At 43.4% G+C, this 144,179-nt stretch overlaps 6 protein-coding genes across 9 annotated transcripts; 2 read left to right on the forward strand and 4 right to left on the reverse strand.

Moving 5' to 3' along the window:
• Positions 1–16,622: 16,622 nt before the first annotated feature.
• Positions 16,623–24,694, reverse strand: LOC106587454 (protein phosphatase 1 regulatory subunit 3E-like). Its single transcript, XM_014175853.3, has one exon. It carries the CDS (start codon positions 24,574–24,576, stop codon positions 23,653–23,655), a length of 924 nt encoding a protein of 307 aa, XP_014031328.1. The 5' UTR covers positions 24,577–24,694; the 3' UTR covers positions 16,623–23,652.
• Position 24,695: 1 nt separating this feature from the next.
• On the forward strand, positions 24,696–29,306 carry c26h16orf46 (chromosome 26 C16orf46 homolog). Its single transcript, XM_014175852.3, has 3 exons — positions 24,696–26,483; positions 26,865–27,095; positions 27,371–29,306. Exons 2-3 carry the CDS (start codon positions 26,892–26,894, stop codon positions 28,256–28,258), a joined length of 1,092 nt encoding a protein of 363 aa, XP_014031327.1. The 5' UTR covers positions 24,696–26,483; positions 26,865–26,891; the 3' UTR covers positions 28,259–29,306.
• A 143-nt stretch (positions 29,307–29,449) lies between these two features.
• atmin (ATM interactor) lies at positions 29,450–43,973 on the reverse strand. The gene is made up of 5 exons (XM_014175854.3): positions 43,380–43,973; positions 41,955–42,921; positions 38,072–38,197; positions 35,911–36,110; positions 29,450–34,511 (listed from the first exon to the last, which is right to left on the reverse strand). Exons 2-5 carry the CDS (start codon positions 42,183–42,185, stop codon positions 32,732–32,734), a joined length of 2,337 nt encoding a protein of 778 aa, XP_014031329.1. The 5' UTR covers positions 42,186–42,921; positions 43,380–43,973; the 3' UTR covers positions 29,450–32,731.
• cenpn (centromere protein N) lies at positions 42,622–46,112 on the reverse strand. Its single transcript, NM_001141019.1, is given in 10 exon segments — positions 42,622–42,921; positions 43,980–44,103; positions 44,200–44,309; positions 44,449–44,503; positions 44,650–44,751; positions 44,868–45,041; positions 45,188–45,261; positions 45,429–45,488; positions 45,592–45,637; positions 45,829–46,112. Coding segments are annotated over 10 exon segments (1,005 nt in total). The 5' UTR covers positions 46,000–46,112; the 3' UTR covers positions 42,622–42,832.
• A 449-nt stretch (positions 46,113–46,561) lies between these two features.
• Positions 46,562–51,512, forward strand: cmc2 (C-x(9)-C motif containing 2). Of its 4 annotated transcripts, XM_014175855.3 has the most exons (5): positions 46,652–46,970; positions 47,472–47,538; positions 47,684–47,754; positions 50,834–50,905; positions 51,041–51,512. In XM_014175855.3, exons 2-5 carry the CDS (start codon positions 47,502–47,504, stop codon positions 51,122–51,124), a joined length of 264 nt encoding a protein of 87 aa, XP_014031330.1. In that variant the 5' UTR covers positions 46,652–46,970; positions 47,472–47,501; the 3' UTR covers positions 51,125–51,512. The 4 variants fall into 4 exon arrangements, with proteins under 4 accessions (XP_014031333.1, XP_014031332.1, XP_014031330.1 ...); XM_014175858.3 differs by lacking the exons at positions 46,652–46,970; positions 47,472–47,538 and adding an exon at positions 46,562–46,645 and having other exon boundaries at positions 47,643–47,754; XM_014175857.3 differs by lacking the exon at positions 47,472–47,538 and having other exon boundaries at positions 46,635–46,970; positions 47,643–47,754.
• A 2,380-nt stretch (positions 51,513–53,892) lies between these two features.
• LOC106587457 (chromodomain Y like 2) lies at positions 53,893–89,454 on the reverse strand. Its single transcript, XM_014175860.3, has 7 exons — positions 89,168–89,454; positions 78,679–79,306; positions 73,923–74,140; positions 62,362–62,534; positions 57,955–58,165; positions 57,655–57,798; positions 53,893–57,267 (listed from the first exon to the last, which is right to left on the reverse strand). The coding sequence occupies exons 1-7, from the start codon at positions 89,189–89,191 to the stop codon at positions 57,109–57,111; spliced, it is 1,557 nt and encodes a 518-aa protein (XP_014031335.1). The 5' UTR covers positions 89,192–89,454; the 3' UTR covers positions 53,893–57,108.
• Positions 89,455–144,179: the final 54,725 nt, after the last annotated feature.

Here is a 144,179-nt window from a genome sequence, read left to right on the forward strand (position 1 = left end):
GGCAAACTTAAATCTGTTTTACCTCACTTCTACCAGGATGTCAAATGTGCAACCAGTGGGAAAAAAACCCTAGACCACCTTTACTCCACACACAGAGACTCATACAAAGCTCTCCCCCGCCCTCCATTTGGCAAATCTGACCATAATTATATCCTCCTGATTCCTGCTTACAAGCAAAACCTAAAGCAGGAAGTACCAGTGACTCGCTCAATACGGAAGTGGTCAGTACGTGTATAAGTGCACTCAACTACGTACCTATGTGCAGGCGTACGTGTGTCTGGCAGGACCAGGAGGATGTGAGAATAGTCTGGATCAATTCATTATTTATGAGTGTGGCTCCAGCACTGTTCCTCCAGTGCAGTGTGCAAGGCCCAGTTATTTACGTCTGCTGATGTCTGGATACACAGCCGCACTGGAGAGTTCTACCAACACTTGAGGGATAGAAAGAGAGAGAGAGTGAGTGAGTGAGTGAGTGAGTGAGTGAGAGAGAGAGAGAGAGAGAGAGAGAGAGAGAGAGAGAGAGAGAGAGAGAGAGAGAGAAATGGAAAGACAAAGACAAAGACAAAAACAAAGAGAGAGCAAGAGCGAGAGAGAGAGAGAGAGAGAGAGAGAGAGAGAGAGAGAGAGAGAGAGAGAGAAAGAGAAATGGAAAGACAAAGACAAAGACAAAGAGAGAGCAAGAGCGAGAGCGAGAGAGAGAGAGAGAGAGAGAGATCTATAACAAAGAACAAACAGCAAAAATATATACATGATCCATTACAAATCTTAGAATCAGCTATTAAAGACTACCAGAACCCACTGGATTCTCCAATTACATTGAATGAACTAGAGGACAAAATACAAACCTTCCAACCCAAAAAGGCCTGTGGTGTTGATGGTATCCTACATGAAATTATATAATATACAGACCACAAATTCCAATTGGCTATACTTAAACTCTTTAACATCATCCTCAGCCCTGGCATCTTCCTCAATATTTGGACCCAAGGACTAATAACCCCAATCTACAAATGTGGACACAAATTTGACCCCAATAACTACCGTGGAATATGTGTCAACAGCAACCTTGGGAAAATACTCTGCATTATCATTAACAGCAGACTTGTACATTTCCTCAGTGAAAACAATGTACTGAGTAAATGCCAAATTGTCTTTTTACCAAATTACCATAGGACAGTCCACATATTCACCCTGCACACCCTAATTGACAAACAAACCAAAACAAAGGCAAAGTCTTCACATGCTTTGTTGACTTCAAAAAAGCTTTTGAATCAATTTGGCATGAGGGTCTGCTATACAAATTGATGGAAAGTGGTGTTGGGGGAAAAACATACGACATTATAAAATCCATGTACACAAACAACAAGTGTGTGGTTAAAATTGGCAAAAGACACAGATTTCTTTCCGCAGGGCCGTGGGGTGAGACAGGGTTGCAGCTTAAGCCCCACCCTCTTCAACCTATATTTCAACAAATTGGCGAGGGCAATAGAGCAGTCTGCAGCACCCGGCCTCACCCTACTAGAATCTAAAGTCAAATGTCTACTATTTGCTGATGATCTGGTGCTTCTGTCCCCGACCAAGGAGGGCCTACAGCAGCACCTAGATCTTCTGCACAGATTCTGTCAGACCTGGGCCCTGACAGTAAATCTCAGTAAGACAGATGCACAGGACCTCAAATTCCATCTAGACACCGTTGCCCTAGAGCACACAAAAAACTATACATAATGTACCTCGGCCTAAACATCAGCGCCACAGGTAACTTCCACAAAGATGGGAACAATCTGAGCGACAAGGCAAGAAGGGACTTCTATGCCATCAAAAGAAACACAAAATTTGACATACCAATTAGGATCTGGCTAAAAATACTTAAATCAGTTATAGAACCCATTGTCCTTTATGGTTGTGAGGTCTGGGTTCCGCTCAGCAACCAAAAATTCACAAAATGGGACAAACACCAAATTGAGACTCTGCATGCAGAATTCTGCAATGACATCCTCCGTGTACAACGTAAAACAACAAATAATGCATGCAGAGCAGAATACGGCCGATTCCCAATAATGATCAAAATCCAGAAAAGAGACATTAAATTATACAATCACCTAAAAGGAAGCGATTCCCAAACCTTCCATAACAAAGCCATAACCTACAGAGAGATGAACCTGGAGAAGACTCCCCTAAGCAAGCTGGTCCTGGGGCTTTGTTCACAAACAAAACCAGACCCCACAGAGACCCAGGAGAGCAACAGAATTTGACCCAACCAAATCATGTGAAAACAAAAAGATAATTACTTGACACATTGGAAAGAATCAATAAAAAAACAGAGCAAACTAGAATGCTATTTGGCCCTAAACAGAGAGTACACAGTGGCAGAATACCTGACCACTGTGACTGACCCAAAATTAAAGAAAGCTTTGACTATGTACAGACTCATTGAGCATAGCCTTGCTATTGAGAAAGGTCGCCGTAGTCAGACATGGCTTTCAAGAGAAGACAGGCTATGTGCACACTGCACACAAAATTAGGTGGAAACTGAGCTGCACTTCTTAACCTCCTTCCAAATGTATGACCATATTAGAGACACATATTTCCCTCAGATTACACAGAGCCACAAAGAATTTGAAAACAAACCCAATTTTGATAAACTCCCAGATCTATTGGGTGAAATACCACAGTGTGCAATCACAGCAGCAATATTTGTGACCTGTTGCCACAAGAAAAGGGCAACCAGTGAAGAACAAATACCATTGTAAATAAAAACCCTATTTATGTTGATTTATTTTCCCTTTAGTACTTTAACTATTTGCACATCGTTACAACACTGTACATAGACATTATCAGGACTCAGGATAGACCCAGATGCAGACATTTAGAATCACAGATGTTTATTTACAAAACAGGGGGCAGGCAAACGACAGGTCAAGGGCAGGCAGAGGTCGGTAATCCAGGGCAGAGTCAGTAAAGTACAGAACGGCAGGCAGGCTCAGGGTCAGGACCGGCAGAATGGTCAAAACCGGAAGAACTAGAATACAGGGACTAGCGCGAACAGGAGTTTGGGGAAAAACATGCTGGTAGGCTTGACGAGACAAGATGAACTGGCAACAGACAAACAGAGAACACAGGTATACATGCACAGGGGATAATGAGGAAAATGGGCGACACCTGGAGCGGGGTGGAGACAACACAAGACAGGTGAAACAGATCAGGGTGTGACAGACATAATATGACATTTGAAATGTCTTCATTATTTTGGAACTTGTGTGTGTAATATTTACTATTCACTTATAATTGTTTATTTCACTTTTGTTTATCCATTTCACTTGCTTTGGCAATGTAAACATATTTTTCCCATGCCAATAAAGCCTCTTGAATTAAAATGAATTGAGAGAGAGAGAGAGAGAGAGAGAGAGAGAGAGAGAGAGAGAGAGAGAAAGAGAAAAAAAAACGGGATAGAGAAAAACAAATAAAAGTTATAAGATGCTCAAGGGGAAGAACTTACTGTCCAGACTGAAAATAGCTGACCACTCCCTTCCAGACTGTGTAATGACTCGTGCCATTATTTACTGACGAGGGAGAGGGAGTGTGAGGGGGAGATAGTCAGCGCAATATATCCTGGTGCAATGTTTACAGCCAGGCTGCTGGGGTCAGAGGTGAAGACAGCATAATACTGTTTATTACTGGAGGCTAAACAGGTTCCAGACTGTCGCAGTGAGCTGTGTGTGTGTGTGTGTGTGTGTGTGTGTGTGTGTGTGTGTGTGTGTATGCCTCCATGTGTGCGTCCATAAATGCATGCGTGTTGGTCGAGACAGGAGGAATACCAAGTAGTGGTAAAGTCATGGTACCACAATGTATACTGCTCTAATCCAGTTCTCCACGACAACAGTCTACATAGTTAACTGTCTACACACAGTGCCAAGCGAACTTTGACCCCAGTAGAAGACAGAATGATTCATAGCCATACCACAGGCCTAATATGATTGGACCTGTTACGTGTCCTGACTTTGCAAGTGTTTGCATTATACACTGCTCAAAAAAATAAAGGGAACACTTAAACAACACATCCTAGATCTGAATGAAAGAAATAATCTTATTAAATACTTTTTTCTTTACATGGTTGAATGTGCTGACAACAAAATCACACAAAAATAATCAATGGAAATCCAATTTATCAACCCATGGAGGTCTGGATTTGGAGTCACACTCAAAATTAAAGTGGAAAACCACACTACAGGCTGATCCAACTTTGATGTAATGTCCTTAAAACAAGTCAAAATGAGGCTCAGTAGTGTGTGTGGCCTCCACGTGCCTGTATGACCTCCCTACAATGCCTGGGCATGCTCCTGATGAGGTGGCGGATGGTCTCCTGAGGGATCTCCTCCCAGACCTGGACTAAAGCATCCGCCAACTCCTGGACAGTCTGTGGTGCAATGGAGCGAGACATGATGTCCCAGATGTGCTGAATTGGATTCAGGTCTGGGGAACGGGCGGGCCAGTCCATAGCATCAAAGCCTTCCTCTTGCAGGAACTGCTGACACACTCCAGCCACATGAGGTCTAGCATTGTCTTGCATTAGGAGGTCTCACAAGGGGTCTGAGGATCTCATCTCGGTACCTACTGGCAGTCAGGCTACCTCTGGCGAGCACATGGAGGGCTGTGCGGCCCCCGAAAGAAATGCCACCCCACACCATGACTGACCCACCGCCAAACCGGTCATGCTGGAGGATGTTGCAGGCAGCAGAACATTCTCCACGGCGTCTCCAGACTCTGTCACGTCTGTCACGTGCTCAGTGTGAACCTGCTTTCATCTGTGAAGAGCACAGGACGCCAGTGGCAAATTTGCCAATCTTGGTATTCTCTGGCAAATGCCAAATGTCCTGCACGGTGTTGGGCTGTAAGCACAACCCCCACCTGTGGACGTCGGGCCCTCATACCACCCTCATGGAGTCTGTTTCTGACCGTTTGAGCAGACACAGTGGCCTGCTGGAGGTCATTTTGCAGGGCTCTGGCAGTGCTCCTCCTTGCACAAAGGCGGAGGTAGCGGTCCTGCTGCTGGGTTGTTGCCCTCCTACGGCCTCCTCCATGTCTCCTGATGTACTGGCCTGTCTCCTGGTAGCGCCTCCATGCTCTGAACACTACGCTGACAGACACAGCAAACCTTCTTGCCACAGCTCGCATTGATGTGCCATCCTGGATGAGCTGCACTACCTGAGCCACTTGTGTGGGTTGTAGACTCCGTCTCATGCTACCACTAGAGTGAAAGCACCGCCAGCATTCAAAAGTGACCAAAACATCAGACAGGAAGCATAGGAACTGAGAAGTGGTCTGTGGTCCCCACCTGCAGAACCACTCCTTTATTGGGGGTGTCTTGCTTATTGCCTATAATTTTCACCTGTTATCTATCTCATTTGCACAACAGCATGTGAAATGTATTGTCAATCAGTGTTGCTTCCTAAGTGGACAGTTTGATTTCACAGAAGTGTGATTGACTTGGAGTTACATTGTGTTGTTTAAGTGTTCCCTTTATTTTTTGGAGCAGTACATTAGTAGAATTGCATCTCGTTGTTATTGCTTGAATGAGAGAGTATTACTAACACACACACAAATCACACAAGGCATTTCCTCTGGTATGAAACCATTTCCTTTCCTCTGGTATGAAACCATTTCATTTCCATCTCATAACACTGACCCTGAATTTCACACTAATGGACATCCTGTCCTTTTTACCTCTGAATGTGGTGTTGACAACACCAGAGTTGTGAGTTTGATTCCCACATGGGCCACTGTTACTTCAGATTAAAAATATCTAAATGGCCACAAGTTGAGAAACCTTTGATGATTGCAATGACAAGCCTGCTTCCTCATGTCTTGTTGTTCTCATTACAGGGGAGTTTTCGCTGGCTTCAGAACTGGGCCTTTCCATAAATAGAGTACTGGAATTGAATCCTGATGAGGGGAGGATGCCTGGAATCACTAAAGGCTTAGAGTACAATGGGAACAGGAGGCATGTGTTCTCCCCTCCTCACTGAATAAGTGTGTGTGTGTGTGTGTGTGTGTGTGTGTGTGTGTGTGTGTGTGTGTGTGTGTGTGTGTGTGTGTGTGTGTGTGTGTGTGTGTGTGTGCGCGTGTGTGTGTGTGTGACAATAATGGAGCGCCACACAGAGGGCAGGCAGACACTCCCACTCCCCAAATAAATCAAATCAAACTTTATTTGTCACATGCGCGGAATACAAGTGTAGACTTTACTGTGAAATGCTTACTTACAAGCCCTTAACCAACAGTGCAGTTCAAGAAGAGTTAAGAAAATATTTACCAAGTAGACTAAAATAAAAAGTAATAATAAAAAGTAACACAATAAAACTAACAATAATCAGGCTATATACAGGGGGCACCGGTACTGAGTCAGTGTGCGGGGGTACAGGTTAGTTGAGGTCATTTGTACATGTAGGTGGGGGTGATGTGACTATGCATACACAATACAGCTCTGACTCACTTCTCGTGATACACTTGCCACTTGCCTTTACAGGAGAATTATATGAATATACAATTACTTTCAGCACCATTCTACATATTGCTTAGCTGACATTCATAAATAAACAGTGTGCTTGTTCACATCCGGCAGCTATGAAACTAAAGAGAGTTAGTCACCTCTTGCACCTTGAATAACTGTGGTAAACTGCTGTCGGCAGAGGTTTACTGTAAACACTTTGGGGTATTCTAAAAAAGTTACCAAGGAAGGAGGATAATTAAATGCGAAGTCAGAGGCTGAGCAGTAGCACAACTGATCACAATTACCAAGAGAGGTGCGATGCAGAGAAGGAGGGATGACAAGACCAGACGGAGAGAGGGTGTGAGAATGATTCAGTTTGACTGCCGTCACTCCTTATATCCATCTGTGTGTGCTTGTGTGTGTGTGCGTGTGTGTGTGTGTGTGGCTTGTGGCGAGATGACGAGACAGAGAGGGGGCATCATGGAATGGTAAGAGAACAGCTGAGGTATATTGCGGGTGGAGTGAAATGCTTGTGCTTCTAGTTCCGACAGTGCAGCAATACCTAACAAGTAATATCTAACAATTTCACAACATATACCCAATACACACAAATCTAAAGTAAAGGAATGGAATTAAGATTATATAAATATTGGACGAGCAATGTCAGAGTGGCATAGACTAAGATACCGTAGAATAGGATACAGTATATAAATATGAGATGAGTAATGCAAAATATGTAAACATTATTCAAGTTACATTATTAAAGTGACTAGTGATCCATTTATTAAAGTGGCCAATGATTTCAAGTCGGAGTATATAGGCAGCAGCCTGTCTGTAACGATATGCTCTGAGAGTCGGGAAGCAAGTTCAGGGAGTGAGTGTTTCAAGAAAATAAACATAATCCAAAACAAGAAACACTAACAGCACACAGACATGAAACAGAAACAGAAACAATGACGCCTGGGGAAGGAAGCAAAGGGAGTGACATATATAGGGAAGATAATCAGGGAAGTGATGGAGTCCAGGTGAGTGCAGGTGCGCGTAACGATGGTGACAAGTGTGCGCCATAATGAGCAGCCTGGTGACCTAGAGGCCGGAGAGGGAGCACACGTAACACTCTCTGTGCTAGTGATGGCTGTTTAACAGCCTGATGGCCTTGAGATAGAAGCTGTTTTTCAGTCTCTCGGTCCCCGCTTTGATGCACCTGTACTGACCCTGCCTTCTGGAGGATAGCGGGGTGAACAGGCAGTGGCTCGGGTGGTTGTTGTCCTTGATGATCTTTTTGGCCTTCCTGTGACATCGGCTGTCCTGGAGGGCAGGTAGTTTGCCCCGGGTGATGCATTGTGCAGACCGCACCACTCTTTGAAGAGCCCTGCGGTTATGGACAGTTTCCATACCAGGCATGATACAGCACGACAGGATGCTCTCAATTGTGCAAGTTTGTGAGGGTTTTAGGTGACAAGCCAAATGTCTTGAACAGCAGACTGCCAACATACACTGTATATACAAAAATATGTGGACACCCCTTCAAATGAGTGGACCCGGCTATTTCAGCCACACCCGTTGCTGACAGGTGTATAAAATCGAGCACACAGCCATGCAATCTCCATAGACAAGCATTGGCTGTAGAATGGCCTTACTGAAGAGCTCAGTGACTTTCAACGTGGCACCGTCATAGGATGCCACCTTTCCAAAAGCTTCTGCCCAGCTAAAGCTGCCCGGGTCAACTGTAAGTGCTTTTATTGTGAAGTGGAAATGTCTAGGAGCAACAACGGTTCAGCCACCAAGTGGTAGGCCACATAAGCTCAAAGTATGGGACTGTTGAGTGCTGAAGCGCGTAGCGCCTAAACATCGTCTGTCCTCGGTTGCAACACTCACTAACAAGTGATATTACAGTGTATTGACACCCTGGTTAAAGATGAGCAAAAATGACCATATAAAATACATAATATAAATACTGAGCTATATTGTATGAAGAAAAAAAATGGGGAAATTATATTATTTTACACTAATACAATTTCCCAGCACTGGTGTGCATGGCCAAAGAGCTCTATTTTCAAGTCTGACCTAAGAACCGCATCCAATCCAAGTGCCAATGCCGTTTAGCAAACTCCAGGCGTTTACATTTGTTGGATGACATGAAAATAGAGCTCTTTGGCCACGCACACCAGTGGTGGGTTTGGTGTCGAAATGAGAATGCATGAGCAGAACATAACCCAATACCTACTATAAAATATGGCTTTGATGAAATGGGGCTATTTTGCTTCAACTGGTACTGGGGCCCTTGTTAAGGTCAACGGCATCATGAACTTTACCCAGTACCAGGACATTTTAGCCAAAAACCTGTTTGCCTCTGCCAGGACGCTGAAACTTATCCGCAAGTGGATCTTCCAGCAAGACAACAACCCCAAGCACACATCAAAATCCACAAAGAAATTGTTAATTGCACACAATGCAAATAGTCCGGGTAGCCATTTGATTACCTGTTCAGGAGTCTTATGGCTTGGGGGTAAAAACTGTTGAGAAACCTTTATGTCCTAGATTTGGCACTCTGGTACCGCCTGCCATGCGGTAGTAGAGAGAACAGTCTATGACTGGGGTGGCTGGGGTCTTTGACAATTTTTAGGGCCTTCCTCTGACACCGCCTGGTGTAGAGGTCCTGGATGGCAGGCAGAGGACAGTCCATACGTGCAGACGAAGGATATCAAGGATCGGGAAGGATTCTGTATGGGGGAATGGTCTAAGATCACTCCTAATGTGTTCTCCAACTAATAAAACATTTTAGAAAAAGGCTCAGTGCCGTTAACCTTGCAAGGTGAGGTATTGAAAGATATTGAAAACAGGGGTGTCAATAATTTTGATCCCTACCTTTCTTGAGAAAAACATTTGTATTAGTAATTGTATTAGTATAAATTCATATTTTTTTTCATATTATTATTATTTTTTTGCATACAATAGACATCAGCTCAGTATTTCAATAATTTATACAGTTTTTTTTATATCTTTATCAAGTGTGTCAATAATTTCAGACTCCACTGTATATGCATCTGTGTTTTGCATGTTTTAGCAGTAAAGGCCTGCGAGTAACATTTGCATAACCATCTTTCAAGATAAACACTGAGTATACCAAACATTAGGAACACCTTCCTAATTATGAGTTGCATGAAGTGCAAGCTGTCTAGCATCTAAATATAGCACTGAGGCTGTGGCGTTGTGATAACGTCACAGTGCAGGGAGGCACAATCACCAGATGAGCACTTTAACACAGTGGTTATGACACACAGCACATTACTTTACGTCTGATTACCACCCCATGATGAGAGACTGATAAATGAGCGCACACGCATGCAAGCATGAACGTACACACACAGGTACACACACGGTCACACACACAAGCATCACACAACCACACACACATATGTGTCACACATCCATACACACACATGCACTCACGCACACACACACACAGACCGATATAGTACTACATTTGAGCATTCCTCATATTAAAAACGTAGAGCATTCTATCCTGGTTTAGGGTGATGTGTAATGTTTTATAAATAAAGCTATATCATTTCCAGAGCTTTTCAAAATGTATGACAAATAAATGTCACATAAATTCATGTCACACACCAGAACCAGGATTGGAAACACCTAGAATAAGGTATACAAGGTGACCTGCTGGGCCTGTTGTGCAGCTATAAACTATCAGATTTCCATCAACAGGACCATGCCTAAGCACCACTCCACACTCCCCTTCCCATCTAACTGTGAGCCAGCACAGGTCACTCACCACTCTGGGGAGAAGCACAGCCTAACTAAGCATGGGGGGGAAGCACAAGGGAACGTGACACGGATGTGACACATACATGATACACCAACATACAGTAACGTTACAGACCAGGCCTAGATAATGTGTCATACTGTAGGATTACTCAGGATTACCTTGTTCTTCTGACACCCTGAAGGTTCAATAACAACAGTCACTATACAGTATATACCAACACAATCCAATAGTACACATTCACACATTCAATTAGTTATGTTTAATTAAGAATGATAGATGTTGACATATTGAGGTATTGGATTGAACCAATATTGTCAATCAATGGTTCAATTTGTTTTAATTAAATCTTTGGGCTCCCGAGTGGTGCAACAGTCTAAGGCACTGCATGTTAGTTCTAGAGGTGTCACTACAGACCCCAGGCTGCATCACAACCGATTCCAGGCTGTATCACAACCGATTCCAGGCTGTATCACAACCGATTCCAGGCTGTATCACAACCGATTCCAGGCTGTATCACAACCGATACCAGGCTGTATCACAACCGATACCAGGCTGTATCACAACCGATTCCAGGCTGTATCACAACCGATACCAGGCTGTATCACAACCGATACCAGGCTGTATCACAACCGATTCCAGGCTGTATCACAACCGATACCAGGCTGTATCACAACCGATACCAGGCTGTATCACAACCGATACCAGGCTGTATCACAACCGATACCAGGCTGTATCACAACCGATTCCAGGCTGTATCACAACCGATACCAGGCTGTATCACAACCGATACCAGGCTGTATCACAACCGATTCCAGGCTGTATCACAACCGATTCCAGGCTGTATCACAACCGATTCCAGGCTGTATCACAACCGGCCGTGATTGGGAGTCCCATAGTGCGGCACACAATTGGCCCAGCGTCGTCCAGGTTTGGCCGGGGTAGACCGTCATTGTAAATAAGAATTTGTTCTTAACTGACTTGTCTAGTTAAAGAAAGTTTAAATAAAAAATACAAATGATTGATCCCATTTCCTTCTGATGTGATTAACCACATAGAACTATGACTGTAACACTGCCAGGGTTAGAGGTAGGGTTAGGATCAACCCATTTTGTGATATCCCATATAATGGAAAGACACCTTACTGTACTTCATGCTCTGGTTCTACATCAGCTCTCTAAAAAGCTTGTTGCCAAGATGTTCAAAAGAAGAACTTGTAATGACATAGTGCCCATGAAGTCAATGGGGGATTTTGGACGGCAGGCTCTCTGTTGATATATTCCCTGCTACTGACTCAATGTGATTTTTTTGTGATTTCTATTCGGGTCCCCATTAGATGTTGAAGTAGCAGCAGCGATTCTTCCTGGGGTCCACACAAAACATAGACCATGACAAAATACAGAGCACTAATGGACAAGAACAGCAACACACATTTAAACTAAGAACACTACGACTAACGAGTGTAACTCTTTTTTAAGAAGAAGGATAAAATAAATACATTAATAATACTCATCTTAAACATTCAAGTGCTTTGTCATGTCTACACTTTCAGGCTGTCGCAGCTAAAGAACACAACCAAAGAATAATGTGTGTGTGTGTGCGTGTGTGTGTGCGTGTCTCTTCACAGTCCTCGTTGTTCCTTGACGTGTTGTTTTATTGTATTATTTTATAGATTGTACTTCTTGCCTGAGTTACCTGAGGTGGAAGAGAATAACATATAGTCATTGCTCTATACAGTATTGTGTGTCTCCCAGCCTCTGTTCTGGACTTGGGGACTGTGAAGAGACGCCTGATTGCTAGTCTTGTGGGGTATATATGGGTTTTTGAGCTGTGTGTTAACTGGCTGAACAGACAATTTCATTACTTTCAGCATATCAATACTTGTTACAAAGAGCAGCACTGATGCAGTCAATCTGTCCTCCACTCTGAACCAGCTATTAAGATCCAGTCCTATAGAGTCTTTCATTATTAAGATCCAGTCCTATAGAGTCTTTCATTATTAAGATTCAGTCCTATAGAGTCTTTAATTATTAAGATTCAGTCCTATAGAGTCTTTCATTATTAAGATTCAGTCCTATAGAGTCTTTCATTATTAAGATTCAGTCCTATAGAGTCTTTTACTATAAAGATTCAGTCCTATTGAGTCTTTCACTATTAAGATTCATCCTATAGTCTTTTACTATTAAGATTCCATCCTATAGGAGTGTGCTCCAGAGCAATCAATATTTTGAGAGGAAACTAGTCAATGGAGAGCTAAATGCAATCTATTGAATTGTCACGTCCTGACCAGCAGATGGAGCTGTTGTTGTAGTTTTGGGGTCAGGACGTGGCAGTCTTGTGTGTGTGATTGTTCTGTGTTGGTCTTGTGACTCCTGATCAGGAACAGCTGGGGATCGTTGTTCCTGATTGGGAGTCATATATGTAGGAGTATGTTTGTCACTTGGTTTTGTGGGTAGTTGTTTTTACACTGCGTGTATAGCCTGTAAAACTGCTACTGTTGTCACCGTCATTGTTTTTTCAAGTGGATGCTTTACTCTTTTTTTGGTAATAAAATAACCATGAGTATTCACATACCTGCTGCGCCTTGGTCCATTCATGAAGACAACCGTTACAGAACTACCCACCACCAAAGGACCAAGCAGCAGAAGAGGAGGAAGCCACAGGAGAGAAAAAGGGAACAATGGACATGGGAGGACGTCCTGGACGGCAAGGGAGCCTACACCTGGGAAGAGATCCTGGCCGGAAGGGATCGCCTCCCATGGGAACAGGTGGAGGCACTCAGGAGAGTGGAGGCAGCTGGACAGAGGAACCATCGGGAAAGTTACGCTGGAACACGGTTGGCTAGGAAACCCGAGAGGCACCCCCAAGATTTTTTTGGGGGGGGGCACACGGGTAGCTTGGCCAGGCCAGGGAAGAGCCGTAAGCCAGCTACCCGTGACTACAGGGAGGTGCGTACGAGGTGGAGGGCGCCATGTTACGCTGAGGTGCGCACCATCTCGCCTATACGGACGCACAGCCCAGTGCGCCCAGTACCAGCGCCCCGCAGGTGCCAGGGCAAGGGGAGCATCGAGCCGGAAGGGGTGATGCCAACCCTGCACTCAAGACCGCCAGTGCGCCCTTTCGGTCCGGTGTTTCCCGCCAGACGCACTAGCATGGAGGTGCGTGTCTCCGGGCTGGCACGTCCTATACCAGCCCCGCGCATCAGGAGTCTAGTGTGTCAACCCAGCCTCGCCAGTCAACCATCACCAGAGCTGCCCGCCAGTCAACAGTCGTCAGAGCTGCCCGCCAGTCAACAGTCGTCAGAGCTGCCCGCCAGTCAACAGTCGTCAGAGCTGCCCGCCAGTCAACAGTCGTCAGAGCTGCCCGCCAGTCAACAGTCGTCAGAGCTGCCCGCCAGTCAACAGTCGTCAGAGCTGCCCGCCAGTCAACAGTCGTCAGAGCTGCCCGCCAGTCAACAGTCGTCAGAGCTGCCCGCCAGTCAACAGTCGTCAGAGCTGCCCGCCAGTCAACAGTCGCCAGAGAGGTCAGACTGCCCTGAACTGCCGGAGTGGCCGGACTGCCCTGAACTGCCGGAGTGGCCGGACTGCCCTGAACTGCCGGAGTGGCCGGACTGCCCTGAACTGCCGGAGTGGCCGGACTGCCCTGAACTGCCGGAGTGGCCGGACTGCCCTGAACTGCCGGAGTGGCCGGACTGCCCTGAACTGCCGGAGTGGCCGGACTGCCCTGAACTGCCGGAGTGGCCGGACTGCCCTGAACTGCCGGAGTGGCCGGACTGCCCTGTTCTGCCGGAGTGGCCGGACTGCCCTGTTCTGCCGGAGTGGCCGGACTGCCCTGTTCTGCCGGAGTGGCCGGACTGCCCTGTTCTGCCGGAGTGGCCGGACTGCCCTGTTCTGCCAGAGTGGCCGGACTGCCCTGTTCTGCCAGAGTGGCCGGACTGCCCTGTTCTGCCAGAGTGGCCGGACTGCCCTGTTCTGCCAGAGTGGCCGGACTGCCCTGTTCTGCCAGAGTGGCCGGACTGCCCTGTTCTGCCAGAGTGGCCGGACTGCCCTGTTCTGCCAGAGTGGCCGGACTGCCCTGTTCTGCCAGAGTGGCCGGACTGCCCTGTTCTGCCAGAGTGGCCGGACTGCCCGGTTCTGCCAGAGGTGCCCGCCTGCCCTGATCTGCCAGGGTGCCCGGCCTGTCAGGATCAGCCCGAGTGGTCCTCCTGCCCTCCGGTCCAGCCCGAGTGGCCCGCATGCCTTCCGGCCCAGCCCGAGTGGCCCGCATGCCTTCCGGCCCAGCCCGAGTGGCCCGCATGCCTTCCGGCCCAGCCCGAGTGGCCCGCATGCCTTCCGGCCCAGCCCGAGTGGCCCGCATGCCTTCCGGCCCAGCCCGAGTGGCCCGCATGCCTTCCGGCCCAGCCCGAGGGGCCCTCCTGCTCCCCGGCCCAGCCCGAGGGGCCCTCCTGCTCTCCGGCCCAGCCCGAGGGGCCCTCCTGCTCCCCGGCCCAGCCCGAGGGGCCCTCCTGCTCCCCGGCCCAGCCCGAGGGGCCCTCCTGCTCCCCGGCCCAGCCCGAGGGGCCCTCCTGCTCCCCGGCCCAGCCCGAGGGGCCCTCCTGCTCCCCGGCCCAGCCCGAGGGGCCCTCCTGCTCCCCGGCCCAGCCCGAGGGGCCCTCCTGCCCCCCGGCCCAGGGGCCCTCCTGCCCCCCGGCCCAGCCCGAGGGGCCCTCCTGTCCCCCGGCCCAGCCCGAGGGGCCCTCCTGTCCTCCGGCCCGGCTCGAGGGGTCCGTCTGCCTGGCGCAGCTATCGGCTCCACCGAAGTGGGCGACGCCGAGGGTGGAGCAGGGTCCACGTCCTGCACCGGAGCCACCTCCAGGATAGGTGGGTTGGGGAGGGAGGGTGTAGCACAGTGCCGTCGTTGACGGCAGCCACCCTCCCTTCCCTCCCTTATTGTTTAGGGGTTATTGTTTATGGGTTTTGTTGGGGATTTTGTTTGTTGGTGTTTTTTCGTTGTTAGGTGCATTCCGGGGTCTGCACCTTGAGGGGGGGGGGTACTGTCACGTCCTGACCAGCAGATGGAGCTGTTGTTGTAGTTTTGGGGTCAGGACGTGGCAGTCTTGTGTGTGTGATTGTTCTGTGTTGGTCTTGTGACTCCTGATCAGGAACAGCTGGGGATCGTTGTTCCTGATTGGGAGTCATATATGTAGGAGTATGTTTGTCACTTGGTTTTGTGGGTAGTTGTTTTTACACTGCGTGTATAGCCTGTAAAACTGCTACTGTTGTCACCGTCATTGTTTTTTCAAGTGGATGCTTTACTCTTTTTTTGGTAATAAAATAACCATGAGTATTCACATACCTGCTGCGCCTTGGTCCATTCATGAAGACAACCGTTACAGAATAGATCAATAGCTAATGAAATGTCATGGTAATACCATACGGCTGTAACTGGAACTCTGTGTGCCCTTGCATATAAAATAGATAACCTATACCATGAAGACATAAGAATATGCCCATCCATCAGAATGGAAAAAGTCAAGGACACCAAGAGTACCTCTTCTTGGTTATATAGCCTACATGTCAGAGACAAAATTGTGTCTGAAGTCAACTCTCCTGATCACAAGATATCCCTCAGCCTGTCCTCCTGCCCTCCAAAACCACCCATGCAACCCCACCCATGCAACGCTGAGGGGGCGTGCCGACAAAGCTGGTCAATTCAAGGACATGTGTCTCGTCATGACTGCAGCGAGGCGCTGGGCAGCTGGCATCTGCAGCGCAGCAAGAAATGTTATGTCCTACAGGACTAGGGCCCTGTGTGGATTAGACGGTCATCTGATAAATGAGCCAGTCAGCTCAGAGCAGACAGACAGCAGTGGAGCATTCAGAGGAGAAAATGAGATCTCTCATAATACAATCAAAATCACACCCTGCAGGGAAATTCATCTGTAGAGCTTTGTAATAAACCTGTGTCCTCTCAGAGGATACTGTGACATTGATTCTAATTGAGTTAAAGCTATTGTAATGAAAGGTTAAGGTAAAGGTTATTATAAACTGGGTGGCTCGAGCACTGAATGCTGATTGGCTGACAGCCGTGGTATATCAGACCATATACCACAGGTATGACAAAACATGTATTTTTACTGATCTAATTACATTGGTAACCAGTTTATAATAGCAATAAGGCACTTTGGGGGTTTGTGGTATATGACCAATATACGACGGCTAAGGGCTGTGTCCAGGCACTCCGCGATGCGTAGTGCATAAGAACAGCCCTTATTCGTGGTATATTGGCCATGTACCACACCCCCTCGTGCCTTATTGCTTAATTATACCATGCTGCTGATTGTAGCGTGATAAAGGAAATGGACAAAACTAAAACACGTTTCAATTTCCCATCACAAAGGCCTTTATTGCCGTTGTTTCAATAAAATATAGGCTACATTACAAACTCACCATAAAAATAACAGGGGTACTTCCGCCGTGCATGCAAACGGCCAGAATACAGTGATAAACATTAGCTCCAAACAATACGTCAGACACCAAGACACATCAACACAGACAGATGATGGATTGCAGTAGTAAGGTTTGCATAGGTTCAAAAGAAGAATACTGATAACCTTATAGTTCAAACCAAGGGAAATTCACTTCCTCCACTCCACATATGAGTAAAATGAACTTGATCTAAACTATTTCAGATGTATAACGTTTCACAGTGAGAGAGAAAGCTGTGTATCAAACATGACTGGGGATGGAGAACATCTTGGTTAGTAGCAATTCACAGGAATACGTGTAAAGTCATAAGAGACATACCAAACCAAACCATGCCTCTTTTCCTAGCTCAATATTACAATCATTAGTCACTCCTTTCAGATGTTTCAGATACTTCAAAGTGTATTTTGTCTTTAGTGGCATGCATGCAACTCTTTAGTCTAAAGATCCCCTCAGCTTAGCCCCAGAACATACTATCCAGTATGATTTGACTGCTCGAGACTATTAGCACATGTTGATCAACCTACCATAACATCCCTTCACAGCTTAGACCTCTTATGTGTTCATTTCAGTATGAACTCTAAACATAAGGCAATGGAACCATCTTTAGTTACACCTTATACAATAACCCTATCATTCCTGGGACCCCGCCCACATTTTGGCCTAAGGTTCAGTGGCGTTCCGCAGTTTTAAAGGAAATTTCCTGAAATTCTATTTTGTTCAGATTGTTTTTAGATTACTTTCTAGTTCTGAGTTGGGTATCCATCCACCGCTTGCAATCCTGTTTTTGAAATGCTATTACATGACATAATATGGTAGCAGAAAGACATTCAATATGCGACACATAAAACAGATAAACATCAGCGAGTGCTCATAAAATGTGGTTATATTTCCCTATATTGGATCACTCCGATATATTGGTATCACTCCGCGGCGGAGGGATACATCCGAGGTGAGGATTTACAGATTTACTCCCGTGTACACCTGTGTCACGGCTGGGGTCCGCCCCTGTATATAGACCCCATGGCCACGACACATTCTCTTTCATTTTCTCGGCAGACGTCCGTATGGTTTGAGGTACAAACTTTCTGAAGTTCGCTTGGTAAATCACTGGTAAGTGTAATATCTTGCGTGAAAGTATACTCACTGGCTGTTTTGCAGCCTGGAGCAGTTGGCCACATGGCCAGCCCCTCCTCTTGAGTGCTCCACTTGCTGCGCATGGTTGATCTGTATCTTCCGCCCGTGGTTTGTCATGCTTGTGTTTTGTTAGCGTTACACTACGACTCCGTGGCCCTGCGGTCTTTCCTTCCACATCTGAAAGGAAGACATGTCCTGGTGAGAAAGGACAACACCACAGTGGTGGCTTACATCAACCATCAGGGTGGACTGAGGTCCCACCGCCTCAATCTTATAGCATGGGAGCTCTGGGCTGTCTAGCATCTCTATGCGCAGCGCACGTACCTGACATCCTGAGTGTGGCAGCGGATATGCTCTCTAGGGAGGGCCAACCATCTTGGGACTGGAGCCTACATCCCCAGGTGGTGCAGCACCTGTGGGACAAGTTCGGGAGGGTGCAGGTGGATCTGTTTGCCTCTCTGGACAATGCACACTGCCCCTGTGGTACTCCATGTCAGAGACACCAGGGCCTCTTGGCTTGGATGCTCTGGCTCACGATTGGCCAGGGCTGGAGCTTTACACATTCCCCCCTTTTCCCCTGATCCAGGCTGTGCTGGACAGGACCAGGATGGCAGAGCATTGTCTGCTTCTGGTGGCCCCATACTGGCCCAGACAACCCTTGTTCAGCCTTTTCCTGTCCCTGTTGTCTGGGACATCTTGACAACTTCCCCTGAGACCGGACTTGCTGTCTCAGGCCAGGGGAACTCTGTGACCATCCGAGGCCGCACCGCCTCAGTCTGTGGGCTTGGCCACTAAACGGCACCAAGGATCCATGTTAGGACTACAGGAGGGAGTAATGAACACCATGCAGAACGCAAGGGCGCCGGCTACAACCGCGGCATACCAGTTGTGCTGGCGGTTGTTCTGCTCTTGGTGCACTGGTATTGAGGTTGTGCCCGAGTCGTGCGGGGTGCAGTATGTCCTCCAATACCTGCAGTCTCTCTTGGATGAGGGCTTGGCAGCCTCTACACTGAGCAGGTATTTAGCCACTATATCTGCCTGCCATGTGGGGTGGATGGACAGGCCAGTGGGGCGCCATCCCTTGGTCTCCAGGTTTATGAAGGGTGTTTGTCACCTGCGTCCAACTAGGACCCACTCAATGGCAAGCTGGGATCTGGATGTGGTCTTGGCAGCTTTGGCAAAGCTGGCTTTCGAACCGTTGGAGTCTGCCTCCCTGAAACACCTCTCTATGAAGGTGGCTTTCTTGAAGAGGTGGGTGAGCTCTATGCTCTTCCTGTAAGTTCTGAGTGCTACCGGGTGGACCCCGAGGGGAGGAGTATATCTCTCCACCCCAACCCTTCATTCCTCCCGAAGGATATGTCAGACAGGCATGTGAACATCCCTTTTATCCTGTCTGCTTACGATCCCCCTGCAGTGGTGGGGGAGTCTGGGCCTCCCTCTGGCATGCTGTGCCCTGTGAGGGCACTGGTTGCCTATGTGGAGGACACAGTGAGTGAGAACAACAGACCAGCTCTTTGTCTGCTATGGTGAGAGAGTCCTGTGGGCTGGGCTGTCAAAGCAGAGGCTCTCTCACTGGATCGTGGACACGATTACGACAGCATACCACCTGGATGGCATGCCAGTGCTGGGATCTGTGATGGCACATTCAACATGAGGTGTGGCTGCGTCCTTGGCTCTATTGAGAGGAGTTCCCCTCGCTGAGATCTGTGTTGCGGCCAGCTGGGCTTCTTCTTGCACATTTTGCTAGGTACTATCGGGTACATGTGGCATCTCCCTCTGCGGTTGGTTTAGCGGTCCTGGGCGTCGCCTCCCCTTCCGGGGACAGGGCCGGGACCCCGTTCCACATTGACAGTCCCTGCGTCTCGGTCTCGCACTTCGCCGCTGGCTGGCCGGGTCCCTCTAGCACCGACTAATCTGGTACGTGTATACCAATATATTGGAGTGATCCAATATAATGAAACATAATGACGGTTATGCATGTAACCACGGTTATGTGAGCTATATGGATCACTCCAATCCTCTACGGTGCTAGAGGCGCCTCAAAAAATGTATAGAGAACGTGTCGCGGCCATGGGGTCTATATACAGGGGCGGACCCCAGCCGTGACACAGGTGTACACGGGAGTAAATCTGTAAATCCTTCAGCTTGCATGTATCCCTCCGGCGCGGAGTGATACCAATATATTGGAGTGATCCATATAGCTCACATTGTGTTGACAAACCCTATACTGTCTGTTTCTGGATGCCTTTCATCCTTCCCCTATAAAACATCTTTACCTCCATGACATATTCACAAATTGAACTGTTATGATTGAAACAATTCATGAGTGAAATCATACTGTACTACATGTACACTTATTGAGAGAATATTTACAGTTAACAGAAATCATAAGCAAAAGCTACATGAGGAAAAATAACCATTATATTTCATCAGACTTAAGAACATAAAACAATCTCTGACAAGGCTTGACATCTTGTTAACCACAGTAGTCTTTGTGGAGATACAGCTGCCGTGTGTGGAACTCACTGACTGCACAGACTAGCATTCTTCTGAACACAGTGAGGCCAACCAGTTGTCAACCAATGGTTATGTCTCAACTCAAGAGTGGGCTGCACAATTAATCGAATATACATCAAAATTATATATTGACATGTGCAATATCCATATCGCAAGAGATCCATATCAAATGCAATATTTTCAAACACATCTCAGCCGTGAGTAACTTCAGGTTTTAACGTTTTTTTCTCATCTTGCGGTTGCTTCCCACACACACTAAGCCTCGCCCCTGTCACTCAAGCAGCGCAGTTCCTCCCCCTGGCTGTTAGATGATTGACTATAAATTTACATGTTGTTCCGTCAGGTCAATGCAGTCAACAAATTGTTCCAAACAAGAACGATGCTGCTTTCCACTTAGCTTCTTAATATAATTCAATCTATTTCTATAATTCCAACAGTTAACACAAATATTTTGATATTTATCGCACGTCAAATCGCAATAACCATATTTGTTAAAAATAAAAATCGCTATTACATTTGTTTGCCCATATCGTGCAGCCCTAGAGGTCGGTTAATGTCATGGTGGACGTGAGACCATGAGTGAGGTTATTTTGTTCCAACCAGGCTCTACAGATTTCCCATGGAGATATTAGAAAGAGACAACTGCTGGACTCTGGAAACTAAACAACTCTGCTATAAGCCAAACAACTCTGCTAAATTGTTTGAGTCATTAGGACATGCTCAGTGGTCACATGAGTAGTCTATTTTCCATTTTCAATCTCAAGGGTTGAATAGTCTGGCCAAGCTCCTGTCCAAGTCCTGGCTCATGTAAACACAGGCTTTTCTTACTGACCACCATAGCCAGACAACAGTAACTAACTATATTATATAACTACATCTGTTAGTCTCAGAGATGCATTCCATTTTCTAAACAGATACATCTCCAAGTTGCTGATCTCTCAGAGGCATCCTACTCAAAACAAAATATTGATACATTCCAAGCATTCATGTCATAGAAAACTCCCACAAATTATAACAACCCAAATAAATACAAACTCTAATTTAAACATGGTGTACATCCAGTACACATGTAGACAAACCGTTTGTGATGTGGGCTGTTGCATTACATAACCTAAGGTTAGTTTGCCATCCATCCATAATGAGCTCCCTCACCTCATGTCAGGGGTGTCAAAGACAACCAGGTGAGAGGAGTTCCTTACTAATTGGTGACCTTAATTCATCAATCAAGTACAGGGGTGGAGCAAAAACCAGCAGACACTCGGCCCTCAGTGGAAGGAGTTTTACACATGCATTATGTGATGCCAATGTGCCAACAAATGAGTTCAGCTTGAAGCACCAGTGCAATAGCTTCAACTGTACAATATGTAGTCCTACCAAACAAACACTGCTCTTTTCTATATCATCAGCCAAGTCTAACATTACAACTTTGAAATCAGTAAAAGTAGTTCAGATGCTGTCATCACCATAGTTGTACTGTAAAATACAACATTACACAGTGGAAGTTATTTACAAAATACTGACAATGAAATGCTACTGTTTTACTGGACTGGGTGTGTTTTAAAAATGGCATGAGTTTGACTATTTTGGTTCTACTGTACTTCATAAAAAAATAATGTTTTGTTTTGTTCAACCTGAATAAAAGGAGAAAAACCTGGAATATTTGGAAGATCGTCAGGTCTGCACTCTAGAAACGATCTGAGGTAAATGTATAATTTCCCACAGCAACAGTTGCATTTCAGGTCCAACAAGGAACAGAAACAAACGTCCAACAGTATCTGTCTCTGTAATTTATCATTGTGTAATAACAGTTGTAAAATGGAGTGATATCTGTGTGGATTTTGTCATTAAAGCTCAACCTTGAAGAAGGTAGAGATACTGTATGGGTGAGGCAGTGGTGACTGATTCTGCAGTGGACCTTAGGGTTAGAGCTATCCTCAACTATTGTTTACAAGACACCTGGTGAATTATTGCGACTGGTTGAGATCAAGAGTGTCACAACAGGAATGTTGTAAAATATCACCTGTCAGATACATGCAGACTGACTGCACTGCAGAGAAAAATCTACTATAAGATCCTGAACAAAATGTTCTGTACAATAGTTTTTTTTTGTCAAATATACATGTTCTCTAGTTTAAAATAATGCATATAGCATATGCATTATTTGGCATTTTAGAGTGGGAAAGATCCACATATTATTATGTTACATGTTTTGGGTCATACCAGAGCATCCTAATAGGCTAGCCAACTGCTAGACTGTAGGGCTCCACTCTGACCCAGTCAACTCTCCCGCTATTGGTTACCATCCTCTGGAGAAAAAATTCGGGTGCATTTATAACCAGCGAACAAGGCTCGTGGGATGATTTCCTTTTTCTAACATCATCTCGTTGAGCAGTGCTACAGAGAGAGGAGGGTTTAATCATTTCCCACAGCAGCGTTCCCCTTTAGTTATAAGGGGTATTATAAGGCATATCCAAGAAGATGAAAAGATGAGGAATTGGTAAAACAAATGACAATTTGATATTTCCTTTGTTGATCCAGTGCGAATCTTGTTGTGACTGAGCTTCGGCCTGCCCCATCCGCTGGAGTTTTCAGATGAGACAATCTGATTGAAAGCATGCATGACAGTTACACAGGGGGATGCACGTGAGCACAGTCCCATGCTATCGGAAATAAACAGAGAGAAGACGGGCGAGAAGCTGTCTTAGTGTTTTCATAACAATTTTCCTCCGTTTTTTATAAGCAGTCGTTGACAGTTAAGACATCGCAAAAGATGTTTAATGAAATAGTCAAAAGTGGGGATTGAAGCGAGCATCGCTTCGTTTTAGAGAGGGACAGTGACGCTTAAATGGGGTATATTCCTGGCACGTTTTCAATGGCACATGTCCCTGCATTACATAAGAGTATAGTCGGGCCACACCAAAGGGCACAGGACTACAAAGTCCCCAATACCAAGGCTAATTATCATACAGCAGATTTACCTCCCACGGCGGACACCTAATGAAGGGCTTGTCCTTCAATCCTGTCAAATCTGTCAAACATAATGACATGAAACAAAACGAATGTGATGGTGGTGAAAAAAACATAACCCAAACAATTAAAAAAAATGAGTGAGTGTACAGCTGGACACGGCGGTTGGATCATTAACACAATGTGTAGAGGCTATAGCCTATGGTAGCCCTATTCTTCATTATGGTAAAGCAGTGCCCGTTGAGAGATTGCGTGCTTTACACACACAGTGCGCCGGTGAGAACGCCAAGGGCACATGCAGGTTAGATGAAGTGAATCCAGCCATCCTCCCACTCACGGGGTGGGGAAATCTTAAATCTGTGGCGTCGCACTTTGTAGTTGACCCCGTCATTATTGTCCCAATACTCATCTCCACCAACGCAGTATCTAATGGCAAACTGGAACGTGCCTCCGCTCTCCAGAAACGTCGTTGGGGTGATTATCTTAAAGGAGAATTTGTCTGTCACACCGTCACTTGATTCTGGGACATATGATGTCAGACTGTCCATGAAGGTTATCCAGTTGTTGATTGAAAACCTCAAATAGACACTTTTCTCGAAAGCCATGTTCAAAACCCGCACGACGCCGGACAGACTGAACTCGTCGGCTTCAGCAGACTCCAACAACACTTTCACTTCTTTCACTTTCTCAGTAAAGCCTGGTAGGGTCCCGGGGTTCTTGAATTGCAGCTCCATAAAACTTGACTGGGTGGTCGGTGCCCTGGGGAACTTGTCAAATGGGTTCAGATGGAGGGGAGCCCTGTCGAATCTGGCCATTATGCGCTCCGGCACATCGGGTATGTCTGTGTCATTGAAGTGCTTCACAGAGGTGAGCTCCAGACCCAGAGAGTCGGCAAAACGGACCTTTTTCTGGCTGCAGGGACTCCGGCTGCGGGAGATCTCAAGCTTCGCTCTCTCTATGGGGGTCGGCAGAGACTTGCACCTCCGGCGCAGGTTCGGACTCTGCGGGGGTTTGAGGAAGGATTCCCGGCCTCTTGGTCTCTCATCCACCACATGGTGCATCTCGATGGGCTCGCTTGTTCCGTTCAGCTCCATCCCCTCTTCGTCTTCTAGTCTCGGGTCTGCTGTCAAGCTCCCGAACAACCCAGCTATGCAGCTGTAGTTCCTCGGGAGGCAGTTCTTGGGAGGCAGCATGACCACGACAGAACGCACAGCCTCGGTTTCCATAAAGCGGGAGAGTCGCTGGTCTGCAGTCGAAGTGGTCGTGATCAGAGGCACTGAGAAAGGAACACGCCGTCAGGTATCAGAGATAAACACACGGATAGGCGCCGTAGTATCACGTCAGACTGTGACACTGCGCATTTCTGAACCAATAAACCAAGCTTCTGCAGGTGCAGCTAGAACAACGCACCACAAATACCAGACATGCCTACCTAACGTCATTTTCGATTTAATTCACAGGCATACACATTCGTTCATCATGAAAGAATATGAAATATGGGATTCCCTTATCTTTGTGCACGTTTCCAGCAGCATGCCCCAGTCAAGGTGTGTGTGTGGCTGAGCTTTTTATTTATTTAACCTTTATTTAACTAGGCAAGTCAGTTAAGAACAAATTCTTATTTACAATGACGGCCTACCAAAAGTCAAAAGGCCTCCTGCGGGGACGGGGCCTGGGATTAAAAAAATTAAATAAAGACAATATAAGACAACAGCATAGCAAGGCAGAAACACATGACAACACAACATAGTACAAACATTATTGGCCACAGTCAACAGCACAAAGTTCAAGAAGGTAGAGACAACAATACAGCACACAAAACAGCCACAGTGCACATAAAACTGCACAGAGCTAGGGGGACCCAGTGAGAGGCATGACATTATAGTCATAAGGTTTGTTCCTGGCTGGACCACGACGTGCCGAATAGCACGTCTCATTTCTTGCCTGACGACTCATCCTGAATTTAATTCCGCTTCACCGAGAGGAAACGTTAGTGGGCGTGGCGTTTGGCCGGAGCGATGTGGATGGGTAGCTAGGCAATCTCATTTCGGCCATGAGCGACAAAACACACAACTTCCTTTCTCAGTTTTTTTTAAATACCGAAACAGAGTTGGGTGGCCACTTTGTTATTGTTTCAAGAAGGACTAGCTTTGAGAGTATATTCTAGATACCTGTAAATAATTTACATCATGTAAATTTGTAGGCCTATGTAAAGGACGTCTCGCCGCTTGCGAGTACCACTGCCACCGAGAAGCGACAGTCGATGCCACTCGAAAAGCTAACTATTCGCTGGCGCAAGTGGGGACAGTTCAGGCTGAAGAGTTTCACACATCGCCATGTGCTACACCTACTGTAGCCAAGATATGAAGCATTGGCCAATCTGAATCAGTGCTTGACTTGGGTAGGAGCTCCAGCATCTGAAATGTTCTACTGCTTGAGCTCCTGTTAATATTATAGAATGTTAGCTCAAACGTGTCGTGGAGCTCCTGCACCTAAATATAAACAGTACTGCTACCTAAATGAGTACCGGATCCTATTTCAATCTAAGTCCAAGCACTGATCTGAATCAAATTCACATAGACCCATGCCCACTATTTTATAGCCTTACGTTATAGTATGCATATTATAATACTGTTATAATGGGCTATTTTAGATTATATTGTATATGACATCTTACTATAGATTACAGAAATGAGTCTTAATTATAGATATTGAATGAAATAGTCAGCAACATAGTGGACACCATGCTGTAAATCACGAATTGTAACAAGCAGCAAATCCAGGGCTCGAAATTGTTACATTTTCTTAGATAACATGGAAATTAGCAACAACCTGTAAACTGCAATTTGTTTTCTCACGCCCCCTCCCATTTCCCCTCTTCGTTTCCTCTACGTCACTTCTGAGCGCCCTGTTGTAGCGGAGTTGTCATGGCAACGACGTTCTATCCAAACACTTCGTGGGCCAAGTACATCTTTGACTTTGTTTGGGGCGGTTTCCTGTTAGCTGCAAAACTGTAATTCATTTTTAATGACTATTCTATGTCACTGCCTATTAAGTTGGATGTAAAACCCCCAGGGAGCAAATGCTTGTATGGTATTGCTGAGGAAAATGTCGAACTCGACCCCCTTTAATGGTAAGTTGTCTCTTTTACAGCATTGCTTCTGGCTTCAGCTAAGGTTAGAACAAGCTTCCAACTTAAGTTGCCAGTGTTTACCTAACGTTAACGTTTGTAGCTAGGCAGAAATGTGAGGTTCTCTTGCTAGCTAGCGAGAATGTTTATGAATCCATTTAATGGACAGGTTTTGTAAACAGGGTTAACAAGTTTGTTAACACTGAGTTAACATGTCATAAAGTTGACGTCAAAGGTTACAGATCTTCAGATATCTTACAAATAGTTTCGCAACGCTTACAATTAATTATAGGTTGCTTGCTGTTTGTGTACATTTATCTCCACTCTTACCAACGAGCCTACAAGATGAATGCCTAATTAGGGATGTTTTTTCACTCTCAACAGATTTCACCATGAAAGGCTCATCTTAGAATGGACAAATTCAAGGAATGGGATCAGGCGCCTGTAGAAGTGGCTGAAGACAGAAGTGTGGCAGTTGAGTACACAGGATGGAACCAGAGCTGCCAACTACCCAACAGAGGCCATGTCGATGCCCTTTTGGATATCAGCGATGATACCTCATCCAAAGAGCAGGAGCCATTTGAGTTTCTCTGTCTCTCCGGATGGGAGGAAGCTGTGAGTAATACACTGCGGTTACTCTTTTATTTTTGGCTAGATTGTGAATGATATTCAGCCAGTGTCACGTTATTGCGTAGGCACCAGATACACACTTCAATTTCATGTGAGTTAATACAAAGTGAAACAGTGTTAGTATGTTTATTCACTGTATATAACTACATTCAATCTCAGAAATCATCTTAAAAGGTGAAACCTAATTTTCTCTAAATTGCGATACACTGATTAAAATGTAATTACGTTTCCCTTAATGCTGTTGTTTGCTGTTGAGACAGATCCGGGGCTGGGGCAGAACTACTCCACTTGGTTGCCTGGTTCAGACCCAGCGGAGAGGAAAGAGGGTCAAGACTGGAGACACAGACCACCACTGCCACCTGTGTGTGGACCTCGTGAAGCTCTCCGACCCCCCTGACTCTGAATCCAGCTTAACCCACCTACCTGAGTCCTTCTGGGATTCCACCCTGGACCCATGGGAGAAAACCTCCCTCACAACCCTGGGAGACTTCCTGAACAGACCCTACAGTCACACCTCTAGCATCTCTTCAGAGGAGTCCCCACCAGAGTCCTTCAGGGACCTTCAGAAAGCCACACAGCAACTGACACTCCGAGACAAGATGGTGGAGGACAACGCTGAGGTGTGTGAGATCAGTGACTCACTGCTGGGCTCGGCCCCCTCCCAGGGTCACCACCACTCAGCCTCAGAGTGTCCCATGACGCTGATCATCAACAGCTTCGCCGTCCTACCGCCCGTGAAGGCCTCCCAGCCCAGACACCCTAAGGTCACCAGCCAGCTCCGGAGGGGGGAGGCTGGACCGGGACGCAGCGCCTCAGACGGGGAGACCGCAGAGGCTGGGTCAGACGGTGTCACACCTGCCGGGGAGAGCGGAGGTGGTGTGGAGAGCCAGCAGAGCCGCCACCTGTTGTCTGCTTTCAGCATCCCTGTCCCCAAGAAATGTGACATGCCCCTCAGCACACTGTCAGATCCTCTACCCCGCGCCACCTACCCCCTGGACAGACACCTCAGACAGGATCCCCGGACCAGCAGTGCTCACAGACTCTACTTTGGACTGAAGACCAAGAGCCTGAAGCGTGCAGAGCCCCAGCTGCCCATTCTGATTGGAACCAGGGTGCCCATCCCAGCCTCTGCACAGAGACTACTCTGAACAGACTGTTACTTTGCACTCCATACTCTCTCCCAACCCAAAAGCTCAGCCTTTGTGGGTTTGTGATTAAAAAGAAACTTTCTGTGGAATTTCTTCATATTTTTATGACACTGATGACTGTATTAAAAAAAAAAGCTGTGACGAATTAAACTGGGTCGTATTAAACTACATGGAATTGACATGAGTTTACAGATTTGTTAGTTCTGTCATTTATAGGCTATACCACCTCAGCCTCATCGTATAACCAGTTTATTAATGCGTTACATGCGTATCAAAAGGTAGAATTTGGTCCATCATCACTGTGATAATATGCCATCAATCTAGCATCAGCAATGCAAAGTAGTCCAGATTGCTAGAATACATTGTATGCTAATTTGTTACCACTGATTATTCAGTGAAATAATTTAACTGTTACATGAGCCTTCCTTAATTACAAACACTCCACGCACCTGGATATGAGAGAATTATTTTAAATGGAGTGATAAATGTATGCATGTGCTTTTATTGTGGTGCTCACACTTGAGCTTTTAGTTACTCAGCAACTATGCTACCTACTCTACAATGCTGAGGTCTAGGTCGGTTTCTTGGATTCCTGAATGTTACACTGCAGACATGTCAGAACTCCTTAAGACAAAACATGATCTGAGCCATTGCCAAAGCATGCTAGTGCACTCTAATGGAATGAGCAGTCAGTGATTGTAGTGTTCCAACCCATGTGAAGATGTCATTGGTAGCCTATTGAATTACATGCTAGAAGTGAACCACACTGTGATTCTGAGGGACTGTGACAGCATAGGTGTGTGGGCGGAGGGATAAGTATCATATTCCAAATGACTTACACAATTACAATATTGTATTCAAACAGACTGAGCATAATACATGTACATAGTAAACTAACTTGTACTGCCACACAACCCAGGTGAAAACTGTGACTGACATTTACCGAAAAAGAGCACGTTGAGTGTGTACAATATTGAGTATGGTGTTGTAAGTCAAAAGTAGTGTGTGCTTTAACCTGTAACAAAATATCTGACTTGGCTTTATACAGCACTGCATTCCTGTCTTTTGATTTGAAGTGAACTGAAACTAAGCTAGTACAAACAACCAGCTACTACATCAACTCAAACAAATCAACCCTTTTTGAAGAGTTTATTTTTAGAGTCTGCTGAATAGCATCAACAACAAAACAAATAGTGAGAGGTAACCTTTATTGACCCTCTACACATTCAGGCAACTGAAATACAACAGATAAGGCTGCAAACAGAAATGCAACTGAAATAAATTATACTGGCACCAAAGACTGCATGCACTCCCTACTGCAAAAGACCAAAGCGCTGAAGTTGACATCCCCATGTAGCATGATTAGGATCAATTCCATTTAAATTCAATTCAGGATGTACATTGAAATTCCAGTTCTCTTCAAAATGAGGAAAATTCGGAATTTGGTTTACTTTACTTTCTCAATTGCCTGGAAGTCAAATGGAATTTACTTCAACCCTGCCATGTAGTCTAATGTACATGTTTTTTAAGCAAGGCAGTTTCTCCCCTCAGTGCTATTATAATCAAGTTCAAGAACGATAAATTAAATAGTGTTTTCAGTACAGCACAATGCATTGTTATGAAATGTGGTTGAGTACGAAAGTTTGTTATAAACTGGAATGAAACAGTCCTGTTTCGATTACTTTAAGATGCAGTGCAAAACTAAGCCATGTTGTGTAGTATGGGCACAGTGTCACGTAGACTACATTCTGCCGTTTCTAGGTACAATTCTTTACATATTGATAGTGTACCACAGTAGGGCGAATGCTGCCTTGTAAAAAAAATACTGCATTGCATTCTTAGAACATGGATGGGTAACACAAAACAGCTTTTTCCAAATATAACTCAGAAGGCATTCAAACATATCTTGCAACAAAATGTTTTTTAAAGTAGAAGTACAGAAAACACTCAACATGCAAATTAAAGACACTCAAGTATTCTTCCAATACACCCTCCACAAATAAATATAATGTAAATGTTAAATACATTTTGATCCTGAACTTCTTCCTACCTCGTAAAGCTGCTTAGAGCATCACTGACCAACGGAAACATAAAATACATAATGAAAAAAACTTGTTTTAAGGCACCAACAGAACAAAATCAAACATGGAGAAATACTCAAAACTTGGAGCTCTTTTGTGAAGTTCACATTCAATAAAAATGTCTCAACAAATGTCTGTTTCTTGAAATTTGAATGGGATGCATGTGCAAATGAAGTAAAATATTGTAATGATACCAACAGCTAGCTTTGACTAATACGGTAGACTTGAGTATAGTTCAAGAAAAAGTTGACAGAAATGGTAATATTTCTTCAGTTTATGTTCAGTAACGTTTAATGGGGTTGTTATACAGTACCTTCAGAAAGTATTCACACCCATTGCCCCCCAGAAATTGTTACAGCCTGAATTTAATCTTGATGAAATTAAGATTTGTTTTGTCACTGGCCTTATCACAATACCCCATAATGTCAAAGTGGAATTATGTTTTAGGAAATTGTACAAATGAATGTAAAATGAAAAGCTGAAATGTCAGTTAGTATTTAACACATTTTGTTATGGCAAGCCTAAATAAATTCAGGAGTAAAAATGTGCATAACAAGTTGCATGGACTCACACTGTGTACAATAAGTGTTTAACAAGATGTTTTTTTTTTAATGACTCATCTCTGTACCCTCCACACACAATTATCTGTAAGGTCCCTCAGCCAAGCAGTGAATTTCAAACACAGATTCAACCACAAAGACCAGGGAGGTTTTCCAATGCCTCGCAAAGGGCACCTATTGGTAGATGGGTAAAAATAAAGAAATCAGACATTGAATATCCATTTGTGCATGGTGAGGTTATTAATTACACTTTGGATGGTGTATTCCTAACTCAGTTGCAGGAGAGGAACGAAACTGCACAGGTACTTCACCATGAGGCCAATGGTGACTTTAAAAAACTTAAGAGTTTAGTGGCTGTGATAGGAGAAAACGGAGGATGGATCAACATTGTATTTACTCCACAATACAAAAAATGTTGCAACGCAATTCACCTTTTGTCCTGAATACAAAGTATTATGTTTTGGGTACCACTCTTCATATTTTCAAGCATAGTGGTGGCTGCATCATGTTATGGGTATGCTTGTAATCATTAAGGACTGGGGAGTTTTTCAGGATAAAAAAGAAACGTAATAGAGAAGCACAGGCAAAATCCTAGAGGAAAACCTGGTCCAGTCTGCTTTCCACCAGACACTGGGAGATGAATTCACTTTTCAGCAGGACAATAACCTACAACACAAGGCCAAATCTACACTGGAGTTGCTTACCAAGAAGACAGTGAATGTCCCGAATGTTCGAGTTACAGTTTTGACTTAAATCTACTTGAAAATCTATGGCAAGACCCCAAAAAAGTTGTCGAGCAATGATCAACAACCAATTCGTCAGAGTTTGAATAATTCTGAAAATAATGAGCAAATGTTGCACAATCCAGGTGTGGAAAGCTCTTAAAGACTTACCTGAAAGACTCAGTTGTAATTGAAAGGTGATTCTAACATGCATTTACTCAGGGGGTTGAATACTTATTTAATGAAGATATATTTGTTATATTTTCCATTAATTTTCCATTTTTTGTTCCACTTAATCCCACTTTGTAACAAAATGTGGAAAAAGTCAACGGGTGTGAATACTTTAAGGCACTGTATATGGTGGTGTTGGACATACACAATCACAATGTAATCACAGTGACTAGAGAGTAGCTAGATCCTCATAGTGTTTCTCTACAGTGTTGTATCACTTCAGCACACTGTGCTGCTATACACTTACAGCCAGCTAATAAATAAGTCAAAGATGATGACAGGCTAGTCTGCTAACGCGGTGACCCAGCTTATAGGTGGGTGGCCCTGTAACAATAGGGCAATTCTACAAGACTGTACTTCACAATCACATGTCAACAATGCGGCAACTATTTTTGAATTTCACTAGTACGTTTGTGCCACATCAAATCTGCCAGAAGCCATTCAATAGCAGTATGATTAAGGAAAGGCTCAGCAGGCATTACATACTCTCTTACAGCAAACAGTGTTCAAAACTTTGAAAACGGACTAAACTGGCTTTCAGATAAAATATATATTTAAGTAGTAAGACGTGCAAATAAACATGTAAACAAGGATGGGAAATCATATCCATGAACTGATAATAAAGTGCTTTTGAGCTAGCATGAGGGAGATGTCTGGACACGTTATCCTAGACATGCTACCCCCTTGTAGAATGTCCTAAGACTTCTTAAGGCGGCTCACTTCTACACCTAAACCTCCATTAGTAGAGGGACATAGACTGTAGAGGATGATGAGTAGGAGCCCAGGTCCTCCTGGACGGAAACCAGAAACCCATTGAGTGGGCTGAGGTGGTAGCCCTGTGTGTGTGTGGTGGGGGAGGGTATTCAGCTGTTGGGCTTCTCAGAGTGCTGAAAGAGCAAACAACTCCTCACACGTCTGCGTTTCCACCGAGCTGAAGTGGGACTCCATATTCCAGGCCATGTCAGCTGACAAGAAGTCGTCCATGACTGTCTGGGTCTCATTGCTGGTCAGGAAGAGGTTTCCGAGGCCCTCAGAAGATGCGTTGGTCACCGTCTGAGTCTCTGTGCTGCTCAAGAGCCTGGCCTGGTCACCCTGGGACACAGAGGGAAGGGTGTTGGAGTTTGGTGTCAGCGGTTGGCGGAGGTCGGTCTGCGTCTCAGTGTCAGAGGACTCTGTGCTCATGGAGAAGCTGGACTGGCGCAGAATGTTGCCCAGTGGCATGTGGCCTCCGGCTTTCAGCAGGAAGTTGAGGTCCGTCTGGGTCTGAGTGTCAAACATCTCCAGTTCCAGGTCGCTGGCCTGACTCCGGCCCGGCCCCTCACTGTTTCCCAGGCCCTCCAGGAGGAGGAAGTCTGTCTGGGTTTGGATGTCCAGGACCTCCAGGGGCGTGTCGGCCCCCAGACCGCTCAGCTCGCTCTCCTCCGTCTGGGTCTGGATGTGGGCAGCGTTCAGGAATTCCTCAAAGTCAAAGTCGATGCCCGTGTGCTGTTCCTGAACAGAGCCCAGACCTGACCCACAGCCTGTTGAAGAATCCATCTGCGTCTGGGGACCGGACAGAGAGTGACCTGACAAGATGTTCTCCAGGTCGTTGAACAGAGCCAAGGTGGTCTGGGTTTGGTTGTCCGCCACGCTGCCCGACTGGAGATCGTCTGTCTGTACGCCAAAACACATGCCTCCTGCTGATTTGTCGTCGTCATAGAGACCGTTACCGACACCGGAGAGGGGGTCGTCTACACCGTGGGTTCTGAAGCGTCCGTCTGTCAGTGCCGTCTGTGTCGAGACACTGAGGGAGTAACTGTCGAAGAGGTCTGAGCACATGATGGCCTGGTCTATCTGAGCCCTCTCTTCTGACCCAGCCAGGGCGAGTCTGGTCTGGGTCTGCTTGGTAATGTAGGGGGACTGGGATGGGGAGGAATAGGGGCAAGGCAGCTGGCTGAGGGTGTGGGTGTCTGTCTGAGCCCCGATGGTGGTGGTGGCTTTGGCCTTAGAGGGGAACGTCTGGGTCTCTACACTGACCGGCAGCAGGACCTGAGCACTCACACTAATATCTGTCTGAGAACACGATGAGACCGACGACTCACCAACGGGGCACACCTCCGTCCCCACCCCAACCACCATAGGCATCCTGGACAAGTATGAGATGTCTGTCTGGATGTTGGAGGAGGTATTGCTCCCCCTGGTTCCTCCGAGGTCATCGCCAGAGCCCAATGACTCCAGACTTACCTGCACCCCCAAGCTGACAGGCCCCAGACAGGAGCGGGAGGCAGGCGTGCTGCCCCTGAAGCCCAGGGTCTTAGGGTCCAGGTGGGGCACCATGGCCCCCATGGACTGGGGCATGAGGTGGAGGGTGCTGAAGGAGCCCTGGCTGTCCATGGCCAGCACCACAGACCTCAAAACCCCGCTCTCTGTGGAGGGGAGGAGGACAGGGAGATGGGCCAGCTGCATCACAGGGAAATTCACCAGAGCCACTTCGGGCTTGGGTAGGAGGAGTTTCTGGAGGTGTTTAGGGGGGATGTTGTGGCAGACCCTGTCTGAAGGGAGGGAGTCCTCTGAAAGTTCTCTGTCCGTTTTTATAATCTGACACATGAATTCACTGGGCTTGACTTTTTCTGCTCCATTTATCTTTCTCTCCATCTTCTGCCTTTTCACTGGTGGATACCTGCAAACACAGGGCAGAGGAGAGAATACGTCAAGCAGACAAAACAGCAGTAGGTAGTTATAAAGCTTTGACAAATACCAATAAAAGAAAGGTGCAGTGCAGCACTCATTTAATCGTTGTGCAGTCATATTCAAGGTCTGTTCTCAAGCCACGTTGTGCACGCAGGAGTTTGTCCCAACATGATCCGTTATTGAATAATCACATGGTTTACTGGATAAACTGCATGACACTTGAAGACTTTGAGCCTCTCTGCCACCACGTGTCCACACCATCTTTAAATCCCCTCCAACAGCATGTCCAACCAAATACAAGACTTATTTAATAGAAACCCATTTCAATGTCATGTGTAGACTAATGCCTTTAGGAGCACACACTGCCGATTCAATGGCACCACATGGAAGTGACTGCAATATGCAAGGAGGAAGGAATGCCTACCAAGTGAATGTTGGCTCTTTGCACAATGCATGTCTCAATCTGTCCATCTGGTTTGTCAAAATCCTTTGTTTCAGTGTCTATTTGTCCACTTGTCTGTACCGCCATCCTTGGTTCAGTAGCTAGACAAGCATTTTTGAGTTAACTACACAAACAGGCAGTAGATTAGAGGAAGAGTAGGGAAGCACGATTATTTAATATCCTATATTCCTTCTAGGTGGATATTACTGTAAATTCTATTTTAGGGAGATTCATTTAGCATAAAATCCTCATTCTCCCCTGAGTCAAGTGCATGCAGCTGTGTGTGTCAGATTGGCATGTGAACATTTTGTGGGCCAGTTCCAGTTGATACAATGCTAATCTGCTAGTGAGAGCATGAGCTCAAGACAGACAGGTAGGCAGTTTAACAGGCAAAGTAGAGAGATCATTGAAAGACGACGTGAACCAACCTCCATGCGTAGCTAAGGTGAATTATGGAGGATGTTTTTTGCTGGACAACGTCTCCGGCAATGCTTATATTTTATGCCTTTTATGCCTTTTGACGTCCAAAACCAGTCAATAACTGGCTAATGGAAACACTGCCCTCCAGTATGATATCCAGTATACACCGAGTGAACAAAACCTTACTAATATTGATTTGCATAACCCCCCCCCCCCCTGTTGAGCATGAAAAACCCAGCAACGTTGCAGTTCTTGACACAAACCGGTGCGCCTGGCATCTACTACCATACCCCGTTCAAAAGCACTTCAATATTTTGTCTTGCCCAGTCACCCTCCGAATGGCACACATACACGTCTCAATTGTCTCAAGGCTTAAAAATATTTATTTAACCTGTCTCCTCCCCTTCATCTACATTGATTGAAGTGGATTTAACAAGTGACATCAATAAGGGATCATAGACTGACCAGGCGAAAGCTATGTCATGGAAAGAGCACATGTTTCTAATGTTTTGTACTCTGTGTCTACCTGTGTTCTGTGGGGACCTCGTGGCCGGTCCTGTAGATATGTGACAGTAGCGCCGCTCTGCTGGCATAGGGGCAGCCACACGTGCAGCGGTAGGTCCTCCCACAGTCCTCTATGTGGCGCCTCAGGTCCCACTCTGTGCTGTAGCCGTTGTTGCACTTGGAACACTTGTGCTTCTTCTCTGCATGCATCTTCATAAAGTGCTGGATGGAGCAGAATAAACAGTTGAAGTCGGAAGTTTACATGCACCTTAGCCAAATACATTTAAACTCAGTTTTTCACAATTCCTGACATTTAATCCAAGTAAAAATTCCCTGTTTTAGGTCAGTTAGGATAACCACTTTATTTTAAGAATGTGAAATGTCAGAATAATAGCAGAGAGAATGATTTATTTCAGCTTTTATTTCTTTCATCACATTCCCAGTGGGTCAGGAGTTTACATACACTCAATTAGTATTTGTAGCATTGCCTTTAAATTGTTTAACTTGGGTCAAACATTTCAGGTAGCCTTCCAAAGGCTTCCCACAATAAGTTGGGTAAATTTTGGCCCATTCCTCCTGACAGAGCTAGTGTAACCGAGTTAGGTTTGAAGGCCTCCTTGTTTGCACAGGCATTTTTCAGTTCTGCCCACACATTTTCTATGGGATTAAGGTCAGGGCTTTGTGATGGCCACTCCAATACCTTGACTTTGGAAGTATGTTTGGGGTCATTGTCCATTTGGAAGACTCATTTGCAACCAAGCTTTAACTTCCTGATTGACATTTTGAGATGTTGCTTCAATATATCTACATATTTTCCTCCCTCATGATGCCATCCATTTTGTGAAGTGCACCAGTCCCTCCTGCAACAAAGCACCCCCACAACATGATGCTGCCACCCCCGTGCTTACCGATTGGGATGGTGTTCTTCGGCTTGCAAGCCTCCCCCTTTTTCCTCCAAAAATAACGATGGTCATTACGGCAAAACAGTTCTTTTTTTGTTTCATCAGACCAGAGGTAATTTCTCCAAAAAGTACGATCTTTGTCTCCATGTGCAGTTGCAAACCGTAGTCTGTCTTTTTTATGGCGGTTTTGGAGCAGTGGCTTCTTCCTTGCTGAGCGGCCTTTCAGGTTATGTCAATATAGGACTCGTTTTCCTGTGGATATTGATACTTTTGCACCTGTTTCCTCCAGCATCTTCACAAGTTCCTTTGCTGTTGTTCTGGGATTGATTTGCACTTTTCGCACCAAAGTACATTCATCTCTAGGAGACAGAACGCGTCGCCTTCCTGAGTGGTATGACGGCTGCGTAGTCCCACGGTGTTTATACTTGCGTTCTATTGTTTGTACAGATGAAGGTGGTACCTTCAGGCGTTTGGAAATTGCTCCCAAGGATGAACCAGACTTGTGGAGGTCTACAATTCTTTTCTGCGGTCTTGACTAATTTCTTTTGATTTTCCCATGATGTCACGCAAAGAGGCACTGAGTTTGAAGGTAGGCCTTAAAATACATCAACAGGTACACCTCCAATTGACTCAAATGATGACAATTAGCCTATCAGAAGCTTCTAAAACCATGACATCATTTTCTGGAATTTTCCAAGCTGTTTAAAGGCACAGTCAACTTAGTGTATGTTAACTTCTGACCCATTGGAATTGTGATACAGTGAATTATAAGTGAAATAATCTGTCTTTAAACAACTGTTGGAAAAATGACTTGTCATGCAGAAAGTAGATGTCCTAACCGACTTGCCAAAACTATAGTTTGTTAACAAGAAATTTGTGGAGTGGTTGAAAAACAAGTTTTAATGACTCCAACCTAAGTGGATGTAAACTTCTGACTTCAACTGTACATAGGGCCGTGAGAGGTTACTCGTTACATGAAATGGAAAAAAGCAATAAAGGAATGTATTATTCCCTTCTTGTTCACTAATTCCAATTTCCTAGTTATACTTCAAAAGTCTCTCTATTGAGACATAATTATTAGACACACTTTCCTATCATTTACAATTCCCATCCACCATCAGCAAAGCAGGAGTGGAAAGTGATTAGGGGAAAACCCAGGAGGAAATGTCTGTCTCAGTCTTTCCATTCATTAGACAATCCGCATGAGTCTGACTCAGGTGGTTTCAGCCACGCTATCTCTGGCAATATACAGATCTTAGACTGACTGTAGGGATGTGGTACCTGTTTAACCAGGGAAAACTGGGAGAAGGGTCTGTTGGGGCCTCGTGGACAGCCCTCTATGGGACAACAGTAGAGCTTCTGGGAACCCTTCATGTCCTTCCTGATGGTGGGGTTAACAAGACCGTCCTATGGAGAGAGAGAGAGAGAGGATGAATGATTCGTTTGTGATATTATAGGCTTAAGATTTAGTGTCAGCTATCAGCACTGAAATAATGTAGGCTAACCAACAACAAATAAGGTAGGCCATCAGCACAACTCTCAAGACTGCTGAGCTAAAGGCTAAGCCTAGGTATCAGTTATACTTCAGTTAGTGATGATTTTAGCCTCTCAGAGTACCATTACAATGAAAACATCCAGCGGATGCATATTATCCTTTGTAGAAAACCATACGAATGGAAAATACACAGACGAAGGTGGTCCAGATGGAGGGTCCACATCTGTGACTTTAAAAAGAGGTTCAGATTAAAGTTATTAGTTTAACAACACATCGAGTTTGTGCTTTCCAGTGTGCTACATCACTCCACACTCCTGACAGTCTCCAGACAGCCGTGATGAAGCAGCTGTCAGCAGCACATTGCATTAACTCAATGAACAGCAGCATGATGCTTATGTAAGAGTACAGCTCACAGGCCACAGCTCACAGATAGACCTCAGCACTGACCCGTGTGTACAGCCTAACCATCATTATTAGCATTGCAGTATTTCACTGGTCAAGGTCACCTAGCAGGCCACATCAACTGTGGCATTGGCTTTTATTTAACCTTCATTTAACTAGGCAAGTCAACTAAGAACAAATTCTTATTGACAATGACGGCCTACCCCGGCCAAACCCGGACGACGCTGGGCCAATTGTGCGCCGCCCTATGGGACTCCCAATCACAGCCAGATGTGATGCAGCCTGGATTCGAACCAGGGACTGCAGTGATGCCTCTTGCACTGAGATGCAGTGTGTTAGACCGCTACGCCACCCGGGAGCCCAAAATTGGTACAGTACTAGTAAAAGAGATGTTTCGATGGAAGTTAGGCTAATATACATAAACATCCTGCATAGTGCTAAAGTGATCCGTCTTCACAGTAAACAGACACAGTGTATTTTATATTATTGTAAAGGTTACGTCAGAGGCATACAGTTCTGCATAGGCTACTTGCAGCAGCAGATGGACTCACTGGTGTCTTGCAGCAGCAGACTAGCAGGTTAACATTAAGACTGTCTGTTCTAGGCCAGAGCACAGTCCCTGAACTGCTCTCCATGACACTTATGTCCCTTCCTAGCAGAGAGACCAGGCACAGTGCATTGCCAGACGGCGATACAGGCAGGCAGGGCAGAGATCGCATTGTTTCTGTCTGCTACAAGACAGCTTGGGTAGGGTCTGCTGAGCAGCATCACAGCTAGGAAATACAAACTGAAAATCTGTCAGTAGGCTACTTCAAGAAGTCAGGTCATCAAAAGTGTTTAACATGCAAAGTGTGACAGGAAATGTGACTATTCTACACTACAGCCTGCTTAGTACAGTAGGCTATTATTTGAGTACTCGTAATGTTCAGAAGTGTGTGAAATTAAATTGATTGTCGTGTTACACACACATCCAGCAGTTGGCCAGCAAATGTGATATGGCCTTTCAGCCGAGCTAAGGCACAGTGAGTGTCCAGCGACAACCGTGTTATAACTCAAATCATAGCGACGGCCGTGTTATAACCCAAATCACATCTCTTTCTGCATCAATTAATAAAACAGAACAAGCCTGGCCAGTAACAGCGGAGGAACAGTAAGCAGCCTGTGCTTTCCTGGCCTGATGACTCCCGTTGAGTAGCGTTAGCCCGTAACTACCTTTAGTGTCTATTTATGAAGGTATCTTCTGGCCGGTGTTCTGTTATGAGCCCCGACGCTAATTCTGAATGTTAACACGCATTGCTTGCGATACGGTTTTGGAAACGTAATATGTAATACATCTATAATATCAGCGAAATATATATTTTTTAAACGAAAGGTACTACTACACACCTTTAAATGGTTAGTGTTCCCACGCGGCCATAGCTCCATGTTACAGCGGTTTTATACGGAAGACAGAGGCGACCACCTGTGCTAACTAGCAAATCTGCTACAGTAAATGTATGTTATTTAAAGATCTTTCATTTCAAGGAGAAATAATAAGTTCCATATGTTTTGAAAACCGTATCGCAAGCGATAATTGACGTTTCTAAACGTTAAAACAGAGCGTTGGGATTGTAGTCACATGGTCACAGCGTTAAACAGTGGTCACAGCGGTAAACGGTGCTTATAGCGGAGAACCTGTGCGATAAGGAAGAATGCCTTGGGTTCTCAAAAGCAAGGGTAGCGTTGCATCTACTGTCAGCCCTTTCACACAGTCATAGACATCTAAGACTATGCTCACTTGACATTGTGTTCAGATTGTTTCCTTCATGAACTGCTGCACCATGCATGTTCTCCTCCATCTCTCATTCTCCTGCATTAGGCCCAGTTGAATTTGTCCAATATTGAGAACAGTTAGCACTTATGTGGGGAAATGAGGAGCATGAAGTGCTTTTCAGACCTAATTCAAATTCAAACATTCACCTTTTATTTTTTTCAACAAGCTCAGTCTGTAGAAAGCCAAAAGACTGCTACATCCCAGCAGAGAAGCGCATTCATTTGGGGGAAACTGGAATCACTAGGACTCCCACCGGGCAGCAAGACTCGGCGAGGACAATGCATACATTTCAGTTAAAGAGGAGGACCATTGCCTCCAAGACTTTCCCTTACTATAACTAGTATTCATATTTAGCCTAAAGACAGTGTGACAGTTGGTTGTATGACCAGACTGATTTCATTGCACATCTCAGGCTTAGCCCATCTTCTTCAGCCATTTAAACAATAATTCACTGAGGGTTATTTAATTTCTTGAATTTCCAGAAACTTCTTGAGAACCAAATGACTCTCAATAATATGACAGTTAGGCTATGTGGGCATGGAGACAAGTATGTTTACATGCACACTAATAATTCGATATTAAACTGAGTATGGCATTAGTCATGTAAACGCCTTACTCTGCTTATCTTAATCGGCGTAAGGTCATAATCGAAGTAAACATAAACCGATTAAAACACCTGGTTTTCGGAGCAACCTTCGAATTATGGCATGTAAACAGTTAAACCGGCGTTCCAGCGGTGTATTTGATCTGCGCACGTGCCAGCACCCGTAGCGCAAGCCTCCTCATGAGTGAGTTCGGAAAAACTGAAAGTATGCATCTTTTCACTTAAACAGTATATGTCCTAACGCAGAATCAGATCGTCTTCTCAAATATAACATAGTCAATGTGGTAGAACGTTTATTTTGATTGGCGATTTTCTGCTTTTATCAAAAGTCCCATCAGTAGCCTAATTTCAGATGTGTCCATATAAACAGGATTATTAGTGAAATCGTTCTTGCAAAGCATGTAAACGTTTTAAACGTATTATATTAATCTGAATATCCACAATATTCGTATTATTGTGCGCATCTAACCGTGTGGATTTGAACAGATCATATATTTGTATGGCTGACATGTAAAGGCAGTACAAGAAAGCTAGTTAACATTAGCGCGGATAATCAGTCTCATACAGCTATGATCCTAGCCTAGGATGATTGAAACATTGCTTAAAGCACTAACACAATAGTAAGAAAGTAACGTTATCAGCAATATACAGTTGTAGCTAGCCAACTTCCAAGAACTGGCCTCAAACAGTGCACAATGACTTGCCGTTTTCCTAATAAGCATGCTTCTAACGAGCTCGCGTAACTAGTTAGTGATACAAGCACCATGAATTTAAACATATAAAGACGACGTGTTGGAATATGCCAGTAGCCCCTTTGGTTAACTTGCAAATAGGCTAACAAGCTATCTACCTTTACTCTGTGGGACTTCACGAGATGCATGTTCAGGGCTGGCGTGTTCGGTAAAATCTTGCCACAGCCTTCCACGGTGCACAGGATATTGGTCCGCACTTCTTTGGTGAGCTCCATGATAGACGGTTTGATAATCTCCCGCGTCGGTGCGGGGGGCTCTTCGATGCATTTTTGACTGCCCATGGAAGCGTTATCGTTTCGGTATGCTTTCCCGGACGCAGAGGCAGCCATGTTTCTGTTGACAAGTCACCAAACCAACTGCTCCTCAAGCAGCAGAAACACTGGAAAATACGAGGACGCGTCCACTTCCGGGAGACCTTTCTTAGCAACAGCCAGCCACTCCCACACAAGCGTCCTGGCAACATCAGAGTGGCAATATTGTAGCTACTTCTATGACATACTGCATGTGCAAAAATGTAAAAGAAGGCAACCTTTACATTTTAGTCATTTAGCAGAGGTTCTTATCCAGAGCGACTTACAGTAGTGAATGCATACATTTCATTTCGTGCATTTTTGTTTTGTACTGGCCCCCCGTGGGAATCGAACCCCCAACCCTGGCGTTACACACACCATGCTGGCGTTGCAAACACCATGCTCTACCAACTGAGCCACAGAGAAGACTTTACCCTTTGCTGTACACTACTCAAGTAACACAAAGTAAAAAAAACCATCCAATAACATTTATTAGAGTACAGATTGTAGTATATTAATTGAGAAACAATAAAAGATGATTCTTATTCTTAACACTTTGGCAAAGGACAGAGTGAATGGGTAAACAAGGTGTTCTAAAAAATATATGTTAAACCCCATCAAATGTTAACATATTCAATACAAAATATACACTACTTGTTCTGGTAGTTCTTATAGTTACATTTGATTTAAACTCCTTTGTCTGTGATAACAAAATAGTTTCTCCCTTTCTGTGTGATGGATGAGAGAAGAGGGGTGACTGGGGTTGACGCCATACCTGTAAAACACAAGCAATTACTGAGGGGATTCGTTTTTACACACCCTGTTCACGGGGTAGGCTGAGTTTGCACAGGGTTAAAAGTGATTGCATTTTTTTTTTATTTTTTTAATCTGGGCTATTTCTCTGGCATGAGCCGGGTGCCCCGCACGAAACAAAAGTGATGTAACACATGGAGTAATGAGTTAGGATTTCATGTTCACCTGCACAAGTGTTTGCTATTGATAAATCACTATCTACTGTCCAAAAGAAAGCTAGTTTGAAAATGTGAACATACATTTATTTTTATGGAAAAGACATTCTGAATGATCCATCATGCTGCCATGTTGACAATATGACCAGGTTGAGCATATTACTGTTCAATTTGAGCAGAGTACTCCGACCTCACCGGTTTTAGCCGGTCATGTGACTGGCCATTGCCTGATTCACCCCGGTTCAGTCTAGTCAAACCCACTCACTTATTAGCAGACCCTCCGAAAAGCATCAAACATCTCAGCACATCCATCTGGAGAATGAGATGGATACAATGAAGTCTGTCATGGTTCCTCTGCCCCCTTGTGGCCATGGACAGAATTGAATAAATAAGTGGAGCAGTTAACTAACTAATAATATGAGCAGTTAACTAACTATAACCACATCAAATAAAACGTTATAATGCTGAGCATCACCTGGAAGACTTGACTTCTAAACCTGAGGGTATGGAACAAAATGCAGAGAGAGAGAGAGCTATTGTTCATAATTTGTTGTCTCTGCAGCTCTAATGGGGCACCCGAGTGGCGCAACGTTAACGCACTGCATCTCAGTGCTAGAGGCGTTGTTCGATTCCAGGCTGTATCACAACCGACTGTGATTGGGAGTCCCATAGGGCGGCGCACAATTGGCCCAGCGTCGTTAGGGTTTGGCTGGGGTAGGCCGTCATTGTAAATAAAATAAAAATTCTTAAATGACTTGCCAAGTTAAATAAAGGTTAAAAAACCTAGAAGATGTGGCTCTTCCCATTGACAGAGATTAAAGGAGATATTAAACAAAGCCCAGCCCCAGACATATAGATAGTGTACCTGAGGACACACAGTGCCTGAGTGACTCTAGGAGGTTGGTGCTGGCAAACTCCACCACTCCTCTGAAGGGCTCTCCTCTGCCTGTCAACGTTTTGTTAGAGTTATCTCGGAACTTGGTCTCCAGCTGAGAATAGAGCAGAATACATTGTCACACACAGCATAGCAGGCACATGAGGAGAAACCTTTTTGTTAACAACCTATAGTTCAACCTATAGTGCACCTTATAGACAGCTTTTTGCAGTTGAGGTAGTGTCCCATCGCCGAAGGCCTCACAGGCCATTTGAAGACGGTTCTCTGTATTCTCAGCCTGTTCTTTCTCTATATTGGGGTCTAAAATGAGAAAATAGAATGTAGGTGAAACATAAACTAAGTCAATATTCTATTGATATCTAATTAGTTGTGGTTGTCACCATGATTATGTTCATGTATACATTACACTTGTATTTTATAAGCAGACAACAAAACATACTTCTAGGGACAGGATTCTTTTCCTGAAGAGGTTTTGGATGTTTGGTGGGGAACACCTATGAAAGAAGGAAAAGGTGCAGAACACAGAATCTCTATAGTTAGTTCTATAGGCTTTCTTTGTTAGCAGTAAGCAGTGGGATGGTCATGATAAAGGCTTTTATATGGCCCGTGTCCCCTCATAGGGGACATGGCCAAGGCCTACTTGTTGGTACTGCCTCATCAGTAGGTCTCTGATGGCGATGAGGTTCCGTCCACTGAGGTGAGCATCCTTCATAGAGCCATATCTGGTGGCCAGAACCAAGGCCTGTATGACAGAACTCAGTCTGTTAAACAGGCGATAGAGACCATAGAAACAGAATTCAAAGCACTGCAATATGACATTATGAATCCCCCCAGGGGCAATTTAGAAAGCATCCTTGCCTGGTTTAAAAGAGGCTTATGCTTTGAAGTCACGCCGGTCACAAAGACATAAGGGGTCTGAAGATGGTGGACAACGTATGTGGGTTTAAGGTGGTTAGGCTTTGTGAAGTTGTCCCCCCAGGCAACACGTATCCATATGGCCTCATCTGTGTGTTTTTTTATTTTAATAGACACCTTGGAAGGAAAGACAAACACAGGCATGGACAGAGATGGCACACGCAAACACAGCAATTGAGGGACATTGCAAGCCAATGTCCATTTTAATGAATGTTCGTTCTGTCTTTTCTACCAAGCATATAAAAGCTGGAAATCATACATACATGGCTGATGAGCTCTGTGAGGTTGGCCTTGAACTGTTCCTTGAACTGTGTCAGCTCAATGGATGGTGCATCCTCTGTGAAGAAAAATATACTTGAAATGAACAGTAATGCTGATTAGGCTACCTCTAATACCTTGGAACTCTAATATTGATTAGGGTCCATTTTCAAATGGAACTTTGTGAGTGTCAGTGAAAGCACCAGATACTAAATGTAGAGTAAGGTATTAGAGACTTTTATTTACCCTCTGCATCAAGGAGCTGGAAGCCATGCCACATTCCCTGGTTCGGATTCTCAATGATATCTGGAAAGGATTGGTGAAATGTATTATCTACTACTGACAACTAAGTAGACCATTAGCTACTGAGGGGGAAATTAGTTAATTCACACTGTCAGTTAACACTTACAGATCATTTCGAGTTCTGTGATGTGTTTCACTGTCAAGCCCTTCTCCTGGGAAAGATACAAGTAGAGTGTATCAGAAAGGTTGAAAGTATAACAAAAAATTGTGATTACACTTAGCCCACGATGAACTGTTAAGGTGAGCTAGATTAAATGAACAAGTTAGCTAAAGAGAATATCACATCACTAGAAAGCTAGTTAGATAGGTAACGTTAACTATATAGTCAAGCAGCTACATCTACCTCACAGAGAGCCAGTAGATGTTCCGTCAACACCCATTTTGGTTGTGTGAAGTCAAGCGAATGCAGGTCCTCTCTTGATAGATGAGCCCACTTGCCAAGCACTGTCTGGAGCATTTGATAAGGGATTCGTCGTATCAGACGTTGTAATATGCGCTTTGTAGAGTCATCCATGCTTAAAATGTATGTTTTAACCAATTAAACTCTTAAAACGCATTAGATAGCAAGCTAACGCAGACACGCAAATACAAAACAAACCGCCGAACGAGAGTCAACCAATCGGAATCATTTGGTGGGTCGCACTTCCTGTTTCGTCATTTCCCCTTCAAATAACCTTTACCACATATTCACATGCTTTAGAGATGCTTTAGATATTTGTAGAGGTTATATGGGGTTAAATGGGGTTTAATATTGTCCTAAATTATACCAAAAACGTGTAAAAACTAAATAAATAGAAAACTGAGATCTGGGATTTTGTTTCGTAAAAATGTATTCATCTTTCCACTGCCATATGCGATGGCGCCGTCTGCTGGAGAGGCATAGAGGCATAGATGCACAGTGCTTAGGATGCATTACATTTGATGATATAGCTATAATGCATACATACTACAATCGTACATAAATATGTAATAAAATGTGTTTTGTGTTCCAGTCGTGCAATGACTGGAGTTATTTGCTGTGAGGGAGTGCCCGCCCACATGTGATCAACAATTAATGTGATTGGACCACCATCCAACGGTAGCAGGTGTTGATTTGCTACTGTAATGTCAATCAGGTTATCATTTTCCACGGAGTGTGCTGTCTTTGCTGTTACGAAAGAGTGAGAGAAATATAGCTAGCTAGCATGTTACCAGCATGTACTCCTTTTATCAAATACATTACTAGGTTTACAATTGAATGCTATGTCAGAATTGTTAAACACAATTTTTCAAGATTTGTACAGTAGCTAGTTAGGTGTAAATACATCAACAGTAACCTGGCAGTAATAGAAGTTAAAACAAGGGGTTGAAAGGACTTTGCATTTGCCCTTAAGTGGTATTTCTCGCTACTAGGCATTGGCAGCTAGCTACATTTGGTCAACTTGCTATCTACGATATAGTCTATTCCTGGAAGATAGATATCTCAATGATATCCCAACTGAACTGGTAATATCCTTATTCAACTAGCTACCTTATTCTATTCACAGCTTTTAAGGTAATTCCAGTCTATTTTGTTAGCTACAGTACTAGCTACCAGTCTGTGAGTTGTACTGTAGCTAGAACAGTCTGTAACTAGCTAGCTAGCGTCATTCAATTTCACAATTTGGACCTTTTCTGCATAAACATTTGAGTCTATTTCAACCGGTCTCTGAATATGTAACAAAGTCCATCTTTATACAACCACAACTTTATGACTGTTTATGACAACGCTGCCAACTGCTAGCCTACTTGTTACAGTAGAGGCTGAAATCACTTTTCAGCAATCACAGCTTTGAGATTAATCAGGATGAAAGGATGGGCTTTTATGACAATAGCCACTCCTCATTGTGTCTGGTACTCTGTCCTTCATTAACCCACACAGGCAATGCTATCCATGTCTTTATCTAGACCTGTATTAGTTTTAACCTGCCCACCTGTGTTTTATACCTGTTTTCTCTCTCATTGCAGGTAAGTGTAAACAGAAAATTGACCATCCCCATGAGTTTGCAGGATGGAGAGGGACTGGGTGGATGGAGTATCCTTTAGAGTAGACACACATTACAGAAACCAAATAGTCAAACAGTAATTTTCAGCATGCATTGTAGTCACAAACATGGTTGGTATTGTTTGTCTTTCCAGTATTGTTGGAGTGGTAAGCCCTTAACTCAGAATGCACCCTGATCTGTCGCCTCACCTGCACACGGACGAGTGCAACATACTGATAAACCTGCTGAAGCAGTGCCACACGGAGGTAAGATATTGTATACTTACCTGAGAACCATAGACTGGGTCATTCCATGTCATTTCAGCAATCCTTTACACTCACCAACTCAGATTTTTTGGAAATCGTTTCTGTAGTTAGAACCAGATAAGATTAGCATTCGTGAAACATTATTTTGTTGAAATGTAATTTGATTTCTGAGAAATTAAGCTCATTGATTGCTCCTGAATATGCCCTTTTAATTTTATGGATTCACATAATATTCAACAAATATAGTACCCAACATCCGATTTGGATCAAACTTCTTCCTACCATTGCATAAGGAATCCAAGAAAATGGTCAAAAGCCACCCATGGACCCACCACACCCCAGGCCAATCCCACCCCAACAACCAATATATACTATCAGTTTTCTGTGTCTCAGAAATAGTGTGGAGCTGTGGGGCTTGGAGTATTGCTTCTTCCCTGGGAATCTGGTGATGGTTCTTCCCTGTTAAGAGAAGTTATCCATTGAAGTCTCTTGCATTATTTACCATAAATTAGTGTGAAAGTACCAGATTTTGCCCACTAGATGCCGCTGTTCCTGCTACTGCCACCACACACTTATCCATTTTGCTGATCTCTTGTGGTTGTTATCAAAGGCCCAGTGCAGTCAAATATGCGTTATTCCTGTGTTTTATATATATTTGCAATGAAATAATGATGATAATGAAATTAAAATAATGAAAAATTAAATAATGATCATGCCCTTTTAGTGTAAGAGCTTTTTGAAAAGACTGCCTAATATTTCAGCTTGTTTTGGCGGTATGGAGTTTCAAGAAAGAGTTCCAAAACTCTCTGCCAGTAACAGTTAGTTTTCAGGTGTGTGTGTGTGTGTGTGTGTGTGTGTGTGGGTCTAAGTTTTTCCCTCCACACTTAGACCACTTCCAGACAGTCCTAGCTAAATTCTTGCTTGAGAAGTTGCTTTTTGCTAAGAAGCTATTTTTGTTTCATTTTGACAATTTTAATGGAAAACAACCACAGTAAGTTGCTTAATTGGTACCCAGAAGTTATTTGATATTGATATAAAAACGGCTGCATTGGGACCTTTTAAGTTATTGACATTTGTTTATCCCATGTGTAACTCTGTGTTGTTGTTTTTGTCGCTTTGCTTTATCTTGGCCAGGTCGCAGTTGTAAATGAGAACTTATTCTCAACTGGCCTACTTGGTTAAATAAAGGTGAAAAAAATGGATCACAACGTTTTCTTTGAAACTTAGGGTTGAAAACCAATAGCTTTTGCTCATGGTGAAAATAAATAGTGTGGTCAAACCAGTCCTCCATGAAAGCAATTCAGTTTGTCCTTCTTTTAACAACCTAATGCTTCAACCCAACTCTCCATGAATAGTCCAACAAATGGCAGCTTTCTGAGAGGGCTATCCGTATGTAGCAATTCCCTTATGAACACTTTTCCTACAAGCCCAAAACTTGGGCTAGTGACTAAAATGTTATGACAACCCTAATAAAATAATACAATTATAAACCATGGCATGGTATTCCATGTTTTTCAATAAAATTATTAGAAAACATCTCTATATGTAGTGTGATTAGTGACATGTACCATTAAACCCAACCCAATACCATTGCCAATGCAAAAACACTATACAGTATGTGTTTTGGACTTTTACCATTGAAACAATTAGAACTGCTATAGCCTAACGGTTTGCTTGTTCGCCAGGAATGGCCTAACTAACCCAGACCTTTTTTGAAGGGAATAAATCACACACACAGAGGGGCCGTTTCCTGGACACAAATTAAGCCTAAGAGAAGGACAAACGGAATTGCTTTCATGGAGGACTGGCTTTAATTGTGAGGATGACCATACAATTTATTTTTATCATGAGCAAAAGATATTGGTTTTCTAACCAAAGTTGCAAAGAAAATGTTGTGATATTTAATAAACACAAGAGACCAGCAAATGGATAAAAAGTTGTGGTGGCAGTAGCAGAAACAGCAGTATCTAGTAGGCAAAGCCTGGTACTTTCACACTAATTTATGGTAAATAACATCACAGGGAATACATTACAAAGGATGAAGAAGCAATACTCCAAGCAGCAGCTCCATACTACTTGTCAGACATTTTATATACTTATTTCCCTCATTAAAATGCAAATGAATTTATAACATTTTTGACATGCGTTTTTCTGGATTTTTTTGTTGTTATTCTGTCTCACTGTTCAAATAAACCTACCATTAAAATTATAGACTGATAATTTCTTTGTCAGTGGGCAAATGTACAAAATCAGCAGGGGATCAAATACTTTTTTCCCTCACTGTACTACCAAATTCTCTAAAATGACATTGGAGGCGGCTTATGGTAGAGAAATTAAGATTGAATTCTCTGGCAACAGCTTTGGTGGACATTCCTGCACTCTGCATGCCAATTGCACATACCCTCAAAACTGGACACCTGTGGCATTGTGTTGTGTGACAAAACTGCACATTTTAGAGTGGCCTTTTATTGTCCCCAGCACAAGGTACACCTGTGTAATGATCATGCTGTTTAGTCAGCTTCTTGATATGCAACACCTGTCAGGTGGATGGATTATCTTGCCTAAGGAGAAATTCTCACTTACAGGGATGTAAACAAATTTGTGCGAAAGTACGCTTTTTATGCGTATGGAGATGTATGTGATCTTTTATTTCACCTCATGAAACATGGGACCAACACTTTACACCTTGCATTTATATTTTTTTGTTCGGTATATATTTATTAAAAATTATATGAATCCTAGAAATTAAAATGGCCAATTAGGGTGCAATCAATTAGCTTAATTTCTCAGCGATCAAATTATATTTCAACAAAGTAATGTTTCAGGAGTGCTAATCTAATATGTTTAACTTCAGAAATTATTTCAGAAGAATCTGAGATGGTGGGTGTCAAAATCCTCTTTTTGTGCTTTTTGAGGTGGAATGACAACAGCGTCTAAGAACATGTCCCACATAGAACTCCACCTAAAAGATCTACTGTATTGCTCTACACTGAATCTGTTCTGAACTAATGTGTAGGAGCAGTCAAGTATAGCTACACTCTTACCTGTCAAAAACATGTCGTTAATGTCTCATCCTCAGCACAATGTCAAGAAGTTCTTTGGTCATTGCAATGATATGGACCGTGCCATGAGAGCTTGTTTGAAGGATGAGGTGAGGACTACCAGGAATTTGGTTTTAATTCTAAAGGGATGCCTCACCAGATGCCTACTATTGTCATATTTCATTGATGGGAGCACTTTGGTATTTTCAACAATGTGTGTGTGTGTTTCTCTTTCTGATCAACAGCGAATTGCAAAGAGGGAGAAAAGCAAACAGCATGCTAAAGAGATGAGACAGAGGCTGAAAGACGGCCCTAAGGAAGAGTTCTGAATGGCAGTACTGGCTGAGCCGATGCTCTAGGAAGGGGCACAGGAACTGGGTATTGGAACTGGGGCCTACCATGAGAAGCCTACCTTACTGCCTGGACATCTGGCCACAAGAGGTCTCTCATAATGTCGGTTTCAGTATGTGTGTTGAATAGTGTTGGGTGGATTGTCATAGAAAGTGGTGGATGATCATTTCGCTACTCAGTGATCATAGCTCATATGGGAGGTCTGTTTCGAGGACTGCTACCCAACCCCCATGCAATCATGGTTGATTGCATATTTAAAGTACTTAACAAAATAATTATTTAAAATTGTCTGTGTTTCTGACTGGGGAATGACAATGATGAATGAACACTGGATTCCTATTGAATAAAGTGTATCAAAACACAGAATTGCCTTGTTATTTTCACATGGGTAGTCAACAGATGCTTTACTTATATGTGAAAGCTCCAAGCTCACAGGACCTTTCATTCATTTACAAATGTGTCAGTGTCATATTCACAGCCTTATTCTGTTAAGGCTAGGGCTGATTTCAAGGTTTTACTGCTAACCTACAAAGCATTACATGGGCTTGCTCCTACCTATCTTTCACAATTTGGTCCTGCCGTACATACCTACACGTACGCTACGGTCACAAGACGCAGGGCTCCTTACTGTCCCTAGAATTTCTAAGTAAACAGCTGGAGGCAAGGTTTTCTCCTACAGAGCTCCAATTTTATGGAATGGTCTGCCTATCCATGTGAGAGACGCAGACTCGGTCTCAACCTTTAAGTCTTTATTGAAGACTCATCTCTTCAGTAGGTCCTATGATTGAGTGTAGTCTGGCCCAGGGGTGTGAAGGTGAACGGAAAGGCACTGGAGAGACGAACCGCCCTTGCTGTCTCAACCTGGCCGGTTCCCCTCTCTCCACTGGGATTCTCTGCCTCTAACTCTATTACAGAGGCTGAGTCACTGGGTTACTGGTGCTCTTCCATGCCGTTCCTAGGAGGGGTGCGTCACTTGAGTGGGTTGAGTCACTGACGTGATATTCCTATCCGGGTTGGCGCCCCCCTCGGGTTCGTGCCGTGGTGGAGATCTTCGTGGGCTATACTCGGGCTTGTCTCAGGGTAGTAGGTTGGTGGTTGAAGATATCCCAAAGTGGTGTGGGGGCTGTGCTTTGGCAAAGTGGGTGGGGTTATATCCTGCCTGTTTGGCCCTGTCCGGAGGTATCGTCGGACAGGGCCACAGTGTCTCCCGACTCCTCCTGTCTCAGCCTCCGGTATTTATGCTGCAATAGTTTGTGTCGGGGGGCTAAGGTCAGCCTGTTATATCTGGAGTATTTCTCCTGTCTTATCCAGTGTCCTGTGTGAATTTAAGTATGCTCCCTCTAGTTCTCTCTCTCGCTCTTTTTCTCTCTCTTTTCTCTCGGAGGACCTGAGCCCTAGGACCATGCCTCAGAACTACCTGGCCTGATGACTCCTTGCTGTCCCAAGTTCATCTGGTCATGCTGCTGCTCCAGTTTCAACTGTTCTGCCTGCGACTATGGAACACTGACCTGTTCACTGGACGTGCTACCTTGTCCTGGACCTGCTGTTTTGGACTCTCTCTCTACCGCACCTGCTGTCTCTAACTCTGAATGATTGGCTATGAAAATCCAACTGACATTAACTCCTGAGGTGCTGACCTGGTGCACCCTCTACAACCACTGTGATTATTATTATCTGACCCTGCTGGTCATCTATGAACGTTTGAACATCTTGGCCATGTTCTGTTATAATCTCTCTACCCGGCACAGCCAGAAGAGGACTGGCCACCCCTCAGAGCCTGGTTCCTCTCTAGGTTTCTTCCTAGGTTCTGGCCTTTCTAGTGAGTTTTTCCTAGCCACCGTGCTTCTACATCTGCATTGCTTGCTGTTTTAGGCTGGGTTTCTGTACAGCACTTTGTGACATCAGCTGATGTAAAAATGGCTTTATAAATACATTTGATTGATTGATTCACTCAAGTCCTCATCGGATGCTTGTTCATATCCAGCTTCCATTCATCCTGAACAATCCACTGTATTTGTTATCACAGTAAATAAGGCCTTTTCAAAGCAGGCCGTTTTGACTCACCTGAGGCCTATTCTCAGCTGTGGTCGATTGTTATTGGTCTGGCATTTCAGTCAAACGAATAGTCTGGCTCCCACCCAGTGTGTGTGTCAGAACACAGAGGGGAAGCATCTGGACATTCATAAGGTCAGTGGATCTTCCAGAGAAACATAATACAATGATCATCTATACAGCAGTTAGCACTAGGAATACCATGCACCTTGTAAATGTTAAGTGATCATTAGATCTTAATTATGCAGAATGAAATGCTACAGAGACACAGCCATGGTTGGTATTGCCTAAATCCTGAATGAATGCCACTAGGTAATTGTGTGGAACATTAATATTTAATTCAGAGCAAACATCCCCCCTCCTCTTTCTGTCCGGATGACTCACAGCGGTTTAGCATTAGGCCCCCAGTCATTTCTGGAAAGCAGTGATGGTGAAAAAAATGCTGAAGAGGGTTATAGTGAGAGTGCCATAGAGGAGCAACCCATTCATGTTTATTTGATGTGGTGTGTTCCAATAGAGGAGCCCAAGGACAGATGGACGCTCTTTTAGTTTGTATTTATCTGATCCAAATTATGTGTTCTTTTATCCAAACAAGGACATTGGTACTATACAAATGCAGCAAACAAAAATAAAGTTTGTAGAAGTGATGACTAAGTAGGAACAAAACAGTTTTTAAACAAACAAAAACACCATGTTTAAATTAATGTCATAGTTTATTCAAAGCAGCTTGACCCCCAAACTCTCACAACGTATGGATACAGCATCCTACAGACAAAAGATACAACTTCTAAGGCACCCCGAGGTGTGATTTTAGACTAGAGAAAGGAGTAGAAACTCAACATGTAATAGGTTTGTAAATGCTTGGAAGATGCATAGAAACATCATATGGAGATGATAGGAGTTTACAAACTAAACCTAAACACAGGGCCGGTCATAATTTTCAAGGGTAAGTCCTCAACAAATGAATTATAACGGTTTTACTTCAAATTATTCAAATGCATCATTCATACACAATGTTACTCTATTTGGGTCCTGGGAGAGCAGCCTGGTCTCAGACTATACGTAACAAAGTAAATGTAAACAGATACAAATTTGTATGATATGTTACGTTTGGTATGGTTAGATAAGACAGATGTTTACTTAAGGCAAAAATGAGTTGGTTTGGGGTGGACAGGTTGGTGTATAACGTGAACGTCTAGCAACCTAAAGGTTGCGAGTTCGAATCTCATCACGACCAAGTTTAGCATTTTAGCTAATTAGTAACTTTTCCTCTACTTGCTACTTTTTAGCTAGTTTGCAACTATTTAGCATGTTAGCTAACCGTTCCCTAACTTTAATACTAACCTCTAACCGCAGCTAATGTTAGCCAGCTAGCTAATGTTAACCACCCAGCTAGAATTCGTAACATATCATACGTTTAGCAAATCGTAATATATTGTACATTTTGCAAATTCGTAACATATCATACGAAACGGTTGATGGACATCCACAAATGAATACATACCATACGGAAGTAACATAGCATACTAAATGGAGTGTATGGGTTTACGTACATAATAAGACAAAATGCTCGAGACCAGGTTGGGGAGTGGTACAGGCAAAACTCAAATCTCGAATATATTAATATACATTTCATCTTACACTATACTTTAGCAATACACTGATTAACATGCAAATAATAAATCAATTAGGGAAATTCAGGGAAGGTGTTATTCAAATATAATTGGGAATGGTTGATTAGAAATTGATAGAGCTTTGATTTGTCAGAGCTGTTAATAGCAATATTACTTTAAATGTTTCAAAGTTTTGCATAAAGTGGTTATCAACAGCCTTTAAACACAATTATGCTACATGTAACCATTTTTTTTGTTGTGTGTTTGTTGTGTCACTATTATCACACAGGGCAGATCTAGGGAAAAAAAGCAATTTACTGAGAATATCTGGAACAGAAGATAAGAGAGAAAGAGATGCCTCTGGGGACAGGGAAACATTATGGCACTGCAGCCCCAAGGGGAACTTGAGCACTAACTTTAAATAAATACAAATAATAATTGTGCAAGATTCCTAACATTGCTTACTATGGCAATACAAAACATACCCTGAAATGTAAAGTATTTTGACAGGCAACACACGTATCTACAATATTGTACATGCATATAGTTACACCATATAATAGCTACATGGTTCATATATGTGTACAACTGCAAAAATCCACAATTTCCTGAATGATACAAAACAATTTCCACAAAACTACATTTCATTATTGGGTAAACCAAAAATAGATATCCATACATACAATATAAGTAGATATATATTTCCCATTTCCTGAAGCCATCATCACATGCAGGTATTATCTGCTTCAGCTGCACTACTACTGCATCTTCACAACACAGACAGCCAACAGACGAAAAGTGCAGTGATTACTTTGGGACAAAACATAATCTTTCTGTGGTTACAAAAATACACAATGTCTCACTAATAACCGATTGCAAGGTAATATCAAAATAATTATCTGTCCAAATATCATAGCTACACTCTTCACAATGTAATATACATGCCTTTATAATCAACGGGGTATCAAACCCTGGTCGTCTTCACGATTCAAGACTGCAGTAGCCCACTGAGCTAAAGGCAGGGCATTAGGTCTGGGAGCCAAAAGAAGTCTTCAGGTCTCAGGCAAGGTTAGTCAACACAGAAGAGTAGTTAAGCAAACCACCCCCGCTACACCTTTGCACTGTAATACATGTCATATATGTACCTTGATGATAATGATGACGCTGCACATGTTGCTGCTGATATAATAATGATGACACATGTCTCACCCTCTTTCTCTCTCTCTTTCCTCCGTTTCCCAGGGAGAGGTCTCCTGTTGATCTATCGACAGTCTCCACATTCTAATGAAAAGAAGCAATCAGACAGCTCTGGTTCTCTAGGGGAGTGCTGATCGTGGTCAAAGAGGGCCCTTCTATATATTCACATTCAATCAGAGGTCAAACACACCCTTACTGACAAACCAAATACAAGCAATTGAATAAACACTTCCAAAAGAGCATCGCAAAATGGTCTATATAAATCCAGAAAGAGTTCACTGTCAACACTGCCCATTCACATTGACTTGCCAATTATGGGTGTGTATCATTGGGCATTACCTACCTCTAACTCTTCCCCCAGTAGCCCTCCTATTACCACACACCTAATTCAATGGACAGGTTTCACTTCAATTATTATTTACGTCTTTGGACAGGGTTACTGCGTTGTAAGGTGAGAAAATCTATGTTCCACTCTGACCTCAAGCATAGCTTTGATTTTCACTACACCTCAGAGCCCAGGAGGACACTTCACCTCAAAACAAAAAGACTAAAGCAAGATACAAAAAAACCAACAGCAGACTAATAGAAAATATATACACATGGTATGCTTTTTTTGTATTTTGGATCAAATCTAAATACATTTTCAAATAAATAATTGAACAATGACATTAGCCATCAGATGAGCTCTTTTGCCTCCACGCACTCCCACAACATTCTGCCGCTGTGCTTCCGTTTCCTGAAGAGCCTTGTTCACGGTCACTGGACTCCCAGCAGGCCAGTATGAACGCAGAATTAATCCTACAGATGAATCCTCTCCAGAAGTTGATGCTTTGCGGATCCCCTCTTACAGGCAGGGAAGTTGTGGGATGACCAGAGTAAAAAAAAACATTGATGGTGGTGCTCTGCAGGCCCAGATGTTGACGAGCGGAGATAAGGCCTCGGAGACTGAAAACTGCTCTCTGCTGGTTGTTAAAGAAGACTGTTGGTAATTGAAGATCAAAGCCCTATATCTTCGGGGATGTTGCTCAGTAGGTAACTGAAGACCAGATCACGTGGCCCATAGATAGTTCTGCAGGGGTGTGGAGGTGAGAGGTCAGAGGTCAGTTATCATACACCTTGTTTTGCAGGTAGCTGAAGAGCGCCTCTAGTCCCTTGGTGGAGCACCACAGCTGTTTGAGCATCTGACACTCTTTCTCATTCACCTCCTCCAGGACCGACTTCAGGATGCTTCGCACCAGGCATTTAGACTCTTCCAGAACCTTCCACACACAGGGACAAACAGAGTAAGAGGCGGCCTGCTTTATAGATCGAGGCCCTTCATTTGTACACCCTTGATCTGGCAGCATTGTACTGTATTAGTTACAGAACCCATGCCCACACACACACACACACACACACACACACACACACACACACACACACACACACACACACACACACACACACACACACACACACACACACACACACACACACACACATTTAACTTTTCACTTATTTGTGGTTTCTGTTTGTGGTTAGATAGATAGATAATATTATCTAAGTTATATTCAATTTATTGACCAATGCTCCTGGCAGGCTCCTAGCGCAAGGCCTGGGATATAGCATTTCAGCTCTACATGACCATCTCTGTCAGAAAAGCCTACCATAGCACTGCAGGTGGACATCTCCTTCACACGCAGCATCACTTCCTGGTTGAACGTGGTTGGCCAGAAGACCTGGGACACCAGGCCCCGGCTGCAGGCTTCCTGCGCAGTGAGCTTCCTCCCGCAGAACAGCATCTCATTGGTCTGTCAGGGTGAGAGGCGGGGACAGGGAGATGTTGTACATTTAAAAAATGTATAACAAGGTAATGTAGATGTAAAACTTTGAATAATTAGTTGAATTGTGTTTTACTGCAGGGCTTGAACAAAAATCTGCACAGGGGACCAGGCAACCAGACTCACCAGAGCCACTCCCAGGATCTGGGGGAAGGTGTAGGAGGAGCAGCCGGAGGGGGTAAGGCGGAGGGCGGCACAGGGCGTTTGGAACCAGGCCCGCTCGCTGGCCCACACCACGTCACATAGAGGCAGGATAGCGGCCCCCAGGCCCAGGGCAGGCCCGTTGATGGCCACCACGATGGGCTTCTTAAAGTGGATAAACGCTAGCACAAAGTCCCTGGGAGAGGAGACACAAAACAGTGATTATAAACTATACAGTACAATATGACTGTCTTTGTGCTTATTCGTGCTTATCCTGCTTTAGGCGAATCAGGGCAAACAGACGTAGTTTTTTTCACCTATATTTAACAAGGTAGGCTAGTTGAGAACAAGTTCTCATTTGCAACTGCGACCTGGCCAAGATAAAGCATAGCAGTTAGACACATACAACACAGAGTTACACATGGAATGAACAAAACATACAGTCAATAATACAGAAAAAAAAAGAAAACAAGAAGTCTATATACAGTGAGTGCAAATTAGGTAAAATAAGGGAATTGAGGCAATAAATAGGCCATGGTGGCAAAGTAATTACACACTGGAATGGTAGATGTGCAAAAGATGTGTGCAAGTAGAGATACTGGGGTGCAAAACGACAGAATAAATAAATACAGGATGGGGATGAGGTAGATAAATGGGCTGTATACAGATGGGCTATGTACAGGTGCAGTGATCTGTGAGCTGCTCTGACAGCTGGTGCTTAAAGCTAGTGAGGGAGATGGGAATCTCCAGCTTCAGAGATTTTTGCAGTTCATTCCAGTCATTGGCAGCAGAGAACTGGAAGGAAAGGCGACCAAAGGAGGAATTGGCTTTGGGGGTGACCAGTGAGATATACCTGCTGGAGTGGGTGCTGCTATAGTGACCAGCGAGCTGAGATAAGGCGGGGCTTTACCTAGCAGAGACTTGTAGATAACCTGTAGCGAGTGGGTTTGGCAACGAGTATGAAGTGAGGGCCAGCCAATGAGAGCATATAGGTCGCAGTGGTGGGTAGTGTATGGTGCTTTGGTGACAAAACGGATGGCACTGTGATAGACTGCATCCAGTTTGTTGAGTAGAGTGTTGGAGGCTATTTTATAGATGACATCGCCAAAGTCGAGGATCGGTAGGATGGTCAGTTTTACAAGGGTATGTTTGGCAGCATGAGTGAAGGATGCTTTGTTGCGAAATAGGAAGCTGATTCTAGATTTAATTTTGGATTGGAGATGCTTAATATGAGTCTGGAAGGAGAGTTTACAGTCTAGCCAGACACCCAGGTATTTGTAGTTATCCACGTATTCTAAGTCAGAGCCGTCCAGAGTAGTGATGCTGGATGGGCGGGCAGGTGCGGGCAATGATCGGTTGAATAGCATGCATTTAGTTTTATTTGCGTTTAAGAGCAGTTGGAGGCCACGGAAGGAAAGTTGTATGGCATTGAAGCTCGTCTGGAGGTTAGTTAACACAGTGTCCAAAGAAGGGCCAGAAGTATACAGAATAGTGTCGTCTGCGTAGAGGTGGATCAGAGAATCACCAGCAGCAAGAGCGACATCATTGATGTATACAGAGAAGAGAGTCGGCCCAAGAATTGAACCCTGTGGCACCACCATAGAGACTGCCAGAGGTCCGGACAACAGGCCCTCCGATTTGACACACTGAACTCTCAGAGAAGTAGTTGGTGAACCAGGCGAGGCAATCATTTGAGAAACCAAGGCTGTTGAGTCTGCCAATAAGAACGTGGTGATTGACAGAGTCGAAAGCCTTGGCCAGGTCGATGAATACAGCTGCACAGTAATGTCTCTTATCGATGGCGGTTATGATATCGTTAAGGACCTTGAGCGTGGCTGAGGTGCACCCATGACCGGCTCTGAAACCACATTGCATAGCGGAGAAGGTACGGTGTGATTCAAAATGGTTGGTAATCTGTTTGTTAACTTGGCTTTCGAAGACCTTAGAGATGCAGGGTAGGATAGATATAGGTCTGTAGCAGTTTGGGTCTAGAGTGTCACCCCCTTTGAAGAGGGGGATGACCGCAGCAGCTTTCCAATCTTTGGGAATCTCAGACAATACGAAAGAGAGGTTGAACAGGCTAGTAATAGGGGTTGCAACAATTTCGGCAGATAATTTTGGAAAGAGAGGGTCCAGATTGTTTAGCCCGGCTGATTTGTAGGGGTCCAGATTTTGCAGCTCTTTCAGAACATCAGCTATCTGGATATGGGTGAAGGAGAAATGGTGGGGGCTTGGGCGGGTTGCTGTGGAGGGTGCAGGGCAGTTGACCAGGGTAGGGGTAGCCAGGTGGATAGCATGGCCAGCCGTAGAGAAATGCTCATTGAAATTCTCAATTATAGTGGAGTTATCGGTTGTAACAGTGTTTCCTAGCCTCAGAGCAGTGGGTAGCTGGGAGGAGGTGCTCTTATTCTCCATGGACTTTACAGTGTCCCAGAACCTTTTTGAATTTGTACTGCAGGATGCAAATTTCTGTTTAAAAAAGCTAGCCTTAGCTTTCCTGACTGCCTGTGTTTATTGGTTCCTAACTTCCCTGAAAAGTTGCATATCAAGGGGGCTATTCGATGTGAATGCAGAACGCCACAGGATGTTTTTGTGCTGGTCAAGGGCAGACAGGTCTGGAGTGAACCAAGGGCTATATCTATTCCTGGTTCTACATTTTTTGAATGGGGCATGCTTATTTAAGATGGTGAGGAAGGCATTTTTAAAGAACAACCAGGCATCCTCTACTGTCGGGATGAGGTCAATGTCATTCCAGGATACCCCGGCCAGGTCGATTAGAAAAGCCTGCTCGCAGAAGTGTTTTAGGGAGCGTTTGACAGTGATGAGGGGTGGTCGTTTGATCGCAGACCCATTACGGATGCAGGCAATGAGGCAGTGATCGCTGAGATCTTGGTTGAAAACAGCAGAGGTGTATTTGGAGGGCGAGTTAGTTAGAATGATATCTATGAGGGTGCCCGTATTTATGGATTGGGGTTATATCTGGTAGGTTCATTGATAAGTTGTGTGAGGTTGAGGGCATCAAGCTTAGATTGTAGGATGGCCGGGGTGTTAAGCATGTCCCAATTTAGGTCACCTAGCAGCACGAGCTCAGAAGATAGATGGGGGGCAATCAAATCACATGTGGTGTTGAGGGTACAGCTGGGGGCGGAGGGTGGTCTATAGCAAGCGGCAACGGTGAGAGACTTGTTTCTGGAAAGGTTTATTTTTAGAAGTAGGAGCTCGAATTGTTTGGGTACAGACCTGGATAGTAAGACAGAACTCTGCAGGTTCTTTGCAGTAGATTGCAACACCGCCCCCTTTGGCAGTTCTATCTTGTCGGAAAATGTTATAGTTAGGAATGGAAATGTCAAGGTTTTTGGTGGTCTTCCTAAGCCAGGATTCAGAAACGGCTAGGACATCCAGATTGGTGGAGTGTGGAGTTTAACCTCTTGGCGTTCCCCTAGGATAGGGGGCGCTGAAGCGATTTTGGAAAAAAATTTGTGCCCATTTTAAACGGCCTCCTACTCAAACTCAGAAGCAAGGATATGCATATAATTAATACTTGTGGATAGAAAACACCCTAAAGTTTCTAAAACTGTTTGAATGGTGTCTGTGAGTATAACAGAACTCATATGGCAGTCAAAACCCCGAGACAGATGGAAACAGTAAGTGGAATTCTGAATTGCGAACTCAACTTCATCACGTTGCCTATTAATCACACCGTGAGCTATGGTTCATTGAGCACTTCCTATTGCTTCCACTAGATGTCCCCAGTCTTCACAAATTGGTTTGACCCTTCTAATGTTAAAATTGAATGAATGAGACGCTGTGGAACGTGGTCACACGGAGAGGGCCATCACCATTATGACGCCGGCGCCCCTGGTTACCCTCCCCTTTCGAAACGTTTTGTAACACAATGCAATCGTCCCCCTCGAATCTTATTGGCTCTCTTGTTGAAAAACGCCCTGAAGATTTATGTTATACAACGTTTGACATGTTTGAACGAACCTAAATGGGGAAAAAATGCATTTTCTCGAAATGGCTGGATTAAAGTATGAAAAATTATTTGCCAGGGCACTAAGATAATGAGATGTCTTACCAAGACAAATTAAGATCAAATATCTTTAAATAAGATCATTTATATTACCCACTTGTATCAAGCCTTTTTTAGGTTAAAATAAGCAAAATTATCTTCCAGTGCGCTACGATAATTTACCTTGGTAAGACGTCAAGTCAATGCACTCTAACGGTAAGAGATGTCTTGGTAAGTGTGTAGGTGTGTGCATGTGTATGTGTGCTCTGTTCCTGCTGTAGCCTTCTTTAGGTGGATAATTGCAACCGTGTCTTACACGTGTGTGTGTGTGTGTGTGTGTGTGTGTGTGTGTGTGGCTATAGCTTATGTTCCTCTCTTACCGTACAGCGTCAGCAATGCGGCTGCTCTCTTTCCTTCGGTCTGTGGAGAGGCGTCCTATCAGGTAGGATGGGTCCAGGCCACTACAGAAGATACTCCCCACAGCACTGAGCAGCAACAGCTTACTGTCATCAGCTGCTGCGTTCCCCAGAGCCCGACACACCTCCTTCATTATCTACACAGAGAGAGAGGGAGGAGAGAAAGTGAGAGAGGGAGTTAAGGTGGGGAGAGAGAGAGAGATAGAGGGAGGGGGAAGGAAGAGAGGGAAGATTGAACTATCAGATTAGAGCCCTGCTGTACATTACCCCCATGATCTACAGACAAGAGTGTGTACACACTACAGGCAATGCAAGCGTAGCTGTAGAATACCTTCTTTATCTATAGCTAGAGACAGGTAAAACAGGTTATACAGTTGATGTCGGAAGTTTACATACTTCGAGTCATTAAAACTCGTTTTTCAACCACTCCACACATTTCTTGTCAACAAACTATAGTTTTGGCAAGTCAATTAGGACATCTACTTTGTGCATGACACAAGTCATTTTTCCAACAATTGTTTAGACAGATTATTTCACTTATAATTCACTGTATCATAATTCCAGTGGGTCAGAAGTTTACATGCACTAAGTTGACTGTGCCTTTAAAGTCCAGAAAATGATGTCATGGCTTAGAACCTTCTGATAGGCTAATTGACATCATTTGAGTCAATTGGAGGTGTACCTGTTGATGTATTTCAAGGCCTACCTTCAAACTAAGTGCCACTTTGCTTGACATCATGGGTAAATCAAAAGAAATCAGCCAAGACCTCAGAAAAAAATTGTAGCCCTCCACAAGTCTGGTTCATCCTTGGGAGCAATTTCCAAATGCCTGAAGGTACCACGTTCATCTGTACAAACAATAGTACGCAAGTATAAACACCATGGGACCACACAGCCGTCATACCGCTCAGGAAGGAGACACGTTCCGTCTCCTAGAGATTAACATTCCTTGGTGCGAAAAGTGCAAATCAATCCCAGAACCACAGCAAAGGACCTTGTGAAGATGCTGGAGGAAACGGTACAAAAGTATCTATATCCACAGTAAAACGAGTCCTATATTGACATAACTTGAAAGGCCGCTCAGCAAGTAAGAAGCCACTGCTCCAAAACCGCCAATGTACAATGACCCCAAGCATACGTCCAAAGTTGTGGCAAAATGGCTTAAGGACAACAAAGTCAAGGTATCACAAAGCCCTGACCTCAATCCTATAGAATATTTGAGGGCAGAACTGAAAAAGTGTGTGCGAGCAAGGAGGCCTACAAACCTGACTCAGTTACACTAGCTCTGTCAGGAGGAATGGGCCAAAATTCACCCAACTTATTGTGGGAAACTTGTGGAAGCCTACCTGAAACATTTGACGCAAGTTAAACAATTTAAAGGCAATGCTACCAAATACTAATTGAGTATGTAAACTTCTGACCCACTGGGAATGTAATGAAAGAAATAAAAGCTGAAATAAATCAATCATTCTCTATTATTCTGTTTCACATTCTTAAAATAAAGTGGTGATCCTAACTGACCTAAAACAGGGAATTTTTTACTAGGCTAAATGTCAGGAATTGTGAAAAACTGAGTTTTAAATGTATTTGGCTAAGGTGTATGTAAACTTCCGACTTAACTGCATCTAACTGAGCAATCAGATCAATACATAATGAACAAAAATATAAAACACAACAATTTCAAAGATTTTACTGAGTTACAGTTCATATAAGGAAATCAGTCAATTGAAATGAATTCATTAGGCCCTAATCTATGGATTTCACATGACTGGGAATACAGATATGCATCTGTTGGTCACAGACACTTTAAAAGAAAAGTAGGGGCATTGATCAGAAAACCAGTCAGTATCTGGTGTGGCCACCATTTGCATCATGTAACAGAGTTGATCAGGCTGTTGATTGTGGCCTGTGGAAAGTTGTCCCACTCCTCTTCAACTGCTGTGCGAAGTTGCGGGGACTGGAACATGCTGTCGAACACATCAATCCAGAGCATCCCAGGAATTGTGTACAGATCTTTGCGACATGGGGCTGTGCATTATCATGCTGAAACTTGAGGTGATGGTGGCGGATGAATGGCACGACAAATGGGCCTCAGGTTCTCGTCACGCTAACTCAGTGCATTCAAATTGCCATCGATAAAATGCAATGGTGTTTGTTTGGCCGTAGCTTATGCCTGCTCATACCGTAACCCCACCGTCACAATGGGACACTCTGTTCACAAAGTCACATCAGCAAACCACTCGCCCACAAGCCGCCGTGGTCTGCAGTTGTGAGGCCGGTTTATCTAAAATTATGTTGGAGGTGGCTTATGGTACATAATTGAACATTACATTCTCTGGCAACAGCTTTGGTGGACATTCCTGCAGTCAGCATGCCAATTGCACACTCCCTCAAAACTTGACATCTGTGGCATTGTGTTGTGTGACAAAACTGCACATTTTAAAGTGGCCTTTTATTGTCCCCAGCACAAGCTGCACCTGTGTAATGATTATTCCGTTTAATCAGATTCTTGATATGCAACACCTGCCAGGTGGATGATTATCTTGGCAAAGGAGAAATACTCACTAACAGGAATGTAAACAAATGTGTGCACAACATTTAAGAGAAATAAGCATTTTGTGCATATGGGACATTTCAGGGATCTTTATTTCAGCTCATGAAACATGGCACCAACACTTTACACCTTGCGTTTATATTTTTGTTCAGTGTAGTTCTTCACACCTGTCCAATGAAACTGAGGCTACAGACAGAGCCATCAGTGCACATGGCTCTAGATCCCAGCATAAATTTTCCCCTTAATGACAGAATCCTAACTTGACATAGTAGCAGCAATCAAACCTCCTCTATACAGTGCCTTTGGAAAGTATTCAGACCCCTTCACTATTTCCACATTTTGTTACGTTACAGCCTTATTCTAAAATTGATTAAATATTTGTTTCCCCTCAATCTACACACATTACCCCATAATGACAAAGTGAAAACAGGTTTTAATTTTTCTGCAACAAAATAAAAAAATACCTTATTTACATAAATATTCAGACCCTTTGCTATGAGACTCGAAAGTTAGCTCAAATGCATCCTGTTTCCATTCATCAACCTTGAGATGTTTCTACAACTTGAGGAGTCCACTTGTGGTAAATTCAATTGATTGGACATAATTTGGAAAGGCACACACCTGTCTATATAAAAAGGTCCCACAGTTGACAGTGCATGTCAGCGAAAAAACCAAGCCATGAGGTCGAAGGAATTGTCTGTAGAGCTCCGAGACAGGATTGTGTTGAAGCACAGGTCTGGGAAAGGGTACCGAAAATGTCTGCAGCATTGAAGGTCCCCAAGAACACAGTGGCCTCCATCATTCTTAAATGGAAGAAGTTTGGAACGACCAAGACTCTTCCTAGAGCTGGCTGCCTGGCCCAACTGAGCAATCGGGGGAGAAGGGCCTTGGTCAGGGAGGTGACCAAGAACCCGATGGTCACTCCGACAGAGCTCCAGAGTTCCTCTGTGGAGACTGGAGAACCTTCCAGAAAGACAACCATCTCTGCAGCACTCCACCAATCAGGCCTTTATGGAGAGTGGCCAGACGAAAGCCACTCCTCAGTAAAAGGCACATGACAGCTCGCCTGGAGTTTGCCAAAAGGCACTTAAAGGATTCTCAGACCATGAGAAACAAGATTCTCTGGTCTGATGAAACCAAGATTGAACTCTATAGCCTGAATGCCAAGGGTCATTTCTGGAGGAAACCTGGCACCATCCCTACGGTGAAGCATGGGTGGCAGCATCATGCTGTGGGGATGTTTTTCAGCGGCATGGACTGGGAGACTAGTCAGGATCGAGGGAAAGCTGAATGGAGTACAGAGAGATCCTTGATGAAAACCTGCTCCAGTACGCTCAGGACCTCAGACTGGGGTGAAGGTTCACCATCCAACAGGACAACAACCCAAAGCACACAGCCAAGACCACGCACGAGTGGCTTCCGGACAAGTCTCTGAATGTCCTTGAGTGGCCTAGCCAGAGCCCGGACTTAAACCCGATCGAACATCTCTGGAGACCGGAAAATAGCTGTGCAGCGACGCATCCAACCTGCCAGAGCTAGAGAGGATCTGCAGAGAACAATGTGAGAAACTCCCAAAATACAGGTGTGCCAATCTTGTAGCGTCATACCCAAAAAGACTTGAGGCTGTAATGGCTGCTTCAACAAAGTACTGAGTAAAGGGTCTGAATACTTATGTAAATGTCATATTTCATTTTTTTCTTTATTTATACATACATTTTGCAGAAATGTCTATAAAACGGTTTTTGCTTTGTCATTATGGGGTATTGTGTTTAGATTGATGGGAGAGGGGGAAAACAATTGAATCCATTTTAGAATAAGGGTGCAAAGTAACAAAATATGGAATAAGTCAAGCGGTCTGAATACCTTCCCGAATGCACTGTATGTATCCTGATGATTCAACCCTATACGCAATCACTGCAACCCTAAACAAAGAGTTGCAGTCAGCTTTAGAATCGGTGGCCTGTAATAAACTATTCCTGAACATCTCTAAAACTAAGAGCATTTTATTTGGTACAAATCACTCCCTAAGTTCTAGACCTCAGCTGAATCTGACAAAGAATAAAACGGGGCTGTTGAGCAAGACTAAATTACTTGGTTTTACCTTAGATTGTAAGCTGTCATGGTCAAAACATTTTGGTTCAATGGTTGTAAAGATGCAGAGAGGTCTGTCAGTGATAAAGCGATGCTCTGCTTTTTTGGACACCCCACTCCACAAAGCTAGCCCTGCCGGCTCTAGTTATCTTATCTTCATTATTGCTCAGTCATATGGTCAGGTGCTGCAAAGAATGACCTAGAAAAACTGCAGCTGCCCAGAACAGAGCGGCACATCTTGTTCTTGACTGTAATTAGACGACTAATATCAATAGTATGCATGCCAGTATCTCTTGGCTAAAAGTAGAGGAGAGACTGACTGCAACACTTATTTTTTATAAGAAACACTTTAAATATTCCTAATTGTTTGCATAGTCAACCTACACACTGCTGTGACACACACACTTACCCCACCAGACATGCCACTAAGGGTCTTTTCACAGTCCCCAAATCCAGAACAAATGCAAGAAAACATACAGTATTATATAGAACCATGATTGCATGGAACTCCCTTCCATCTCAGATTGCTCAAGTGAACAGCAAATCTGGTTTAAAAAAAACAGATAAAGCAACACTTCACGGCACAATGCCTCACCTATTTGACCTAGATATGTACTGATATGTCGGCTGTGTGTGACGTTTTAAATGTATGTAGTTCTGTCCTTGAGCTGTTCTGTCTATTAATGTTCTTTATTATGACATGTTCGTTTTGGACCCCAGGAAGAGCAGCTGCTGCTTTCGTAACAGCTAATGGGAATCCTAACAAAATACCAATTCCAATACCAAAGAAGTGGTTCGCTTGTAGGAAGAGTTGAGGAAGGGCTGAAAAGGAGTTGTCACAAACAGTAATCATGAAAAAGACTGCTTTATTAGATGTCAAAGGGGTTTCCTTTGTAGCAGCTATAGTGAGTTCCCATTTCTAGTATTATTTCTTTCATAAATCCTATATCCCTCTGAGGGAGTTAAGTTGTACTAGCAGGGGTGTTACCTGCCTTTAGCGTGCTAACACTGTTTCCCCTGGTGGGTAGCTCTCTGTGGAGGGATGCTTAGCCCGCTGACCTCAATCCACACAGACGCTGCATGGAGTGGAAAGACACACAGCCCAGAAGCCAAGCCTAGGGCAGCACGCACACACACACACACACACACACACACACACAGCGTGCAAAGACACACACAGCGCGTGTGGCCGGAAACACAAAGTGCGCACACACGAACACAAGCCCAGTGCGAACACACGCACACGTGCATACATGCACACGTGCATACATGCACAAGCACACGCAAAGGACGCATAAGCACACACTGACAAATTAACACACACACGTATTGCATACACATGCATTTTGCTTTTACAATACATATGCATGGTTCACCTTTACACTATTCATTCTACAGGGAGCTGATACGTAACATGGTTCTAGTCCGATTTGTTGTAGATGCCCCCCGATGCTTCCTGGAAATGGCTCCCAGGCAGGGCCTGTGTACAGGGCGGGCTTCTGAATGACACTGTTTGGCTGCAGTGTCTTCACCACCGCTACAGACAGCCTACCATGCCAGCCCCACCCCTTCCAGTTGTGTCAGTATCACTCTCCTGCCCTGTCTGTCTGTCCCCAGGTTTAATTGAGCCGGATAAATTAATCTGACAGACACACACACAGGAATGCACACACAAACACCACATCCGGCTGAAGTTCAGGAGGGATTATGCAGTGTGTAGGAGATGTTGAATTGAGTTGACTGGGAGACTGGTTCACTTGGGTCAGGGGGTAATCAGTAGGACTGGACTATACCGGTATCGCGATACTCGTTAGTGTCGTCGCGAGGAAACAAAACACGAAGCGGACTTAACTTCGTTAGGAAAACAGCCCTAATATTGGAAACAAACATTATTGTGTTGTCATCCAGAGCCACATGTATTTCTTTTCCAAACTATAGCACACTATTTAACATACAGCAGGTTTTTAAAAAGGACCAAAGACTTGCTTCGTACTTTAATTTTTGCCATGGGAAAAATATTGAGATACCGGTATTGTCCCTGCCCTAGTAATCAGATTGCATGGGTTAAGGTCAGTGAGTGGGGTGATGGCAGGGTTATGGAGGCTCTAGACGACCTCGGGGTTCATGGAATAATGGTCTCACCCAGTGAGGGTTCCACATAAATACTGCATAGACCGAGACTAAAATAAACACAATACAGAATGACTGATTGACTGCTGCTCTATGACATCAATACATGCATGACATACAGTGCATTCAGAAAGTATTCAGACCCCTTGACTTTACACATTTTGTTATGTTATTCTAAAAATTGACACTTTTTTTCTCTTCCTAATCAATCGAAACACAATAACCCATAGTGACAAAAATAAAAAGAAGGTTTTTAGACATTTTTACAAATGTATTACAAATAAACTGAAATATCACATTTACATAAATATTCAGACCCTTTACTCAGTACATTGTTGAAGCTCCTTTGGCAGTGTTTACAGCCTTGAGTCTTCTTTGGTATGACGCTACAACCTTGGCACACCTACACTACCGTTTCAAAGTTTGGGGTCACTTAGAAATGTCCTTGTTTTTGAAACAAAAGCTCATTTTTTGTCCATTAAAATAACATAAAATTGATCAGAAATAGAGTGTAGACATTGTTAATGTTGTAAATTACTATTGTAGCTGGAAATGGCAGATTTTTTATGGAATATCTACATAGGCCCATTATCAGCAACCGTCACTCCGGTGTTCCAATGGCATGTTGTGTTAGCTAATCCAAGTTTATAATTTTAAAAGGCTAATTGAGCATTAGAAAACCCTTTTGCAATTACGTTAGCATAGCTGAAAACTGTTGTCCTGCTTTTAAAGAAGCAATAAAACTGGTCTTCTTTAGACTAGTTGAGTGTCTGGAGCATCAGCATTTGTGGGTTCGATTACAAGCTCAAAATGGCCAGAAACAAAATAACTTTCTTCTGATACTCATCAGTCTATTCTTGTTCTGAGAAATGAAGGCTATTCCATGTGAGAAATTGCCAAGAAACTGAAGATCTCGTACAACGCTGTGTACTACTCCCTTCACAAAACAGCGCTTACTAGCTCTAACCAGAATAGAAAGAGGAGTGGGAGGCCCCGGTGCACAACTGAGCAAGAGGACAAGTACATTAGTGTCTAGTTTGAGAAACAGATGCCTCATGTCCTGAACTGGCAGCGTCATTAAGTAGTACCTGCAAAACATCAACAGTGAGGAGGCGACTACGGGATGCAGGCCTTCTAGGCAGAGTTGCAAAGAAAAAGCCATGTCTCAGACTGACTAATAAAGAGAAAAGATTTAGATGGGCAAAAGAACACAGACACTGGACAGAGGAACTCTGCCTAGAAAGCCAGCATCCCAGAGTCGCCTCCTCACTGTTGATGTTGAGACTGGTGTTTTGCGGGTACTATTTAATGAAGCTGCCAGTGTTGGAGGCTATTTTGTAAATGACATCACCGAAGTCAAGGATCGGTAAGATGGTCAGTTTTACGAGGGTATGTTTAGCAGCATGAGTGAAGGAGGCTTTGTTGCGAAATAGGAAGCCAATTCCAGATTTAATTTTGGATTGGAGATGTTTGATGTGAGTCTGGAAGGAGAGTTTACAGTCTAACCAGACACCTAGGTATTTGTAGTTGTCCACATATTCTAAGTCAGAACCGTCCAGAGTAGTGATGCTGGACGGGTGGGCGGGTGCGGACAGAAATAAGTTGAAGAGCATGCATTTATTTTTTACTTGCATTTAACAGCAGTTGGAGGTCACGGAAGGAGAGTTGTATGGCATTGAAGCTCGTCTGGAGGTTTGTTAACACAGTGTCCAAAGAAGGGCCAGAAGTATACAGAATAGTGTCGTCTGCATAGAGGTGGATCAGAAAATCACCAACAGCAAGAGCGACATCATTAGTCGCAATAGTCATTTACAACATTAACAATATCTACACTGTATTTCTGATCAATTTAATGTTATTTCAATGGACAAAAAAAAGTGATATTCTTTAAAAAATAATGACATTTCTAAGTGACCCCAAACTTTTGAATGGTAGTGTATATTTGGGGAGTTTCTCCCATTCTAGTCTGCAGCTCCTTTCAAGCTCTGTCAGGTAGGATGCGTAGCATCGCTGCACAGCTATTTTCAGGTCCCTCCAGAGATGTTCGATCGAGTTCAAGTCTGGGCTTTGGCTGGGCCACTCAAGGACATTCAGAGACTTGCCCCGAAGTCACTCCTGCGTTGTCTTGGCTGTGTACTCAGGATCGTTGTCCTGTTGGAAGGTGAACCTTTGCCCCAGTCTGAGGTCCTAAGTGCTCTGGAGCAGGTTTCCATCAAGGATCTCTCTGGTCTTTGCTCCGTTCATCTTTCCCTCGATCCTGACTAGTCTCCCAGTCCCTGAAAAACATCCCCGCAGCATGATGCTGCCACCCATGCTTCACCGTAGGGATGGTGCCAGGTTTCCTCCAGATGTGACGCTTGGCATTCAGGCCAAAGAGTTAAATCTTGGTAACATCAGACCAGAGAATCTTGTTTCTCATGTCCTTCTGATGCCTCTTGGCAAACTCCAAGCAGGCTGTCGTGCCTTTTACTGAGGAGTGGCTTCCATCTGGCCACTCTACCTTAAAGTAATTGGCAACATCAAAAGGTTGTGTGACAAACGAGGCATTTGATTCAATGAAAGATTGAGTTGAATTAGTCTTTCTGCCCATAATTTCATTTAAAGTATTCAAACCTTGTATCCATCATACTTTATCTTGGTTTCATAATACAATTTATTCTTATTTTTGTTCAGTTTAGTCACATAATTTCTCAATTTACAGTAAGTTTGCCAAATCAGATGTGCAGCCAGACTTATTCAACATATATCCAAATTGACATTATGGGGTATTGTGTGTAGGCCAGTGACCAAAAAATCTCAATATAATCCATTTTAAATTCAGGCTGTAACAACAACATTTGGAAAAAGTTAAGGGGTGTGATTACTTTCTGAAGGCACTGTTTGAATGTTAATTGATTTTAGCAAGTTATTGATTTCATAAACCTTATTTCTCAGGCTAAATATATTAATATGGGCAATTTTTTGCCCTTTCCTGTGTAGCTTATCAGATATAGACATAATATGAAGAAAAAAAAGACAAAGCATGAGTGATTCCCCAGACTGAATGTTTTCACCCCCAATTATCCCTAATTTATCTGGCATAACTGGAGGAACATACAGCAGAGGGCAAATGTTCCATGAAAAATACTGGGTTGCATATGACCTTGTATAAGATTACGTCAAGCACACTCCAGAGCCAGTTAAATATGCATTTCCATATATAGGGTAATGGTCATCTACAGGCTTGGTAAAAGGAAAGAAAGTGTCCAAAGGTGGAAAGAGGGTAAGAGAGTGATTGAGGGAGCGAGCACATTAACATGGAGGAGAGGAGAGGTGGTAAGAGTGAGACCGCTGCCGCTAAGTAACATCTGCATGTGACCAATAACATTTGATTTACAATACAAACATAATTATGTCATGGCCTACTGGGACACACAGGGACGTGTCATAGACTCATACATGACAGCATACAACTGCTTTTTATTTTACTTTATTTAACTAGGCAAGTCAGTTAAGAACAAATTATTATTTTCAATGACGGCCTAGGAACAGTGGGTTAAGTGCCTTGTTCAGGGGCAGAACGACAGATTTTTACCTTGTCAGCTCGGGGATTTGATCTTGCAACCTATCGGTTACTAGTCCAACGCTCTAACCACTAAGCTACCTGCCGCCCCATTAATAACTTGATGCCTGGGGAAATAAGCAAACAGCTGTCAGTCAAACACACACAGACAGATACACATCTCCCAAGAGACGATTTTATAAAAGAGGGCCACTCAGCTCAGAAATCTATGGAATATATCATAGAAGAGCAGTATGGAAATATAGCACTTGAGAGTGGATAAGTAAGCCTTATTCTACACTTAAGCAGAAGGATTTTGTGCAAGGGAATCTTACATATCACTAAAGCTTCTCCAGTAGCTCATGGCAGTTTTCTACAGTAACAGTCGCCAATGACATAAGCTCTTTTGAGGGTGCGAAAAAGTAAATTGAACAAACATCAGCCCTAGTTGTTACAGCCATGTGTGTTAGACAGGACAAAGCCTCCAGTACCGTGGACAGTCAGAGCAGTAGAGGAACTAATTGGCCAATTAATACCAACTTTTCAGCAGTGGTAATGGACGGGTTAAGGACCCGCTGATAACTGGGAACCAGTGTCATTTGAGAGGCAGTGGGTTTTCTCCCGTATCGAGACTCTCAAAAATAATTCACCATCGCTAACTCGACGCAATGGACAGGCTTGTGAATCGCTCAGTACAGTTGTTTGAAGTGAAGAAAGTACTGCTGAGAACCACTGTGAAGGCATACTTTGACAATAGTCATATTTTACACAAAGACAATCCATTCCCATTCTCATTGCGTAACAAAAATAGAGAAAAAAACGCTTCTATGCTGAGTTTTATGTCAAGGCAATAAAAGGCTTTTGGCATCAAAATGTAACACTATCGGAGAGGTATTAATTTCTCTGTCATAATCTTCCTATTGAGATATCCTTAGAAATCACATCAAACAATAGTCTACGATGGGCCGTAATTCAGTCGAGTCACATTGTTACTCATTTAAAAATGTGAGGCAATGCATAGTGACATATACATTATGTAGTGCTCCAGTACATACATGGGAAAAAAAACACTAGGTACTGAATTATTCAAAAAGGTAATGCACAGCTTGAGTCTAATTTCTGTGTGTCAAAGCTTTTACCGATGGTGTTAGTGCATTGTTGGTGTGTGTGTGCGTGCATTCATGAGTGTGTGTGTATCGTATCCCTTACCTCTGGTGTTAGTGCGTTGTTGTCAGACGTCTGGCTGGAGAGCAGCACGTGCGTGAAGCCCTCCTCCTTCCTGACGACAATGTCACGGAATCGACAGTTGGTCTCGTTCTGCCGCACGTTGTACCTCAGCCGCTTGTGGAACACGTAGCCTTTGTCCTCTCCAAGCTTCCTCTTCACAGAGCTGTGCAGATTCCCCTCACCGTTGGAGAGTGTGGAGCCTGTTGGAACATATGGAGCAGAGTGCATGATGGGCAGAGTGAATGATGGGCAGAGTGAATGATGGGCAGAGTGAATGATGGGCAGAGTGCATGATGGGCAGAGTGCATGATGGGCAGAGTGCATGATGAGCTGAGGATCCAGAGCAGTGCACCCTACTTTAGAGAGACTTTCCTGGAAAACGACATGGTGCATCTCAAGGAGTGTACTTCAGCCTCTTCACTGGAAGACTTATTCAGAGACAGCTTTTGTGCACACAGTAGTACTGCAAGTGCCAGCTCAGCTAGTGACACAATAGACATGCAAATAATATTTTAACAACTTCTGTAGAGCTGGGATGTGCATTTCTGATATCGAATTTAAAAAAAACTTGGTCAACTATATTGCTCTGTTTGCATGTCAATAGTTGTCTATTCACTCTTCACTCCCTTGAAAGAGTGAGAAGGCTATATACATTTTTATCAGGAAACATCATCCTCATTTTGCATGCTGCTCCTGTCAACGTATCATAACTTTTGAATCAGACCCCATCTTGATTCTATTTGTTTCTAAGACAATGAAAGTAGCATGACTGCAAATGAGCACAGAGAATGGATTCACACCAATGCCCCAGTCTGGGGTAAACTATGGCTGGCTGTGACAACATTCAAATGCAAGACTAGGATCCTCAGAGAGACAAAGTGACTCATTTTGTTTACAGGTCAACATAGAACAGTTACTGAGCACTGCTGAGAACAGAAGACCAAACAGGGACCAACATTCAGCTACTGACCAAGGAAAACCGAACTTGACCCATTGAGACATTACCAACTACAATGGCCATTTCTTCTATTCCTACAAATATATTTTATCACAACAAATGTTTCAGCACAAGTATTCTATGATCTGATGCTGGAAAACCGTGTCCAAACCTTGGTTTGATCCCTCAGGGGTAGGTAGGCCTTTCAGAGTCCCCGGACCCCAGCCAGATGTTACAATCCAAGGCTAGCTGTAAGCGTGACATACATTTCTCCTCTGTCATCTCGTGACATTAGACATCGTAGGTCACAATGTTATCACCCAACCAATAACACTCGTTGCGATGGGACCATATTGAGGCAAATGTTTCTATGAAGGCAAAGTGACACTAATGAATCCGTATAGTGGATGTATATAGATTGATGACATTAAAACCTCAACCCTGTCCTGCTTTCATGATAGAGGTAGAGACGATAATGCAAAGCATAAGGGACTGTAGCTAATTTGTGACCGACCACCTGGATTCGGTCTTTTGTTGAAAAATGTGAAATTGTGTTTTTTACATTGGACAAAAGTAGTGATTCAGAGCTACAAAATGGTATGTCACACACTGCAGTTGAGGAACAATGGAAAAGTTATTCTGCTTTGAAAGTTGATAAACTTGTAACCCCACTTTTGAGGAAATGGCCCTTGAATGATTTGGTACACCTACTGCAGAGCTCTTCCTTGTCTATACCTATTCATCATCGTTCACACCCTCTTAAGCTTTAGCCCCACCCATCTATTTAGGGATTCACATGCGAGGCCATGTGCTAAACAGAGTGAGTAAGGTATTGTAGTAAACAACCAAAGACTTCAAGACTAAAAGTGGTGAATGTAGTAGCTTACAATAAGGAAAAACTCCAGTTAACAATACACTATGTAGTCCTTTGCCTGTATACTAATCTGCCTTTGGTGCAGGTAATGTTGTTGTTCACGTTACCGTCTCTGGTAAACACAGACTATATCAAACAAAATCAACGTTTGTTTGTCACATGCACAGGATACAAAAGTTGTAAACGGTACAGTGAAATGGTTACTTGTATATTTCCATAATAGCAATATCACAATAGAAAGTGTTCAGATAAAAATGTTGTACAAATATGTTAGAATTATTAGATGATGCTTACCGAGACACACTTGTCTAAATTGATGGGTCATGTGAAAGAAATTCTATAACCACCCCTCAGCCACATCTAGCTAAGTGGATGGTTCACTATTGTCTGGAAATGTACACATGTTCATGAAATACAATAGATGGCCGTATTCACCCCCAGACACACCTGGCTAACTTGATGGGTCATGTAATCTGGCGAATTGGAGTCTTTTGTTTAGACATGTAGCTAGCTAGGTAAACAATTAATCATAGTCCCCAACCCATACTACTAGCAATACAAACTGATTGTCATAGCTAGCCACCTTGCATGAAATGCTGTAGTATGTTTCTGCAGGTAGCTAAAGCTAAGCAACTAGATTCATTGGTAGCTATTTAGCTAACATTAGGCTATAACTAGCAATGCAAAAGGCTTTCTGAGATACAAATAATATTACTACACAAATCACACGCAACAGTAGCTAGCGAGCCAGCAAGCTAATGTTTGCTAGCTAACAGTACACTTTAACTTGCAATGAAAACAACTTTCTGACAAAATTAGAAATGTATAATATCTGAAAATGTAGCTAGACTCTTACCCGTAAACATGGATGGATGCTTCAAAGCAGCCTGGAACCCCTTTAGCTGACTAAATAAGACGTCCTGTGTTTCTGTTTTGTTTGTACAACTTGTTTGGCCTGCGTTGTGTCAAGTCACTCCAGTTCACACTGACCGTGTGCAGAAAGTAGTCCACAACCTTTTCCCACTTTGTCGATAGCACCTGCTAAATTCAGGGAAGCAATGTTGTTTCGAGCAGTAGCAACACTTTTGCAGTTCTCCATGTTTAACATTAAATCTTTCAAAAAATCCACAGTAGGAAGGCTTTTGTTATTGACAGAAGCATGCTACAAGGCAGACCAATCCAAACTGATCTCTCAGCAAGTCCAGCCCAGCAATTATCTCAGCCAATCATGGCTAGCGGGAAGGTTCCTGTCTTTTTCCGTGGCTAAACCAACTAGGCTCGTAATTTAACTATTGTATTTCTATTTACAGACGGCATACAAGTTTGTTATTAAGACACATGAAAGTTCACATATTCCAGAAGGCATTTCTGCCCAAAAACACATTTTTATAAAAATAAAACGATTACGTTCAAATGCCTCTCCTGTGAAGTAGTGATGTACGACATAAGCCTAGCTTCCTGAAACAGGTCACATTCATGAGCCCATTGCTGTGCCTTTCAGCTGCAAAGCAAAGGTAGCTAGTTATGAGCCCATTGATGTCTTTCAGCTGGGGTCTACTGACTCTGGACAGGAAAACAATAATTGTCTGTGGAAACACACAAAGGGTGTCTGTGGAAACGCACAGATTGTTTATGCTTTTTACAAGGGTTTGAGACAAATATGTTCCCTGCAAAAATCACTGTGCAAGTGTAATACAAGCATGCCTGCTTTTGGCTTTTCTTCGTAGTTTGACACAAATAAATGCAGTGACTTTCCATGTCTTGTTCTAGTCAGATAACCAAACATTATTCAACATCATCTTCACAGCTCTACTGTGGCCTAGGGCTCCAGCTGATCCTCAGTGCTAATAGAGAACTAACAGTAACAATAAAATGCATTACAGAACATGATTCACACCTAACATAAATATGAGGTGTACAATAGTATTGCGTTTCAAGCTGTAAAGTGTAACACATTGTGGTAATGTGGCCATTAACTTCCTTCAGTATATCATCAGTATGCTGTAATGTGTTAAACCTGCCACATGGCACTGATTTGATTGGGTATGAGATTGGACTAAAACAAAAACATAAGAAGAGTGCAAAATACTACCACTGACAAACATCCAGTCTATCGAGACAAATGTAGAAGAATCTAACTATCAACGTGATGACAAACAGTCCCCACAAATTCTGATTTGACCCTGGCAGAGGTGGAAAGGACTTTATAAATATAATCTTTAACTCAATGAGGCTAGTCTTGGACTGTGACCCGGGAGTGAAATTCACCACTGAATTTCCTTATCACCACTCTCAGTAGTACGATCCTGAACCAGAAGGACCTCACAGAGCATGTATTCAACTATAGGTCACAGAGGCATCCTCTGGCTCTCATCTACATCTGCTACAATGCAGAGATACAACCTGGTTTACCAAATCCACTATGGCATGTAGCTAACTGTCCAGGACACAACGCATTTCCATTTCAAATGAATATTCCCATCCCGCTGGAATCACTGTAATTCAATAGAGAACAAAACTACATTCAATCAGAATTGAGTGAAAACGAAACTGACAACAACAATATAACAATGTCATTTCCACTGGGCTACTATGTAAGCTAACTGGCTGGCATATTGGCAAGATAGCAAGCTGACTGAACAAACCAGCATCACCTCAAGCTGTGATGTAAATGTTCCGTCTATCCCTCTGTCTATCAATCCTACTACAAATCCTAGAGTTCACTGCACATGTTCATTCAATCAATAGCTAGGGGCCTGAATATTTTCTGGCCAGGTCACTTAGCCAGGACAAACTCATGGTCCAACTATCTATAATAAAAAGAAAGGTATAATATATATATATATATATATATATATATATATATATATATATATATATATATATATATATATATACACACACACCATCCAGAGCGCGTCACTTACCTAGTTCATTGACCAGTGGTGTCCCGGGGGTCTCCACGCCCACCATCACCCTCTCCGTGTCATGGGTCAGTCTGTGTGTCCCGTTCTGTAGTCCGTTATGAGGGGCCCTTACCGGGGGCACAAACTGCAGTCCCCCCGGAGAAGCCTTGTACGGCATAGCTTTGGTCATCCTGTGTGGAGAGACATGCTTCCCCCCCCCTCCTCCTCCGCTCACCTTCTTCTGCTTCTGAGAAGCTCCAGTACCAACCCCCAAACCCATGCCCTCCCTTACCCCTGCCCCAGGATTAACCCCGGCCCCTGGACTAACACTAGTCCTTTTATTCTTACGTGCCTCTGCTCGTGCTCTCGGGGTGTCTGGGGCTGGAGGACGGGCGGATAGGAGGTGTGGTCCAACCCCCCCTGGGGGCCCTCCCGGCCTCCATGGTCCCCCTGCCGTCCCGGGGGGCAGCTTGGAGGGTTTGGGTTGTTTGTGTTGGGTGTGCAGATGCAGGCCGTCGATGAACTCCTCACAGTGCAGCAGGTGGTGCTCGGGCTCCCAGGTGTCCTCCTTGCTGCCGTAACCCTTCCACCGGATCAGGTACTCCCACTTGCCCTTCTTGTTGCGCCGCTTGTCCATGATCCGCTCCACCTAGAGGGAGAAAATCAAGAAAGAGAGTCAGAATTTCAAATGACATGATCACAATTCAATGACATTATCCTTACCTAATAAATACCTATATCAGTTCCTTGGTGATTCATTCATACATTTGCACACGATACCATTTGTAATGATTTCAAATCAGATAAAAAAATACCACCTGTCACCATGACATTCTCTAGTAAGCATGTGTAATAGGGATGTAAATAAAGTCTGACCAGGTTAGAGCTCCACTTTGAATCTCTCCTCTGTAATGTTAGCATAAGCAGTGATTCTGTTCTGGAATTGCTGTGCTGATAGGCAAGCTCTCATCATGCATTGGAGAGAGCTGTTATGGGAGATGTAGGAGAGGAACAATGGGAGCAGCACTGTGATCACACCATTACAGGTGAACCAGATATCTGTTCTGTGGATGATGATATAGGATTGATCAGCAAGTCAGAGTGGTACATTTCAAGCTTTCTAACTTCAATCATGTAAAATGTGGAGCTGACAGACTGAGTATTTTGGCATAAGGGTAGTTCTATATGAATTCAATCACTTTCTGACTGCCCCCCTTTTGAATTGAACGAAACCTTCCATGCATGTTTGCCCATGGTAGAAGTGGTCAGAAAGTGACTTGCTTGACATAATTGCCAAAACATTCAGGAGATAAAGGTGCTCAAAGTTGACTCCTTTTGCATACCCAGCCTACCATGAGACATCCATGTTTCATCACTGAAAAAAGATAAACAGTTGGGTTTTATATCATTTGAAAGCTTACAAACAGGGTTGTCAAACTATTTAATAATTACTTAGAGAGGTGAAAGCCATGTTGTGCCTATAAACAAGTGAGAAGCGTGACTCCAAACTGCTGTCTGAAAGCAATGGGCACTTTCTCATTCACTTGAGAGATTTCATTGTTTTAGAAACATGAAATGAAATTGGTGATTATAGTGCCTACACTAAAGTCTAGTTTGTCCATTGTGTAACAGACAGGCAGGGTGTTTTTGACATATTCTCAAATGCACAATAATTAGACTCAGGAGAGCTGGTAATGATGGAGACAATGTTTGGCAAGTCCATTACCAACAAGGAAGCGTTCAATGTTCAGCGACTATATCTGGAATACACAAATAATACAAATCACAAACCTTAAAGTGTAGACTGACACAAACAGACTCAATAAGAACAGCACACACACACAAACAGAAAGACCAACAATAGAAGCAATTCCATCCTGGCTCCAACACAGAAGAACTGGCACAGGAAAGCAAATGTACTGACAAAGAGTAGATGTCAGTGGAATAAGCCAGCCAGCCAGCCAGCCAGCCAGCCCTGACTAAACTGAAGGATCTCTGAAGTGGAAGAATCTGCTTCAAAGCTGACCAAATCATTTGGTTTTGCCATATAGACACTTACAGTATAAGCTGCAGACAGAAGCACAAAGCACTTCTTCTTCCTAAACTCTATATTAACACTACTCAAGCCGGCCTACAGTACCAACTCAAGAGAGCTGGGAACCTCAGGCCAGCATATCCCATCTCCATTCAAAAATAAGTTTTACTCTAACATCTCAGACTATTCTAGCACAGATAAAGACACTGTATATTCGAACTTCATGAATTACTTAGACATATGCAAATGTATGCAGACACCTCTTCAAATGAGTGGATTTGGCTATTTCAGCCACACCCATTGTTGGGAGGTGTATAAAATCTAGCATACAGCCATGCAATCTGCATTGATAAACATTGGCAGAAGAATGGCCTTGAAGAGCTCAGTGACTTTCAATGTGGCACTGTCATAGGATGCGACCTTTCCCAACAAGTCAGTTTGTCAAATTTCTGCCCTGCTAGAGCTGCCCCAGTCAACTGTAAGTGCTGTTATTGTGAAAGGAAAATGTTTAAGAGCAACAACGGCTCAGCCATGAAGTGGTAGGCCACACAAGCTCACAGAGCATGACTGGCGAGTGCCGGAGCACACAGCTCGCAAAAATTGTCTGTCCTCAGTGGGGGTGTTTTTCATGGTTCGGGCTAGGCCCCTTAGTTCTAGTGAAGGGAAATCTTAACGCTACAGCATACAATGGTTGCTTTGTAGCAACAGTTTTGGGAAGGCCCTTTCCTGTTTCAGCATGACAATGCCCACGTGTACAAAGCGAGGTCCATACAGAAATGATTTCTCGAGATCAGTGTGGAAGAACTTGACTGGCCTGAACAGAGCCCTGACCTCAACCCCATCGAACACATTTGGGATGAATTGAAACGCCGACTGCGAGTCAGGCCTAATCGCCCAACATCTGTGCCTGGCCTCACTAATGCTCGTGGGTGAATGGAAGCAAGTCCCTGCAGCAATGTTCCAACATCTAGTGGAAAGCCTTCCCAGAAGAGTGGAGGCTATTATAGCAGCAAAGGAGGGACCAACTCCATGTTAATGCCCATAATTCTGGAATGAGATGTCCAACAAGCAGGTGTCCACATATTTTTGTGGATACGTCATGTAGCGTATGTCTCTCGGCTTCCGGGGATAGTTGATTCCTAAAAGTACATTTGTAACGTGCTGCTGGTGGGAGATACAGTAGGACCCCGTCTACTGTGGGAAGGAGATAAGAACCCATAGGCTGACATGTAGGCTGCTATCATGCAGAACCCTTAAACATGACTGTGGATATTCATGGTCACACACACGTTGAGCATGACATTTGACAGAGCCATTATGAATGACCACAGAATACAAATAGTCAATGGGGAGCTTTCTCCATTCTACACACAGACATCCAGATGCATAATAAAGGTTATGTTCTCTGGGTCATGGGTCATGACCCTTTCAGTGGTCTATATTATTCTGTATAACATTCTGTTTTCGGAGTATGTTCATGTGTGTATAGATGTGCGTGTGGTACAGGTGTTCTCCTGTTTGCCTGTTGCATGTCCACCCCCAATTGGTTGTCAGCAGCTCTCTCACACCCTCCACCACATCATCTCAGGAGGGACCTTCCCCCTAGATCTCCTGTTCTCATGGAGGCAGTTGACAATGGCACTGGAGAAACTAGCAGGAGACCTTGATGCTTCAGGGACCTCACTGAGGTTCTCTGTAGACATTCATGCTTTCTTCCAATAACCATCATTACATGCTGCAGAAAAGCTATCTGTATTATCACATTTAGGAAGCCACACTGTAGAACTCAAGGGTGTTATTACAACTCCATATCTATGATGTCCTCTTTCAATAATCTGTGATGGCCTCTTAGTTCGCAAATGAATATACAGTACACTGATTGTCAGCTACTAACGTGAACTGTTGACCTAGGTTGTTCTCTGACAGTACAACAAAGATAGAAACCAAATTAGTATTGGAAAGGGGGCATTTTATAGAGAACAGAGTCTGTTTTACACTGCAATCCATTTCTTGATCCAGACCTCCATTCATCACACAACCTCACATCTTGCCAAGAGTTGTTTTTGTTCAGCAGTTAACCTTGTACCAGATAGAAGTGCCCTGACATTTAGCCCCAGCATTTCCTTGGTGTTTAGTTGTCTCATACACCATGCTGCGGATGACATGCTGTGGGAAGACAAGCAGACTCCCACACTAAAGAGTATGCAGACATCAGTCTGGCTACTATACTTTACCCTCCCCACTAGCTATGTAGCTGCCTGTCTCCAGTTCAAATGATTTTCTCCTTTCCTTTAGAAAACATCCTCACACCCACATTACTTCAATGGAGCTTGACTTAGCCCTCGCATCGAAGGTGGGAGGGGCAGCGTGTGTGTGTGTGTGTGTGTACAGAGGAGAGTTTAATGAAATGCCTTTTTAAAAGAAAAAAGGAGTAACAAAAAGTAGTGATTTGCTCCCACACAGGAGAGAACGAGCAGCGCAGAGCTCCACACGACATACACCTCTGTGTAACACACACACACACACACACACACACACACACACACACACACACACACACACACACACACACACACACACACACACACACACACACACACACACACACACACACACACACACACACACACAGCAAGCCGGAATGGTCGTCTGCCTCCCAGCAAGCCCATTAACACATAGTAGGACACTGAGCCCAAATGGCCATCTGCCCATTACCAGACAGTGATGGGATGAGCAACAGGGACATGAATACAGAGTCGCTCCACATTGATACTATGCTGGCCTGTGTATAACAGTTGCAGTGCATTCAGAAAGTATTCAGACCCCATTTTTCCCACAATTTGTTACATTACAGCCTTATTCTAAAATGGATTAAACATCCCCCCCAATCTACACACCATACCCCATAATGACAAAGCAAAAACATATATATTTTTTTAAATGTTGGCAAATTTATAAAAATATGACATTTACATAAGCATTCAGACCCTTTACTTGGTACTTTGTTGAAGAACCTATGGCAGCAATTACAGCCTTGATTCTTGGATATGACGCTACAAGCTTGGCACACCTGTATTTGGGGAGTTTATCCCATTCTTCTCTGCAGATCCTCTCAAGCTCTGCAGAGCTATTTTCAGGTCTCTCCAGAGATGTTTAATCAGGTTCAAGTCTGGGCTCTGGCTGGGCGACTCAAGGACATTCAGAGACTTGTCCCGAAGCCACTCCTGCATTGTCTTGGCTGTGTGCTTAGGGTCGTTGTCCTGTTGGAAGCTGAACCTTTGCCCCAGTCTGAGGTCCTGAGTGCTCTGGAGCAGGTTTTCATCAAGAATCTCTTTGTACTTTGCTCCGTTCAGCTTTCCCTCGATCCTGACTAGTCTCCCAGTCCCTGCCGCTGAAGAACATTCCCACAGCATGATGCTGCCATCACCATGCTTCACTGTAGGGATGGTATTGGCCAGGTGATGAGCTGTGCCTGGTTTCCTCCAGATGTGACACTTGGCATTCAGGCCAAAGAATTCAATCTTGGTTTCATCAGACCAGAAAATCTTGTTTCTCATGGTCTGAGAGTCCTTTAGGTGCCTTTTGGCAAACTCCAAGCAGACTGTCATGTGCCTTTTATTGGTCACCTCCCTGACCAAGGACCTTCTCCCCCGATTGCTCAGTTTGTCCGGGCGGCCAGCTCTAGAAATAGTCTTGGTGGTTCCAAACTTCTTCCATTTAAGAATGATGGAGGCCACTGTGTTCTTGAGCACCTTCAATGCCGCAGAACATTTTTTGTTACCCTTCCCCAGATCTGTGGCTCGACATAATTCTGTCTCGGAGCTCTACGGACAATTTTTTCGACCTCATGGCTTGTTTTTTTGCTCTGACATGCTCTGTCAACTGTAGAACCTTATGCAGACAGGTGTGTGCCTTTCCAAATCATGTCCAATCAATTGAATTTACCACAGGTGGACTCCAATCAAGTTGTAGAAACATTTGAAGGATGATCAATGGAAACAGGATGCACCTGAGCTCAATTTCGAGTCTCATAACAAAGAATCTGAATACTTATGTAAATAAGGTATCAATATTTTTTTTTGTTATAAATTTGCAAAAATGTCTAAACCTGTTTTCGCTTTGTCATTCTGGGAAATCGTACGTGTCGATTGATGAGGATTTTTATTTATTTAATACATTTTAGAATAAGGCTGTAACGTAACAAAAACTGGAAATAGTGAAGGGGTCTGAATACTTTCCAAATGGACTCTACAGTGTATCATATTGAGCCTGAATGGTGGTCTGTGCCCAGCTTGCTCATTACCAGAGAGAGGAGATATATTAAAGAGACTTGTGCTGTGGAGAGTGTTCACCTCATTCCCTGAAGCCAGCTGCTTCTTACAGCGCCATGGTGGCCCTGGCCAGTCTGCTCCTTCTGACAATGACCACCCCCAAGGGGGACAATCAGCAGGGGGCAGACGTTCAATCTCAGTAGCTCACACACACACCCGTGCATGCACATACACACACAGTTGGGCTGGTGTGATGAGACCGTAACATCCTCTTTCTCACTCTGACATAAGGTCCATTGTTAGTGGCCGGACCTGACATGTCACCCTGCTGGGTTCTTACTTCCAAATGGATTATTTCTGAATGCCTGTTCACCAACTATTCAATAGGAGTCACAAGCCAAGAAACACTGATTACGTGCACATTTGCATACAAGTGGACATAAACACCACAAACAAAAAAGAAACACACACACACACACACACCTCCTCTATTCCCTCCGCATTCCAACTAGGCTATCAGGAGAATGTTTAATGTTAAATTCTTTAGGTGTGGAGCTGTTTCGTCAGCAGTGACGAATGCTCCTGCCACCCGAGGTGCTGTGCACATTAGTATGACTTAACAACCTAAGATGGGCGAGCAGCAGGGGTGTCATGAAGAGACGATTATGATGCTTACCGCCCCGCGCACTGTCACACTAACCAGATCAAAGCCGACTTCAGAGAGAAAAAACACTCTCCTTCCTCAGGTTAGTAAAACAGACAAGGGGAGTGGGTTGGAGAGGGGTTCAACAACACACACGATACATGACCATGAGCTGGCAGGGAATCAGTGGAGGGGGAGATGCCCATCCTGAGAATCCAGTTCACAGTACCCAGAGCCTGGGCATAGCAGGAACACACTGAGGTCTTCCAGGGCTGAGTACTGCAGTTTAAAGGGTGTCATAGGGGTTCATTTAGTCCTTCTATAATTAAATTGACATTTCTGTTTGTTGGTGAACACCGAATTCATGAAAGAAGCCAAATCTCAAATTAAGCAATGGGCTTGAAGACTCAAAGAACACATTGTGAGTATACTGTCTCAGACAGCTTCAGTGTATTTGGCGACCCATTAAGTGCTGTGTATCTCCCATGCAGTGCATAGTTTATTGCCCTCATGGCCCACATGTTTCCCCCCGGTGAGGTCAACCCGTTTCCTCCAGTCTCTCTCCACTGCTCCCAATGGCCAGTTACAACTACTTTTGTTTTGTGCCTTTCACTTGTGCTGATAAAGGCTGCATGTTGATGGTTAACAACTTGATTACTTTTTGAATTTTCAATGAAGAGAATAATGAAGTGATGATTACTTCAGCTGCACCTTGACAGCTCATCAAGTGCAACAATATTTAAATCACTTGCTGACTAATCAAAAGGTTCTAATTTAGCTCACTCCATGACCACTTTCATGACATTTTCTGGAGGCGTACAAATGTGATTTATTTCTATAACAGAATACTCATATTTCCCTACATCATATCATGCATTTCTTGATAACATAACACAAACTCCTAAATATAGCCTATCCATTGCTAATCCATAGGATTACTGCTGCTCAGTCACACAACAGAGGGTTTATCAGAACTGCAGGTGTTCTGAGACATTGGGGCATCTAGTGTAGGTGGCCACTTGAATGGACCAGACCATCTCAATCAATATGAGATAAGGAGAGGGAGAACATAAAATGAGTGTGTGTGTGTGTGTGTGTATGTATGTGTGTGTGTGTGTGTGTGTAAGAGTGTGTGTGTGTGTGTGTGTGTGTGGGGGGGGGGGGGACAGAGAGAAGCAGAAAGAGAAGCAGAGAGATTAATGTTTGAGTGATGGTGCATAAGAAAGTAGCATAATTGTACAATTATAGGCCTATGATATTTCAAAGATATTCCTCTGAAAACTTTGTGAAATTAAGTTGAGAAATGATCTTGAAATATCAATAATTCTGAGCTCTTCAATGTTTCAAATTCGATTCAGATCATTTTGATTCAACTTGCATGTCATTTAACTGGGTGTATAGGCCAAGATGTTGCAGTTCCTAATTGGAAAGTAAAAACTACAGTTCAAATTCCTCTTCGGCACATCATAGCTTCTTAATTCTTCTCACCTAAGTGTATCATAGTCCTACAGTTTGTTAGGTAGCCTAAACACACCTAACACACTTACAGGCCCACATTTCCTAAATCCAATTCATGAGTCATGCAGAGGGACACTATTGATAGTGAAGTCTTCCTCTCATACTTGTATTACCACATGTGATTGAACCAGTTCACCTCACCTCGCTTACTGGAATACACAGATCTATGTGCAAAAAAAGGCACGTCCAGAAGGAACATGTGCTAACTGTCAATTTCAATAAGTGATCGCCACCGTTTTGACGGTCAGAAATTGCACATTTACGTTGTAGCCAATTAATATGCCATATGAAATGTGACCAGGGCTTGTTAGGTTATATAGAGCAACAGACCTCCCATCATTTAAGTGCATTTCTCATTACAGCATAGTTTTTTTTAAGGTCAACTGTTTACGGTGCAACGATTAAAATGATTGAATATGGATTCAAACACCTGAAGAGGAGTATTTGGTGGAAAGTGGAAACGCACATTTTCCAAATGTGTCAGCAAACACAGGAAATGTAGGCTTTATGACAATGTTATTCCTAATGACTAAAAATTCCTTGTTATTACTAATGGCTCAATTGGTAGAGCATGGCGGTTGCTACGCCAGGGTTGTGGGTTCGATTCCCAAGGGGGTCAGTATGAAAATGTATGCACTCACTCCTGTAAGTTGCTCTGGATAAGAGCGTCTGCTAAATGACTCATATGTAAATGTAATGAATAAGAATTCTAAATCAATCACTACACTAAGGAAAACAGTCAGACAGGGATCATTTCAGAAGCCATTTAAACTGACTAAACCATTTCTCAAAGCAATAGTGAAACAATGTAACAGAGAATTCCTAGCCAATAAATCAGAGGAAGGCACACATTTTAGTTATGACAACAAACCGCAGGAAATAGCTCACAGCTGAGAACAAGCACTAATGTCAAGCTGGTCAACAGTTGATGGTGACATGCCACACAATAGGTCAAGTGCAAGGCAACTTATTTACCTATCTGGTGATGACCACGCAATGCAACTAGTTAGTGACCTTGTAGTGCAACTGGTATAGGCCACCGTGAAAAGAAACTGAAACATGGTCGCATGACATCACTCCTCCAATCAAGAAGAGTTTGAGTCAGCAACATTGTCAACAATAGGCCTACAATAAGCACAAGACAAGCATGGAAGACTGTATTTATTGCTGCCAACATCTTTGTAAATCTATCACCATAAAAGTCATGCCATCCCCATTGGGCCAAAACTGGTTGTATCAACGTTGTTTCCAATTTCAACCCCCCCCCCCCCCGAAAAGTAATGTGATGACGTTAAATCAACGTGGAAAACTGGATTTGCAAAAAGTCATCAACATAAGGGCATCTTTTTTTCGCCCAACTTTTAACCTAAATCCAACATAAACTGCACCATGTCATTGATTTTACGTTGAATTCACGTTAGTTGAAAACTCAACCAAATCTAGGCCTAAATCAAAACTAGACGTTGAACTGACGTATGTGCGCGTAATCATCGAGACCTTCTAGGCTATTCCATCCATCCATCACCCAACATTTAGCAAACTTTTCGCCCCGGAATTGTTGAGGCGCACATTCTGGCACGACACATGCATCATCTAGTTAAACCACAATAACTCCATCGAAGCTTCTCCACTACATTGTTGTCACCTCCACTAAATGTTTGCTAGGCTAGTAATACATTGCCTATCCTCTGGCATGCGCACCTTCCTAACCATCACCAGTCTGGAGCAATTCGCCGTGTACGTTTAATGCTCTTGTTACTTTATCATGACTTTCAACAAGCGCGACCGATAGGGAGTTTATATTTTATGATCGTATCGCTTACTCGAACGCTCACAACTCTATACAATTCACCCCATACAAAAGTCGCCGAGGCACATCGAAAAAAAGACGAGCCTGATCTTCTCGAGAGGGTTGGTTAGTTTCGCCTGTTAAATGGTTTAGGACTTCGTTTTTTCACCATAAACGAGGACCTCCCCTTACTTCCTAATTCCAGTATTCGTCAATATTACAGAGTATGTCGCTTAGACATGGTTTCACAGTACCTCGTAAAGGTCTCCCGAAGCCATCCTGTGGTGCGGACTTCGGCGGCGTTCTTCCTTGCCTTGTTGGCTTTTTCAGATCCTATTCGCTCGGTGTTTTGGCGAAAGCCCCGATAGACGGGTATTAGCGAACAGTCTTGTTATTCTGAGCCAGCCGCAGTAGCAGATCATCAGACAGTGTCAATCGAGCCCGGCGCTCTGCGATGGATCGCTCTTCACTTAAAACAAACAACCAGGGGGAGATTGGGGCGGTGCTGTTTATTCAGTGCCGAGTGGATGACTGAAATTAGTCAACGTATGAACGTAATCATGTGTGAAATGCGCTCCAGTCCCCTGCGCTGTAGAGGTAGCCCAATCTCCATGAACCAAATGGATGATGAATATACGTCTTCCGTTGAGGGACACCGAATGATGAGTCCAATTTGCTTTCCTTTCCTGTCTGTCCAGTTGAATTGAGACGATCATTTGAAGAACTAATTGGTGTTATAATCAATTTCACTTAGCACATTTGTTATTGTGATTTATGCTATGTAGTACATTTGATTAGAGAACTGTCATTGCACATTATAGTAGACATATTGCCCTCTTCCATTTTACTGCAATTTTCACATTAAATGTTAAAATGCCACGATGACCCTGACACTCACTGTAATGACTGTTCCCCATGTAATAACATAGTTGTTAACATGTATTTACCCTAAATGAGATAGGCCTACTTTTCCAATAATGAATGGGTTACATTTACTCACCAGGAGTAAATGAAATGCTTAATAAAATAGGCCTGCTCCTCTGAATACCTTCGTGTTTTAGTTGGTGGCTAAACTCAACTGGTTATTCATTTAATTGACAATACGATTATCACTGCTTTTTCAATACTGACATAGTGTGGACTCACGTTTGTTTTTTTTAATTTTAAATCATAATCCCTCAGAACCTGTTGCATTCCACATCCAGGGTTGCCCAGCCTTGACTTGATAAATGGGCAATAGCCACAATGCAATGCAAATAAGACTGAAGACAGTGATAAGCAACAGTATGGTACTTTCAACAGTTGTGTATGTCACATTGGCAAATATTGACAGTTTACAGTTTAGTGGAACGTGTATGAGGGAAACAGATAGATCATTTAGATATTATTGCTCTATATTGATTATAGTCCTGTGATACCCATTTCATTGGCTGTGGTTTGCTTTCATATTAAACTCTTAAATGCTCAACACACATTTAGCCCCTACTCACCAGATATTTAGAGATACTTGGTTTCTCTCCACAGAGACATCCAGTAGGGGTTATTTGTGTTCCAGTAAGGCTATGTGTGTGTGTGTGTGTGTGTGTGTGTGTGTGTGTGTGTGTGTGTGTGTGTGTGTGTGTGTGTGTGTGTGTGTGTGTGTGTGTGTGTGTGTGTGTGTGTGTGTGTGTGTGTGTGTGGCTGACAACAAACCACACCCTTCAACCCCACCCCCAACAATGGCCTCTAAGCCAACATAGCAGCACGGTTGATGGGAAATTAGGGCTTGTGGATCTTCCTATGACCCCATTTACTGTCCCCTGTCTGCGTCTCTCTCTCGTACTGCAGTTCATACAGCCTCATTCTGAATCATGGGCTTTCCCTGGCCATTTAATGACAGGCAAAATAAACCTAGGAGTTTCCTCAATGTTGTCAGAGGTTGACACCATTTATAACTGTATAACAAACCCACTCTTGGCGTATGAAACAAGTGCTGAACATTTGTGAGAATGATTTGTAGGGATGTTACTGGCATGTTAAAACATTGACCACAGACATGTTTTGCCTTTAAAATTAGGGACATCTCTGGCAGTAAGGGAATGAGGAAATGACAGAGGAGGAGGTGTAGTCTGAATAGATTCCAGTTTGCTGTATGAGATCCCTCTGAGGATAAGTCACCTTTTCCATTTGCTGAAAACTGTTTGGACTGTTTAGCCGGAGGTGCACCAACACCAAGTCTATCATATGCTTCCAGCGGCTCTGCATTTCATTGTATTTGGCATGACTAGGCAAAGTGTTATGTGTAAAGCAAGGCCAAAACTGAGAGAGGGAGAGAGAAGAATAAGAAATTACATCCCTGAAAAAGTAGAATTCTCTGTATTTCTAGTTGTGAAGCCACTATACGTTATTGGTATGATGGACACAAACGTCTCCCGTCTACAAAACCGCTGTAGGCCTATCATGTACAGTACTATTAAGATATGATGGAGTTATAACTTAAGTGCTCCTGATAAGTGCTACAATGCCTTATGACTGCATAATAACCCATCGTAGCTGTTGACCTTAAGTAACATGTTACTGCTGCTTTGGCAAACGCCCATGTTTAGCCATGACTATTTACAGACCATGACAAAGGGTTTATGCCCTTCACTGTTAGAATGACATTACCAGGCACAACGGAAGGTGTGCCCTTTTGAACACATGATGTCAGCTCTCTGTTTGCACTTTCACCTCATACCTTACTCCCAAATCATTTGTCACAGAGAGCAAAAAGGAGGAAGGGACAGAACTGCAAGGACTCCACTCTACTTTGGTTATACAGCAGTGAATGTAAGCCTCTGTGTCCTACCTCCTATATGTTACCAGACAAACCCAGCAGGAAAGTAGTGGGTGTGTGTGTGGTTTGTGATCATTTCTAAATGTCATACATGCCAGTGTTTGTCTAATAAAAAAACAACCAGTGTGAATCCCCAGCAATGGTCATTTAAAACCCCATTTTACACTTAATCTATTCTAGAAAATCTGTACTTGTATGTTTTGCAATCAAGCCTTTAATGTCAGGGTGCTTATGTGGCTTGCTTCTTTGACAGAGCTAGGTTTTAACTATGCCTTTTGTCTCTGAGGTGTTCATACAATCAAAAAATCTGCTAAAAAAGCTTCTATCTCAATTAATCCCCCTGTAGTTTACACATCAAGGTTCCGCCTGTCTTTTACAGTCCTTGAAGCCATTAGAAACCAATAGTGTTTTGTGTTTGAGCCACAGAGTCCTCACAGACATATTTGACCTTGTATCAGTTGGGAGTGATTACTCATAATTTGGCGATATTTAAGATATTGTCTTTCTAAAACAATCTGTCCTCCCAACAGACTTCACTCAGGTAATTGTTTGATTTGTGTCTTTTATCAACAATGTCAGTCAGTTTCTGAAGTCCACTGTTGTTCCATTGCATCAGAAAGATGGTGTCACCTCTACGCAACACATTTATCAGAACTATCATATATTGTTGTGGATGCCTTTCATAAACAACTGATGTGTGCAGAACACTTGCCCAGAGCAGTAAACATATGGCACATGATACATATCTCAGAATAATCTGAAGTCACTCAGAGACTCAACTGTATAATGGCACATCTGTTATCCTGTGACACAGTACCTGAGGTGTTTGAGAAAGGTGCACTGCATATAACCTTTGAGAGGGTTTGGAGGTGTGTGTGTGTGTGTGTGTGTGTGTGTGTGTGTGTGTGTGTGTGTGTGTGTGTGTGTGTGTGTGTGTGTGTGTGTGTGTGTGTGTGTGTGTGTGAGAGAGAAGGCATCAACAATGAACAGTGTATGATATCCTATCAACCCTATAGCCAAAAGATGATTGGGCAGAATCCCAACATTGACCTCCAATCACACGAACTAGGAGAATGTCCCCTCTACTTTTATTACACCCTGTTCCTGGCTCTTCAACCAGGTAGAGAGGAAGGGGGTATGCACCATTCCATCCCTGATACCTCAGTTCTGAAGCAGGGGACAGGGCTGGCCCTAGCCTTTTGGGAGTCCTAAGCACTCACACCCATAGACAGGTTGAAAATGGCAGATTTGGGCACTGATAAGTGCCTAAAATGGAACGCATTGGCTGCACAGTAACATGCTATAAATTAAGTCAGGGTTTTGACTGACAGTTGTTCTGAACATGCACACATTTGCGACAAGAAGTTGCCCCCATCCCTCCCGGTAATTGTCTGAGTGAGGGAAATGCTGTAAATTAAGAGGACTCAATGTATTTTGAAGATGAGACATTGACGATTAAAGTACAGTTGAAGTCGGAAGTTTACATTCACCTTAGGCAAATACATTTAAACTCAGTTTTTCACAATTCCTGACATTTAATCCTAGTAAAAATTCTTTGTCTTAGGTCAGTTAGGATCACCACTTTATTTTACGAATGTGAAATGTCAGAATAATAGTAGAGAGAATGATTTATTTCAGCTTTTATTTCTTTCATCACATTCCCAGTGGGTCAGAAGATTACATACACTCAATTAGTATTTGGTAGCATTGCCTTCAAATTGTTTAACTTGGGTCAAATGTTTCGGGTAGCCTTTCACAAGCTTCCCACAATAAGTTGGGTGAATTTTGGCCCATTCCTCCTGACAGAGCTGGTGTAACTCAGTCAGGTTTGTAGGCCTCCTTGCACGTACACGCTTTTTCAGTTCTGCCCACAAATTTTCTATAGGATTGAGGTCAGGGCTTTGTGATGGCCACTCCAATACCTTGACTTTGTTGTCCTTAAGCCATTTTGCCACAACTTTGGAAGTATGCTTGGGGTCATTGTCCATTTGGAAGACCCATTTACGACCAAGCTTTAACTTCCTGACTGATGTCTTGAGATGTTGCTTCAATATAGCCAGATAATTTTCCTACCTCATGATGCCATCTATTTTGTGAAGTGCACCAGTTCCTCCTGCAGCAAAGCACCCCCACAACATGATGCTCCCACCCCCATGCTTCACGGTTGGGATGGTGTTTTTTTTTTATGGCGGTTTTGGAGCAGTGGCTTCTTCTTTGCTGAGCGGCCTTTCAGGTTATGTCGATATAGGACTCATTTTACTGTGGATATAGATACTTTTGTACCGGTTTCCTCCAGCATCTTCACAAGGTCCTTTGCTGTTGTTCTGGGATTAATTTGCACTTTCGCACCAAAGTATGTTCATCTCTAGGAGACAGAACGCATCTCCTCGCTGAGCAGTATGATGGCTGCGTGGTCCCATGGTGTTTATACTTGCGTACTATTGTTTGTACAGATGAACGTGGTACCTTCAAGCATTTGGAAACTGCTCCCAAGGATGAACCAGACTTGTGGAGGTCTACAATTCTTTTTCTGAGGTCTTGGCTGATTTCTTTTGATTTTCCCGTGATGTCAAGCAAAGAGGCACGGAGTTTGAAGGTAGGCCTTCAAATACATCCACAGGTACACCTCCAATTGACTCAAATGATGTCAATTAGCCTATCAGAAGCTTCTAAAGCCATGACATAATTTTCTGGAATTTTCCAAGCTGTTTAAAGGCACAGTCAACTTAGTGCATGTAAACTTTTGACCCACTGAAATTGTGATACAGTGAATTATAAGTGAAATAATCTGTCTGTAAACAATTGTTGGAAAAATTACTTGTGTCATGCACAAAGTAGATGTCCTAACTGACTTGCCAAAACTATAGTTTGTTAACAAGAAATTTGTGGAGTGGTTGAAAAACTAGTTTTAATGACTCCAACCTAAGTGTATACGTGTATACTTACGACTTCAACTGTAAATACCGCTTTGATGTCATAAAAGCAAGCCAAATATTCACTTCACATTTCGTCATCGTAAAACTAATGTCATGTACAGTGTCAACGTTTATAATCACTATGTTTGATCTACGGTTACAAGATGACATAGCGTCATACCCTGGGTTGTTCTGAACAGAATGAGCCTATATTTGTCTATTGTGAAGAAAACAGACAAACGTGGCATGCATAACTCCTTACTATATGCACCAACATTACGATCTGTTTCTCTAAATTGCCTTGTGAAAACCTAACATTGTATGATCGTATTTTATAACTTAGCTGGTCATGTTGGCAATAGAACAACCTTTCAAATGATGCCCACCTGACCCAGATTGTGATTTATAATGGACGTTTATGGATTGCATAAACAACAGAATTGTGTGTTGGCGGGGATGCAGGGCTCTGTTTCAAACAAAACAACTAAGTTTGCTTGCTCTAGTTCCTCAACGGCACAGCTAGGAAAGCTAAAAAAAAAAGCACCTTATAGTTGAAGACTTCTTTGAGTCATAGAAGTGCATAGGGGAATGACTTAGGATCTGTCAACACTTTGGAGAGGTGTGTGGTCACATGGAGACACCAGTTAGTCCTCTCTCTCAAACCCTTATCATTTTGTTGCACCTACCCCACGTTTTCCAGGAATATTATTAACATGTTACTGAATATATTCAGAGTATTTTCAGATGTTGTTATCATGCAAATGTGTCAATTGTGTACAGTAAATGTAAAATGCACAGTGTAATCAACAGTGTAATGTTTGGAGTCAGTCTTGTGTCAGGTGAGCTGTTGTGTCCTCAATTGGTCTAATTATATTTCCATAATCTCCAAACTGTTCCCTTTCAATTGCTACCATGCTTATGCATTAAAAGCAAGTTAAAAGAAGGTTTGCTGCAATTCTACACATTTTTCCATGGGGCGGAGAGAAGATTTTGCAGTTTTAAAGCTAATTTCCTGCAATTCTATAGATTTTTCCGAGACTCTACCATGTTAATATGATATCTGAGTGAGAGTGACTAACAAAATCAATGGGGGCCCCCTGGAGGTCAGGGCACCTGGGCACATGCCCTGCGTGCCCGGTCGGTGATTTGACCATGATTACTACAAGTTTAGACAGCTGGGTAGACTAACTTACCAATACCAAAATAAATGGCTGTCAAGGGATAATTGAGTGACAGTCAGTGACTGACATAACAAGAGAAAAACTGCTGATGCACAATCACATTATGAAATTGCTATTCTAATTCTCAACAGTAAATTGAGACCCAGACTTAGTTCCTAAAAAATTATGTATTTCTTGCGGTCGGGAGTTGCTAATGTCTAGGGCCGGCCCTGACACGGGGTAATGTGTTTCAGCTCTAACAGGGTCAAACCATAGTCATGTGGCAGGTAGCCAGGAGAGAGGAGCAGGGAGCACTGCATATGAATAAATAAAGCCTTCTAGAGAGAGAGGAGTGTGAGTTAGTGAGGAAGAGAAACAAGAGAGATAGTGAGGAGAAGAGAAAGAGAGAGAAAGACAGAGAGAGTAAGCAATAGAGACAATGACAGATGGGGAGAAATAGAAAGAAATGGACTGAGAAAGACAGAAAGAGTGAGAGTGAGACAAATGATTAGAGGACAAATAAAAAAAGCAGTGTTCCAGAATTTGGGTTAAACAACATCCTGATGCTGAGTTGATATCATCAATTGTGTGAGAAATGGAACATGCACCACACCAAATGCTTTTTAGAGAGCTGAATATTCCCTTCTGCGCCACAGAACAGGCAGTGTGGTTACACAGTAACAGTTTGTGAATCCTTAACCATGGAAAGAGGAACCATTCCAGTCTATCACAGCAGCCATTCCTCCTTGCAGCAGCCCCATGCTCTACATCGCTTATTCATTTCTCTCCTGGTGGCCCGCAAAGGATTCAGTCAAAAACAGTCATGAGGCATCAGACAAAAGTAATACACAACTCCAGGCTTTATCACCTTGTGTGAGACTCCCCAGAACTTTGATTTATTTTGCTCCTCAAGTGGCTGTTCGTTCTGGAGCAGCGTTTGCTGGGGAATTACTTTTATTCATCATTGCCAATGTCTGGGGTAGGGATGTTCTCATTGCAGAAGAGCAGAATTAGGTTTCTTTCTAAAGCAATGCATTGGGCGGGGGCAAAATAAAAACATAGAGCTGTCCCATTTCAATGCATTAGGAGAAAAAGGAAACTGGATTGGGTGAGCCAAGCTCGCATAATGATCACCCTTGTTTGAGACCTGCAGACTTGCATTAGCAAATGCCCAGACTGTAGCTAGCATGCTAACACAGTCATATAGCAAATATACAACATGTTTTCAAACCTGACTGTTCACATACATTTTTGCTAACATCGCCAAATATGCTCTGTGTGTTTGACAGCAGCCCTACAGCACCATGTAAACACAGTTGGATAAACTAGCCCCTAACACTGATCTTAGGTCAGTGTTTGTATTTTCCCCTTTCCTCAAAGGTTACGATTCAAAGAGTGTAAGCTGGCCCAGATCCTACATCAGTTCCTAAGGGCAACATCTAGCTGGAGTTATGTAAACACTACCAGGAAATGCCCACTTCCTCATTGAGTGCAGGAGTGCGTGTTGTGTACACACAGGCTCTGAACAGTATAGGGGGTATGTCACAAAGCAGCATCAATGAATTAGCCAGCTTTAACAACTTTATATATCTGATTATCTAGATTCTCTAAATGTCCCATATTCATATCTTTTTATCCAACCTTTTATTCAACATTAATCTGGGAACTAAAATCCAGGTTCATGGACCCTGATGAAGCCAACTCCTGGACAAAAAAAATCTGCCTTTGTGGAGCGTCTCTATTCAAAGTTTATAAAAGTTAGATTGCTAACATATTGATCCTATTGTGCAACATAGAAATACAACCCCTTTGGCCCCCTTGGTGCAGAAATACAATCTTTGTCACAGCTCAGAGCACAACACACTCAGCACTGCACACTCTGGAGTCGATGTTGTGATCTTTAGCCAGGGGAGGATAATGTGCAGGAACAGAAAGAGACCACAAGAGCATCTAGCTGGATCAGACGAAAATGGACAATTAGGAAAAAATTACATCAGTTCTAAGGCGTTCAGTGGAACTCCAGAGTCTATTTGAAGTTTGTTTGGATGTTTGGTAGGAAATGTGTACCTACTTGTACACTGGATACTTACATGTTCATGCAGGGTCCTGAAAACACAGGGACTGGACATAATACAGGAATGTACATATGTACATATTTTACTATATTAATTTTACTATGTGAGTTCAAATCCCAGGTGAAGAGATGTTGAATACTAATTACTGTATGAAGGAACATGCACAATGTAATCATGTATGTCAATGCGTGTCAAATATATGTACATTTAAAACGTATGTTAAAACCTCTCTGGGACATCTGGGACGCTAGCGTCCCACCTGCGGGACACACTATCAACAGCCAGTGAAATAGCAGGGCGGCAAATTCAAAACAACAAAAATCTCATAATTCAAATTTCTCAAACATACAAGTATTATACACCATTTTAAAGATTCTCCTTAATTTAACCACAGTGTCCGATTTCAAAAAGGCTTTACGGCAAAAGCATAAAATGAGATTATGTTAGGACAGCGCCGAGACAAAAAAAAACACACAGCCATTTTCCAAGCAAGGAGAGGCGTCACAAAAAACAGAAATACAGCTAAAATGAATCACTAACCTTTGATGATCTTCATCAGATGACACTCCCAGGACTCAATGTTACAAAATACATGTATGTTTTGCTTGATAAAGTTCATATTTATATCCATAAACCCCATTTTACATTGGTGCGTGATGTTCAGAAAATGTATTCCCACCAAAACTTCCGGTGAATGAGCACATCAATTTACAAAAATACTCATCATAAACGTTGATAAACTTTACAACAGTTATTGAAAGAATTATAGATATACTACTCCTTAAACTCTCTGGGCCAGTGGGACGCTTGCGTCCCACCCTAGTCAACAGCCAGTGAAATCGCGTCGCTCGAAATACAAATACCTCATAAATGCTATAACTTGAATTTCTCAAACATATGACTATTTTACACCATTTTATAGATACACCTCTCCTGAATCGAACCACGTTGTCCGATTTCAAAAAGGCTTTCCAGCAAAAGCAAAACATTAGATTATGTCAGGAGAGTACCCAGCCTAAAATAATCACACTGCCATTTTCAAAGCAACTAGCATGCATCACAAATACCCAAAACACAGCTAAATGCAGCACTAACCTTTGACAATCTTCATCAGATGACACTCCTAGGACATCATGTTACACAATACATGCATTTTTTGTTCGATAAAGTTCATATTTATATACTGCTCAAAAAAATAAAGGGAACACTAAAATAACACATCCTAGATCTGAATGAATGAAATAATCTTATTAAATACTTTTTTCTTTACATAGTTGAATGTGCTGACAACGAAATCACACAAAAATAATCAATGGAAATCCAATTTATCAACCCATGGAGGTCTGTATTTGGAGTCACACTCAAAATTAAAGTGGAAAACCACACTACAGGCTGATCCAACTTTGATGTAATGTCCTTAAAACAAGTCAAAATGAGGCTCAGTAGTGTGTGTGGCCTCCACGTGCCTGTATGACCTCCCTACAACGCCTGGGCATGCTCCTGATGAGGTGGCGGATGGTCTCCTGAGGGATCTCCTCCCAGACCTGGACTAAAGCATCCGCCAACTCCTGGACAGTCTGTGGTGCAATGTGGCGTTGGTGGATGGAGCGAGACATGATGTCCCAGATGTGCTCAATTGGATTCAGGTTTGGGGAACGGGCGGGCCAGTCCATAGCATCAATGCCTTCCTCTTGCAGGAACTGCTGACACACTCCAGCCACATGAGGTCTAGCATTGTCTTGCATTAGGAGGAACCCAGGGCCAACCGCACCAGCATATGGTCTCACAAGGGGTCTGAGGATCTCATCTCGGTACCTAATGGCAGTCAGGCTACCTCTGGCGAGCACATGGAGGGCTGTGCGGCCCCCCAAAGAAATGCCACCCCACACCATGACTGACCCACCGCCAAACCGGTCATGCTGGAGGATGTTGCAGGCAGCAGAACGTTCTCCATGGCGTCTCCAGACTCTGTCACGTCTGTCACATGTTCTCAGTGTGAACCTGCTTTCAGGTTTGGCGAATTTGCCAATCTTGGTGTTCTCTGGCAAATGCCAAACGTCCTGCACGGTGTTGGGCTGTAAGCACAACCCCCACCTGTGGACGTCGGGCCCTCATACCACCCTCATGGAGTCTGTTTCTGACCGTTTGAGCAGACACATGCACATTTGTGGCCTGCTGGAGGACATTTTGCAGGGCTCTGGCAGTGCTCCTCCTGCTCCTCCTTGCACAAAGGCGGAGGTAGCAGTCCTGCTGCTGGGTTGTTGCCCTCCTATGGCCTCCTCCATGTCTCCTGATGTACTGGCCTGTCTCCTGGTAGCGCCTCCATGCTCTGGACACTACGCTGACAGACACAGCAAACCTTCTTGCCACAGCTCGCATTGATGTGCCATCCTGGATGAGTTGCACTACCTGAGCTACTTGTGTGGGTTGTAGACTCCGTCTCATGCTACCACTAGAGTGAAAGCACCGCCAGCATTCAAAAGTGACCAAAACATCAGCCAGGAAGCATAGGAACTGAGAAGTGGTCTGTGGTCACCACTCCTTTATTGGGGGTGTCTTGCTAATTGCCTATAATTTCCACCTGTTGTCTATTCCATTTGCACAACAGCATGTGACATTTATTGTCAATCAGTGTTGCTTCCTAAGTGGACAGTTTGATTTCACAGAAGTGTGATTGACTTGGAGTTACATTGTGTTGTTTAAGTGTTCCCTTTATTTTTTTTGAGCAGTGTATATAAAAACAGCATTTTACATCGGCGCGTGACGTTCAGAAAATATTTTCCCTCAAACGCTTCCGGTGAATCAGCGCTACAATTTACTAAATTACTATTCGAAAACATTGGTAAATTATAATATTGTCATTCAAAGAATTATAGATTAACATCTCGTGAATGCAACCGCATTGCCAGATTTAAAAATAACTTTACTGCGAAATCACACTTTGCAATAAACTAGTTGCTATACTCAGAAAAATAGGCTAGGCGATACAGGTTAGCGCCATCTTGGAACCATCTAAAATCAAATATACTATTGTAAATATTCCCTTACCTTTGATTATCTTCATCAGAAGGCACTTCCAGGAATCCCAGGTCCACAACAAATGTAGTTTTGTTCGAAAAAGTTAATAATTTATGTCCCAAAGCTCCTTCTTGTTAGCGCGTTCCGAAGGCTACTCATAATGTACGAGGCGCGCGGGACTTGTCGTCACGAATGTGCAAAAAATATATATTTATGTTCGTTCAAACATGTCAAACGTTGTATAACATAAATCTTTAGGGCCTTTTTCAATCAGAGCTTCAATAATATTCAAGGCGGACGATTGCATTGTCTCACTAAACGTTTCGGAATGAGAGTGTACCGATGGGCGCCCGCGTCATAGTAGTAATGGCCCTCCCTCTATGACCAACTTTCCAAGCCTCTCTTTCGGTCAGTTTCTACCATAGAAGACTCAAACCACTTTGTAAAGACTGTTGACATCTAGTGGAAGCCTTAGAAAGTGCTCAATGAATCCTAACTCACGGTGTGTTTCATAGGCAAAGTGTTGAAGGTGATTCCACAAATCAGATTTCCACTTCCTGCATGGAATCTTCTCAGGTTTTGGCCTGCCATATGAGTTCTGTTATACTCACAGACACCATTCAAACAGTTTTAGAAACTTTAGAGTATTTTCTATCCACATCTACTAATTATATGCATATTCTAGTTAATGGGCAGGAGTAGTAACCAGATTAAATCGGGTACGTTTTTTATCCGGCCGTGCAAATACTGCCCAATAGCCCCAACAGGTTAATGCAACCGCTGTGTCAGATCTTTAAATAGCTTTACGGCGAAAGCACATTTTTTAATATTCTGAGTACAGAGCTCAGCCATCAAAGCAAGTTATACAGTTACCCGCCAAGTTCCGGAGTCAACTAAACTCAGAATTAGTATTATAAATCTTCACTTACCTTTGCTGATCTTTGTCGGAATGCACTCCCAGGACTCCCACCATATGAGTTCTGTTATACTCACAGACATCATTCAAACAGCTTTAGAAACTTCAGTGTTTTCTATCCAAATCTACTAATAATATGCATATCCTACCTTCTGGGCCCGAGAAGCAGGCAGTTTAATTTGGGCACGCCTTTCATCCAGACGTCAAAATACTGCCCCCTATCCTAGAGAAGTTAAAAGCACTGTGTGTGTGTAACTAGTTTTAGGTAAGATGCAAAAATAATAATTTCGAGTTGAATGAACATATGAGTCAAATTGAGCAAACACATCATTTTAAGTTGACAGAATTTTTGCCTACGTTTTTCTCATGTTGGAGCTAAGTTTGGGCAAACTAAACATGTGAAGTTCAGGTGACACTTTGACTGAAGAGTTGAGTAAAGAAAAAAAATGCTCGACTAACCTGTGCCCCCGCAAATTGACTCTATATTGGTACCCCCTGTACAGAGCCTCGCTATTGTTATTTTACAGCTGCTCTTTAATTATTTGTTACTTTTATTTCTTATTTGATTAGGTATTTTTCTTAAAACTGCATTGTTGGTTAAGGGCTTGTAAGTAAGCATTTCACTGTAAGGTTGTTGTATTTGGTGCATTTATTATGTTGAAACCACTAGATTTTTTAAAATAGCGTTGTCACGTCCTGACCAGTAAAAGGGGTTATTTGTTATTGTAGTTTGGTCAGGACGGGGAGTTGGAGTAAGTCAGGCAATAGGCCTGAACCAACTCCCCGTGCTTATTATGGGGAGCGACGGATCGAGAAAGCACCGAGCTATGCGGAAATGCGCACTGTATTGCCCAGACGCATTCAAAGGCCGGTGCAATCGGTGAAGGCTCCTCAGTATGGCCAGGCTATGGTGAGCACTCAGCCAGGAAGGGTTGTGCAGGCCGTATGCTCCAGACCTCCAGTGCATCTCCAGGGTCCAGTTTATCCTGTTCCTGCTCCTCGCACTAGCCCTGTGGTGCGTGCCACCAGTCTGGCGCCTCCAAAGCCAGCCCCACGCACCAGGCCTCCAGTGCACCTGCCCAGTCCAGTACGTCCTGTTCCTGCTCCTAGCACTAGCCCTGTGGTGCGCGTCCCTAGTCTGGCGCCTCCAAAGCCAGCCCCACGCACCAGGCCTTTAGTGCGCCTGCCCAGTCCAGTACGTCCTGTTCCTGCTCCTCGCACTAGCCCTGTGGTGCATGTCACTAGTCTGGTGCCTCCAAAGCCAGTCCCACGCATCAGACCTTCAGTGCGCAGTCCCCGTCTAGAGCTTCCAGCGACAGTGCCCCGTCTAGAGCTTCCGGCGACAGTGCCCCGTCTAGAGCTTCCGGCGACAGTGCCCCGTCTAGAGCTTCCGGTGACAGTGCCCCGTCTAGAGCTTCCGGCGACAGTTCCCCGTCCAGTGCTTCCGGCGACGTCCTACAGTCCGGAACCGACAGAGACGGCCCACAGTCCGGAACCGACAGAGACGCCGCGCCAGTCCGGCGCAGCCAGAGTCTCCAGTCCGGCGCAGCCAGAGTCGCCGCGCCAGTCCGGCGCAGCCAGAGTCGCCGCGCCAGTCCGGAGCAGCCAGAGTCGCCGCGCCAATCTGGCGCAGCCAGAGTCGCCGCGCCAGTCCGGCGCAGCCAGAGTCGCCCCTCAGCCCAGACCCTTCAGCGGTGGGCTACAGCCCTGAGCCTTCAGCAGGGAAGGACAGGTTAGAGTGGGGATTAAGCCCAGAGCCAGAGCCACCTCCGTGGGGGGAGGTTTGGGAAGAGGCGGTGTAGCACAGGAACTGTCGGTGACGGTGGCCACCCTCCCTTCCCTCCCTTTATTTTGGGGTTATTGTTTTGTTAGTTTTTGTTTCAGGTGCATCTGGGGTCTGCACCTTTGGGGGGGGTACTGTCACGTCCTGACCAGTAAAAGGGGTTATTTGTTTTGTAGTTTGGTCAGGACGTGGCAGGGGTGTGTTTGTTTAGTGTGTTTCGTTTTTTTTTGTTTATTTTCTATGTTTTCTATTTCTATGTGGGTTTTCTAGTTTGTCTATTTCTATGTTAGTTTTGGGAATGACCTCCAATTAGAAGCAGCTGGATGTCGTTGCTTCTAATTGGAGGCCATATTTAAGTGGGTTTATTTTCTCTTGTGTTGGGGGGTGGTTGTTCCATGTATAGTCATTAGTACCTTACAGAACTGTTTTTCGTCGTTCTTTTGTTCAGTGTTCATTTCTTTAATACATTTCAAGAAGATGATTCACATTCCCGCTGCAGTTTGGTCCGATCATTACGACGCTTATCACAAGCGTGGTCACGCTGCAATATCTAGTATGAGGACCTTTATTACAGTGAGGATAGAAAATATTGCCTGGCTACCCAGACTCCTTTCTCTGGAAAAACTCTACGCCACGCCTACAGACGTTAGTTTCTTCTCCACAATGAGTCTGGATCTGAGTACCTCCCCGACCCTTCACTGAATGCAAACACATTTGGGACGGTCTAATTTGTTCAGAATTCAGTGGGTTGGGCTAGAGCCAGAACACATGTGGGTAAAGTGGCATTTGATACGCTGATTGGTTAGAGACAATCCAATCGCTGATTACTTTGTTTCGTACAATGCCCCTCGTCACCACAAACGACTTCAATGATCAGTCACAGACTAATGTACAGTGCATTCGGAAGTATTCAGACCCCTTGACTTTTTCCACATTTTGTTACGTTACAGCCTTATTATAAAATTGTTTAAATTGTTTTTTTCCCCTCATCAATTTACACACAATACCCCATAATGACAAAGCAAAAACAGATTTTTTGACATTTTTGCAAATGTATTAAAAAATAAAAACAGAAATACCTTATTTACACAAGTATTCAGACCCTTTGCTATGAGACTCAAAATTGAGCTCAGGTGCATCCTGTTTCCATTGATCATCCTTGAGATGTTTCTACAACTTGATTGGAGTCCACCTGTGGTAAATTCAATTGATTGGATATGATTTGGAAAGGCACACACCTGTCAATATAAGGTCCCACAGTTAGTGCCTGTAAGAGCAAAAACCAAGCCATGAGATCGAAGGAATTGTCGGGGGAGAAGGGCCTTGGTCAGGGAGGTGACCAAAAACCCGATGACCTTTCACCTTTCAGGGGGCATGTGCTCAAAATATAAATTAAATACTTTCAAAAATCATATCTTGAAATTCGTAACATAATACATTTTTGTTGTTGCATACGCCTATTTATTTCTGCAACAACACACTCACTCATCATCACAAATTGTAAGCAAACTAGTAAGAGTGCCACCTAAAGACAATTGACATCAGGAAAAGAGGGTGGGCTATCAGCTGATCATTGATGATGATAATTGATGTAAATCTGCTAGTTAGCTAGCTCCATTGATTTTACTGATTGTGTTTGAGGCCTACCTCTATCTCTTTCTGCCTCTCTCTGCTGTGTATCAGCCAACCAGACCGGATATTGATGATGGTGTAGGCTAAATCAAGTGTAATAAAGTGTTAATGAAGTGTAATGCTGCTGTGGCAGTATTGTTGATATTTAAACTAGGTAGCTAGCTAGCTACACACACTTGACCGGTAACCGCATCTCTCAAGCCATGTTCGTTTGGATACCAGGCGCATGTTTTCCAGAAAAAGGTGCAACTGGGCGCACACAAGCTCTGTAGGCTACAGGGCAGATCAACAGGTGGAACCAATGAACAGGGTGGGGTGTGGCGAACTTGATGATGACATGGGCAATCGGTTCCGAACAACAATGACAAAAACAATATAAAAAAAAATTTATACTAATTATACCACCACCAAAAAGGACACTTTGGAGACTGGAAGGGCAAAGGGACATGTGCTCTGCACAGGTAGAGCCCTATCTTTGTACCTGCCTGCAACACAATACACTCTCCCCTAGAGTTAGCAACAAGGCCTAGCATCACCCAAACCACATGATAATTGGCCCTTCTGAATGCCACTTTGTTATTAACTTATTATTATAATATATTTGTTACCTTTATTTAACTAGGCAAGTCAGTTAAGAACAAATTCTTATTTACAACGATGGCCTAGGAACAGTGGATTAACTGCCTTGTTCAGGGGCAGAATGACAGATTCTTACCTTGTCAGCTCGGGGATTTGATCTCGCAACCTTTTGGTTACTGGCTCAGTGCTCTAACCACTAGGCTACCTGCCATTTGAGTCACCTACCTGCAAGCAAGACAGAAATAAATTCCCAAAATGTCACCTCTTCAGCTAGAAAGAATACAGGTAGGTCTAAGTTCTAAACACGATCTCTCGCGATCTCATTACCCCAAAACATGTGCACTTGTTAGTGATAACATTTAAATTAACAAAAGGCATGATAAGACAAATTAACCTAGCAGAGCAACAAACAAATGTTTGGCGCCAAAAGAAATTGAACGACTGTCTCAGAGTACAAACTTTGAAAATATTGTCTTTATATTTAGAGTTCTCTGGCATCGTCCTACATACTGTCATCGGTAGCCAGCTGTTCAATGGTTTGGCCACAATGAGACACAGATAGAGACTTGACATGTCTTCCCTTGAACAAACACAGTGGTTTGCTGAATACAAAATATAACTTATATTCTCCATTGAACTGAATAAATATGAAATCAATAATTCATCTCTTTATTGATTTATTTTATTGCTCGTGTCTGCACCTTGACATGAAAGCTGACTGGCTTCATGACGTCTGTGTGGTTGCTCTGCTGTAGTTAAGGTAGCTCTGGAGAACCCAAGGCCATATAACCACATGTTCTCATTTGAACATGCGGTCCCGACCCTCAGTCTAACCGTAAATAATCATCGCCAGGGCCGGCCCTACGGCCGTGATTAACTACACAGCGATACTTTGCCTAGCCACACTAGTTTCACCCATCATGTGGGTGCTAGCAAGCCGACAGCATTGTACGTAGTGCTAGGTATCAACAGCCAATCCAGTAAGGTCTGGAAGCTATGGTGAGCTTCGATTGGTTAAGTGCGCCGCAATATTGCTGAGCAATTGTATAAAGTTCAGCTTTCCCCAACTTCAGTCCCGCCCTGTTCATGCTCTCTTGACCCTGCTCGCATCGCCCAACGCTCCCCACCCACTCAGCGTCTCATCGCTTTCCCTCCATTGAAAATGTATGTTTCATCGCATGACGTCGTCCCTAGTCAATATGGGTTGCTAGCATAGTGTAACGCCCTGGCCATAGAGAGGGGTTTTTGTTCTTTATTTTGGTTAGGCCAGGGTGTTACATTGGGTGGGCGTTCTATGTTATTTTTTCTATGTTTTTGTATTTCTTTGTTTTGGGCCGTGTGTGGCTCCCAATCAGGCACAGCTGAAGCTCGTTGTTGCTGATTGGGAGTCACACATAAGGAGCATATTTTTCCTTTGGGTTTTGTGCGTAATTGTTTCTGTTAGTGTTTTGCACCTGACAGGACTGTTTGGCTGTCGGTTTTCTTGTTTTGTTTCATATAGTGTTCTTTCTGTTATTAAATTTATGATGAACACTAACTCCGCTGCACCTTGGTCTTCTTCTGACGACAGCCCTTACACATAGAGAATGATAAAGGACTCTTCTTTGTATATGTCCCATTATGGCATCTGTGAGTGCACAGACAGCATCATTGAGGCCATCTAAAAAAATTTGTGTTCTTCTTCTACTACTTCTATGATTGGTAAACAAACTGAAAGGAGGCATACTGCCACCAGGAGTGTGTTTCTGAACAGGTATAAAGCCAAGGTTGGTGATTTAATGCCACCTACAGTAATTAAATGTTTGCTCATGAGCATACATCATTGGCTGATCCCTCCTGATGACCTGGATTTAATTATTTGAGCCTTCCTTAACCCATAGGAAGTCCCACCCAGTTGACTACTTCAAAATTGTGAAAGTCCCCAATGGCACTGCCCATGATAAAACAGGCTTTTAAATCCTCTATCTAGCCGCTAGCCACTAAGCCACATACGCGACCGCTTAGGGTCCTGTGGTCGCTAATTAAAAAAATGTACTTACTGTTGAGAGATAGAATACTAGAATACACAAGGTGCTATTTAAACATGTGGTTGTGCATCAGCACTTTTTCTCTTGTTATGTTATGTAAACATGTTATACATATATATATATATCATTTTTTTTTATTGGTAAGTTAGTCTAGCCAGCTATCTAAACTTGTAGTAATCATGGTCGAATTACCGTCCGGGCACGCAGAGCACTTGTCCAGAGGTTCTGACTTCCAGGGGACCCACATAGATTTCGTTAGTCACTCATATCATATTAACATAACATGTTTGGGATAGGGGGCAGTATTTTCACGGCCGGATGAAAAACGTACCCGATTTAATCTGGTTACTACTCCTGCCCAGAAACTAGAAGTTTCTAAAACTGTTTGAATGGTGTCTGTGAGTATAACAGAACTCATATGGCAGGCCAAAACCTGAGAAGATTCTATACAGGAAGTGCCCTGTCTGACAATTTGTTCTCCTTCTAGGGCATCTCTATCAAAAATACAGCATCTCTGCTGTAACGTGACATTTTCTAAGGCTTCCATTGGCTCTAGGAAGGCGCCAGAAAGTGGAATGAGAGCTCTCCAGTCTCTGGGCGAAAAACAGCAGGGGTTTTTGTGAGTGGTCCTTCTGAGAACAATGACACTGAGGCGCGAATGCACGAGATGACTCAATTTTTTTCTTTCAGTGTTTGAATGAACACAACGTCGCCCGGTTGGAATATTATTGCTATTTTACGAGAAAAATAGCATAAAAATGTATTTTAAACAGCGTTTGACATGCTTCGAAGTACGGTAATGGAATATTTGGATTTTTTTTGTCACGAAATGCGCCGGCGCATCACCCTTCGGATAGTGACTTGAACGCACGAACAAAACGGAGGTATTTGGATATAACTATGGATTATTTCGAACCAAAACAACATTTGTTGTTGAAGTAGAAGTCCTGGGAGTGCATTCTGACGAAGAACAGCAAAGTTAATCGAGTTTTCCTTATAGTAAATCTGAGTTTGGTGAGGGCCAAACTTGGTGGGTGGCAAATTAGCTAGCCGTGATGGCCGGGCTATGTACTCAGAATATTGCAAAATGTGCTTTCACCGAAAAGCTATTTTAAAATCTGACACCGCGATTGCATAAAGGAGTTCTGTATCTATAATTCTTAAAATAATTGTTATGTTTTTTTGTCAACGTTTATCGTGAGTAATTTAGTAAATTCACCGGAAGTTTGTGGTGGGTATGCTAGTTCTGAACATCACATGCTAATGTAAAAAGCTGGTTTTTGATATAAATATGAACTTGATTGAACAAAACATTCATGTATTGTATAACATAATGTCCTAGGAGTGTCATCTGATGAAGATCATCAAAGGTTAGTGCTGCATTTAGCTGTGGTTTTGGTTTTTGTGACATATATGCTTGCTTTGAAAATGGCTGTGTGATTATTTTGGGAGGGTACTCTCCTGACATAATCTAATGTTTTGCTTTCGTTGTAAAGCCTTTTTGAAATCGGACAATGTGGTTAGATAAAGGAGAGTCTTGTCTTTAAAATGGTGTAAAATAGTCATATGTTTGAGAAATTGAAGTTTTTGCATTTTTGAGGTATTTGTAATTCGCGCCACTCTATACCATTGGATATTGGTGAGGCGTTCCGCTAGCGGAACGTCTGTCCCTAACAGGATAAGTCATGACAGAATGTGTAGAATTGCAGCAAACTTGCTTTAAAACTGCAAAAGAAAATCTATGCCGAATGGCAAAAAATGTACAATTGCAGGAAAAATTATTCTCCACCATCAAGTTGGGGCCACTAAAACATTTAGCCCGGGAGGTGGCCTGGGAGGTGGGAGGGGCTCCCCAACAAAATGTTGCTTAGGGCCCCCAGAAGGCTAGGGCTGGCCCTGATCACTGCACACAATACTGTTTTGGAAACCTCAGAAACTCAACTTTCATAACACCCCCAAATAATTGTATAAATGCAAAAGATGCTCTTATTGTGCACTGAGGTTTTTTACATTGTAAAAAATATTTTTGCTCAAAGCTGTTACAAAAAATAACGTTGGAAAAAACAGCCAAAAATAAGTGCATACTTTGTATTTGTACATTTATTTTTCGATAATAATTAAGTTGAGTGTTCAAGGTTTCCAATCGCAATCAAATAACAATTGTTTCTAGATATGCGTTTCACAGTTGACTGAATCACCTCAGCTAATCAAAAGGGATGTGGAATGACTCATGAGAAGGCCTATAGTTAGGGCTAATGTTAGCAGAGGCAATTGTAAGACAGGGCATGTCCTGCAGTGCTGGTCAAATGCAGGCCATATCACTCATTTTACCCCAAGGTGTCACGTCCTGACCAGTAAAGGGGGTTATTTGTTATTGTAGTTTGGTTAGGGCGTGGCAGGGAGTGTCTTTGTTTTATGTGTTTCGGGATTTTTGGGTTATGTTCTATGTTAGTATATTTCTATGTTTGTTCTAGTATGTCTATTTCTATGTTTAAGTTTCTTGGGTTGACCTTCAATTGGAGGCAGCTGTTCCTCGTTGCCTCTAATTGAAGGTCCTATTTAGTAGGGGTGTTTTTTCCTGTGTTTTGTGGGTGGTTGTTTCCTGTTTCTATGTATAGCTGTGTAGCCTTACTGGACTGTTTTCGTCGCCGTCGTCGTCTGTTATTTTTGTTAAGTGTTCACGTTTATTAAAATAAAAGAAGAAGATGAACACTGCACCCGCTGCGTTTTGGTCCGATCATTACGACGAGTATGACACAAGGATACTACTTGCTGAATGAAATGTGACTTTAGGCAGACAATGTCCTTCAGCTCAAATGTGTGCCTGATTTGCATTTAATTGTGTAAACATTTGCATGGCTGAGTAAACTCCTAATCTAATTTTGCTGTTCATGTCCATGCAAAATATCATTTTAGCTAACAACATCTCTGCCCTGGAAAATTTCACTGGGTGTTCTCTTCGTGGAGGCTTTTAAAACATGGGCCCTGTTCAAAAACCCTAGATGACTCTAGATGTTCAAAACGCCCTAGATTAGATGAGAGGATAGATATAGACATACAGATGGAGAGGAGAGGGGAGGACACCTAGACGAGATGAGAGGATCCTAGAGCATAGATGGAAAAAATGATTGAAAGGTTGGATGGAGGCTAGAGAAGCCTGCCAACACTAAGGAAGAGGACAGTTTGAGAGAAGAGAGGAAGAGAGGACACAGAAGAGAGGAGAGGAGGGCAGGAAACCTTAGAAGTCATGAAACATTCAGGCTTTTACGGCTGTTTGTCTTCATCTCTAGTTCATCTCGAAGGCAATTAATGGCCAGTACATAATGCATGAATTCACTGTCTGAGTCCTCATCTAGCACTTCAAATAAAAGGACTATACAGACTCCATTGACCAGTAAATAAAACAGATATGCAACACTGTACCAGTACTCACCTAACTTTTCACAAGCTTGTCATTGTAGGAGAGATCTTACAAGACCCTGGTGCTGTGACGGACATATCTTGATGAATTAATTAAGATTGTATCATTATGATAATAATACATATTTTAATTGTGAATTAACTGTTGTAATGGTCTGTATTTTTCATATAAAAAGGTTTCACCCAAAAAACGTATAAAACGGTTAGCCCGGTCGTGCAATCTGTTGGGCCGAGAGGTCTGCAGGGTTTTTGTTCAGGTACTAAATCAGCCATCACTCAAATAATAGAATGCAACAAATGGATTTCAATCAGTCTATTTCAATCAGAACCGAACCGTATATTCCCAATCAAACTTTAGTCACCTGCTGATCCAGGCAGCACGTTTCTGCCAAAAGGCATTTTGTATGTAAATGTCTCCGGACGTCTGCTGAAAGCTGCAGGTCAGTAAAAGTTGGGAGGCTGGGCGGGTAATTAATTTAAGGGCAATAATGTTTTTCATATATTCTGTAGTGCGGAGGTCCTGCCAGCCAGGTCCATATCTTATTCATCTCCAGTGTTGAGGCTGAGAAAACAAACCCCCATCAACACATCACCTCAAACACTTGGTGTTTGGTGTAAAGCTTGCGGTGTAAAGCTGGTGTAAAGTGATGTAAAGCTTGTCGCTATTGTACACTGGAGCAGTGGAAATGCGTTCTCTGGAGTGATGAATCCCGGTTTACCATCTGCCAGTCCGACCCATGAATCTGGGTTTGGCGGATACGCTACCTGCACCAATGCATAGTGCCAACTGTAAAGTTTGGTGGAAGAGGAATAATGGTCTGGTGCTGATTTTCGGCCCCTTAGTTCCAATGAAGGGAAATCTTAACGCTACAGCATACAATGACATTCTAGGTGATTCTGTGCTTCCAACTTTGTGACAACAGTTTGACAGCATGACAATGCCCCCGTGCACAAAGCGAGGTCCATACAGAAATGGTTTGTCGAGATCGGTGAGGAAGAACTTGACTGGCCTGCACAGAGCCCTGACCTCAGTCCCTTTGAACACCTTTGGGATGAATTGGAATGCCAACTGCGAGCCAGGCCTAACCGCTCAACCACAGTAATGTTCTTGTGGCTGAACGGAAGGAAGTCCCTGCAGCAATGTTCCAACATCGAATGGAAAACCTTCCCAGAAGAGTGGATGGAGGCTGTTATAGCATCAAAGGAGAGACCAACTCCATAGTAATGCCCATAATGTTGGAATGAGACTTTCGATGAGCAAGTGTCTACATACTTTTACTCAAGTATGACAATTGGATTATTTTTCCACCACTGTTCTTGGCTGTATTTTCGTCCTCTGTGCTGTAAAGTCTAACACTATGCAAAAATACCCATCCCACAACAGGACTTTCAGAGAGAGAGAGCAGAGCTGTATTGCTTGGCTCTAGATGAAGAACTGAGGCCGTATAGGAGGTGAATGAGAGGAGGACATCAAGGACCCACCTGAATACATCAAGGTAAAGAACAGTATCACCTCTAATTGTTAACCAGTCCCTGGTCATAATGTAGTCTACTCTACACAGTCTGTTTATTTAAGGACAGGTTGACTGAAACGGGACATCACGGCACAGTTCAGTTGATCACTCACTAGATGGCGTTGTTGTATTATAGAAAAAACCGTCTCCTACAGACCACCACATTAAACTGTTGGTAGATGTTGCCCTGGCTTTATGCACAGATTTAGGATCAGTTAACCATCCCCCAATCTTAACCATAACCATAGGAGAAATGTAAATCTGACCTTAGATCAGTGAAGAAGTACAACTCCATCCTACTACGATAGGCTTTCAATAATTTCTCTAACAGACCAGCATTTCTATGATGGACGCTCAACATTTTTAATCACATGTTGATGCAGCAGCAGGAATGAATAGAGAGTCATTAGCTCGGCTGAATCAGGTGACGTCATTATTAATCAGAACAGATAGCATCATCACATGCTTCTCATCTAATGGTCTTTAGACTAACCTGTACCCCCGCACATTGACTGGATACCGGTACCACCTGTATACAGCCGCGTTATTGTTTAGTCATTTTCTTGTGTTACTTTTAGATTATTATTATTATTTTTTCCACTTTAGTTCATTTATTAAATATTTTCTTAACTCTATTTCTTGAACTGCATTGTTGGTTCATTTCACGGTAAGGTCTACACTTGCTGTATTTGGCGCATTTGACAAATACAATTTGATTTGGTTGGATTTGAGACAGGTGCATCCCCTCCTCCACATCTGACTGAATGACTGGCAGTGTCATGTCCTAATTGGAACTCACATTGCATCTTATCTGCAGTTGGGTGAATTAGCTTGTAGATAGGAGAAATTAGCCCTGAAGAGTGATGTGTGTTTTTCCAGTCACTCCTCTCACAAGCCACTCTAATCTGTTATGAAGATGAAACTCCCTTTTCAGTTTGTAATTAAACCTGTAGCTAAACTTGTAATGCAATGACATCTAGATATTAGAATATAACTAATTATTTTCTATTTCATAACATAGTAAAATATGAGGTGTTTGGTGGCCCCATCATCATAGGAGTTTGGTGAATGAGATCACTGTGTCTCTTCTCACCCTTCAGAGGGCAGACAAGTCCTTCACAAAGAATTTACGGAGCCAAATGAATCACAATATCTACATCCATGCTAACATACTGTACACACACTGTTTCCATCTAAGGAATTTAGTACAATGTGACTGGTGAATTTGTTTACCAGCACTTTAGAGCATGGGAATATTTGAATAATTTGAAAACATTCTGTATTTGTTGGTCATCTGTATTCAGCAGCAACAGCCTCCTGATTTAAATTCAGATAATGTCTCACCTCCTTAACTGTGAACTACGACCTGAACTGAGATGGGGAACAGTAAAATAATACAATAAAACAATATTATGATTCTATTTCCAATTAGCGACTGGCGTCACTGCTGTTGCACCAGGGTTCAGGGCTGCTGTAGCCACCTCACCTTTCCTGGCCCCTCCTCTCCACAACACTAAATATTAATTATTCAGCTACAATTAGCAAGATGTCAATAGTAATTGTCAGCAGTACACTGCTCCTCTGACATTCAAACGGCATAATTGTGAAACCGTGCTTACGCCTCTCACATGCTAATCTCCCCCGGTTTTAATCAAGGCAAGCTTCTGTGTACACAGACACAAAGAAACCAGCGCTCACACACACTTGTTTTTCTATCCTCATGGGGGCTTGAAATTGATATCCATCCTAAATCCTATTTTCCATAACGCCTAACCCTTACCTTAACCCCTAAACCTAACCCCTAACTCTAATTCTAACCCTAACATTAATTGTAACCCTAAACCTAACCCCTAAGTTTGGGATGTGGGAAATGTCCCCACGAGGGAGAATTTTCTTTGTTTTACTGTCCTTGTGGGGACTTTTGGGGATTTACACACACACACACACACACACACACACACACACACACACACACACACACACACACACACACACACACACACACACACACACACACACACACACACACACACACACAGAGACAGACAGACACACAACGCATGCCCGACCACACTGCATTTATGAGAGAACAAGCAGATCTACAGTATTAGATGAAAGATAGAAAAAATGTAACATTATCTAACAGGGAAATAATCCAAGGAAACATTTCCTGCTGCATTATTTCTTCTGGGATATTTACTGGCAGTTCCACCCCTACCCGCTTCTTCTGCAGTTTACTGGCAGATCCAGCCCTCTCTCTCTCTCTCTCTCTCTCTCTCTCTCTCTCTCGCTCTCTCTCCCTCTCTCTGGCTGATGTCTACCATTCATCCCCATTAGTGATCCTGTGTCTTCTCCTCACCCCTAATTCCTTTACATTGGCCTAAGTGACTGTTACTTACCTGCCTCTGTCGTCCCTTCGTCCATAATTCCCTTCCATTGGCCTAACTGTTATTTACTGAGCTGGAAGCCTGGGCCTGCTCTGTGGTTTTCCTCATAATGTTCTGAATGATAAGGATGGGTGTAGTGTCTGCTACTGAGAGACATTGGTTTGATAAGACTATGGAACCATGTACTTGAATTATGCCTTTTGTACACAGACTTTAGACTTACACTAACACAGTTGTGTTTGAGTTTCCACTGAATGTGCCTCTCTGTGTGCAACACAGCCAACAGTATGATGTATGATGACCTCTGCGTATTTACATGTGACTATTCTATTTCATGGTAGGCCTGTGTGTATTTATAAACCAGCTCTATTTATCTCCTCATCTCAATCGATCTCTGTCTGTTAAGGTAGTCCAGAATAGGAGCTCATTTGTTGTACTTTGTCCCTCTGTCATGAACAACAGCCTCATCTCCTGTGGTTTGATGCCTCAGCAGGCAACATACTGGTGCCTCCATGCTCCTGGCAGATAACCATCAACAACATTATAGTGAAAACATTTTTTTCCCATTTCGGTCACATGTTTTAGAAGTGTTTGAAATAGATAAGCATTAAAATATCAATAATAAAAGGTTTACTTTGACTCTATAGATTCACCATATAAATTGATATTGAACATCTTTGTGAACCATTTTGAAACTATGTTCATAGACTCAGCACTGAGACCCAGTATACAATATTGCCTGTGAACATCTCTGTTACTCTGAGTGATTTGCTAGGTGGTGTGCTGGTTTGATTTATTTAAGATTTAATTCGAATTTTTTTAGGACACCCCCCCATCCCCTCTTACCCCTCCTCCATCCCTCATCGGCCCACTCCCCTTTGGCCGACACCTGGAAATGTCCCACACTCCAAAAACATGATCTGCATTCAATATGGGTTTTGTATTTGGTTGAAAACTCTGGGGCTGGACTTGGAAAGACTAACCTTGGACTAAGAGGAAGGAAATGGCAGATGGATTTGTGGTGAAGTTATTAAATGACTAGAGGAGAGATGTGTGTTTATAAAGTGTCCACTTTAAATGTGTGTGAAACATGTGATATGATTTACACACATACTGTATGAGAGGAGCGGTATGGAAATTATGGAACACATTTTCTCTTTCTTTATTTGTGGTTTCTTCTCTCATCTCTTCTTCTTGTGATTCCCTGTCATTATTCCTGTCCCTGTCTTATCTGTGTAAGTTAATAGTTTGAGAAATGGAGTTGGATTTCTCGGTGATGTCTATTTAATCTCCTTTTGATTAATTTGTTTATCAGGACTGTAACAAAACCTCCACATGCTTGGTTAGTCAAATTATCGAACCTCTGCATTCCTTAGAGGACAACACTGAGCAGCCAACCTGTATTAACATGCAAGAAAATTACATCCAAGCCCAGTGATCAATACTGATTATCTTCTCCATATAACTGAAGTGGTGACGATGTGGGATAGAGAATACATAAACTACAAGCTGGATTGTAACATATGCTGTATTTACAGAATTCTAAATAACACTTAAGCGCTTTGTCCAGCTAGGATCATCATATATCGTACACACACACACACACACACACACACACACACACACACACACACACACACACACACACACACACACACACAAACACACACACACACACACACACACACACACACACACACACACACACACACACACACACACACACACACACACACACACACACACACACTGGGTGGTGGAGGAGTATTGATGGTGGTGATAAAGAGATGTAATAATGTCATAAAGAGAGAGAAGACAAGGTGCTGTAAGTGGAAATAGGCTAGACAGTGTTACCAGTAATCAGAGCAGTGGGGTGGCAGGTGTGTGAGTGTGTGTGTTTGTGTGTGTGAGTGAGAGAGAGAGAGGACGTGGTGGATAAAGGGTGGAGGTTGTGAAGCCTAAGGAGGAGAGGGGGATGGAGAGAACAGGAAGAGGAGGAGTGGGACTAGAGGTCACCTCTGAAGGGGACAGGGCCTTTGTAGACTGATTACAAACCGTATGTCTCAATTTCTCATGACAACACCATGAACTTTAATTCAACTGGGGTAACTTCAGTGTCATGGGATGGAATATAAAGCTCCCATGGGTTAATGTTGTTTCACTCAAAATATATCACGTAGAGAACAAAATGTTGAGGCCGAATAAAAATGTACCATTACATGTAGTGGAACTCTCAATAGCTCCTTCTCTTCATCTCCTCCATCTCTCCATCACTCCATCTCTCCATCCTGTGGTGTGATAGGTTGGGTTTCAGCTCATTGTGTTGTGGAGAATCTGGCTTTGGACCTGTTCCGCTGCGGCCATTCAGTATTTTTTTTTTGAAAGTTCCATTTCCTCCCTGAGATCCAAGAGTGTCAAGACCCTGGCACTGGAGAGACGTCTTTTTAAAGACATGTTATATAAGAACATGATCCACTTGTCCGATATGGCTTCATGGAAGAGGGTTTGGCCTTAACATAACCGGATCATGTAACCTTCTATAATGCTCTTTATATTGAATGCAAGACAAATAGTTTTAAAGGTTGAGAGTTTGAGGTGGACATAACGCATTATCACATTTTAAATGTGAACTAACGAGAATCATAATCATTAGGGGTGTAATGGTTTGGTAAGTATTGCGGTTTTGGGTCACGGTTCGGTTTCAGTACAGTGGGAAAATGAAATAGAAAGTGTTTGGTGTTCCTGATTCCATATGATTATGAGTCATATAATCCCTGATTAGAGTCCAACCAGGAATAACAACACTTTGTATTTTCTTCATTGAAAACACACAGTTACTCATCAACAACACTAAGATAAAGTGCAATATGCTTGTGCAATCAATATGTAACATGGCTCAGACCTGTATAATCCTGTTCTATCATGCTTTCTTACCAAGAGAATAATATGCACACTTGTGTGACTCTCATAAAGGGGGCGTGTCTGTAGCACTGTACTTATAATTTCCCCCTCCAGGGTAATGTGATGGACTGTCACTGTTAAGTAGCTCTTTGTAGCCGTGCTGGTCCATCCATCTGCAGTAAGCTCAACTCAGGGTGCATTGGCCAATTCATTGACATCTTCGGCTTTAGCTTGCTTAGAGCGGGTACTACCTGTTAGCTGTAATGGGTGCTCGAGGGTGAAGTTCGTAACGTGGCTCAAGCATTTTCACGAGGTGCTGACACCCACTATTCTTCTCAACCACTGAGAATGGGCACATATCCGCGGCTATAAACATACCTATCGCACTAGTAATTTATTTGGCACAGTCAGAATCAGCTGCAAAGGACTGCTTGACTGCAGAAGGGAAAAGAAGTCATGTTGTTTTTTTGAGTTTCCGTCTTGTTCCGGTGGCAGGAATACTGGGGTGATGTCTGCGTAAATGTGTCAACATGTTTGAGGTGTTGTTGCTGCATAGGCTATTCTCGATAAACAGTGGCGATATACCCTCTCTGTCCATCGCCGTTCATCTAACGATGATGGAGAATCCTCCTGGTTTATCGACCCCACCACTCGCCACTGTACAGAACTATACAGAACTAGTTCCTGGCTGCACCTCACAAAAGGACAGTTTGAAATGCGCCACATTTGATTTGAATTTTGATTACAACATGTGCATAGGCTCTTGTTGTTTTAATGGAATAGCCTGAAATGTTTTACTCAACAGGCATACCAAGCATAGAAAGCAGCTTGTTTTTATTTGTTCTATATTTGTTCTATATTTATTTGATGTATTCATTCAGGTTCACAGTGCGGACCGAACTGAGGTCTCCGTACGAACGGTTTGGTATGAATATTTGTACCATTACACCCCTAGTACACACTCCCCATATTTTGCACTCACTCCTCTTCTGGGAGTTCATAATCAGATAAGTAATCCTTGGAAAACAACTTCAATCAAAGGCTTGGCCATGTGTGCTGTTCTAGAGAACCCAGCTCTCCTCTCAATGGACAGATGCCTTTTCCACTGAGAGACACAGAGAGGAGCAACAACAGGGGAAGAGGGGCATTGGTGCTCGTTCATGCTTGCATTAGCAGAGGGCAGAGAAGAGGATAGGAGGAGACCGAACAGAAGGGATACTCAGAAATGAAGTGTTTTTCCCGAAACAGACAGAAAAAGATCCATGAGGTTAACCTAAACCCAAACATGTTGTGCAGAAAGGATGTGTACGTTCATGTTCAGATGAAAGGAGGAAAGATAAGAGCAGATATGAGTGGGAAGAGGGAGGAGTAGAAGATATGAGTGTTACATAAGTGGAGAGGAGAAGAGAGGAGATAGTTAGCTGTGTAGAATAATGGACCAGGAATAACGGAGAAGAGGAACAGAGTGGTTTAAAAACAGAGAAGATGAGAGAGGAGAAGAGAGAAGGGTAGGATGGGGGAGGGCCCACACCTCAGTCCAGCTCCTGGAGTTTGGCTTGTCGCCTTCTCCGCTGTTGGCTTCCAACATCAACAGTCTCTCTCTCTCTCTCTCTCTCTCTCTCTCTCTGCTCTCTCTCTCTCTCTCTCTCTCTCTCTCTCTCTCTCTCTCTCTCTCTCCTTCTCTCCTTCTTCCCACTGGGAGGGGCAGGTGCCAGGATGTGGTATATAGCGTGAGGGGAGAGTGAGAGCCCCCCTCAGAAAGACCAGAACCGGTTTCTGGGGTGGAGAGTGTGAAGTCTCAGCATGCTGGGCTTGAATAATCTTGAACACTGGATTAAGTTCCCACACACACACACACACACACACACACACACACACACACACACACACACACACACACACACACACACACACACACACACACACACACACACACACAGTCTGGCTGTGTGCCCTGTGTCTTGCCACCCATTCTGTAAGAGGAGATTTAGGAAAACCTCTTGCTGGGTTACAGTGGTAATTCTGAAATCTCATGTGCTCCCCTCTACTTACATGTTCCATGAGCTGGTATTTGTGTGTGTGTGTGTGTGTCTGTGTGTGTGTGTGTGTGTGTGTGTGTGTGTGTGTGTGTGTGTGTGTGTGTGTGTGTGTGTGTGTGTGTGTGTGTGTGTGTGTGTGTGTGTGTGTGTGTGTGTGTGTGTGTGTGTGTTCAATGCATTACTGTCGTATAGTTCATGTGTGTGCATTGGCATTCTACATCTCAGAAAGTGTCAGTGTTAGTTTGTTTCAGATGTCATCACCTGTAGCCGTACTGCCTGAAGTCTATCTGGATGGTCTTACAGAACACTACAAGGTTACTGTCTTTCCCATCTGTGCGTTAGCATGATGCTCTGAGGACCACACCTTTTCTTTAAACCGTGCTGAGGACAACATTTCAGTCTGGTGTTAATACCTAATGGTCAGAGATACATCCAGAGCATTATATAGTCACATTGCACAAGGCATAAGCCCTAATCACCAGGCGCCAGATTTCTATGGCAGTGGTGGGAAATCCTGTGTGGTTCAATGACCGTACTGATGAACATGGGAGAAGAGGGACAGCCCAGGGTCGTCCCGTCATGACTTCGGCATGTCTTGCTTATGTAAGGGAACCGCCACAGAGTAGCCAATGGGCGTAATGTGGGCACTGTGGGCATTAACAGTAAGCAGATGTGCATGGTGGAAAAACACTGTTGTGTCAGTTAAAGTCAGGATATAATTTGATGCTTAGGCATGACTGTCAATTAATCTTGCTTATAGTCACATGTTGAGTCCTCAAAATGAGCATGGCTATTTGTCATTTCATCGTTGAAGATTACAGGCCTCACTCTTGTCAACCACTCACAGAGTCTCAGACTGTGGTAGCTCTATCCAGGACCATTCCATCTCAGTCTTAAGTGTACAACAGGGTTACGTTAGGAGTGTCCTCACTGGTGCAACATGAAGCAACTCTAAACCAAGTGGGATGGACAACATTGGTCAGTGACCTGTCCTCCATCCAGAAGCCAAGGTGGGTTAAGTCAAGTAGGTAAAGGAGTGGATCATCCAGTGGATGAGAGGGGCTAGCCTGTGTGACTGGAGAGTTAATGGAAACCAGATGTCAGCCATAGCTGAAGGCCCTAATATCTCCCCCTCTGAGATCAGGCAAACATTAACACCTCATCATGCAGTGTTAATGTGGATCAAATAGAATTACTAACACGGAGACAGGCAGGCTAACAGCAGCCATGGTACTCAGGCCTGGGTTAGTGTACTCTGTGTTGGGACAGGAGTTGGTCCTGGTCATATGACTAAGGCCCAGAGTTTATTCCTGTCAACTCACATTGTCAGTAAAAATCTGGAACTAGCTGTTTTTCCCTTTTCAGGATGTTCAACAAGTAAATATAGGCCTTGCACTCTATACAACAGAGTAAGATTATTTGACCTTTCTTGACCTCTGTTGAAATACTGACCCGATTCACTCTATGTTAGTATTGCCACTGACAGGCTTACCATAACACGTCACAGTGCAATATTTCCTAACAGCTATTAGAAATAAAAAGATTATGAATGGGAATCAATTCCATAATACTGTATCTAATATAACTAAAGCGACCACAATATATCTCTTTGAGGTAAGGTTTATTTTATTAATGAAAGTAAGTTTTATGACTGCAGGCTACTCTGGCCAATGCCTGTGGGCATACACGCACATGGATAATTCTCAAGGGATGTGTCATGAGCAGCTTAACAGCTGAAATTTGACCCCTTCAATCACAACCAGTCAGGACTGAGAAAAGAGAGAGGGTCACTGGTAAAGCAACACTGAATCAGTTTCCTCTGGAATCAAAACATGCCCAGATCCCTTAGCCACAATCTCTGCATCAGATTGGGAAATGTTTCAAAGAAACAGAGAACCAGTTCCAAGGTCAAAGGTTGAGTCTAGAGAAGAAGAGGACTATTTATTAGTGAAATAATCATTGTCTCTATCGGCTACACCTCTTACAGGTCTTATTTGAAAAGGAGATTGTTGTCAATAACCCACCAGGGAAAGTAAAGTCATACACTGTACATTAGTCATACGTGTTTTATATACGCATGATTGTTTGTAGCAGTGTGGTTATAAATGACCGGTTCTTAGCGTACATTTGAGCACACACCCATTCATAACCAGCATGACAAATAGATATTTGCTCATATTTCACCCAACAGGGAGACATAGAGAACAGCTCACGCTATCCCTGTAATAGCAAATGTGAATGATGGTGTTGAAATGTTGCCTGTTGGCTAGAGAATATGAGTTATGAAGGCCTGTAAGTCTCTCCTCACTCCAGGGAAGTGGAGGGATTCAGGAATACTTTGACATCCATGAAATTGGCCGCTGTAACAGTCATTTCAATGGATGAATGAGGGGAGGAAGATGTTGAATGGGAGTTTCTGTTCTGTGGGCCTGTGAAGACTGTGTGTTGCTTCGATTGCTTGTACGAGAGCATGTCGAGAGTTGAGATGTTTGTAACATAGGTATACAGTATGTTTGTGACACAGGTCCTTGTTTACCCAGCTGTGCAATATTTTGTGCCGCAGTTCTCAGGCAAAGTCTTGACTAGAACAATTGTCCTGTACAATGTAGTTTATTCAATTTACTTTGTTATAGGAGTACGGCAGTGCCATTATCTACCTTCAAAACGTACTTGATCACAGAATGATACTATGGCAATATTTGCCTATAATGTGATTGGTTACAGTTTGAGTCTGTGACATTATCTACCTGTATAGGGTGAGAGTGTGATGTTATCTAATGCAATGTGTTCCAGAAAAAGACAGTGAGATTCCTGAGGCTTGACACCTGCTGGTGCAGTGTGTTGTGTTACTGTCTTAGACAGGGACAGGAAGAAGATATCATCTCTCTATCTCACTGCGGGGTACCCTTTCTGTCTTAACACCCATGGAGAGAAGATCCCTCTTAGTGTTACAGTGCACCATAGATGCCATGACTAACAGTAAATACCCCGCTTCCTAAAACACTTGTAAGGTGTCGGAGGGGAGGGGAGGGAGGGAGGGGAGGGAGGGAGGGAGGGAGGGAGGGAGGGAGGGAGGGAGAGAGAGAGAGAGAAAGAGGAGAAAGAGAGAGAGAGTGAGGGAGGGGAGGGGAGTGGGAGGAGGAGAGAGAGAGAGCTTTGACCTTATGCAAGTCAGATTACTTTCTATATGTACACTACCAGTCCAAAGTTTTAGAACACCTACTCATTCAAGGGTTTTTCTTTATTTGTACTTTTTTCTACATTGTACAATAATAGTGAAGACATCACAACTATGAAATAACACATATGGAATCATGTAGTAAACAAAAAAGTGTTAAACAAATAAAAAAAACATGTTATATTTTAGATTCTTCAAACAGCCTTGATGACAGCTTTGAACACTCTTGGCATTCTCTCAACAAGCTTCACCAGGAATTATTTTCTAACCGCCTTGAAGGAGTTCCCACATATGCTGAGCACTTGTTGGCTGCTTTTCCATCCGTTCACCCACACCGCGTCTCTCAAAGACACAGCGATTGGAACCAAAAATCTCCAATTTGGACTCCAGCCCAAAGGACAAATTTCCACCAGTCTAAGGTCCATTGCTCATGTTTCTTGGCCCAAGCAAGTCTGTTCTTTTTATTGGTGTCCTTTAGTAGTGGTTTCTTTCCAGCAATTCGACCATGAAAGCCTGATTCACGCAGTCTCCTCTGAACAGTTGATGTTGACATGTGTCTGTTACTTGAACTCTGTGAAGCATTTATTTGGGCTGCAATTTCTGAGGCTGGTAACTCTAATGAACGTATCCTCTGCAGCAGAGGTAACTCTGGGTCTTCCATTCCTGTGGCGGTCCTCATGAGAGCCATTTTCATCATAGGGCTTGATGGTTTTTGCGACTGCACTTGAAGAAACGTTCAAAGTTCTTGAAATGTTCCGTATTGACTGATCTTCATGTCTTAATGGAATGATGGGCTGTCGTTTCTCTTTGCTCATTTAAGATGTTCTTGTAGTAATATGGGCTTGGTCTTTTACCAAATAGGACTGTCTTCTGTATACCCCCCTACCTTGTCACAACACAATTGATTGGCTCAAGTGCATTAAGAAGGAAAGAAATTCCACAAATTAACTTTTAAGAAGGCACACCTGTTAATTGAAATGCATTCCAGGTGACTACCTGATGAAGCTGGTTAAGAGAATGCCAAGAGCGTGCAAAGCTGTCATCAAGGCAAGGGGTGGCTATTTGAAGAATCTCAAATATAAAATATATTTGATTTGTTTAACACTTTTTTGGTTGCTACAAGATTCCATACAGTATGTGTTATTGCATAGTTTTGATGTCTTCACTATTATTCTACAATATAGAAAATAGTAAAAATAAAGAAAAACCCTTGAATGAGTAGGTGTTCTAAAACTTTTGACCGGTAGTGTATGTATACAGTAATGTCGTTATTCTAGAATGTTCCCAACACATTTACAAATATTAATTTATAGCAGGTATTCCCAAACTGGGGTACGGGGGTCTGCACAATGCCGTCGGGGGTACGCCAAATAAAAATGTGATTCACGTTTAACAAAAAAAAATAAAAAATTCTTCACATTTTCAAACATTCCATTTATATTTTCCAACGGGCTATACGTTTGCGTGAGTTTTTTTTGTCGCCTGAGTAGCCTCATTTCACTGCCAAAAATAAAATTAAACCATCTAGTGTTCAGCGAAATAACAACACAATGTCAAATACAGGTAGTCTAGTCAAATAATTAACATCCAATCACATTAACCATTACTCTCTTGCGGGATTTCCACTAATGGTCCGTATGTAGCCAAACGCAGCTGCTGCTCATTCCGTTTGCTCGAAAATGGATAAATGTTTTTTAAAAAGTATAGCCCGCGTCCATAGGAACATATACCAGCTCTACTGGTAATACTGCTACTACCAGTAGTACTACACCTGCACCTGTCGACGACACAAGTTGTTCTGCTTCTACGAGCACATCCAATGCTAGCATCAGTAATTCTACATTTGTTGTTAGCTCAGCTAGCATGGACACTGACAATCTGATGCAGCCGAAGAGCTACTGCCCCCTTACCTGGGAAAATACTGAATAACAGACATGACGTTGGACTATCAAAGAAGCGTACATATGATTTGGGGTTCACTTATATTGGGAGTAGTGCCTTTCCTCAGCCACAGTGTGTTTATATGTACAAAAGTCTCACAACTCGTTGAAACCTCCACTCTTGCGCAGACATTTAGAAACAAAACATGCCAATTTGAAAAATAATCCATGGGAGTTTTTTGAGCGACAATTTAGATGACTTTCGAGTAGTAAGATATGTATTAAAGCAACAGATACCATTAATAAGAAGGGGCTTTAAGCGTCTAATATGGTGAGCTACCGAGTGGCTAGGACAGGCAAGCCCCATACTATTGTGGAGGACTTAATTCGTCCTGCTGCCACGGATATGGCTGGGACAATGATTGGGGAAAAGGCCAAAAATACTATACAGACAATGACTTCATCAAACAACACAGTTTCACGACCTACCAGTGACATGGCAGGAGATGTTTTGAAACAATTACTGCTTCGCATACAAGCCAGTGAATTATATGCATTACAGCTGGATGAGTCAACAGACGTGGCGGGCCTGGCACAGCTCCTGGTATATGTTTGCTACATTCATGGGGGTCAGTTAAGGAAGACATCCTCTTCTGCAAACCACTGGAAACCAGGACAACAGGAGAGGATATTTTTTAAGTACTGGACAGCTTTGTGACATCAAATGGACTTTGGTGATCAAGATGTTTTGGTATCTGTACTGATGGCGCAAAAGCCCTGTCACATCTGTCGTAAGGAGGAGACCAAGGCGCAGCGTGAATATCGTTCCACATCTTTATTATGTTGTGAAACTTAGCCAAACAAACAATAAACTATAAACAAACAATAAACTATAAACAAACAACAAACCGTGACGACAGAGGTGCAACATGCACTAACTCAAAATAATCTCCCACAAACACAGGTGGGAAAAACAACTACTTAAATATGATCCCCAATTAAAGACAACGATGTCCAGCTGCCTCTAATTGGGAATCATACAAAACCCCCAACATAGAAAAAATAAACTAGATAAACATAATCTAGAATGCCCACCCAAATCACACCCTGACCTACCCAAATAGAGAAATAAAAAGGCTCTCTACGGTCAGGGTGTGAAAAGCCATGACAGGGAGACATAGTGAAGTGGTTGCTCCCGATGCCACTTGGGTGCACTGCAGCATCCACCGAGAGGCTCTTGCTGCTAAGGGAATGCCTGACAGCTTGAAAGACGTTTTGGACACTACAGTGAAAATGGTTAACTTTGTTAAAGCAAGGCCCCTGAACTCTCGTGTATTTTCTGCACTATGCAATGATATGGGCAGTGACTATGTAATGCTTTTACAACATACAGAAGTGCGCTGGTTACCAAGGGGCAAAGTGTTGCTAAGTTTTTTTTAAATTGAGAGACGAGCTTAAAGTTTTCTTTACTGACCATAATTTTCACTTGTCTGACCGCTTGCATGATGATGAGTTTCTCACACGACTAGTCTATCTGGGTGATGTTTTTTCTCGCCTGAATGATCTGAATCTAGGATTACAGGGACTCTCCACAACTATATTCAATGTGCGGGACAAAATTGAGGCTATGATTAAGAAGTTGGAGCTCTTCTCTATCTGCATTAACAAGGACAACACACAGGTCTTTCCATCATTGTATGTTTTTTTTGTGTGCAAATAAACTCAAGCTTACGGACAACGTCAAATGTGATATAGCGAAGCACCAGAGTGAGTTGGGTGCGCAATTACGCAGGTACTTTCTTGAAACGGATGACACAAACAACTGGATTCGTAATCCCTTTCATGCCCTGCCTCCAGTCCACTTACCGATATCTGAACAAGAGAGCCTCATTGCAACAAGCGGTTCTGTGAAAATGTAATTTAATCAGAATCCACTGCCAGATTTCTGGATTGGGCTGTGCTCAGAGTATCCTTCCTTGGCAAATCGCACTGTTAAGACACTGATGCCCTTTGCAACCACATACCTATGTGAGAGTGGATTCTCGACCCTCACTAGCATGAAAACATAGACTGTGTGTGGAAAATAATTTAAGACTGAGACTCTCTCCAATACAACCCTACATTGCAGAGTTATGTGCATCCTTTCAAGCACACCCTTCTCATTAAGCTGTGGTAAGTTATTCACAATTTTTGATGAACAAATAAGGTTTTATACACTGCTCAAAAAAATAAAGGGAACACTTAAACAACACATCCTAGATCTGAATGAAAGAAATAATCTTATTAATTACTTTTTTCTTTACATAGTTAAATGTGCTGACAACAAAATCACACAAAAATAACCAATGGAAATCCAATTTATCAACCCATGGAGGTCTGGATTTGGAGTCACACTCAAAATGAAAGTCTCCTGACGGATCTCCTCCCAGACCTGGACTAAAGCATCCGCCAACTCCTGGACATTCTGTGGTGGAACGTGGCGTTGGTGGATGGAGCGAGACATGATGTCCCAGATGTGCTCAATTGGATTCAGGTCTGGGGAACGGGCGGGCCAGTCCATAGCATCAATGCCTTCCTCTTGCAGGAACTGCTGACACACTCCAGCCACATGAGGTCTAGCATTGTCTTGCATTAGGAGGAGCCCAGGGCCAACCGCACCAGCATATGGTCTCACAAGGGGTCTGAGGATCTCATCTCAGTACCTAATGGCAGTCAGGCTACCTCTGGCGAGCACATGGAGGGCTGTGCGGCCCCCCAAAGAAATGCCACCCCACACCATGACTGACCCACCGCCAAACCGGTCATGCTGGAGGATGTTGCAGGCAGCAGAACGTTCTCCACGGCGTCTCCAGACTCTGTCACGTCTGTCACGTGCTCAGTGTGAACCTGCTTTCATCTGTGAAGAGCACAGGGCGCCAGTGGGGAATTTGCCTATCTTGGTGTTCTCTGGCAAATGCCAAACGTCCTGCACGGTGTTGGGCTGTAAGCACAACCCCCACCTGTGGATGTCGGGCCCTCATACCACCCTCATGGAGTCTGTTTCTGACTGTTTGAGTAGACACATGCACATTTGTGGCCTGCTGGAGGTCATTTTGCAGGGCTCTGGCAGTGCTTCTCCTGCTCCTCCTTGCACAAAGGCGGAGGTAGCGGTCCTGCTGCTGGGTTGTTGCCCTCCTACGGCCTCCTCCACGTCTCCTGATGTACTGGCCTGTCTCCTGGTAGCGCCTCCATGCTCTGGACACTACGCTGACAGACACAGTAAACCTTCTTGCCACAGCTCGCATTGATGTGCCATCCTGGATGAGCTGCACTACCTGAGCCACTTGTGTGGGTTGTAGACTCCGTCTCATGCTACCACTAGAGTGAAAGCACCGCCAGCATTCAAAAGTGACCAAAACATCAGCCAGGAAGCATAGGAACTGAGAAGTGGTCTGTGGTCACCACCTGCTGAACCACTCCTTTATTGGGGGTGTCTTGCTTATTGCCTATAATTTCCACCTGTTCCACCTGTTCCATTTGCACAACAGCATGTGAAATGTATTGTCAATCAGTGTTGCTTCCTAAGTGGACAGTTTGATTTTACAGAAGTGTGATTGACTTCGAGTTACATTGTGTTGTTTAAGTGTTCCCTTTATTTTTTTGAGCAGTATAAAGAGCAAAAGTATTGATTATTATTATATTATTATTTGTGCCCTTGTCCTATTAGAGCTCTTTGTCACTTCCCATGAGCCGGGTTGTGACAAAAACTCACACTCATTCTTATGTTTAATAAATGTATCGAATAGTGTGTGTGTGGCAGGTGTCATGTCTTTGGCTATGCCGGATTAAGTGATATGACATGCTATTCTATAAAAGCATTTCTCTGTAATTAATATTACCTGATTAAGCTAATCATGTAAATGTAATTAACTAGAAAGTCGGGGCATTACGAAATAATGTTTATAGAGCTGTTATCTTCCGAATAAACTCTTAAAGACCTAGTAATAATTTACATCAATAGCAGTCAATATTAATCGTCACCTTATTTCAGTCTCATCTGAAAGTTGTAAATTCTTGGTTATCTTCACGAACCCTGGCTAACAATTTGAATCAGCAATACAAAATTGGGTTTAATTATTTATTTACTAAATACCTAACTAACCACACAGAATTACATATACACAGAATGCAAATTATGTCATACAGAAAACGTCCCTGGTGGACGGAGCCGACATGACGGCTGGTTACACAAAGGAAAGGGGGTTGGGTTTGAGTGAAAGAGCGGGAAGACTGAGGAACAAAGGGAGAGGCTAAGCTTTCGGAAATACAGTATCTTATGCATTCTAAATTACCGCCAATTTGGAAAAGGGAAATTCTATAAATATTTACTCTGAGCTGCGCTTCGGTAGGTTGGTTGTAGATGCTGGCCGTGTTGCCCAACAGAGATCTTGCTGTCCTCGGAAGAATGTCTCTGGTGGTAAATTGGATACGTTGTAGTATCTTCGTTGTAGTATCTTCGTTGTGTGTTAGACTGGATACGTCGTACATCCTTTCCTAGCCCACGTTTACAGCTGCTGTTGCTAACTCAATGGCTAGGATGTCTCACTTCTTTAGTGAATAAGAGTTCAAAGTTCATACCATTCACAACCAAAGCTCACGCTGAGGTTGGCTTAGTTCTGTAGTTGACATGTTAGTCCTTTTTAACGTATGGACCGTCGTCCTATCGTCCTCGGAACAGAAGGTTACATTTTCATCAAGGGCTTATATAGTGAAGGGAGAGAAGGGTGTGTTTCATAGTTTATAACCCATGTCTCTTCACAGGGGCGGGCCACTGATTGAGCAGGGCTCTAACCTTATGAAAACCCAATTCTCTCATTTGGAAGCTAAAATTATATTTAATCTTTTCACAAATAGTTTCATATTCAAACATTTAAATTGCACAACAATTCCATGTGAATCTGATAACTAGAATGTGTAGACTTTCCCAGGTACAGTTTATGTCGTCCTGTCATCAGTCATAATGTCTCAGATGACAACCGAACTGACATCATATTCATTAAGTACCAACGCATATTTTCAACTGGTTCTATTAGTATAGTTCCTTTCCCCCCACTTGTTTGATGTTCCCAGACTCTCTATGTTCAACAAAGGCTATTCAAGAGTCCTTCAGTAGAGTCAGAGAGAGAGGGAAGGGAGAAAGGTATTTATGGGGGGGGTCATAAACCTTACCCACAGGCCAACGTCATGACACAGGCTTACAATGATGGCAAAAAACAACATTTGAGAGTGTGCTGACCCTGGTGCTAGAGGGGGTACGCAGCTGGACGTTGAATGTTTGAAGGGGTACGGGACTATAAAAAGTTTGGGAACCACTGGTCTATAGCATAGGGAGTGGTACTGTTGGCTTTGGTAGAGAAACCTGTCTTAAGTCCTTGACAAACAAAATAATTTCACTGTGCCTGTTTTCATTTGGATATGACTTGAGTTTTTCTAAAACAAATATGAGTTAATCACATATGTTTCAGTCTCATGAAATGGCTGACTTTCAATTTTGCTTGGCAAGACCTTTTCATTTTCTTACCACGAGGTCTTTGAAAAACTAAATGGGAAATCAGATTTATTTGATGATGAATTCATGGTGGGGGAACATTGCCAAGAAGTTAATTAAATCAACAAAACAAACATACTACAAAAACTGTTTCAAATGTGTATGCTATTTTGCTGTGAATGTGGTACCGTACAATCCTCTATTCTGGCAGGTCAAAAGTGCATTCATCCTTTGTTAACTGTACAACAGAATGCATAATGGTGCATGGCTGCATAATAACATTCAGAGAATGTGTTTACATTTCAGTAAATATTAAAACAAATATCAAGCAATTCAAATACTAAATCATACATCAGTAGTATTACTGAAGTTTAAGATTAATACACAATCCAAACATACACTGAAGTGTGTTCATCACATTCACATTCAATAAAGCATCTCTCTGATGAGAGGACATGTAGAGAACGTGTAGAGTGTAGTTAAGACAGCAGAGTCTTTGATATACCCCACCTGGACCTCTGTGTTTGACTGTTGCTTAGGGTCAGGTGTTTGTCAGCTGGAATTCCTCAGGAAACGACCACTGGGCTCAGGGGAGAGTACCCAGGGCATCAGGAAGTACAGAATGAACCACAAAAACCTCCCAAGAATGCACACACGCATTCACACACGCATTCACACACACACACACACACACACACACACACACACACACACACACACACACACACACACACACACACACACACACACACACACACACACACACACACACACACACACACACACACACACACACACACCCCTACATCTCCAGTGCTCTGGATTACTTGGCCGGTACAGTAAGAGGTACAGGAGAGGGTGGGCTGCAGCCGGACAGGTTTTGGCAGGTCTGGCTGTGTTTCTGGCATGGCCATAGCCCACAGGTACAGTATAGTTCAGTACAGGCCCAGGGCATGGCGAGTAGAGGAGAGGGAGTCAGACCTCTGTTTACACAGCTGAACTCTGGAGCTTTGGACACTTGGACAGCACGTCAAGAGCCATGCCACGGTGCTCAGGTGTGTGTGTGTTAGGGATGTGGCAAATGGACCATTTTTCTCAATGTTTAAACTGAATTTATTTGAATCGGTTTTCCGTTAAAACGATAAAAATAATTCATAAAATTCCATGTGAATTCACAATGCAGCTGTGCTGCTGTCAGCAACAGTTTGGGTTTCACGGTGCATCCCTTTCAGATGGTGAAGTATTGCACATGCACTACCATTAATGTACCTCAGTTCCACTTCACAATGTTCTGAGTGTCAATATTAACTGAATCAACTCCTAAGATTCTGTGTTTATGGAATGAAGAAGACTGACTTAGTTGCGTACTTCCGAGAACACAAACATCCACATCTTTCATAGAGAGCTAGCGAGGGTCAGAGAGAGGGTAGGGGCACGACACAGTACAGGCAGGTCGGCCACCAGGCAGACAGTCAGAACCGTGCGCTAGGCCTATCTATCTAACACAATGGAATGCTGTATCTCACAATTTCTTGGCTTGCAATGTCTCACTACTTCAGTAAAGCAGGGCCTGTCATCGCTGAATAGGCTGGGATATTGTACACTCAACAGACTGAAGTCTCACCATGAGAGAAGAGAAAGAGCAGGGGTGTAATCATTAGTCCAAACAGTTTGCACCTGTTTCTATTTGACAAACTCAGGTAGGTCCCTCCCCATTTCATTCCGTTTGCTTTGGTTCCGAAACATTTTGCTACTTTGCTAATATGCCCCAGGCTGAGCCAGCGTGAAGGAGAGAGAGGAGGAAGCATGCAGAAAGAACTGTGATGTGCATATGTTTAGGTAATCTGAATCTCACAATGTCTTGCGTGCCTCGCAAATTCACCAAAGTAGCCTAAAGTTCACCTCTTCCTCTCTGATTTTATTTCAATTACACAACTTTCCCCAGGCCTGTATAGCTTATCATCTAGTTAGGCCAGAACATTTAAAATAATATGTTTTGTGATAACTGCACTGTGATTTTAATTTTGTGTTTTTGGTTAGGGGGTTTTCTTTAAGTTAAGGATCCCAATCTCTTTTAAACGTTTTAAAGTTGAAACATTCACAGCCCTAGTGTGCGTCTGGGTCAAACTAGTTCAGAATAGAATCATCTGCTCGTATTAGAGACTGATTAAAATCAGTTTATCAACAGGGTCATTTAGGTATGACTCCAATGTACTGTGCTGCATTCCAACTACATATCTACAGTATGCATGACTTGGTAGAGAGGCCCTTGAACCCAGGGGACCCTCAGTGAGCCCCTCAGGCAGTAGGCAGATACGGCTATAGGCTTCCCCCCTCTTAAACCTGGCAGGGTGCCAGGCCTGCAGGAATTTATCCCTCCCTCCTTCGATCCCTCCCTTCATATTTCACGTCTGTTTCCGTTCTCTATATCTGATAGCTTGATCACTGCCGTGGGTCAGATGCTGACACCAACATAAGGGGCGCTTAAATCACTCCAAACAACATCTATCATGGACCTTATAAAACCGGCTTCACGGCACAATACCCAACCTGGCCTCGTGCTGGAGAAACGCTCGTCTATCATACGCCCGTTTGACACCAGGAAGCACTTTTTTGATGACGTGCACAAGACGGAGAGAGAGGATATGAGAGAGGGGTACTCTGACTATGGAGTAATAATACTGTATCAGTAATAAGGTAATAAGGATAAAAGCTGGTGTTGGTGAGACCTAGAGAGAGAGATAGAGAGAGAGAAAGGCAGAGGGTGAGAGAGGGAGAGCGACCGAGAGAGAAAGGGAGAAAGAGAAAGAAAAAGACAGAGCGAGGTCCTTAATAGCTGTTGTTTTCAATAGCAGTGAGAGTGGTTTTGAGGGGTGGAGGGAGGTAGGGAGGGAGGAGGGGGAGGTGGGAGAGTGAGGACGATAATTGACTTTGATTATTGGCCTAATATTATGGCACGCTGACAGGTCGCCCAGATTTACGGCTTGGGGAAACAGAAACAAATGAAATGCAGGTGCTTGAGCGGAGAGAGAGGACGCTGTTATGGCCCTTAAATCACAACACTCCCCTTGGCCGCCGCCGCCACAGCAACCATTTGATTAATTGACGGATGCTAATAGATTACAGCAAATTGTTAGCTCTCTAAAGTCAAACAAAGAGAGAAAAAACAAATATTCAAAGAAAAAAACCTATATGACGTGACTAATTTGCCCTCGCGACAATATTGGTGTGTTTAACAAATGTTCTGGTGACTGCGAGGCGCTTTATAGGGACTGGAGTGGGCTGTTTGAAATAATGAGATTTCAGATCCCATGACAGCTGCTTGTTTCTGCTTCCTGCCTCTGGAAAGGAGGCATAAGCCAGACTTTCGTATATTTCTGCTGCAATTATAGTCATTTAAGCTCTTTAAAGTGGGGTAGGTAACAGCCACTTACAATCCATCACTCTAAAGCAAAATACACTAGCCTGCGATAGCTGGGATGGAGCAAATGGATGCCATGCTTGCCATGTCTACTGGTACACTAACCAGCCCCAAATTAAAGCTTTTTTACAAACACAGAAAACACATCATGGAGCTTTTGAAGGGATAAAGTGATGCCATCCATGCAAAAAATATGTGATGTGGCTGTATTCCAACCTCATCGTTCAATTATACTGTACAACTCCAAAAAACAACAGAATGCCACCAATTTGGATACATGTGGATCAGTACCCTACTGCTAGAATGACCAAACATGATCTGTATTTGTTGCATTGTTTTAGCACGTCCCAGTATATGACAGGGAAAGTAACATAGACAGGGAAAAGTCTGAAGGTCCTATCCTATCACTGCTAATCCAAACCAGTAACACCTGGGATCTTTGAAAAATTATTGTTGTCTTGTATGTTGAGTTGAATATATAAATGAAAACATTCATTTTGCAGCAAAGCCTAACACAAAGGCAGTTTTTGACTTACCCTGGAAACCCAGCCATTGATTTTGATTGTATCAAGCCCTGGTTAAATAGTACTTATCCCTGAATTGCCACTCACCTTGTCTGGATGAGGACTTGCCCAAGCTTGTGCTCTAGAGGGTAGTGTTCTCCCTCCTACCACACATGGGGAGTTCATTTAGACAGCCTCTGATTTTAACATGGCATGGCTTGATCATGGCAAATAACCTCTCATATGGAATATAATCATTCTCATTATCGATAACAATAAGTGGACCATGAGTGCAACAAGCTAATCTTAAAACAAATTATTATTTTAATCTGCCACTGTAGTAGATTATGCACTAAATAACCAAAATGGTTCAATTTAACTCATTAATGAACCACCATTAAAGTAATAACAGCGTTAAGACTTTGAAAGTGAAGGGGAAGTGATGGAGGTAAAAGTTGTCCACTGTTGATGAAATATCAGTGCAACTCTTTTGACAGCTCCAAACCTCTCCCTCCACTCTGTGGCTTGAATATGGATTTATAGTAATCGGGAAGGAATCATCGAACGCAAGTCTCCAGCCGAAGAGAGAAATGGGTCTGAGGGAGCCAAAAAGAAGAAAGATCAATGACCGGGAAAAGAGGAATGATTGTCCAAGCCCATCACATAATTGCCTTAAAAGCCTATTGAAAATGCAGGGCAGTCCAATGTGCACCCAGTGAAGTTAACACTCCCGATATGCCATACAATTTAATTATCACGACATGATTCCCTCATCGAGTGGTCACCGATTAAATGGCTCCGTTTATGGCAGAACGTATTCTTCCCAGCTCAAGAATCCTCCTTTTGGTCAGTAATCATTGAACTGTATAAATGTAATTTAGATAATTGATTGAAAAGGGGGGGCTTTGCTAATTAAGAGTTTTTGTCGGGTCCATAATCATTTTGGCTCGCTATTCATCAGGAACAATGTGGTTATTAGACCTTGCAGTATTTTGGAGTAATATTCCATAGAAAAAGGTGCTATTGTATACTGATTGTCCTCATGGGCCAGTGAAACAATTTCAAGTCGGTTTATTTGTCACAATATACACATAATATACAGTGCATTCAGAAAGTATTCATACCTTTAACTTATTCCACATTTTGTTATGTTACAGCCTGAATTCAAGATGGATTAAATATATGTTTTCCTCACCAATCTACACACAATACCCAATAATAACAAAGTGAAAACATGTTTTTAGACATTTTTGCAAATGTATTGTAAATGAAATACAGAAATATTTAATTTACATAAGTATTCACACACCTGAGTCAATATCTTGTAGAAGCACCTTTGGCAGCGATTACAGCTGTGAGTCTTTCTGGGTTTGACACTAATTTGCTTGGCACTCCTGTATTTGGGGAGTTTCTCCCATTCTTCTCCACAGATCCTCTCAAGCTCTGTCAGGTTGGATGGGGAGCGTAAAAGCACAGCTATTTTCAGGTCTCTCCAGAGATGTTTGATCGGGTTCAAGTACGGGCTCTGGCTGGGACACTCAAGGACACTCAAAGACTTGTCCCGAAGCCACTCCTGCATTGTCTTGGCTGTGTGCTTTGGGTCGTTGTCCTGCTGGAAGGTGAACCTTCACCCCCCAGTCTGAGGTCCTGAGTGCTCTGGAGCAGGTTTTCATCAAGGATCTCTCTGTACTTGGCTCTGTTCATCTTTCCCTCGATCCTTACTAGTCTCCCAATCCTGCCACTGAAAAACATCTGCAACGCATGATGCTGCCACCACCATGCTTCACCATAGGGTTGGTGCCAGGTTTCCTCCAGATGTAACGCTTGGCATTCAAGCCAAAGGGTTCAATCTTGGTTTCATCAGACCAGAGAATATTGTTTCTCATGGTCTGAGTCCTTTAGGGCTTTCCACACCTGGATTGTGCAACATTTGTCCATTACTATTTTCTAAATTCTTCAAGCTCTGTCAAATTGGTTGTTGATCATTGCTAGACAACAATTTTCAGGTCTTGCCATAGATTTTGAAGTAGATTTAAGTCTCAACTGTAACTAGGACACTCAGGAACATTCACTGTCTTCTTTCTAAGCAACTCCAGTGTAGATTTGGCCTTCAATTTTAGGTTAATGTCCTGCTGAAAGGGGAATTCATCTCCGGGTATTTGTTGGAAAGCAGACTGAACCAGGTTTTCCTTTAGGATTTTGCCTGTTTTTAGCTCTTCTTTTATGCTGAAAAACTCCCCAGTCCTTAATGATTACAAGAAAATATGGAGAGTGGTACTCAGTAATGTGTTGTATTGGAATTTCCACAAACTTAACACTTTGTATTCAGGACAAAAATTGAATTGCTTTGCCAATTTTTTTTGCATTTTTAAAAAACTTTTGTGCCTTGTTGCAAACAGGATGCATGTATTGGAATATTATTCCTTCCTTCTTTCCCCTCTGTCAATTAGGTTAGTATTGTGGACTAACTGAAATGTTGTTGATCCATCCTCAGTTTTCTCCTATCACAGCTATTAAACTCTGTAACTGCTTTAAAGTCACCATTGGCCTCATGGCCAAATCTCTTTTTCTCCAGCAACTGAGTTAGGAAGGATGCTTGCGTGACTAGGTGTATTGATACACCATCCAGTGTAATTAATAACTTCACCATGCTCAAAGGGATATTTTTTCTGGACCCATCTACCAATACCCTTCTTTGCGAGGCATTGGAAAACCTCCCTGGTCTTTGTGGTTGAATCTGTCTTTGAAATTCACTGCTCGACTGAGTGACGTTACAGATAATTGTATTTATGGGGTACACAGATGAGGTAGTCATTCAAAAATCAATGTTAAAACTATTATTACACACAGAGTGAGTCCATGCAACTTATTATGTGACTTGTTAAGCACATTTGTACTCCTGAACTTATTTAGGCTTGCCCTTACAAAGGGGTTGAATACTTATTGACTCAAGGCATTTCAGTTTTCCATTTTTAGTACATTTGTAAAAATGTTCTAAAAACATAAATCCATTTTGACGTTATGGGGTATTGTGTGTAGGCCGTTGAAAAAAAATTATTGTGTAATAATATATAGCCATTGGGCAGTAATACTAAACAGGAGTCCTGTAGCAGTCACGGAGTGTGTGTGGGTACGTGTGTTAGTGTGTGTGCTTGGGCCCATGAGTGTGTGGTGAAGTACAGAGGGACGTGCAGAGTCAGTGTATTAGACTGTTTGTGTGCTGGTGGTCAGTCCCGGTTCAAGAGTTCAGTAGTCTGATGGCTTGTGGAAAAAAACTGTCTCGGAGCCTGTTGGTCCGAGACCTGACGCTCCGATACAGTCTGCCAGATGGCAACGGAGTGAATAGTCCGTGGCTGGGTGGTATGTGGGGTCCTTGATGATGCTGGGAGCCTTCCTCAGCCCTTGCTTGGAGTAGATGTCCTGTATGGGTGGGAGCACAGCTCCAGTGATGTACAGGGCCGTCTTCACCACCCGCTGGAGGGCCTCTCGGTCGAAAGCAGAGCAGTTTCCGTACCTTGCTGTGATGCAGCCGCGAAACATCATCATTCAAAGTTATCAACTCAATGGAAAGGAGTTACAGCTGTAGGCAGACTGTCTCATGTTCTGCCAGGATTTCTCTTGGTGTGGTGATGTTAAAAAGAAACATTTCTCCACCCATCCATTCATCCACCTCCAGGGTAGGAGAAGCCAGGAGAAGAAGAAGAATCCCATAGGACAGGAGACACCCACCCTGTACTGTAACGTACCACCCTGCCTGTACTGTAACGTACCACCCTGTCTGGCCCGGGCCAGTACTCTGATCCTCATTCAGATTCCCTTTCATGGGTCAATATTTAAAGAATAAACAGTGCTGTCAGGACCCCACAGTGATATTAGCTTGGATAATATGGCAGTTTGTTTTTTATTTTCTCAGTTTGTGTTTTCCTTCCACAGTAGTGCCTCCAGTTTAAATAGGCCCAACGTAAACCAAACTTGTGGTAAATGCAAAGTCGAGTCTTTCACGCTTCGGCACGTCCTGTACAGGGCTAGAAACAGGCCATATTTTATAGGCTTCTGACAGAGCAGAGACAGAGCTGTGCCAAAATGAATGTGGGAGGATTTGGACGTGCTGATCACTTCCATATGGAAGACACACTGAACAACTGGAGAATGTTGTAAAAATGGATTTTCACTCTGTTATGACTTATGAAATCCTCACTGAAGAAGCATTGAGTACTATTCAACGGGGCACTGTGTGCAACAAGCAGTACTCTTAATTGGTTGATGCGTCTAAGAACCCTTTTTTGACCTGTTGCCTCGCTTGTAACAGTACAGACTCACATTAACGTTGACCTTCCAGCATTATCAGGTTCTACCCTGGGAGCCTTTTGGAGCCGTCAATATTTTAACCACCCAGCCACTTGGCCAGATCTCTATCCCAATCAGACACCCAGAAAGGGCTGCAGAACACTTGTTGGTCCACTGCCTGCCTCTGAGAGACTCTGGGCCCTGGTGCTGGAGTTGGAACAGGCTGTGGGAGTGGAACGGAGAGAGAGTTAGAGAGAGAAAGAGAGAGGTAGAGAGAAAGAGGTAGAGAGGGAAAGAGAATAAAAGAAGGAGGGAGAGGAGGGTGTCTTGGCAACAGAGCTCTGATTCTATTTACGGCTTTTAACAGAAATCTGATTAACGGAGGCATTTTAAGCGGAGTGACCCGGAGGAGTGAGGAATGGGAGAGCGAGCGAGAGGGAAGCCAGGAGAAGCAGACGCTTTCATTAAATCAGCAATCGATGCCAGCGCTCCTCAGAGACCTGCGCACCACGAATAAAGGAACAAACTAAAATGAAATAAAGGAGTCATTCCCCACGTTTATCTACAACAGCTTTGGAGCTACACATTTTTTCTTTGGGAAGGATTCAACAATACACCCATTACACTTTTTGGCTTTTATTTCTGCATGATCTATCTATAACACTGTATGTTTGCAGAGAGTAGGCTGCGCATTGCGTTTTAAATGAATAATGTTGATATTACATTTGATGTGCATTCTTGACCATGTCATTGAGAAAGCTTTGCTTCTAGAAATCACACTCATGGCTGATGAAAGGTCTTCAGACTCTGTGTTGTCACTACAAGGGGTATCAAACACTTGCCCCTAACTCCTCTCTCTATCTCCACTCTTGAAACATTTTAATTGCATCTTACCGGGCGGTATAGTAACCATTAAAAACACCCTTAATCACACAGCTCAGTGATCAAAACACAGCATTTAAATGCTGAAATTATGAAACACTTAATGATTTCCTGAGAAATAAACCTGAGGCGATTGGCCTGAGGGTCTGATAAGCAGGCTGCCTCTCCCCAGCTAATAGAGCCATTTCACCCAGCATTATGGCTCTAATTAGATATGGCCGCCGCTCAGAATGATACGTCTTCCTCCAAATGATCACTTATTAGGCCTGGAGTGAAACCGGGGAGACCCATAGAATCTCCATAATAGGCCATACCAGACCCCATTATAGGATGCCTGGCAAAACAAACATCTAGGCAGCAGTGTAACAAGGTACATCTATTTTAAGAGCAAGCCATTGTGTTGGAGATGGTCGTTAGGATTACTCAAGGGTGAAGGTTGGTAGAGAGATTTCATTGGCCAGGTGGACATTTCAGTAGAAAGTCAGGAAGTAATATTCACTTAATTAACCTACTTCAGCAGTTTGCTGTGGATATGCAGGTTGTAATGCTGCTGATTAAAACAACTACGTCTGATGCCGAAATGACTAAATGCCCAAGTCAGAGCCCCAAACAGTGCTTATAATGTATCCCAATGAAGCTTTTGTCCATTTTGATATTTCTCATTGTGCTTATTTCCTTCATAACCATGCCATATCATTAATATGATATGTATTCAACACAAAGTGTTAAGAAATAATCCCAAAAGTCTAAATACAGCTAGTTAAAGAAAAATAGTCAAAATCTAACTAGTTATACTAAGAGTTAAACTTCAAATCATGATACCTTGAACACTATTCGTCCATCATAGAAGCGACAGAAAGAGAGAGGAGCTCAACAAATACTTGAGCTGAGCCCAATCCTCCTACCCCTGTGACTAAGGGCATCTTAACGCAGACAGATAGCCCCTGGAGAGAGGGAGTGTGGCGTTGATGATCAGTCTCCTAGTTTGTGTGTACGTTAGGAAACTCACTGTGCCACAGGGGAGCAACCTCACAGATGCAACCAAGCAGCAGGAATCGCTCTCCATGCTTCTCCGCGCTCCGACAGGGATTTAACTGGGAGCTCCACACATGACGGATCGAGTGTGGAAATCGCCTGGCGGAGCAGAGAGAGGGTGCACAGAAAAGAGGGACGAGGGGCAGGGGAACCACCTGTGGTTGGCGTTTAGCAAACATGACAGGGTTTTGAGAATGGATGTGTGATTTTTGATGGTCCGTTTGTTCCCAGGGTGAAAACCCAGGGACTTTCCCTGTGTGAAGGATGAACGGTCATGTGTGGTCGTGGTGTGGTTGTAATGTGGTCGATGAGTCCTCTTCTGACTATACTGTACACCATGGCTGTAATGCCCTCCTACACAACAATAACATCAACGTGTCAAAGTTAGGATACTTCTGGAGTTGTACACTGAAAGACAAGCACAAGCATCTGCGCTAATGTAGTGTCCAATCTGTGTATATTAATTTGTCCTCTTGGCCAGCTGGAGATGTCATTTTTTGGCTTACTTCAGCCATAATGTTCTCCCTCCCTGATTCCCTGCATAAGATTTCCTTTGTGTTGGTCCCTTGCAGTGCTGTGGATGAATGGGTGAATGGAGCGTAGGCAGGCGGTGGGATGACAGGCCGCAGGGCCTGCACACTGATAAATAGCCTGTGTTTATTTAGCTTCATCTGCATAAGAGAGACTAGCCACTCTTTTCCTTTCAGCTTAAGGGTCCCAGGGAGATTGTTATCCCCGGGCAGGTGGGCCGGGTACACAGTTCTCCTCTTTGGGTAAGCACCTCTCCTCCAGCCACACGCCTAATGATCGCAGCCAGCATCTGGCACAGGTGGCCCCAGTGATTCTTCATCCTGGAGATGGATTGACATCCAGGGAAAGGGCCTTCTCTTTTTTCTACCCTCTCACTCTCTCACTTTCTTTCAAGCTTTCTCTTTGTCCTTCTCTCTTTCTTTCTGTCTTTATTTCTCCCTGTTAACTTTCTCCTCTCTCTCCAACTTTCTTTCTCTCCCCACCCCTCACTCTCTCTTTCTCTCCATCTATCTCTCACTTACTTTCACTCTCTTTTTAATTTCTTCTCCTCCTCTCCCCATCTTTCCCTCCTCTCTCTCCCTCAGCACCACATCCTAGACACAGGTGGTGAGATTTGTCAGCTTCATTATGTGAGTTTAGAGTCAAGAGAGGAGAAATATTTATGTTACGAGGGCCTTTTACAATACGAGCGCTGTTCCTCTTGTTTGGATGGTTCCGCAGGTGCAGCTCTTATGGCTCAGCGCTGAGACCTCCATAAACCACAGTGGAGCGTTAAAACAGCAGATGTGCTCCTCAGAGACCAGCATTACCCATCCAACTAACACACCTCATGCCAGGGACTGGGACTTGGACTGGAAAGACAGGAGAGAAGAGGGAGGGGGACGCTTCTTACGTTTCACCAGCCTGCCTGCCTGTCTTTAGTGCAGTGTTAAGAGGGTAATGGTTCTATCCCCTCTTCCAAGACAAACAGAGAGGGAGATCCCATAGGGTGGATCCCTCAGAGATGGAATAGTATGGACAGACAGACGGACGGACAGACAGAGAGAGAAACAAACACATAAGAAATCTGGCTTTGAAGTGGGTATTCATACTGCCCATAATGCCTTATTCCTTAAGGCAAATAGCAGCTCCAGTACAGTAGAGCATCTCCACAACACTGGAACCGCCAGGAACAGAACTGAGTGATGCCTTCATCACAAACATTTTGCCAATCATTCATCCTCATCCTCATCGTCATCATCCACCTCTCCAATGATACCTACGAAAAACACTCAGACCTGACAGACACACTGCAGCTGTCTCCTGTGTATCCTCTCCTCTCATGAAAATGTCTTGCGTCTGTGTTGCCTTTGTATGGCTCTTATTTATTTTAATGGAAATCTCCCCACGTGTGTGGAGAAACGAGCTGAAGAATACGCTCCATTCATGCGTGGAATGTTCTTGTGTTACATCTTGGAAGGGCTTCCTGACTTCGGGGAACAACACCCAGGGCCTTGTGGTTCCACTTTGCCTGGCAGTTGGTTTGTTGTACCTCTCGAATTAGGGAACAGCTGTGAGCTTTTAGTGTGCAGTATGAGAGGTGTAATACTAACATAACTACCACAATAGGCCTGTATCAGACTCAGGTCTGGAACTCTACTGGTTTGTGTTATGAAAAGTAAATGAACCCTGAAGACCTTGAGAAATCAACCTTGTTGATAATTGCTGGAATTTTAATATGCCAAATGTCTCTCTGTCACGTAGTACATGGCATAAGTTGTTATATTGGAGTTATAAGGAAATGGTAGGGGCCTCTATGGTTCTGCCCATCACTCCTCTGTCCAATGCCCTAAGGGAGGAGCTGTAGTTATTCTAAAGGCAGGTTAAGCTGATGATTAACAACCGAAGCCACAGCGGCAGCGTGCATGTCTGATATCCCTTACTACCTGTAAGGTCTCTGCTTATCTTTTCATTCCCTTTCCCTAGAGATGGAGAGATAGAAGGAGGGGTAGATGGAAGGGAAGGGGGAAGAAAGGGATGGATGGAAAATTAAATAGAGAAGAGAGGAACCCCCAAAAGAGCTCAATTAACAATTGGAGCGTCCTCCAAGGTTTCTCTGCTCTCCTGACTAAAATATAACATCCATGTTGCCTTTTAACGAACCCCCGCCCCCCTAATCCCCATCTAAACCCCCCTCTCTCGCACACCCCACCCGCTGCTTAGTTTGATATGCGTAAAGGATGCAAATGAGCCACTTAGTAACCACATCAATTACCCACCTGGCCTTTTATCAGCTGCTCTGTGTTGTTGGCAAAACGCTCGTTATGGTCGTGCAGTGTTGAACACGAGTGGTCGCCGACGGAGACCGCAGACTTAGGGTTCGCTCTGGACCCAATTAGGACCCAATGCCTACTGTCTTCAGAGACCGCTAAAACCAGAGCGAGAGCCGATGCTTAGAACAATTACATTAAGTCAGGACACTCCTGTGCGGTGTGTGTGTTCTTGTTATAATGACTGTATAGAGCCCCTGCCCTATTGAGTATGGGCCTGCTTCATGTAAATGCACAGACGACACACAGTCAAACGAGTGTCCAAGCATTAGGTTTGGTACTGGTTCAAGGGGACACCTATCTGAGAGAGATAGACCCTGCTAAGAGAGGGTAGGAAGAGTGAGGTAGATATAGATTGCAGAACAGAAGCCATATTTCATATTTATTTTTAGTCGCCGGTAATCTGCTCTCTCCCTCTCCCCGGCGTCCCCTGTTCTCGATAAGGTGACGTAGACAGGCGAGAGTCTTTTTCCGGCACTCTATTTCTGGTGGGATGCGACAGGCCTCGTATGATCCAGATGCACAGCCAGAT

Source organism: Salmo salar, chromosome 26 (assembly GCF_965601325.2).
Source record: "Salmo salar chromosome 26, fSalSal1, whole genome shotgun sequence".
Classification (NCBI taxonomy): domain Eukaryota; kingdom Metazoa; phylum Chordata; class Actinopteri; order Salmoniformes; family Salmonidae; genus Salmo; species Salmo salar.

Coding starts and splice junctions, on each gene's coding strand:
- c26h16orf46 (XM_014175852.3), top strand. CDS start 26,892: ATGGACAAATTCAAGGAATGGGATCAGGCGCCTGTAGAAGTGGCTGAA. Junction 27,096..27,370: donor TCTCCGGATGGGAGGAAGCT/GTGAGTAATACA, acceptor CTGTTGAGACAG/ATCCGGGGCTGGGGCAGAAC.
- LOC106587457 (XM_014175860.3), bottom strand. CDS start 89,191: ATGGCTTCGGGAGACCTTTACGAG. Junction 58,166..62,361: donor CGCATTGCTGACGCTGTACG/GTAAGAGAGGAA, acceptor CTCCTCTCCCAG/GGACTTTGTGCTAGCGTTTA. Junction 57,799..57,954: donor AGATCCTGGGAGTGGCTCTG/GTGAGTCTGGTT, acceptor TCACCCTGACAG/ACCAATGAGATGCTGTTCTG.
- cmc2 (XM_014175855.3), top strand. CDS start 47,502: ATGAGTTTGCAGGATGGAGAGGGACTGGGTGGATGGA. Junction 47,755..50,833: donor TGAAGCAGTGCCACACGGAG/GTAAGATATTGT, acceptor TCTCATCCTCAG/CACAATGTCAAGAAGTTCTT. Junction 50,906..51,040: donor GAGCTTGTTTGAAGGATGAG/GTGAGGACTACC, acceptor TCTGATCAACAG/CGAATTGCAAAGAGGGAGAA.
- LOC106587454 (XM_014175853.3), bottom strand. CDS start 24,576: ATGGAAACCGAGGCTGTGCGTTCTGTCGTGGTCATGCTGCCTCCCAAG.
- atmin (XM_014175854.3), bottom strand. CDS start 42,185: ATGGCTGCCTCTGCGTCCGGGAAAGCATACCGAAACGATAACGCTTCC. Junction 38,198..41,954: donor TGAAGTCCCACAGAGTAAAG/GTAGATAGCTTG, acceptor CTCTCTCCATAG/GACGGTCTTGTTAACCCCAC. Junction 36,111..38,071: donor AGTTTTCCCTGGTTAAACAG/GTACCACATCCC, acceptor TGCTCCATCCAG/CACTTTATGAAGATGCATGC.